The 122,032-nt window shown below is 37.4% G+C and overlaps 3 protein-coding genes across 14 annotated transcripts; 2 read left to right on the top strand and 1 right to left on the bottom strand.

The window, feature by feature from the left end:
* Positions 1-16,188: 16,188 nt before the first annotated feature.
* Positions 16,189-42,366, top strand: MPZL1 (myelin protein zero like 1; the record flags this gene model as incomplete). Of its 6 annotated transcripts, XR_014492552.1 has the most annotated exons (7): positions 16,189-16,354; positions 25,330-25,490; positions 26,073-26,286; positions 28,274-28,406; positions 29,723-29,796; positions 34,692-34,843; positions 36,509-42,366. XR_014492552.1 is itself a non-coding variant. In XM_083362867.1 (6 exons), the coding sequence occupies 6 exons, from the start codon at positions 16,189-16,191 to the stop codon at positions 36,608-36,610; spliced, it is 789 nt and encodes a 262-aa protein (XP_083218993.1). In that variant the 3' UTR covers positions 36,611-42,366. The 6 variants fall into 6 exon arrangements, 5 of the variants coding, with proteins under 5 accessions (XP_083218993.1, XP_083218992.1, XP_083218994.1 ...); XM_083362867.1 differs by lacking the exons at positions 29,723-29,796; positions 34,692-34,843 and adding an exon at positions 32,832-32,937 and having other exon boundaries at positions 25,423-25,490; XM_083362866.1 differs by lacking the exons at positions 29,723-29,796; positions 34,692-34,843 and adding an exon at positions 32,832-32,937.
* A 5,079-nt stretch (positions 42,367-47,445) lies between these two features.
* On the bottom strand, positions 47,446-61,477 carry MPC2 (mitochondrial pyruvate carrier 2). The gene is made up of 5 exons (XM_083362447.1): positions 61,213-61,477; positions 51,769-51,809; positions 50,524-50,608; positions 49,068-49,179; positions 47,446-47,658 (listed from the first exon to the last, which is right to left on the bottom strand). The coding sequence occupies exons 1-5, from the start codon at positions 61,316-61,318 to the stop codon at positions 47,613-47,615; spliced, it is 390 nt and encodes a 129-aa protein (XP_083218573.1). The 5' UTR covers positions 61,319-61,477; the 3' UTR covers positions 47,446-47,612.
* Positions 61,478-62,471: 994 nt separating this feature from the next.
* On the top strand, positions 62,472-118,973 carry DCAF6 (DDB1 and CUL4 associated factor 6). Of its 7 annotated transcripts, none has more exons than XM_083361360.1 (21): positions 62,472-62,715; positions 70,856-70,917; positions 74,504-74,596; positions 75,045-75,230; positions 75,615-75,728; positions 76,726-76,861; positions 79,522-79,736; positions 85,134-85,227; positions 88,994-89,113; positions 90,516-90,710; positions 96,998-97,165; positions 100,044-100,155; positions 102,550-102,665; positions 104,113-104,196; positions 104,556-104,874; positions 109,720-109,758; positions 112,683-112,821; positions 114,568-114,724; positions 117,393-117,481; positions 117,923-118,028; positions 118,542-118,973. In XM_083361360.1, the coding sequence occupies exons 1-21, from the start codon at positions 62,622-62,624 to the stop codon at positions 118,604-118,606; spliced, it is 2,703 nt and encodes a 900-aa protein (XP_083217486.1). In that variant the 5' UTR covers positions 62,472-62,621; the 3' UTR covers positions 118,607-118,973. The 7 variants fall into 7 exon arrangements, with proteins under 7 accessions (XP_083217486.1, XP_083217488.1, XP_083217484.1 ...); XM_083361362.1 differs by having other exon boundaries at positions 90,468-90,710; positions 104,748-104,874; XM_083361358.1 differs by having other exon boundaries at positions 90,468-90,710.
* Positions 118,974-122,032: the final 3,059 nt, after the last annotated feature.

The raw sequence follows: 122,032 nt of genomic DNA, 5'->3' as shown, positions 1-122,032 counted from the left end.
ATACATTTTCCACAGCTATCATCCTTTAATAAGGCAGGGTTTTTCCCCAATCCGTCAGCCTCAAGATGGGAGACTTTTAACTCCCAGAATTCCCCAGCCGCACAGGGCTTTGCTGGGAGCTTCTGGGAGCTGAAGTCCACCCGTCGTAACGTCGCTGAGGGTGAGAAATAACCGGTCTAAGAAAGCCCGCCAAATCCACTCGGAGCTGATTTCCGAGGAAACGCGACGCTTTGGTTTGCTGCCGATACACAACGAGCCCCGGCCGTCAGAACTATTTGGAATTCGCTTCGAAAGCTGATTGTGCGAGAAACATTTGCGCCTTTTCCTTGGGTCAGCCGGAACGTGTTCTCCGCTGGCTCGCCTTTTCCACTTTTCACCGGCGGGTCTCCTTAGCCTACTTCAGGGGTAGGCAACCTCGGCTCTTTTATGACTCATGGACTTCAACTCCCAGAATTCCTGAGTCAGCTATGCTGACTCAGGAATTCTGGGAGTTGAAGTCCATGAGTCATAAAAGAGCCGAGGTTGCCTGTTGTTGTTAGTTGCGAAGTCGTGTCCGACTGTTGTGACTTAAACATAATACTGTAGTCATAATTATTGCCTTTCAATCTTGCATATTTTGCATTAAAACTATAAGAAACATAATTTTAAAAAATGGAGGGCAAAAGGCCACCTAGCAACACAAAAAAAACCCAAGGAAGATCTGAAAAGCATACATTTTGGAGGCGAAAGAAGGAAGCTGATGAAAGAAAAGCAACTTCTTAGCCAATAATTTTAGAGAGAATCAGGAAATGAAAGCTCAGCTAAAACTTTATATATAGTTCAAAAAAGAGAAAAGCAGTGGTATACTGGCTTCCCTGTGAAGTTGATAAATGTTAATAGGTAATAAAGAAAAGTTAATTTTTTCCTATAAAGAAGGTTGTTGTTGTTAGCTGCGAAGTCGTGTCCGACCCATCACGACCCTATAGACAACATTCCTCCAGGCCTTCCTGTCCTCTACCATCTTCTGGAGTCCATTTAAGCTCACGCCTACTGCTTCAGTGACTCCATCCAGCCACCTCATTCTGTCGTCCCCTTCTTCTATTGCCCTCAATCTTTCCCAGCATTAGGCTCTTCTCCAGTGAGTCCTTCCTTCTCATTAGGTGGCCAAAGTATTTGAGTTTTAGCTTCAGGATCTGGCCTTCTAAAGAGCAGTCAGAGTTGATCTCCTCTAGGACTGACCGGTTTGATCGCCTTGCAGTCCAAGGGACTCGCAGGAGTCTTCTCCAGCACCATAGTTCAAAGGCCTCAATTCTTTGGCGCTCAGCCTTTCTTATGGTCCAACTTTCACTGCCATACATTGCAACTGGGAAGACCATAGCCTTGACTATACGCACTTTTGTTGACAGGGTGATGTCTCTGCTTTTTAGTGTGCTGTCTAGATTTGCCATGGCTTTCCTCCCCAGGAGCAAGCGTCTTTTAATTTCTTGGCTACAGTCCCCATCTGCAGTGATCTTGGAGCCCAGGAAAATAAAATCTGTCACTACCTCCATTTCTTCCCCATCTGTTTGCCAGGAATTGAGAGGGCCGGATGCTCCCCGCCGACGGATTTCCAGTTTCCCCCCAATAGATATAAACAGAGTGCCATGGGAAGGAAAAATAAGGGGGCTCTGGTAGAAAGATGACGCCGGTACTAGCGGCAGCACCCGCAACAACAGCAGCAAGGGGCGGCCCCGGAAAGCCCAAAACCGCATCAGCTCGCCCTCTCGCTCGCCCGCCCGCACCATGGCTAGTCCTGGCTGGCGACTCTTCCTCCCTCCCGGCCAGTCTAAGAACTTAATCAGCCTTCTTCCCCCTTCTCCTCAAAGGCAGGGGACCGCTTCTCCCCGGCAGGCCAGGGCGAAGCTTGCCTTAAGTCACGCACCCTTTACCTGCTTGAGAAGCAAGCTCACAAGTGGTTGGAGCGATCCCCTTGGAAATCGAAAATGGGATCTGAAAACTGAGGCAGGGATACTGCTTGGAATGTAGGTGAGGCAACGATCATCAATAAAATAATAATAATAATAATAAGAATAAGAAGAAGAAGAAGAAGTAGTAGTAGTAGTAGTTGGAAGGGACCTTGGAGGTCATCTAGTCCAACCCCCTGCTCAGGCAAATGGCTGTCCAGTCTCTTCTTAAAAACCTCCAGTGTTGGAGCATTCACTACCTCTGGAGGCAGGTTGTTCCACTGGTTAATTGTTCTAACTGTTTAAATGTCTACATATTTGTAGAAATCGTAAATAACCTCAAAAGATTCTGTTAAAGAGTTTTCTTTTGAGGGTGCACTAACCCTCCTGGACCTGCGCCCATAAGGAAAGGCTATATAACCCTAAATGAGCTTACTTGGGTTTTCTCTTGAGCTGACATTTGAATAAAGTGGGATTATTGAAATCATATTTCAGTTTACAATGTAATAACCGTAACGGAAAGCAAAGTGAGCCTGTATTGGGAAAGGGCAAGTGTTGCTTCTCCTTTTTCTTGTTTAGTGGTACTAATTTTTAAACTGGGAACTTTGGGCCTTAACTATTTATTCACTCCATTAATTCACTCCAGATATACCGATTTTATTTTATTTTTTGGTACAGAAGTATTTGTATTTTGGTTTCTTAGTAAAACTGCACGTGCACCTGTAGAATCAAATCGGGGTCTAGAAAATTTACAGTCGAGTTGACAATCATTCAAGTTCAAACTGAATATTATTCATGTATTTTCTTCCCATATCTGGGTACACAACAGATACCATTTCTTTAGCTGTGCCTGCATTTTGAGGAAAAGGAATGTTCAAGATTAGAAACTTTTGTGGGAAAATTCCAAAGTAGCCAGATAATATGGGAACCTGGTATTTGTGGATGAGGATTTTATACTACTTCTTAATCGATTTCCAGACTATAACTGGAAAAAAACAATTGAACCAACATAAAAACAATAAGTTTGCAAGCTGGTTGCTACAGAGGCATGAAAGCTAGCTGGGTGAATTTGGGCCAGTCACTCTCTCAGCCCAACACACTCTCTAGATGTGGTATGTTATTGCAAATCGATTTCCTAGACTTCAGCTTGGTGTTAGGGAGAGAAACTAATATTTTATGTATCAATAGATCTCTAGGAGTCAATGGCCTTATTCTACTCTTGAACTGTCTGTTGTTGTCACCTGGGATCAGGAAGGGCAATGTTAGAAAGAGCCATCAGAGTGGTGCAGACTTGAGGGTTCCTGATATTATTCTCATTGTGTTGTAAAGATAAATATCAATCTTGTTTGTACAATTTCTTCCCCATACAGGTGTGCAGTATTACATTACGAGTAAATGAATGATTGTGCCATTGTATGAAATGAACAGGAGTAACCGAGAACCAATAAAGTGATGTGGTTTTATCAGAATTTTTATAGCCAATATCTAGCCAAGGCCTCATCTAAGCTCTCCCATCTCTATCTCTTACAAAGGATATGAAGAGGATAATATTTCACTACTGATTTTTTTCAGATGTATGCTTTCAAGAAATTATCCTATTTTAGCTAATGGATAAAAATATTCATGCAGATAAAGCTGAATTATGTTGAGACTTTATTAAAATATAAGTCTTTGTGGAACCACTCTTACATTTCAATGCGATGTGAGCTGATTGCATAAATTATGATATACATATTAATTATATGGCAAAAAGACCAAAACATGTGTTTTATCTACAAATGAGTTCTGAAACTGAAATCTTTGAAGGGTGCTCATTGACTTAAGCAATTATGAAACTACTATTTCGGAGGTGTCAACCAACCTATATATTCTTGAATGCTGGAGTAACAGATTATAAACATGAAAATAAGGATTTCGTTGCCTTAAGATAATAAAATTTGTAAAAATAATAAAGGCTGGATATAAATAAATCATCCCACCAGTTATGTTGGACTACCTCTCATAAATTCAGAGCCAGCATAATCAAAGCAGATAGTAGATTATTACACTACTAGACTTCTAGACAAGACATAATCTGCAACATGAACAGGAAGCTGGAACATGGGGCGAAGACAAAAACATAGATTTTTTACTTACTGTTAGCAAGGTTTAGTAGTTAATATATCGAACTAGGAGCTGGAAGTTGCAGGTTCTATCAACTGTGAAGTCAGTGGCCCCCAATCTTTTGAGCACCAGGGACCAGTTCTGTGGAGAGAGGTTTTTTTCCACAGACCAGTGGAGATGTGGTTTTGTGTGCTGCCTGCATCCCATATATGGGGCTTCACTTTTTTGAGCAGATTGGTTTCTGACTGCTGCAGACGTGCTGGTCCACAGACAGGGTGTTGGGGACCTATCCCCTAAGTGACATACTTTTGAATCACTTTGTGATTCATGACTGTAGACAGATTAGCCTGGAAGTGAACAAGCTGTGGTTGGAAGATTTTTTTTAACAGCAAGCAAAAGCAGAGTGTGATTTGCCAAAAGCATTTTATTGCTGTTTATTTATGAAAGAATATATTTATTTTAAAGGGATAGGGTGGCTCAGTGGGTTACGATGCTGAGCTTGTCGATCAGAAGATCGGCAGTTTGGCGGGTTGAATCCTGAGTGCCGTGTAACAGAGTGAGTGCCTTACTCGTCCCAGCTTCTGCCAACCTAGCAGTTCGAAAACACGTAAAAATGCAAGTAGAAAAATAGGGACCACTACGGTGGGAAGGTAACAGTGTTCCATGCCCCTTTGGCGTCTAGTCATGCCGGCCACATGACCACGGAGACGTCCTCAGACAAGCGCTGGCTCTTCGGCTTTGAAACGGAGAGTCGGAAATGACTAGCACCCATGTGCAGGGGAACCTTTACCTTTAACTTTTTATATTTATTTTAATCAAATTTATTTCTGATATATATTTGCAATCCTTAAAAATGTTTTGGCATAGTTTTTCTTTGACCCTTATCTCTTAGGTATTTACAACTATAATGGGCTATCCTAGTAGCTCAGTGTCTGAAATAATAGGAAAATTTGTTGTTTAGAATTAATGAAAGTATCTATGGTAAAGAAGAAAGAATAGAAGAAACCTTGTGTGCCTGTAAAAAGGGTTTGCTTTGTTTTTATTTGATGCATTTTGGAAAATGTATTCTTTTTATGTGTATTGAAAATAACTCAGTAAAAAATGTAAATTAGCTTTAAGTTACAAATATAAGCAATCAAATTAGTTATTTGAAAAATTCTTATGTATGTTTGTTATAAGGCGTCAAAATTAGGAATGTTACTATAATAAACCCTGGAATATCTAGAAGGAATGTGAGAGTTATTAAAACATACAACATATGGTTACTTTTATTGTGAACAAAACTGAAAAAAAGATTGACCCACAGGATGGCAAAACTGACTAACGTTGAGAGTAGCTATGATGATTTCTACTGCAAAAGTATATTGTGGATTGCAGTGGCAAAATTCTTAAAGAGAGGTTTAAATCAAGGGCAGGTGCTGAATATCTTTGTTTGATCATTTTATTAAGGATACAGTGAAGGAAGGAAGAGTACGTTTAAGTAATTTATATCCATGTTTATTTTTCTACTACTACAAATCCTACTTTGTGTGTCACATTCCCCTTAAGCCATCATTAACTAGAACAGACAAATTTGCATCCAAAGGATTTTGTATTTTGCACTCAATATTGTGCTTATCTGTTTGCTTGTTCAATATTCTATACTTCCATCATTATCTAACAATAATGGCTGTAGACCAGGGGTGTCCAAACTTTTTTCAAAGAGGGCCAGATTGGATGAAGTGAACATGCTGGAGGGCCGAACATTTTTCCGAACATTCTTTGAACAATTGCAATTAAATGCAAATGAATTATTTTATGCCAAGTTAATTGCAAATGGCATACTTTTCATTTTATAACATTAAGATCAACTGTCAGCTGAGTTTTCACAATGTATTTTAAATAAATTTTAAAAAAAACTTACCTGCACTAATGTGAAGGGTGAAACTGAGATCTGTACTGCAGCAAATAGGCTCGGTCTGGTACAAAGGCAGTGGTTTTGATGCGCAAAATGTCACGGAGATGTGAGTCACTTAGTCTTGTCCTCACACGGTTCTTATTAAAGTTCATAGTAGAGAATGTCTTCTCACACAAATATGTTGAGCCAAACAAGCTCAGCATTTTCTTTGCAAATGTCCGAATCTCCTGAAACCTGCCCTTATCTAGTTGGCGGTAAAAGTTCACAAGAGAGAGCTGTTGCTGACGACTGCGTAACTCACTGTCACAATGCAGATCAATGAGCTCAAGCTGCAGCTGATCTGGAGCATCATCGGGGTCAACAGAGAATGGAGAGGAGAAAAGGCTGATCTCCTTTTCAATAGCTGCAAAATCTTGAAAGCGCCGTTTAAACTCTCCAGCCAGAGATGCGATGTCTGCTGCATACCTGCTCATTTGCACACTGATATTGTCCTGTGAAAAACTGTTCATTATTTCCTGCAATGCTGGGAAATGTATGGTATTGGGCTGTGTTTGTGACAAATGCCTTTGGAAAAGTTGCAGCTTTGTTCCAAAGGCCTTGATGTGTGAATAAAGCTGGTTCACCACTGCATCTTTTCCCTGAAGACTCGTGTTTAGTACATTCAGATGCTTTGTTATGTCAACTAGAAACCCCAAATCAGCCAGCCAAATAGGATCAGATAGTTCTCGCATCGGTTGTCCCTTTGTTTCCAAGAATTCTTTTATTTCCTTTCTGAGAGAGTAGAAACGCTGCAGCGCAGACCCTCGACTGAGCCATCTTACATCGTTGTGATATAAAACATCTTCATATTCAGCCTGGATGTCCAGTAGAAACTGTTTAAACTGGCGGTGGTACAGAGCTTTAGCGCGAATAAAATTAATAGTCTTTACAACCGGTTTCATAACATGATCATATTTGAGATATTTAGCACAGAGAACTTGTTGATGAATGATACAATGGAGTTTAATAGCTTTGCCTCCTTCTTCAATCACCTTGTTACAGATTAGGGTTGATAAGCCACTTCGTTCACCAGCCATAGCAGGTGCCCCATCAGTAATAATCCCAGTAATTTTGTTCCAGAGCAGTTTCATGTCATCTATTGCGGAACTAACAGCAACAAATAAATCTTTTCCTCTAGTTTGGTCCGTAAGGCTCTGGAGGTCAAGTAGCTCTTCAGTCACATTTATTTCATCGTCCACCCCTCTCAAAAAAATCAGCAACTGAGCTGTGTCAGATAGGTCTGTGCTTTCATCACAGGCTATTGAAAAGAAGTCAAAATCCTGTCCTTTGGACGTCAACTGTCTCTTAATATCTGATGAAATATCTTCAATTCTCCGTGCTATAGTGTTACGAGCCAGGCAAATGTTGGCAAACTCTTGCTTCTTCTCGGGACAGATATTTTCAACCATTTTCAAAACGCACTCTTTAATAAAATCACCCTCAGCAAAAGACTTGCAATTTTTAGCAATTAACATTGCCACGTCATAGCTTGCCTTTGTGGCATTTTCATTTGACTCACGGGCTCTTGTGAGAAATCGCTGTTGTGACATTAAAACTGCTTCAAGTTGCTTCAACTTTTCACTGCGGTCACGCCCTGTTAGTTTGTCATATGTGCTATGTTTTGTCTGGTAGTGTCTTTTGATATTAAATTCTTTATAAACGGCCACAGTCTCTTGACATATCAGACAAACACAGCGATTCCGTATTTCAGTGAAAAAAAATTCCACTTTCCACCTTTCCTGGAAACGGCGGCCCTCACTGTCAACTTTCCTTTTCTTATTTATAGTCGCCATTTTCTGTTTGACCTTGGAAGATGGAAACTGTGTTATTTGCTTTGACAAGGTCAGACTCTCTGGTAACAGCTCACACACTTCCACCACTTCACAAATTCTGCCCCGCCGCTGCCTCACCTTCCCCCCTGCCGAGGAGAGAACCAGCGCCGCACGCCCACCCCTTGCCTGGCCTTGAGGCTGCTGAAGAGTAGAGGGTGCCCAGGTAGATGGTCACAACCAATTGTTTCTGGCTGACAAAAGAACCATTGCACAAAGGGGCTCTGAAAGGCAATTTTCTCGGCTGCCACATACCAAGGGCTTCACCTGCATTCCTGGTTAGCACTTGAGAGGGGACCAACCAGAAACATCCGGGAAGAATTCAAGCCGAGCCCTTTCCATGCAGCGGACAAGAAAATTGCCACTTGGAGCCCACCTGGCAACCGAGCGGTGCTCGCAGTGCAGAGAGAATCCGAGGGCGCGGCAGGCCCTTTTTCCCTGGCCACCGGGGCGTCTCCGGGGGCGGGAAGGCCGTTGAGGTCTGCCTGGCGCCAGCTCAGAGACTCCGCCCGCCAGGCCCTTCTCCCGCTTGGCCAGGCCAGGCGCGCACCGTCAGCCTCGCTGCACCGGCACAGACGCCGCACCAAGCCCGGGGCGGGGGGAGGAGCGTGGCGGTTCGGCCAGCCAGGAAAAGGTGCGGGAAGCGGAGGCGGCAAGCGAACGTGAGCTCAGGGCGAGGCGGCTGGTGAGGGAAGAGCGCCGGTGAGGGAAGAGCACCGAGGGAGCGGCCAGCCGGGCAGCGCTGCTGCCGAGCGGAGCTCGCCCGGGGCGCCCGCTCTGCGCCACTCGTCCTCCACGTTTGGGCGGTGCCGTCAGGATGCGGCCCTCTCACCGCCCTCCCTCGTGTGGCAGGCCCTTTCTCCTTGGCCGGCCCTCTCACCGCCCTCCCTCATGTGGCAGGCCCTTTCTCCCTGGCTGGCCCTCTCACCGCCCTCCCTCGTGTGGCAGACCCTTTCTCCCTGGCCGGTCCTCTCACCGCCCTCCCTCGTGTGGCAGGCCCTTTCTCCCTGGCCGGCCCTCTCACCGCCCTCCCTCGTGTGGCAGGCCCTTTCTCCCTGGCCGGCCCTCTCACCGCCCTCCCTCGTGTGGCAGGCCCTTTCTCCCTGGCCGGCCCTCTCACCGCCCTCCCTCGTGTGGCAGGCCCTTTCTCCCTGGCCCTCTCACCGCCCTCCCTCGTGTGGCAGGCCCTTTCTCCCTGGCTGGCCCTCTCACCGCCCTCCCTCGTGTGGCAGGCCCTTTCTCCCTGGCTGGCCCTCTCACCGCCCTCCCTCGTGTGGCAGGCCCTTTCTCCCTCGCCCTCTCACCGCCCTCCCTCGTGTGGCAGGCCCTTTCTCCCTGGCTGGCCCTCTCACCGCCCTCCCTCGTGTGGCAGGCCCTTTCTCCCTGGCTGGCCCTCTCACCGCCCTCCCTCGTGTGGCAGGCCCTTTCTCCCTGGCCACCGGGGCAGACGCTGCGCCAAGCCCGGGGCGGTTCGGCCAGCCAGGAAAAGGTGGTCCGCCCCAGGCACCTCCTTGCTGCATTTCTTTTTTTTATCAGGGAGGGAGGAGGGCTTACCTGCGTGGCTCTGCCCGGCTGGTCCTTAGAGTGGGAGGCGCAGCGAGATCGTCCCCCCGCTCGAGAGAGACAGAGCCCGAGAAGCCGGACAAGAGGCGGTGTCGGGTTTCTTCACCCCACCTCCCTGCACTCAAAGGTCGCCAAGCGCTTTAGCGGGCCCGTCGGTTTCTTCCAGCGAAGCTGCGGCTAAAGCTGCTACTTCACAAAGACTGCAGGCAAATCGCTCCCCTCTCCCACCCCTCCTGCGCCGCTCGTCTTCCAGGTTTGGGCGGTGACGCCAGGAGGGCCGTGGGAGGGCCACATTTACATAGAGCAGGGAGGGCTGTTCGAGGGCCGTATGAAACCGCCCCGCGGGCCACAAATGGCCCGCGGGCCGCACTTTGGACATGCCTGCAGTGTAGACTGTATGTAGATTGTATGCAAGCAACCCTCAGATTCCTTCCAAATCTGGTGGAACTCTAGCTCTGAATAAGACAGAAATTACTAAACACATGGAGAGTATGTTATCTAATTTATTATTTAATTTAGTTATTATCTGATCTTGTCCGTTTTTAAAATGTGATTTGCCACTATATCTGTCAAAAATCAAAGCACAGTTCTTGCCCCTCTAAATGTTTGTACTCCGCTGAAATAAGGGAAGGAATGTGTAAATGGAAAAGAAAGGAAAATAGGATCAGTCTGCACTGTTATTTTATTGAAAATCATTTTCTACTGAAACTAAAAAAGTGGAGTTTTCATAAGTCGTTTCAGGCTGCTGAAAAGGCATATCAAATCAGCATTCAGAAAGCCACCTTATGTGGCTCAAATGTGAAAAGTAGAGCTGAGACAAGACAATGAGGTAGTCTTTTATCTTTTAAAAATCCTAATCTTCAGTCTATACTGAAGCATAGTTTTCCAAATAAGTATCCAATACAACATCAGATTTGATTATAGTTTGCATAGTACAGCCTTTATGGCACACTTGTCACAGAGGTGGGTGATATACTGTAGCTCCTTCAGAACTCCAGGTAAAAGCTGTTATGTCAACAGAGAGAGAAATTATTGTGTGCCATCCAATCACAGTCATAAACAGGTAAGACTTTATTAGCTGAGGGAATCCTGCTATCTGGTTTCCCATTGTACAAACTGTTTGCTTTTACACTAATACATGCTAGCAAGTGTTGTCAGTTTTTTACTAAAAATATGAGCAGTTTTTCAGCATAGCACAATGTAATATTGTGTTTCCCCAAAAACAAGACCTGGTCTTGTATTTTTTTTTGCCTCCAAAAGGGGCACCAGATCTTATTTTGGAGGGACGTCTTTCCCGCTTACCTTAGGACTGCCGTAGCCAGGCCTCTCATGCCCCACCACTTCTGCGGACTCTTTGGAAAGGCCTCTGATGGCAAACTGGAGGCCAGGGGGCACGACGCTCGTCAATCTGGAGCTTGTTTCTCGGCTGCAGAAGCCTTTCCTGAAGGCCTCTGATGGCAAAATGGAGGCTGGGGGCGACATGCACGAGCAGTGGCAAGCAGCGACAGAAGAAGTTGGCCGGAGGGGCAAGGCAGGTGTCGGGACATGGGAGGCCTGGCTGCAACTGTCCTAAGGTAAGTGAGTGTGGGGTGTGTGGGGTAGCTCTACCCCATTCCCACACTAGCTTGATTTTTACCTGTGCGTCTCGCTCCACCTCGTGCAGCCAGGTGAAATGGAGTGGGAGGGGTCTTAAGTAGGGCTTATATTGGGTACACATGTAAAAATCAAGCTAGGGCTTATTTTGGGGGTAGGTCTTATTTTCGGGGAAATACATTACATGTACTTTAACATTTATTCACACAATTGAAAATAATAGAATAATAAATTAAATGTGCTGAGAATCATATCTTTTGGGATAAGGATTTGATTATAATCCAGTGATCAATTTATAATGAATGTAATGAGAAACTGGGATGGAAACAAAACTGCATGTAAGCTCTATATAGTTGAAGAAAATTTCTTCTTTGAGGTCTAGTTGATTAAAGTGTTCATTATACTATTATAATTATATATTATATTCTGTAGAATGTCTTTGCCATTTCAGCACATTTCTTGAGCCTTCCAATTTGCCTCTGGGTGCAATTCAAGGATTATTACTTTCTTGAAATTGAATGATGTCTCTTCTTCAGGACCGTCCATTCTGTCATTTCATCTCAAGTTCATTTTTTTATTTATACTGTTTAGATGATTTTTCAAAATCAGTTCCTAACTTCTGTGTGGTTTATGTAGTTGAAATCTCCTGACAGAAGAGGCTGAGTTCAACAGTTATCTGTGCCTGCAACGTTTAGTTCCTTTTAACTTTTTAGCTGTTTTATCTTTCACTCACAAATAAATAACTTTAATAACCATTGTATTTAACAAAAAACATCTCTGGTATATCAACTTCAAAACTGGATTCCTCACAGCACTTTTAACAAGAGTGTCTTTCCTTTAATGATTTCCATTTTTAGTTCCACGTGGGTTGTACTACTCAAGACAGAACCAGTATCTAATCTAGGTGACCTCCTGAAATCACAGCTCCAAAAGCAAATGGAAGGTGTGGCCAAGAGGGCTTTGTACACCTTTATATTGTACATCAATTTTGCCCTTTCTTGGATCAGAAAAGATTGGGCAGTGTCATTCATTCTTTGGTTACCTGGTGGATAGATTATGCAATGTGCTGTACAAGGGCTTCTCAAATAATATCTAAAAGCCTCAATTGTTCCTAAGTGTGGCAGCACAGGGCAATTGCACAAAGATGTCTTTAAGCATAAAGGGCCCAGTTTGTCTACTGGATGCTGGGGAATGATTGTGTTAAATGCTGAACTGAGTCAACAAACAACAAACACACATGAGTTCTTCTAAGTCCTCCAAGCTCAGATGGAGAACAGAAGAAATAGCATCCTCTGTAGAGCAATTTGGTCAGTAAGCAAACTGAAGGGGGTTAAATCCTTCTGAAAGCATTTCATAATGATGGATTTCAGTGCAACCGGACAGTAATCATTGAAGCCTGTAATTGTGGACTTTTTTTGGCACTGGCAAAATGATGGCCATCTTAAAACATGACGGGACAACTGCCTGCTGCAATGAGAGATTGAAAATATCTGTAAGAACACAAGCAAAAGAACACAACACAAGAACACAACACATTTGATGCAATTCAGGATGCTGATTATTACTTATAAAATTATAGCATGGGGTTGGGGTATCTGAAAGATTGTATTATACCCAATGTTTTTACCTTCTCATTAGGTCAGGCAGTATAATCCTGCTGATTATATGGTCAGGGTGACCAGGAAGCATGCCTATTCTGTAGTTACACCTGCCCTCAGGAAGATCATATCATATCCGCTTGGGGGGGACGAAAGCTCTAATAAGCAGGCATATACATAGAATGAAGGCTATTGCTAAGCACATTTGATTTGTGCTTAGATTGTAAGCCGTCCTGAGTCTTCGGAGAAGGGCGGGATATAAATGGGATTAAAATAAAATAAATAAATAAATAAATATCTCCTGAAGTTAAGTTGGCTCCAGCTCTGCTCACCTTTTAAAAAGCCTTAAAGACCTGGCTGTTTTCTTGGCACAGGATTCAGACAATAATTCAGGCCATATTGTTAGTGCATGGTATCTTTGTTAGCCACTTTGTAATTTACTTAATCATATATTATACATTTTTGATGCGTAGTATAACAAGTGCTGGTCATACTTTCCCCTTGACATTTTTTTTCCTCTTGTGAGTCAAGCCTAATTATTTCCTGCCCTCCAAAGTTAGACATACTTTACAAAAAGCTTAAATACTGAGCAGATAATTTGTGTTAAAGTATTAATTTCATCTATGCACTAGTAATAGCTTCACATTGTTTTTCCTCCTGTAATAACTGCATAATAAATTAGATTGAACCGGAATAACTTTAATGGAACACTGACAGAAAAATTGGGACAAGTTGTAGGAATTTATAATATTAAATATTTATATTAAAATAAATGAGAAAAGTTAATTAGAAATAAGGGCTATTCTATCATACATATCCAGTGGTTCTAGCTGAATAACTGTTTCTTGCTGTACAGCCAGATTTCAGTTAGCAAAATTGGCTACAATCAATGTAAAAAACTATTATTTTACCATACCATATTATAAAATTGTTCAAAATTAAAATTACTTCAAAGAATTTGTTTTCTTTTTCAGATGTAATATTATGCTAGTTTATACAAGACCTTCCCATCTTGTGGTTTCACTGAGTGGTTGGCTTGAATACTTCTAGCTATAGTTGCAGTACACCTGAAGAAACACCCAAAATAATTAGTTTTCCTTAATTACTTATTGTAATTAAGATGCTTAATATTTTAATGGGTAATATTTACATGTTTTTGGATTGAGGTGTTTAAGGTTCCACTAGAATATTTAGGGATTCTTTTGATGTGGCAGACCAACATGGTTACTTTTACTGGCTTCTACCTGTTATGCTTGATTGGAAAGAAAGAAAAAAAAGAAAGTTTTTGAAAATCTCAAGCTCATCAATGTGCATTCATTTTTTGTTATAGTTCTGCCTATTTATGTACCCACAGCCAACACTTAGCATGGCCTTTAGACACCACAAGTTCTCTATGTTGTGACTTAAACATAATACTGTAGTCATAATTATTGCCTTTCAATCTTGCATATTTTGCATTAAAACTATAAGAAACATAATTTTAAAAAATGGAGGGCAAAAGGCCACCTAGCAACACAAAAAAAACCAAGGAAGATCTGAAAAGCATACATTTTGGACGCGAAAGAAGGAAGGTGATGAAAGAAAAGCAACTTCTTAGCCAATAATTTTAGAGAGAATCAGGAAATGAAAGCTCAGCTAAAACTTTATATATAGTTCAAAAAAGAAAAAAAGCAGTGGTATACTGGCTTCCCTGTGAAGTTGATAAATGTTAACAGGTAATAAAGAAAAGTTAGTTTTTTCCTAAAAAGAAGGTATCACCAGGTAATTCTGAGGGAGAGGATGAAGACAAAAAAATTAAGATTTTTGGGAATATTTGTCTTTGTGGGAAATGGAAAATATAACCCCCTCCTCGTATACCAAGATGAGGCTGGAGCAAACCTGAGATAGGCCCCACAGTAATGATTTAAAAAAACAAAAGCGTTAGCTTGAACTCTTTATTGTTTCACATATTGTTTCACAATATAAACATACTATTTGTAATCTGCTGAGCTTTGTGCAATATGAAATTGCAAAGTAGGTAATTCGGTATATATTTGGAACATGAGTATTATAACCATGGGAAAAGGGGAACTAAAAGTAGCAGATGGATGGAGGGTTCAGATTATTAATGGGTTATTAATGTAAGTGATGTTGTGTTATTATGCTTGCTATTTTCCAAATCATTAGCAAAATAAACCTCTGAATCTTAAAAGTAAGAATTACTATTTTGTGTTGCTGTCTCGTCTTTTCCATTGGGCTTTTCCATGACATCTTGAATGCATATAACTTTCCAGCTCACCTTTAGGAACTGAAAAAACTTGCAGAAAGTCTGGGTGCATTTTAATATATTATCCATGAGAAATTTTGAGAAAAATATATACAAGATGACTGAAGAAAGGCAAATATTCCGTTTCAAAGTTGTGCGTGGGGGGGGGGGAGAATCCAAAGATCTTCAGTTCAGTAAGTCTGACACCAACACCTGATAAGATTCTAGAACAGAGCATGGAGACACCAATTTCTAAGCACTGTGAAAATAATGTGTTTATTAACATGTCGTGGATTTATCAAGTCTTGCAAAACTATCCTGATCATATTTCCTTGATTTGGAAACTTTTTAAATAAGTGTAGCAATGATGTGGGCATCATTCACCAATGTATCTGACAAAATACTCCATGATTTACAAACTAACTGACTATAAATAGGATGCATGAGGATATGCATGGCTAGCTTCAGAATCATGCACAAGATTAGCAATGACCCCAATTACCCACTGGACTAAGTAATTACCAATTACCCTTCCTTTTCCTGGGTGGGTTAGAGTGGAGACTAGGTACTGAAGGGTGAGTTGTTTGGAGTTTAAATGGGCCATTACAACTATATGATTCTACCCCAACTTCTACTGTGTATTAAAAAGAATAAGTAGAAGTATGCTCCTTAAAGTAGCATCTTGAGAACTTAGTTTAAATCAACAGTGCACAAAAAGCTATAATACTTAATTTCTAATACCTGTCACAATGGAATACTTAAGCATACTTTTTTTTTACACTTTCCTACCTTTTAATGGGAGAAAACAGGAAATTATTCACTTGGCTATACCTGACATCAAACACCAAGCAAAACCTGTTAAGAATGCGTTGAAATTAATGAGAAAAACAGCCCCTGTTCATTTTCATACGAGGAATTATCTCAGAACGAGGCGTTATCTAGCCTCGAACAGAACGCGTACTTGAACAATCTGGGCAGATGCATGGTTAATAACTGGGATGCCGAAGAAGGAAATAACCGTCGGATAAAAAGCCACGAAATCACTATCATGCCTGGGATACTTCCACTTGAGCCGCTGCCGGATTTAAAAAAAAAACCCGGGCAGAAAGCGAATCCTGCCGCAACATTTGAGAAGGCTACAAAAAAGCGCCTAAACAGCTCCTTATCACGAGGGCGGGGCGGTGCTTTTTTTTTTTTTTTTTAATAAAGCCTGCAAGGGAGAGTGGCAGCTGGAATCTCCAACCGCTTTCCGCCAGTGGGAGCGAGAGGCAGAGCCTCGTGAAAAGGAGACGCGGGATTCAGGAGGTGTGCGTGATTGACAGAGGCGCAGCTCAATGGGCGTGCGGTAGTCCCCCCTCTGCTTTCCCACCCCTCTCCAACCGTGGGTGGGGGTGGAACAATGGGAGGAAAAGGCGATGGAAGCAGGAAAATGGCAGCGGCGTTGGCAGCGGCGGCTTTAGCGGCGCTTTCGGGGAGCGGCGGTTCGCGGCGGTTCACGGCGCCTACGGCCTCCTTCCCGGCGCTCCTCCTTCTGCTGCTGCAGCTTGCGGTCCTTTCGTCCCTGCGTGAGTCGAGGCGCGTTTTCAGTATCGTCTTGGGCGCCGGGGCACTGGGGGAAGCGGAGGGAAACGAAGCCAGCGCTGGAGGAAGGAGAGAGGCTTCTTCCTCCGCGGAGACCCGCTGCCTTCTTAGCCAGACCGGGCGTGGGCCGGAGGTGGAGGACCCGGTTATCCGCCGACGCCAGTTTGCGCTGGGAGGGGAGGGGAGGGGGGGCATTAGGCTGACCGCTGGGCAAAAGGCGAAGGGATGGAGGGTAACGCTGCTTTTCTGGGATGGACGGGGAGGCTGGATAGGAGCTCTGAGCAACACACACACACACACACACACACACTCTGACAGGGTGCCTCATTTACTCCCTTGTAAAGGGGGGGGCAGAAAAAATAAATGTACTACGTGTCAGGATAATGGTGCCTGTGCGTACATTTTAATCGCTTTGCAAAACAGTCTAGAGCTGAGCCTACTACAGATGTTAGTAGGTGTTCTCTTGTCTCGCACCTACAGACACGCACCCCGTTTCCCGTTTTGAATGCTGTATCCCCTGTTGTTTTTTGTTATCACGTCCGCGACATAGTGCAATTGCACAAATGACGGGGACGTTCTGCTTGGGGGAAAAGCGGGTGTGCAAAGGTAGAAAGAGTTGCTACGTTCTTGAATGAATACACTACACATAAGCGGCAGGACTTACTATACTTATTATAGCGCTCTCGTACCGATAGTAGTGATATGGTTGTTGGCTTTCCAGGACTGTTATTTGACGAGTACACAATGAAAATAAATCGCCCCAAATTGGCACAAGTATAAATGAATGCTTTACACTGTTTTAAAATTTCAAGTTCTTTATTTTACTTGCTAAACAACTTGATATAGCTGCTTATTTACCAAGAAACTTTGGACTTTGTCTTATTGGGAGCAAGCAGAACCCAATTATTCTGAATTCATTGTATGTCTCAGATGTCCTAACTGAAGCTTTGATGATGTCCTGATAAGACCCAAGTTGTGCTCAGAATTGCTCAGCTCATACACATTATGTTAGACCTGAATTTCAGTTTAGGAATTGGTTGGTTCCTGTAATATTTGCAGCTGTTTTTCATTGAAAACAAATGATAAACATTCATATGTTACCAGAGGATTTTGCTCAACTGAAAATAGGTTTATCTAAATGATATGATATCATTGATGTCACTAGTTTGCTAATCTGTGTGCAGGCAACAGTGTGATAGGGAATATTCTATCCTATGCTCCCATTTCTCTCTCATAATCTGTTTAGATGGATTGCAAAAGTATTGCATGCAAAAGGACAACATTAAAATGATTTTATAAATCCAATCTGTCCCTTAATTGTGGCAGAGTGCTATATTTCTACAAATTAATTGATATGCACACATTACTTCATCCTTTCCCAATCTGGTGCCAAGTTAGACAATATTTTTGTACCCTGAAGCAATATTAGCAGTATGAAGGTGGCATTATTCCCTATTTCTGAGTTTTATTACCATGACAATTTTACACGAAATCAGCATTTCATATTTGATGTACTTTATATAATTACACAGCAAACAGAACAATAGTAAAATTGTGTAACATTTATCCTTCAGTATGGATGCTAAAATTATTTTTCATGTATAGCGTGGATATAAGTGAAGCTAATATCAAGATTCAGCCAGTGTGGTGCTTTAAAGTTGTTTTTATAATGGAAAGATTGTATTAGTTGAAAATATTTTTTTCATTTTCGAGTTCCATGCTTTCTACTACAGTAGTTACAAAAGGTGATGTAAGACTTGTTAATTTGTACTATATATTTATCAGAAGTGAGATTTTTCCACAATTAGATCATCAAAGAAAAAGAATGACTAATGAAATTAGCAGTGGTTAAAACGAATGCAAGTTTTGTCATGGTTTATTGTAACCTTGTGTCCCAGAGGTAAATGTGAAGGTGGATGAATTTTTTTCCTTTTTTGTATATGGCATGTTTTATGCCAAAGTAGGCTCTTGTCTCCCAGAAAGAGAGTTTAGTTTTAGAATATGAAGTACTATATTATTTTCTCCTCCACTTCTATGCTTAGCATTTTGTTTGTATATTGTTCTATTTCTTTTTTATTAGCACAGAAAACCTACAGTATTTCAAAACTTAATTCAGTATTTAAAACCTGATTTGAATTTTGAACTGGTGGTCTTAGGGCTCAGTTCAAAAACCTACTTAGAGACCTTATCTCATGAGTAGAAACTGAGTTAGGTCTGGTTCCATTGTAACCCTAAGCTAAAATGTGTCTTTTAAATTTTTGTTTAGCAATATATTCAAAACCATGTTATGTATGGTCTACGCATCACAGTAATCCAAAGGCAAACAACATTTCAGTTTAGCATTGGAGGATACACTTTGGATACAATTTATTCCAAGATGGAAAGGTTTTTTCTTTCTAAATTTCATCAAAATATTTCCTCTCATATTGCAATTATTGAATAAACATCTTATTTTCTTCCATGAAACCATTATTTTTAAAAGACAACTGACTATAAAAGCAGTGTTATCTATTAGTCAGATTTGAGAGTGCCTTCACAAAACACTCTTTTAAAAACTTCAATTTAACGGGAAAATAACCTTAGGATGATTGTTTATACAGTGTTCTGGAGGAGTAAGAACTTTTTTTTTTACAATTGGCTACATTCTTAAATCTAAACTCGATTTTTGTCTTACATTAAACTGGTTAGATAATAGCGATTTCTCAAAAATATAAACCTAGCTGTTGCTGTTACACATGTTGCGACAAGAAGAATTCTCCATGAAGCAACAATTAAGTGAGTGTTCATGTTTCTTCTGTCTATCTCTTATAGTATAAGTAGGATAATTTGACTAGGGGCAAAAATAGTTATTCCTTTCAGATTGGTTCTGCAAGTTGAACTGGGCTGGGCAGATATTAATAGGCAAATGAAATAATGCTCCAGATGGTTGCCTACATACAGCTTGCTTCAGGTGTAGGTTACCTACTATCTTTCAGGTATTCAGATATAAACCACTGTCATTTCGGACAGCAAGGAAGGACTCTGGGGAGTTGTCATCCGTACCATTTAGAGAATACCATGATAGCAACTTCTTGTGGAGTTATTGATCCAAGCATTACATTATAAAGTCAGCAAGTTCTACTACTTAAGTCATTGAGTTGGTAAGGTACTAGATGCTTATAGAATCGTTCTGATCAAAATGTTAAAATGTTTCCATGTTCAATCAGATTGTTTTAAAATCTAAGAATACATCACAATTTTTCAATAGTAGATCAAAGGAGTATGGAGTATTCTTTAACAAAATATAATAACTTAATATATTTTCAGAATCTTTCAATTCTCATTGTAGCAGTTCATAGTGGTATCAAGTAACATGTGACCATCTAGATGTTGTTGAACTCAAATTTAGATTAGCCCTTGTAAGCCTGTCAAATGTTGAGGAATGGTGCAAGTTGCAACTTGATAACATTTGAGGTGGCCATAGACTGTCCATGCTTAATCTATGCTTTATCTATAATCATACCAATTATTGTACTGCTGAGTTCCTTCTTACTATAAGGAAATCTGCAAAAAAAAAAAACACTCTTTAGTGAAACCAGAAACTAAGCAACTTAATGATGTGTTAGTCTTCTATCAACATCAGCCCTGGTCAACATGACTAATGGCAAGGAAATTTTAGTCCAAACTATTTACATGGCTTGAGTCAGGCTACTATTACTTTCTGGATTAATTGAATATAGTGTGATAATCAAAATTAATTGCCCCTAATGTTTAATTTTTTTCTAGACTAAACTCCAGTTGTTGAACAATTATTGTCAAAACTTTGTTTTACAAAATCTTGGTATATAATTTAGAAAACACTTTTATTATTCCAATTTGATTAATGTGGTGTGCATTTTGTGTATTTTGTGCGGTGACTCTTAAAAAGCTTAGGAAATGTGAACTCCAAAAAACAATGGGATTGAGTGTTGCTCTTTACCAGTGCTTTTTTGTAAGGAAAAAAGGTGCCAGAACTCACATCTTGTTAATCTTCTATTTATCTTTCCCATGTAGTCAAATCACTGTACACACACCCACACACATCAGTTGTGTAATGAAACATAACGGTTGCTGCCCGCAGTAAGCACTCAGCACATGACCATACGACCAATCACAAGCCAGCAGTTGGATGAAGTACACATGCATTTGACCTCACACACAAGCAGCCCGCATGCATCATTTTAATGATTTTGCCGCTGGCCTGCTACGCTCGACAGGGCGATTCAAGTCCACATGGAGCAAACATCAAATTTCCAAAAGTTACTTTTAAAACTTGGAAAATCCATCAAAAAAAGGTGCCAGAACTCCTTTCCAGTGAGTTCAATGATGAAAAAAGCACTGCTCTTTACTATGTTCTGGCATTATTAAAGTCTGTAAATATTGGCAGGTGATCTAGAATAATCAGTGGTGATTCTGTGTCCCAATTTGTTATAAGGAGGTTTTGATAATTACTTTCATCAGGAATATTATTTTAAGCTGATTTGCCTGCGCTTTTGATCAAAAACTGAAACAGCCTTGAACTAATGCAGAATCCTGTAATATTAGTTGTGAACATTACGAATTATACTATGAAAGTCAGGAAACATCAAGAATGTTAAAAGAGGAATATCATGGTGTTGCTTCAGAGTAATCATAAAGTATGATTTCATCATCTGAAAAGAATAATGTCAGCCAGCTCTCCCAACTGGGTGCTCAAAGGTGTAATTTTCTTATCTCTTCTGGCCAAATGAGTTGTTCCAACTCACCCTGCATATACTAGTTTTAAGAAGAGGTTGCAAGCTAACGGTTTCTGGGAATTTAAACTTTTAATTCTTAAAAACTAGGTCACAAATGTCAACCTACTTATTTTTATAGAGAAGTTCACAAAAAAAGCTAAAGCCTAATTTGTGTACTAATCTGGAATGTTAACATGCTATTTCTTTTGGCTTAATTACCGGTATTGGTGTTCCCTAGTTAGAAAAATTTAGTGACTTTTTTTTCAAACTAAAATGCTCTCTGAGAGCATGTGAAAATAAAACATGCAGTTTAGGATATCCAGATCCTGCAATTATGATTCTGAAATCTATTGTTTTCTTAAGCTTCACAGGGCCTGGGTGGAGTTTTTGAGAGTAAACATTGTTTTTTTTCTCTCTCTCTAATTTCAGAAAACTCAGTGTTGCATCGAAACATTTTGGTACATTGTTTTTCACAGGAAGTTGACTGGGTACTGAAACAATTGCATCCTCTAGTTGTGTGTGTGTGGTGTTTTGATTCTATGGATTTGTCATTAGAAAACATTTTTGGATGTTGCAACATTTTTCTGGAAAAGGAGGATTAACTTGTTTGCCAGTTTCTAACTTTGTTACTAAGTTTTCTTCAGTATTTCAGAAACAGTATTTCATGGGATACCATTGCTTGTAAAACAGCAACAAACTCCAAAGCATTTTAGGTAGCTCCTTTTCAACATCCAAGCATAAATGTTGAAACTATATTCATGTTTTTATTAGTTAGAAAGCCTTTGATTCTTATAATCTCTGGTTTGACAAAATGGGAGGATTCTTCCCAAAGGTTGCTAGATGTTGCATTGAAATGCTCAAATGTATTTTCCCTGTTTGATTTTCTAATACTGGTATACACATAAATTCTGCATTCATTGAACATGGGATTTTTTTTTCACCTTTATCTCCAAGTATGTCACTAGCTGACTATAATTTTTGAAAGAAACATACCATTGTATTTGTTTCAGAGTACTGATTTACAGAATGCCAGTGTTCAGTATTGATATTTCTATTGTGACAATATTAGGCGTACTTGGTTCATGATTCTGAATCCTATATACCTTTTTAACATCAAACCAATGTGCCATGTGCCTTAATCCACCCACATGATCAGCACTAATACTACACGTCATTGTCATTTGCTGTTTGTTAGATACCTCCTAGCCTGGGGTGGGGGTTCACATTCTGTAGTGACCTGTTTACACTGATTGTGAATGTTAATTTACTCTCCTTCATGGGAGTGGGTTTCTACTTACTTTTCCAATGGATCATACTTACTGTGTTCTCTTGTATATGACCTATGGCCATTGGCGATCTTTCTAGGAATTTAACTCACAACAATTTAACATACAGAAATTTAAACCTAACTTAGTATACATCCTCTGAGGTCTCTAGTGGGTTTTTTTTTTACAGTTTAAAACATTTTTTAATTTGATGAAGAGGTGACCGTTAAATTTCATATTTGGTTTTTGGTTTTCCAGAAAAAACAAGATGCCTTGGTGAGGAATGAGTTGTAGAAAGAAAAGTGTAATATGATCAGGTCTATTTTGAATCACAGTTGACTGGAACCACACATCACACTAATTATAATTCATTTTTATTTGGCAAGTATTGAAAATTGCCATTGTATAATGGCATTAGACACATATTCAACACTTTCATCTAGAAATGTTTGTTCTGCCAGCCAGCTATGAAAGCAGATTGAAAAGAAAGGATTAAACTGAGTTTGATAGAAATGCTCAGGGTTTAATTGTGGAGTCCTTGTTGCTCTCTGAGCTTGGCTGCTGGCAGACATTCTGTTACTTCATTAGGTAACATCAATGGTGCTGCAAACCAAGGATTCTCCAGTCAGTTTGAATGCATATAGGTTTTGAAAAAACTTCGTGGTGGTATACCTGTTCTGAAGGATAATTGATGGGTCAGCTGATTGTACAAGAACAAATGTTCCACCTACATTCAAAAAGTGGAAATTTATTTTTGTAGATTTTGGAATGTTGTCAGTCCAGATTTAATCAAAGCACGATACTCAAAGGATTTGAGGGTTATGTTATCTAAGTGACTTTGTGCATCACAAGCTGAACTTGAGCTACTGGCATGATGCAACAGCACCTCACAGCAAATATAATCTGAGAAATAATAGAAATAAAGTAGCCAAGAACCAGATAAGTTTTTTTTCTGTATTACTGAACATTATGTCCAGTAATAGGCACCAGATTTTAGAAAGGACATCAACAAAATAGAGCTTGGTCGGAAGGAAGCCATTTGGGGAGAGGGTGTTAACTATGATTAGCTTACAAAAGTCTGGGTGAGGCATGATGCCTATCCTTAGATACCTGTCAAGCTGCCATGCAGAAAACTGGAACAGAAATGGTAGGGTTAATTAACAAGGAAATATATTTTGGTTGAATATCAAAATAAAATCCTAACAATAATGGTTCTTCAACAGTGGTATGGAATTACTTGGGAGATGTGTTCTCTGCCACAGGTGTTTAAACAGAAGCTGGATGGCCATCTGTTGAGGATGGAATAGTAATGGATTCTTGCCATAAACAGGTGGCTGGGCAAAATTATATTTGAAGATTCCTTCCAGTGCTTGTTATGATTTACAGGTAATCCTTGCTTAACAATGATAATTGAGATTGGCATATTTATTTCCAAGTGATATAGTCATAAAGGCAATCCCAGCAGTCCCTGCTGCTGTCATTAAGCGGGGATGCTGCTACGGCCAGAACTTTGAGGCCTGGATGTAAGTACTATTTGTTCGTTGCATCTTCAAACAGTCATTGGTCAAGTAGTTAACCAAGGATTACCTGTAACTTAATATTCCACGATATTATAATGATCATATCACTAAAGTATAAATTGAAAGACATACAGTTCATGCAAAAGATTAAGTACCCCCAGTCAAGTTAGAAATTTCCCTGAATCAACAGAACCACTATATGGTGCAAAGTTAAATACAGTGTCCTTCTCTGTCCTTGAGTGTATATTTTCTATTTACCGTATTTTCCGGCGTATAAGACGACTGGGCGTATAAGACGACCCCCCAACTTTTGAGATGATTTTCAAGATTTTTCGTCTTATACGCCGGAAAATCAGCGAGCCCGGGAAGGCACGCCCTCCCCTCTCACTGGGGACTCCTTAGGAGCTGGGGAGCGATGCTGCCTCAAGAGGGAAGAGCGTCGGGCGGGAGCCGGCAGGGCAGTCCTGCACACGCGCGCACTCCCCGGCTGCTAAGGAGTGCTCCTTAACAGCCGGGGAGTGCGTGCGTGCGCAGGACTGCCCTGCCGGCTCCCGCCAGACGCCAGCCTGCCCTGCTTCCTCCACAATGAGAGGGGAGAGTGTGCCTTCCCGGGCTCGCTGATTTTCCGGCGTATAAGACGACTGGGCGTATAAGACGACCCCCCAACTTTTGAGATGATTTTCATGGGTTAAAAAGTCGTCTTATACGCCGGAAAATACGGTATGTGCAGTTGTTTACAGTTTCAAAATCAGCAACAGTGAACAGTGATAAAAAATGATAGAAGTTCAATGTTTTACCAGACACAGGAAAAACAGCTGCTAACATATTGAAGAGTGGGAAAATAAGCCATCAGTATCTTAAGTCCTTTATTAATTCTAAATCAAGAAGTAGGCAGGGGATAGAATAGTGCACCTATATAGTACCATATGACAACTTCATTAAGTGCATGCACACTTATTTAGAAAACAGCTATATAATATTGAGGAGAGAGAAATGTCACGCTGCAATTTACAATTGCAAGTGGTTGCTCTTATATCAAATGGATAGCAGAAGAGGGAGTAAAGAAATACTGTATTCTGTCTGTAAATTAGGCTTGCTGGGAAAGAAATTAGATGTCTGTATAATAAAGATGAAAAATTCTTGAAATAATGTGTTGTACTGAGTTTCTCTCTTGAGAATCTACAAAAAGCCTGGTCTGCACATGACAGTAAATTGTAATGTTGCATCCATACTTTACACAAAATCAGAAACTAACCAGCAACATGATGGCTTAGTAAGATAAAGTGAACGGAAACTGCTTATTTTTTTTAATTCAATCTTTCATTTAATAGATTCTTCAATCTTCGTTTGGCTGATTAAACTCTTCATACCTATGTTTGATATAGTGTTAATATTTATGTAGGATCTGGTATTCTGATTCTTGTAATGATATTCTTGATAGTCCAGGTTTCAGCTGTGGAGGTATACACACCGCAAGACTTTCCTGTGGAGAATGGGACTGAAGCAAAGCTTCCATGCACTTTTACTTCCACAGAAGTGATCAGCAGTTCAGCTTCTGTCACCTGGAGCTTCCAAAGCGAGGGATCATTATCTCCTGTCTCGGTAAGATACTGTTTGCAAAAGAAAATTGTAAGAGGTAAAAAGCCGTGCCTGTTCTTGCTTGCTCCTTGTACTACTAAAAACCTGATTGTATCCTTGAAGTGTTGGCTAAGATATTAATTGTATTTTGCTCCAAAATTGGTTGCTACCAAAAGCCTTGCTTAGATGAGGAAATGCTTTAACCCACTTCACCTGCTTGGTTAGTTATCTTTTTATCTTAATATGATGGGGAAAATAATAAATTGATAACAGAAGGAAATCATGTAATAGTAATAGTTATCAGTTCAGTTTGGGGGGGAGGGAAACAGAATTGAGGAAAGTGAGGCAGAGCAAGATACCTGAGCTCCTGAAACTACTCTGAAACTTTTAAAATTCTTGTGATATTATGTGTTAAATATTTCTCTGACCTTTCAGCTGGTTTAAAACCAGCTTTACAGGCTCTCAAGTAGAGTATTATCATTGTCACTTGCACTGTTTTGAAATTCATGTATTGTATGAGTTGAGTTTTAACGAAATTTGGATTAGTTAAGAAATAGGGGAAAGCAGGTTTTTAATACAGCATATTTTTTGTGTTTTCGATTATAGTTCTTCTACTATTCCAATGGAAAAGCATATCCTGGGAAGAGTACACAATTTGATGACAGAAGCAGCTGGGCTGGAGACCTTAACAAAAAAGATGCATCAATCACTATAGCAAACATGCAATTTCAGGACAATGGAACCTATATCTGTGATGTTAAAAACCCTCCAGATATAGTTGTTACACCAGGAAAAATCAAAGTCAGGGTTATGGAGAAAGGTATAGTAATAAGTGGATGGATGAAAAATTAATTAATGAGTGATGGAGAAGTTGTGCGTAAGTGGCATTCTTTCTCTAAAATTACTGTATGTAACAATGCACTGAAGCAAGTACTTGTTTGGCTGTTCTGCTGAATTTTAGTCCATTATTTCATTCTGAACAGTGGAGTAGAAATTTCACCAGCATTTTACTGTAATAAAGGTCATGGAATAACTTAGAATGAGCTGACATTTTTTAAAAAAGGGAAGTCTAGAGCACGTCCTAATGTGCTGTCCCACTGACATACACACACACACCATGGTGTTAGGAGTCTTTATTAAGGCTTCCAAGCCTTAATTAGTATTCCCCAGCAATTCTGTGTGCCAGCACCTGCTCACCCACAATGAGCTTGGCAGGGTACTCAAAAGAAGCCAGCACTAGTCCACAAGGCAAAGGGACGTCCAGTCCACTAGTCAAAACTTAGTCTCCAAGGCAAAGGCATGTGCCAAGGCAACAAGGCAAAACAAGTCCACAGGACAAGGCAAGTCCACACAGAAGGCAAAGATGAGCCCACAAGGCTAAGGCAAAGGCAAAGGTAAATCCACAGGGCAAAAGCAAGGCCACAGGGCAAAGGCAAGCCGAGAAGGCAAAGGCAATTCCACAGTTAAAGAGGCACAATCCGAAGTTCAAGGCAAGAACACAGAGCAAGGAAATGGACATGTTCCCAGCATTGTTTCACTCACCTTACTGAACTAAATAACTGCTTCCTGGTGCAGCCCCTCAAGACGGACGAGGCTGCCTTTTTGCAAGTAGACTGGCTGATGATCTTGGTGCCTGCCTCCTCTCAGCCCTACATGCTCTTGGATCTGGAGGAGGAGTCGGAGTCAGGTCTTCTTCATCTCCACTCACCAACTGCACCTGTGTGCCCTCTCCGTTCAAAGTCTCTGGGCTTCCCAGCTTCAGCTGTGCCTCTACTGTCTCTAGCTCAGCCAGCTGCTTGTCTGGTTGCTCCCCTGTGCTCAGCCCCTCCGCTCTTGGCTTGTAGCCTTCAGCTGCATCCCTTCCTGACGTGCCTGAGACTGGCTCAGAACTCTAAACTAGCATCTGGGGAAGCATGTAGGGGAGTCAATCACACCTAAAGAGATGGTTTTCTAAGTGGTATAAGATTGATTAATTGTCAGAAGGCCACATGAATGGTAATGTGAATTTGTCAGGAAAGTTTGCCAAATTATTCCAGATTAAGGATTAATTATTCCTTAATCTGAAATCAATTTTGTTTGATTCATAATGTTTTTAGTAAATGACAGAAATGCTGCAATAAAACATAATTTTATTTTAGTAAAATATTTTACAAAGTGCTTCGGCATTCTGATGTGCAAGCTAGTGTATGAATGTCATTGCAGTTAAGCATATATGTAGTTGAAAATCATACTTGGAGAATACTGTCAAAGGTTCCTCCTCTGAGTGGCATAAACACCAGTTGGAGTAAACCACTATATAGTCTTGGGCCCTATGCAATTCAAGTTTTTATTAATGACTTGGATGAAGAGATGGAGTGAATGCTTATTAAGTTGCAGGTGATAGAAAATAAAGAAGGATATTTTAGAAGGCAAAAATAAAATTCAAAATTACCATGATGGGTGAGAGAAATATGCTATAAGAGAATTAAATATGAAAAGAGACAAATATAAAATTCTTTTTAAAAAACAAATCAAATGCACAAGAGTATAGTTAGGGACATATGGTAATAATGCTTGTGAAAAGTATTGATTACAAGCTGAATCTTAGTTGGCTGTTAAGGGGTTTTTTTTGGAAACATAAAGGCAAGAGGCATTCTATATAACATATCAATGGGTTTCACTTCATGTTTAATAAGTAAATAAAAAAGCATACTGATAATATAGATGCATCCACAACTGAATTAAAAATTCTAATGGAATAATGTGTGATCAGTTTTAAAAAGGTATAAGATAACTGAAATGAAAGTGTTTTTTTTTCCCCTCTTCAGGTAACCTGACTGTAGTTCCTCTTCCCCTTGTGTTCGGGATAACCGGTGTTGGCATTCTAGTTTTAGTTTTCATCATCATGCTTATTGTGTGTGTTACGATCAGAAAGAAGAATTCCAAAAAGCATTATTCTGGGTAAGGCACTATATTTGTTGTTTCTTCAGATACGTGAGGGTGGAGGTGGAGGGAACACGGAACAGTTTGAAACATGAATTGTGTGTTTATGTTAAGTTACTGGGAGAGCTAGAAACCACATCCTCCTGTGCTTATAAATTATCAACTTCATGCCGTACATATGTTCATATGTTGCTCCTCTTTGTGAGCATAGGTCCATTAAGCTTAGTGACCTCCTTGAAAGTAGTCTAAAACTACTCCCTTGCAACTCTTAGAATAAAGGAGGCTGTGGCCCTATCAGGTTACATTCTGGATGGCACAACTTTTTTTCTAAGATTGGGGGGTATGACTGCCAGTTCCTTTTACAACAGTCCGCTTTCCATAGCTTTCCAATCTTGGTTTTGGGAAAACTGCCCTTCTGCTATTTTCACTGGCTTTATCATATGCATGACTTCTTTTTGTTCCTGTTGCGCTCATGATGCCTCCTGTAATTTGGCTCTGAGGAGCTTCTATTAAACAATATCTTCAAAGCAGATTATATGCCATGAAAAATTGGTTGATGGGCTCCTTTGAACTGGTGGTGGCACTTACTTTGCTTTGTCACTTAATCCCAACAGAAATGCAGTTCTGTGCGTAGAAAATGGCACGTAGCAATTCTTTCAGGATCAATCATTTCATGGCCTGACTTCTTGCTTTTGTAGATCCAGTAAATATTATTCATACAGTGCTAAAAACTCGATCAGTACTGGGTGTACGTAATTGGCATCTTTTTTGTAACCTTTCAGAATTTAGAAAGTGCTGCAATAGATGTCAGTGGTAAGGTTGAATGAGTGCAGTGAATTTGACTGTATAAGCTCTGGTTCAGAGTGGCAAGCTTAATTTCCCTCATGCATGTAACTGTTTCCATAACACCTGAATACTGATCTGCATCCACGGATGTCAAGTCTTAATATGAATAATAATTTTTTTCATCAAGTTGTATTATTTCTAAAGGTTTGGGACTATCTTTGTTTAAAATTATTGTTCTTTTGTGGTTGTCTCTAAGCACCAAACATTAACATTGACTTCACTGACTATACTGTGTTTCTGATGGTTACTAAGTGGTGGGATGTCTATTCTAGTAATTACAAATAAGAACGTGTGTGTGCGCACACACACACACATAATATATGATATCTAATTTCTAAATAAACTAACAGAGCTGTAACTGAGATGGGTGGTGGTGGGAACTCTTGCATGGCAGTATCACAATGTCTATTCTTTCTTTGATTTTTTTCCCTATTACTACTTTGGTATGCTGGGATTGGATCCTGCTTTTTATCTTCCTTTCCTTACAGAGATCCTGATATAGATGCAAGACTGGGAATGTAACAGGGCTGGGTCATCTCTTCCAGTCCCACTATATATCATGGTAACAAATCATGCCAGTAGTTCTTTGGTACTTCATGTCCATATGTATATAATTTCTGCCTCCCTTGCTTACTATCCTGCTAACATATTTCCAACACTTATGCTGAATTTCTGTTTTGTGGACTGTTGGTGAAGGGGCAGCATATCTCATCTATTGTCTGAATTTTGTTGTCTCATTTCTTCAGTTTTGGCAACAAGGCTATGTACCTTCAGAAGCAGCTAATTCAGATGTATGAATGAATGGAATATTTGGACTTTTTATACTATGACAAAAAATAAGGGTGTCGTCAGTAAATATATATATATATATATACCTAAAAATATTTAATGCACAAACTGTGAATTCAGTATTATTAACTGGTTCAGTGCTGAGTTGCACATTCTCTTAGAATAGATTCCAGATGCTTATTTGTCCTTTGATCGTTGTGTGCTGGGGTTTAGTCTTAATAAGAATGAAGCCCATTTACTAGTACTTAGGTATTATTTTCTCAGTATTGTGTTTCTGTGTATTCATATCTCATGTCTGTCTTTTGAATGTTCAGTATTTATATTTGATAACAAAATTGGTTAGTGGAGACCTGCTTTCTGCTTAATCTCATTGTCATCTTGCCATGATCACACTTGCATATGATTTTAAATGATGCTTAAAAGTTTTGAACCTTTCAAAATTTTTCAATACTTGTTGTCAATATGACCTAAAACATGATTGTTTTCCCGCACAAGCCCTAAAACTAAATAAAGAGAACTCAATTAAACAAATGAGTCAAAGACATATTTGTTCATTGAGGAAAATGACCAAAAGCTGCTTATTTAAAGAATAGAATTCTTGATAATCACAATCAAAGTCTGATCTTCACAACACGGGCATGTGGAAATGTGCCTTTGCTTAAACAAGGTTTCTGAGGACCTCCAACAAAACAGTTGTTGATGCTCACCAGACTGGAAAAGGTTGCAAATCTATTTTCAAAGAGTTTGGATTCCATCAGTCCACTGTAAGGCAGATTGTGTGCAAATGGAAACAATTGAAAACCATTTTTGCCCTTCCCCAGGACTAATCAACAAATCAAGATTATACCAAGAGCAAGGTGCTCAATGCTGTGAGAGGGCTCAAAGAAGCCCAAGGTAATGCCTGAGGAACTTAAGACCTCGCTTGAATTAGCGAATGTCAGTGTTCATGAGACCACTAGCAGATTACTGAACAATGGCAAGATCGCAAGAAGAAATGCGGAGTTGTTGAATACAAGATGGGTGGGAAATACATTTTAGGAAGGAAGGAAGGTCATTATTTTCCCAAAAGAACATTGCTTCTCATTTACAGTTTGCAGAAGACCATGTAAATAAGGAAGACAGCTACTGGAAGAATGTTCTGTGGATGGATGAGACCAAAATAGAGTGTTTTGGTCTGAATGAAGGCAAACACTGCAATCTACCAAAAAACCTTTAACCCATCTGGGAAACATGGTAGTAGCAGTATCATGTTTTGAGCCTGTTTTTCTACGTCTAAACCAGGATGACTTGCTTGGAATTATGAATTTTGAATTGTAGCAGCAAATTCTATAAGAAAAGGTCAGGGTATCTGTGAACTGTAGCTCAAGAGAAAGTAGATCAGGCAGCAAGACAACAACCCAAATGCGTAGTGATACGAGGAAAGAATGTTTAAAGCAGGAAAAAGCTAATGTTTAAAATGACCAGATCAAAGTCCTGTCCTTAATTCTATAGAAATGTTGAGGAAGAACCTAAAGCGGGCAGCTGATGCAAGGAATGGGAAGCTACATAATTGGAAATGAAACAGTGGAAAAGTTGCTTATGTAAAAATTTCTATATATGGAGGAACGGACTAAAATTCCTCCAAACTGATATGCAGGGCTGCTTAAAAGTCACAAGAAACTTTTAGTTGCAATTATTGCTTTCCAAGGGGGACACACTAGTTACTGAATGATTCATGTACCTCTTCCATGGCTTGGAATTATTTTCCTCAATGACAAAAAGAACAAATAAAACATTTTTGATCCATTTGCTTAATTCGGTTCTCTTTATCTAGTTTTAGGCAATGTATGGAGAACAATAATGTTTTAGGTGATAGATGTAGAAATATTGAAAATTCAGAAGGGTTCTCAAATTTTTAAGCATCACTGTGTATGCTATGTAGGAAGAAAACCAAACTAGATTAGATTTCCCCAATATGATAACTACAGATACTTTAGGCTACAGTTCCCATCAGCAGCTATTGACCAAAACATTTGGAAATCTTATGAAAAGCTGATATACTAGAAAAGGGTTGATTACTATTCCTATTTTTAGAACCAAAGCTAGGTATTTCTCCTAGCAGCAAATTTTTATATAGAAAAGTCACTTCCAAGTGATGTAATACTCAATTCTATATGATCTGACAGAGTTGGCAGGTCTGCGTTCCATTGTTTAAGCATGGTCAATTCAGGAGATGCTGGAAGTTGTCTATCCAGCAGTAGCACCTTTTCTCCAGAGATGAAATCCCTTCTTGCCCTACCCTGAACTTATTTAGATGAGTGCTTACAATCTAGCTTTCTTCCCAGGACCAGGGCTTAGTGAGTGAGTGGTAGGATCCTTGTTAATTGTTTTAATTTGTGAGATGATGGTGGTTTTCTCCACTAGGTCTCTCTGTATTTTTAATTGTGTGGATTGTTTGACTTAAACGTTACATATTTTATACCACACAGAGTCATAAGGGAGTTGGGTGGCTTTTAAATCTAATCAACTCTAAATTAAATCATATTCGATGAAGATGGCAGGGGAAGTTAATCCTTTATGTGGTTATGCGTTTCTTTACCTAACCTAGAGCTAGAATGACTTTCTTCTTTGTATGTGAGGGGAGAAAATATAGGCATGACTAACCTGAGCAAGTATAAAGCAAGGATTTACGTGTTGTCTGTCATTCACTGAGGTCACTCTATTTGGCCTAATGCCACCTCATCTTGCCATCACTTGCCTTTGTTTTTGTTTTGTCTTTTATTTACTTCTTGAATGTTATTCTGCAAAATCTGCTTGCCACCTCATCAGCTGCAGTACCTCTGAGAGTTTGATGTCTCCAGTTAAGCAGGCTCCACGGAAGTCCCCCTCCGACACAGAGGTTTTGGTAAACAGCGTGCCCATCCGATCTCATCAGGTAAATGGTATCATACTCTGACTCAGAGATTATCTAGTGGCTGGAAAGGTGGTATTTTTTGCTAAGGGGAGGAAGGGACGGTTCATCACTGAAACACATACATGGAAAAATATCTGGATAAAGCCCTGATGTACCAGACCCTGTGGTGAGGGATGTAGCTATCTTTTGGCTATTATTTTTGTGATATTTGCTGTCTTTGGCAAAACTAAACTACTGCAGGGTGACTAATCTTAATAAATGATAAATTTCTGCAGTGAGATAAATTATTAAAGGTTGTCTACCTTCATGTAGGTCTTCAGTCCTAGAGATTTGATTTATAAAAATTCTAGAGGATTGAGTAAATAGCTCTTCCACAGTATCTCAATTTCTTTCAGCTGTAATTATATGCCTTTGGGAATATTAAGTATTTAATGTTTTAGATTTATATAGAATTGTAGGCATCATCATCATCATCATCATCATCATCATCATTATCATTATTATTATTATTATTATTATTATTATTATCCCTCAGTCTTGGCCCAACACTAAATATTACTTAAGAGTATTATATCCAAAGTGACCGAGGGACTTTAGAATCAGGTATGGCACTAAGGTAGTAAGGCTGGCTTGAAATAAATAATAGGTTTTTTTTCTACGGTGAATCATTTTTGTTGGATGGAAAGAAATAATAGAAATTGTATTGATTAGAAAAGATTGTACTTTTAAAAATCTGTTCAAAGTTACCTATCTTAATAGAAAGTCATAGACTATGATGTGGTTTGAGATGCTTAAGTAAGGAATAAAATCTCATCAAAGAGAGCACAAAACAATTATGAAGTTCTCTTTGGAAAAATGAGAAACATATATATATGTTTCATGGCGATATTACTTATTGATAATTTGATGTTATAATGCAAATTTAGCTATTTTCTAACTAACTTACACAGTTCCACATGATATTTTCAGGGGTTGCAGTTGACTATTAGTAGTCTTGACTGTAAGTCCAGAAATTAGCTGGCAATATTTGTTTTATTAATTGCTAGAGTGTTGTGGGAAAGGAAAGAAATTGTAGTCTTTGTATGCCGAGTTCCGAAGGAATGGTGTCAGCCATTGCCAACATGGAGTTTCTTGTCATTTATGAATACCAGATGAGTGAGTACTTAAATATAGATCTGGATTATGAACCTTAAAAAGATTAATGATATTGATGAAAATGTTGGTTTGCTTTGCTGCCTGGCAAATGAAGTTGACTTGGTTTTGGAGGCTATTCTTTGAATTTTATAATATAGTTATAAAAACTTTATAATATTGTATTGCTGCTGTTAGAATAAGGAGGGGTTTACACACACACACACACACACACACACACACACACACACTGAAGAAGGCAGGGGAAAATTAAAAAAAAATTCACCAGCTTAATACTGTACCTTGAAAGTAACAGCTTGTGCATTACCTATCTTAGTCACCTCTTTACTTCCTAAACATTTAGTCCTAAAGTTGATTAACATTGCTTGTTCTGAAAGCAGAAACTTGTTGCCCAGGTTGGATTTCAGATGGCATGTCTGAAAACAGCCTTCATAGATTTATTCCATCTTCAGCTAGACTCGTCAGGTTTGCCTTCTTGTCCTTATCGATAAATTCATCTGAACCATAATTTCTCACAATTGTGCATGTTTGAGTGGTATGTAGTATTCTCCTTTTCCTTTGCTCATCTGTAGAATGCTTGCTCATTTTGAATGTGATAATTAACTATGTTCTCTGCTTTCTAGATCTAATACTGACCCGATTGGTTATCTGGGTTCCTATATGTACAATGAATAAATTAGAAGACAATATCTCAGTTACATAGCACTTCAGACAATGCTTCTTAATGCTAAAATCTTTTTCCCGTGACTTCTGCTAGAAACTTTTCTGTCAACATGTACTGTATATTCTTCCTTTTTTTCTGAAATACAATTATTCTTGCATACTTCTCCATGCTTATGCTTTTTTCTTGAGATTTATTTGGCAATATTTACTAGTTGTGTAAACTAAGATATGATTAAAAGTGATTAAAATGTGTGTAAGGACCCACCTCAGCTAACCACCCAAGAAAGCAGAACTCTTGAAACGGGCATCGTCTCAAAGGGAACTTTTATTAGGGGTTAGTGACAGTAGGAAAGTCAAGGTGAGATCTGTGGAAAATCCCTTTTAAATGGTATAGTTAAACAAGCAACCTTTCTCCTTCCACCAAAGTCATAGTCTCCATTTGAAATCCGGCCAATCCACAGGTTTGGGTAACTGGCACAGTTGGTGCGCATCTCAAGGTCTTCTCCAGTTTTGTTTCTCTGTAACTGTGTCCCTGATAAGTGAGACACATTCTCTTCTCAAGTGGATAGAGGTGGGAGAGGTAAAGTAGAAAGCAAAAGTCATCCCAAGTGAAAGCAAACCCCCGCCACCCAGCAGAATGGCAGGCCCCAAACAAGAGGCATAAGGCATGGGAAAACAATAAGAATTTGGGGACCTGACAATGTGATTGCCCTTTCCAAGGATTGACATAAATTCAAATAATTTATTTAAATGAAATTCAAAGAATTAACATAAAATGATTGCAAATTAGTACTTTTTGCAGCAAATTACTATTTATATAACTGATTACAGTTGGAAATTCCTGCAAGAGACTATGATGTTTCTCTGATCAACTCTCCTTGCTAGAAAATAGTTACACGTAGTAGCTAGAAAAAGCATGTTAAATAAAAAAAAAGATGCAACTTCTTTTTAAGACGACAGCTGCATATTAGGGAAAAATTAAATCTTCCCCTTTTTTCCTACTTCTTTGCAGTTAACATAGACCTTATTGATTCTTTCCAATTACTTTTCTCCTTATAAAATGCTTCCTTATCTGCACTGTCAATCCATTAAACAAAACCCTTTGACTTATGTCCTAAAGAACTGGACTGTTAAGTCCTTTTTTTCCTGTACAGAAAGCAGATACATGAATTATTCAATAACTCTAATAGATATAATGAAGCTATACATTATTGCTTAAAGGTTTGAGGAGGCCTATTCTGAAAAATATGGGACAAAGTTACTGTAAAGAATACATTTTTGTACTCCAAATGTTGTCAAGAAAGATCGACAGAGTTGTAAAATATAAATGCCTAGGAATTATTCTTCAGTTACTTGCTCCTTTCTTGTTGGTATTCCATATGCTTCCTTTTCTTAAATTACTGCCACCTACAAAAATAAATGTAATCTGTGATGGTGAGTGTGTGGAAAAGTGGAATCTTGTGAGTTAGCTGTTAGTAGGGCTGTGATTGCTTGATGTACTTTTGAAGTACTTTTTGTCTATGTAAACTACACATGATCTTACCTCCCTGAAGCATGAAACCCAGAGAGCTATATATTTGCTGTGAATTTTATATTCATTTATGTCAACAGATCGATGGTTACAGGAATAATCTATATAATTGGTATGATTTCTAAGATTGGATTTCAAAAAGAGGCTATCAAATCCCTTGTTTTCATCTGCATGTGATTCTGAGTTTTCATTAGCCGCTGATAGAATAAATAATGTTTATACCATGTTTGTTTTTTCTGTTTTTAGGGACCAGTAATTTATGCACAGTTAGATCACTCTGGAGGGCATTGCAGTGACAAAATCAACAAATCAGAGTCTGTGGTCTATGCTGACATTCGGAAGAATTGAGGAGATTACAACCTATCGAAAGCTTAACAAAAGTTCAAACTGGAATTGCTTGAAGAAAATTGACCCAGAGAACTCATATGTGGCCTTTGATGCCTAGGCTAAGACCAATGCATGTGCATACAGAGAGAAAGAGATTATATATGAACTGTGTGTAAATAGTCTATTTAATCATACAGAAATGAGAGCAATGTTGCATGTTAAAATATGATGATAATTCTGCTTATAAATGGCCAAATAGTTCATTATATATTTAGGAAAAGGGGGAAAAACAAACATTCATGTTACATCTTTAGGCAATTTGTCAATTGTTATATGGAAAAAACTGGAAATACTTGGATATTCTAATGGAATTGGTACCTTTTTATGTTACTTTTGAAATGGACACAAGAACTACTTCTGCATGATTTCTCTTAATATTTTTGCATTTTGTTTTTACAGATCTAATTTTTCATACAACTTAGGTCTTCTTCTGCTCTAATGTCCTCCTTTTCCAGGAGAAGTAATCTTTACCTGCTTTAGTTTCCAACCTAATGGAAGGCAAAATTTTGTCTCCAAGGAATTTACAGGCAGTCTCCCATAAACAAACTCTGAGACATATAAAAGTTTTAATCAAGTAATTTTTATAGTACAACATTAGCAAATACCTTGAGATGTTTTTATGGCTCTTTTCTGTTTTCAGCAACAAAGATGAAACTCAGTTACCTCTTTGAGCAAAATAGGGTGCTAATTTTGATATGCCTTTCTATAATCTATACCATCTCTTCACAGTAGTCTACTTCTAAGAGTTACAAATGGCTGGTTGATGTTGCAGTTGTAAAAAGAAATGGTTACAAGTTAATCTTTTATGGCACTTCATGGAAGGCATAAATATATTAGGACGGTTTTACTGCCACTAGTTCTTAACTCTCATTCAATTTTACTCTGAAACTTAAATAGTTGTATACTTCTCTATTGTGGAAAAAGTCTGCCTTTCATCTTTTTGATGTCATTCCTCTTAACTCAGAATCTGCTCTTTCTCCCTCCCTCTGCCTCAGTGTTTCAGGTATTGCTATTGCTTTTTTCTTAAGTACTTTACATGTCTATAATATCTGCTCATATGTTTTTCAGCTTTTTACATGAAAAATAAGTTTAAGGGTTCTTTTAAAAAATGGTGCTTTTTCACTGAAACAAGGGTTGGCTAATACTAAATTGCTGGTCTGTGCAGCACACAAGAAGTGTGCAGTTGGATCTCCATATTTGTAGAGGTTACGTGTGAACATGCAAAACTTTTTAAATTCTCTGAAAATTTGTACTTTTGTCCCAATATCCCTAGATCTAAACACTTGGGCAGCTATTTAGAATTATCCAAAAGATATTTAAATTTATTTTAAATGACTTCAGTGTGATTTAGAATAATGAGTAACATTTTTGAGCCATATTTATGGAAACACTGTATCAAAATTATATTACATTACTGTAATTAAGAACAAGGCATGCCTCGGTATTCACCACCGAATTCATTACTCATCAGTAATAGGGTCTCAGTGAGTAGCAAGAAACAGGTTTGGGTGATGCTGAGATTTGTGTTTTGAGGGGGATGAGGAGTTTTAGATGTTAATGTAGAAGTTGTCTTTTCAGGAACATTGTAATGGGAAGCTTTGCTTCTTTTGTTTGAAATTGAACTTTGCTGTGAATGGTGTTAAAATATTCCTTGATCTTCATTACATAAACCATATTGTCATCATATTTCTAGAAGTCCAAACACATTTGGAATCGGTCATTGTGTTAGGTTTTTCAAGTTGAGCTTCTTTGACATAATTCTTTCTCAACTTCATACTTGGAACAATGAAGCAACTCGGATTTATCATGATACTGTTGTTTCTTGCCTGTCAATTAAATCTCTACAATCTCATCCTCTATATCAACCTTTTCTATGCTTCACATTCCTAGGAAATGTTGGATTAATGTTCATAACCCCTACAAAAATATTACGTTTGAAGATGAAGTCTAATTTTTGAACAAGAAGTTGAATCATATCAGTACTGTAGAAGAAATAACAATTAAATTCTAATTTATTCAGAAAAAAATATAAAAGGTAAAATCAATCCCAACTGTGAACATAAAATTCAATGGCATCTTTGCTTCTGCTTCTCATTCATGATTTTGCCAAAAAGTGGGACTTTTTTTTTGCAGGACTGCAATTTGCAGGTATGCCTATGGATTCAGGCAATTTGCAGATTTTGTCTTGATTGACAAAGAACTGAATGTAGATTCACACGTATGTTGTTGCAAATGTAATGACATGGAGTTCTTTTCCACCAGGTCATGGGAACATATCCAGCACTGCACACAAAAACTCTTCCAAAGTCTTGCTTTCAGATTACATTCCGTGAGCTTGATTTGTCCACAAATCAATATAATTTTCCTTCAGCTCTTCATCATCTGGCATTTTCTCCAAATTGTAGGACTATGGATCCATAATCCATTCTTATAAAACCTTCAGCTCTACAGATCAAACAATTTTGACAGCATTTCTAAATGAACCACAGTCTCATTACACATGGTAGGAATTATGGAACCAACATCATCAACCATTTTGTCAAGCGAAGGAAAATTTGAGAGATTGCCTCCTCCTATCCTTCAAGATGAAATATATAAATTTTCTTTGAAGGGATTCAATTTTTCCCCAACCTTCAACATGTTTATCTTTTTTTTAAAGACAAACACTCAGGTCATTCATATGAGTGAAAATGTTAGTTAAGCAAATCTATGTTTGGGCAAATTCATTTGATTCTAATGCCCCAACGAGATCCCATTCATGCTTCTCCAAAAAAACCTTTGATTTCTTCCTGCAGTTCAAAGAAGCAGGGTAAAGCTTGTCCTCGTGACAACAGACTTTTTTGTGGAAAAGCAAAACTGAATGCTCACTTCCCAGATCCTCACAAAATGATTTGGAGTTGTGATGGTTTAAAGTATGCCCCTTGATCCAGTTGATGATCTTCATACAAATATCAAGTACTTTCTTTAAATTTAGAGGCAATATTTTGATGCCAAAGAGTGCCAATGAAGAAAAAATGGTTAACTTGCAAGTGTATAATCTTTTTCACCAATGCAGAAAAGACATTTATTTCCAAGCATTACAGGTGCTCTGTCAATGCACAGAGTACCAATTGCCTTGACATTTAAATCGGGTGTCAAACTGGCGGCCCGTGGGTCGGACGCGTCATTGGGAAGCTATGCCCACCCCATTGCCAGCAACAGCAAAAAAAACCTTCGATACGTTGCACAATGTCACATAACGTGAGTTTGCCATGTCTGATCTAGATCATGCTTAGTGAAGAAGTCTTTCACCAACTGCATCACATCCTTTGCAGTTGTGCTTGTTTTCAGATCTTTTCAAAGCAGGAAGTCACCCTTCCAAGCACCATTATTGACATACCTCACTAATGTTGTGAGTTGACTACAGTTGGAGACATCAATTAAATGGAGATTTTAAAAGGACTAGGTCTGACATTTGAGATGATTTGGCCCAAAATATCTTCATTCAAATCAATGATTTGGTTGTGAAGGACATTATTTGGTGGGTGCAACTGTTTAATATTTTTCTTGCTTCTTTGCTCTGATAATTGTTGCCATTTCTACTGCACATGGATTGTTCAGATCTTCTGCAATAGTATCAGGCTTCTTGGATTTGGCCACTTTATATGCCACTTTGTATGACACAAAAGGTAAGTTTTTCCCCCAACAAAAATGCAGTCTAATTTTGGAAGTGTTTCTTGTGAATCAAAACAAGCTCTCTTGATTTTTGATGACTCAACATCATGCCCTTCACCATCAGCTGCCCCATGCTTATTCTTGAAATGCTCTTGAAGCTTGGATGGCTTCAGATTTGAGTTGGAAAACACAACACTGCAAAAAATGCACCAGGTCTTTTCCAAGCCATCATTTCCTGTTGTGCAAGTGAAAAGAAAGCACAAATAGTCATCATTCCATTTTCTTTTTTCTTTTTTTTTGACATGAAGTCTTAGTTTGTAAAACAAGGAAAAATATATGACCAAGTATGAGAAAAACTATAATTAAATCAGGGATGTCTGCTTTATTCAGTCCGACATGCCTATAGCAAAATATCACAAGAAATACACTTTCAGTGTTATATTACGATATCCGAGTTACATCAACATAAATCATCAGGTGAAAACTCTACAGCAGGAATGTAAAACCCACGATGTCACATGACGTTGCGTGACATATCAGGACTTTTTCCCATTGCCAGCAATAGGGCGGGTGCAGTTTCAGTGAGACGAACTCCTGCTATGCATATATCAATGTGTGACATGATACATCACAACTATATGTCATCTAATATTATTCACACAAGTGGGCTTATTTAAATGCGCTGCTCAAGTGATGAAATTAGTGATAAACAGTCACAACGCACTCAACCAATGCCATAATTTATATGAGTAACATCTGGAAGTGAATGACACTGTAGTTGGTCTATTTCATTACTAATAAACTTACACCTGGCTAATATGAGTGAATGAATAGATTGGGCTACCAGAATATGGTGAAATGAACACACACAAAGGAGTTTACATCTCTTTCTGCTTGAGCAGCTTGGAGTGTGCTTGAGATAAAAAGTACCTCCTGTCTTTTCTTCAATCCTTTCATCTTCCGTTCCTTCGATTATATATGGGAGAAGTCAGTGGCTATGAGGGAGGTATTTGATTGGTTGGATAAAACAGGTAAGTATGGGATTGGCCAAGTGATGTTAAGTGAGGTGCAAGTGACAGAGGTGGTAAGCAAGCTGAGAGGCCCCGAGGGGTGAAATACTTAAGGAACTCTTGAACTCATTAGTTTATGAGGGAAACAATATACGATTATGTCAGATGCTGCACTATAATGATTTTAAAAGTGGTACTCTGGCAATCAATTACTTATGTTATTAAGACTACGCAACACAACCACCTACTACCACTGCTCAAGGTACATGGGTGGCTGGCTGAGTGATGACTTGTGACTCATCACTAAGGGACACAAGCCACTTTTGGCTGCACCCCTTGAAATTCCATCTTGCACCTTCCAGAGGTGTGGCCGGGAAGCCAACTCCTTTATTTCTTTAATGGTTTCTTGTTTTGATTGCCTGGAATGGTTCCTAATTTGTCTGGATTTATGTAATGTAAACTTTGGGCCACAGTTTCTTCCAACAGGCAGACTTGTCCTTGATGTTCTCCAGTGCATTATTTTTTGAAGTAATTATGATCTGTCTTGTAACTAGCTCAGTTTACACTTCAGAGTTTTTCCTTTCTCTACTTAGTATGTTTTGGTAAAAGCAGAAGTAATTCAGTCATCAACACATGAGCCTGAAGCCTAAGTCTTGTTAAGAGATTACAAAATCATGTAACTGTCTGAAACACTTCATAATTGTTTCTATTTCTATATGCTGAGTTGCACTTTTCACGTATTGAATTCAGATTCCAAACTAAGGTACAAAAATCTCTCAACTTATGTATGAGCAGTGTTTTTGTGGTGCTGTACTTTTCTATAAAATACAAATGACTTCCAATTGTGAAAGTTAACTTCCCAAACTTTAGACGTGCTAAAATTTCCTGTCACTAGGTAAATCCATTCCATGCAACACTGAGCCCTTTTTTTTACCTTGTTTCTGCACTTTTAAAAAACTGGAATTTTTTATTGTACAAGTCTTCTTTCTTTTCCATATTCTCATAAGCAGCTTTATATTGTACTCTTGTGAATATTTTAATAAACTTTTTTCATTACTGGTCTGTTGTATGTTTCAATTTGTCAATCTACTATGATAGACAATGGAATAATTTGTACTTTAAATGGGTAGTCAGAATTCAAATAGCTGAAAATTGATTGTGATTTGACCTCGACACAGTATTATCAGATGGAGTTTGCTTTAAGGATCAGAGGCTTAAAAGAAAATCCTAAAGAAAATTTGAAGAAAATGGTTTCTGAGGCTCTGGAAGGGGTGCTGGGACGACCAGCAGATGAAATAATGGAAGATATAGATAAAAATTTTCGTGTTAATTCTTGGATTGCAAGACAAAGGAAATTACCTAGAGATGTGGTGGTTTATTTTACAAAGAGAGTGATTAGAAATGAACTTATTCAGGCCTCCTACAACATTGATTTTGTAATTGCTGAGCAAAAAGTTTTGATTTTAAAAGAGATCCCTCCAAGAATTTTAAGAAAAAGGAAGGAATTTGCTTTTTTGACACAAGAATTGAGACGACGTGATATCAAGTTTAGATGGCAGATACCAGTGGGTATGGTGGTGACCTATGAAGGTACGAGGCATCGTCTTACTACGGTGATTCAGGCACGTGATTTCTACAGTAATGTTTTAAAAGCAGCCCCCATACCATTTTTGGAATCTACAAAGAAGAAAGGTGAGAGAGAGTCTCAACGATACAGAGAGAATCTACAAGGTGCTGAAGGAATAATACAGACAGATAAGAAAGTTACAGGAGTGGATCAAATTTCAGTTTCACTGGAGGAGGCCAGAAATTGGAAGAGGCGTGCTGCTTCTAGACGAATGAACCAAGCCTGAAGACATAGTTGCATAACTGAAGGAGATAATAATGTAATAAGGATTATGGGAATTGAAGCTGTTAGAAGGGCTAAATATTTGGGGATATACTTTTCACCCTTATAAAATAACTATGTGTTGTAATATTTTATGTTGCTTTAATTTTAAGATAATTATGAAAATTTAATTGGGAAGATTTGTAGTAGTGCTTATTGAAATTTTGTAGGTTATGATTTGCTATTTGGTTGGTATGTATATTTATGGTGTGATAAGAAGGTGGATATTGTGGTGGGTGAGATTCAAGGTGCTAGTAATGGTGTTTAAAGCCCTACATGGCAGGGGTCCGGAGTACCTTAGGGAACACCTGCTGCCGGCGTCTACTTCCCTCCGCCCTGTGCGTTCCCACAGAGAGGGCCTCCTCAGGGTGCCACCGGTCAGAGAATGTCGACTGGTGGCCCCCAGGGGGAGATCCTTCTCTGTGGGCGCCCCGGAGCTATGGAACCAGTTACCGGTTGAGCTCCGGACGGCGCCCGATCTTCGCTCCTTTCGCCGCGATCTGAAAACATACTTGTTCGAGCAAGCCGGCCTGGCCTGAGGGGGGATTGGTGGGGTTTTTTTACTATTTTTATTGGGGGTTTTTAGTATGTATTAACTGTATTTTTAATTGGGCATGTATTTAATTACCTTTTATCTTTTGTAAATTTCTGTGTTTTATTCTTGCCCTGTACACCGCCCTGAGTCCTTCGGGAGAAGGGCGGTATAGAAATATTAATAAATTAAATTAAATTAAATATTGTGTTCCAGGTATATACTTTGTGATATGCTCTGGTGCAACTTTGGGAAAAATTATAGATGAAAGTTAACTTGTAATATTCTTATGGGTAATAATGAAACATGTAATAGAAAATATAAGAATGATGTGACTATATAAAAAAATTTAAGTTTGGAAAGTAATGTATGGTATTTCAAGCTGTATAATATATTAGAAGGAAAGGTTGTATAAACTTGGTTTTAGTATGGAAATTTAAAGTCGAGTTGGAAAGAAGAATAGTTTTTAATAATTGATATAAAATTGTTTTGTCTGTGATTGTTCTTATTGGGTATCATTGATATTATTGTGGTGGATATTAAATGGATGCTGAATTTAATTATGGCAGTAAGATTTCTAGTAAAAAGGTAGAATGACTGATTACAGAAGAATGGACTGTAAAGTTTTTAATTTCGAGGATATGGTAAAGATCTTAGTGCACCTGAAAGACTATTTGCAACAGAGAGATACTACGGAGTAAATATGGGACTAAAAAGTATTATTTTGCATTTGAATAATTATTGTTATGATATATATATGTTTGGAGTTTATCTATATGAGTTAAAGTGCGATAGTTTAAATAGTTTAGGATTGTTTGCATACGTTAGATTATGATTGTTTGTATTTTTATACCCTGTACTCAGCGCTGGGAAGTCGGGGGGGAGGGGAAAGGGAGGGAGGGGTTGGGGAGGGTTGGGGAGTGGGAAGAGGGTGGGAGGGGAGGGGGTTGGGAGGGGTTTTGTTTTGCTAAAGATAAAATGTATTGTAAAACTTTTCAATAAAAAAAAAGAATTCAAATAGCTGGATTCATATCATACAAAGCCAGAAAAGATTTTATTTTATTTGTTTTGGCTTAACTCAGTGGCTTTACTTGCCATATAGTGTAAGCAAACCGGAGCAAAACAATTAGTGCGCCTATTCAATGAAGAGTTAATGTGGAGTAGAGAGATAGAAATGAGTATCAATTTTCACGTTTACCCAGAAGGGAAAAAGCATGTTGCAGAGACTGTTACAACATACATTCCCTATGGCCTGGGTCCGGGATATTTGAGGGAACACTTGCTGCCGGCATCAAACGCCCTTCGCCCAGTGCGCTCCCACAGGGAGGGTCTGCTCAGGGTTCCGCCGGTGAGAGATTGCCGGCGGGTGACACCCAGGGATAGGGCCTTCTCAGTGGGAGCGCCTGCCCTCTGGAACCAGCTGCCGGTGGAGCTGAGGACTGCCCCCGACCTCCGATCATTCCGCCGGGGCCTGAAGACCTGGCTTTTTCAGCTCTCGGGCCCAGACTGAGGAAGAATTTTTAATTTGGGGTTTTTTAACTGACTACAGGGTTAATTTAATACTTTTTAATTTGTTCTTAATTTTTGTATTTTGGATTTTTAATTCCCTGTAAACCGCCCTGAGTCCTCAGGGAATAGGGCGGTATATAAATATAACTAAATAACTAAATAAATAAATAAATGTTGGGACACAAAGAAACATGTTTTATTTTTTTAAGGCTAGTTCTTCAATTTTAAAACAAGGCATTGCTCAGGTTGCATAAGTAGTCCAAATAGTTGAAAAACATAAACTATATTTATATGTAGCTTCTGGCTTTCCAAATTTTGCAACATACAGTAACCCTAGCCAGCATATTTAATACTGAATGGTACTGGGAATTGTAGATCTACAACATCTAAAGATGCATAATTCCTATCTTTACACCCCTGAAGTCATACTGCTGGGCTCCAGTGTTATTCACTTCCCTCCTGAATAAAAGGAAACTCGGATAGTAATTCTTAAAATGCGGGTAAGCAACAACCTGTCTATAGCAACCACCCCTGTATCCATGAAGTCTCTAGAGCATTAAATACCCATACATCCATACAATCAGGCAAGGCAGTATTGTTATATACAATTGCTTTATTCTGAAAAGCTGCTGTCTATCCAAGGAAGGGGAAGAGAAGAAAAAAAGACTCCACTGATATTACCAGGTAAGCAGGAGGGCTTGGAAATCATGATGAGTTATACCAGAAATAAATGTGTTTAACTATGATGAGAAGCAGCAGCAAGATAACTGGAGCAAAGATATGCAATTTAAGACAGAGGAAGGAATAGCAGAGGCCTAGAATTAGCAAAACATAGGCCGGCGATCTCAGTTTTTTTATTTAAAGAGCTTAACTGGCTGCTTATCCTGCATATTAATCCTAGGTGGCTCATAGCAAAACCAATAAAAATAAAATCCCAACAAGGCACTATAGTAACCCATCCTACTAATTTTTTTTATTTTTTTATTTATTTTAATTCCATTTATATCCCGCCCTTCTCCGAAGACTCAGGGCGGCTTACAAGCTTAGCAGTAGCCTTCATTCTCTGTATATGCCTGCTTATTAGGGCTTTCATACACCCCCCAAGCGGCATTATTACAAAGTCAGCTTAATTGCCCCCAACAATCTGGGTCCTCATTTTACCTACCTCGGAAGGATGGAAGGCTGAGTCAACCTTGAGCCTGGTGGGATGCGAACCTGCACTAATTGCAGGCAGCTGGTGTTACTTAAGGAGGCATTAGCCCACTGCTCCACCAATCCCATGACATAGCCCCATCCTACCCTAATGCCTAAGGGAAGAATCGGGTCTTCAAGGCCTCCCTCATCTCAGCTGAGAGGCTGTTTCAAAGGGCAGGGGCAGCTATATGGAAAGCATGCTCCCAGGACCCAACTAGGTGGCAATGTTTGAGGGAAGGCCCCTAAAGTGTCCCCTATCTAATCTAATGGGATGGACAGATAGGATATCCTAAGGGAGAGGCAGTTGGGCAAATAATCTGGCCCTGTGCCATGTAGGGCTTTAAAAGTGATAACCGGCACCTTGAATTGGACTTGGAAAACAAATGGAAACCAATGCAGCTCAAGCAACGGTGCTATAGCACAAGCACACATGTGGTGTAGGATCCATTGCAGTAATCGACGTTTGTCTCTGGGCCAATGAAGTTCAGGAGCACTCTGAAAAAGTAACATTTCTCTAGCTATGTAAAAACAAAATATAACATAATCCCAATCTTCCACAAAGCACTTTTTTTTTTAAAAAAAAAATGATACTATGATTCTGATGAATTTTCATATTTTGAAAAAGTGAGTATTTCTAAAATATAGAAAAATATATGAATTCGGTCCTGCCCTGTCCCCAGTTTTCCAGTAGTTTGTGCTGTTTGGGCCATTGGATCTATAGCTATTAAGACTGCAGCAATGTTGAAGAAGAAATTATATTTGGCATCTATGCATATGTCAGCACCTCCTGAAACCTAATATGTCTTTTTCTGATTATGAAGTGGCAGTTCCCTGAGCCTGGGAAAGATTATATTTAAGTTGCTGGTGAAAGATATGTGAGCCCCCTGAATCCCCTAAATCACATTTCCCCCCTTCAAATTCTGGTTTCTGAGAGTCGGAAAAGTCATCTTGCTTCTGTCCTTAAAAATACATGCATCAGTTGCGTTTGGGCTTAGGAAGAGACTTGGAGCTTATTAAAAGAATTTATTTAAATGCAAAGAGGCTGCTTTCTAACTTTATAGAAAAGCATGCTCTATCACTTTTAGTAAAAATTCACACTAGGCAACTGAACAGGATTAAAACTAGGTCCCTTAGGATGTAGTTTACATTGAGATTAGAAGAAATTAACTAGAATGTCTACTGCTGCTTTTCCAGTTCCTTGGCTTTTAATTCTTGGTTATACCTGTCAGAAAAGGAGAATACAAATTATTCAATATTGCCAACATGTTGTGAAGAAGAAAAAACCATTGCATTAAATCAGAAATTACATTTTTCTTTGTTTTTCCTATCAGTTCTTTAAAAACATGGTTGATATGCAATACGAACTAAAACTAAACTGCATTGATTTTAATTTGCTTGTAATTTAATTCAAGAGAGAGGTTTCATTATATATTCCATTTAAGGAAGGCTATCGGATCTGGACTGCAAAAATCTGGACAACCATTATATGTCAGGAAAACATTTGTATTTTTTGCTAGATCAGGTAAATGTATGAACTTTTGCAGTTCATATCTGGCAGGTCCTATTTTAAATCAAACTAGCTGGCAAAGTTTATTTGTGTACATACATGTTTCCTTGTAATAGCATGACTTGTTAGGAAAGTTCAGCTTCATATCATACTAATTAAAAATGCCACTGTACAATCTAAAATTATATCACTTAAGCTTGCTATAAATATGTATTTTCAATTAGTAGAAACTGGTTTATAACAGTGCAGTACTTTTAGCAAGATGAACCCTCAAAATAAGTGGTTTTCCATTTTCTACTGCATTCTACTGAGATATTTTTTTCACATCCCAATATAGCCTATATCCCTGGAATCTTCTGGTATTCCCCTATCCAGATACAAAAAAGATCTAGTCCTATTTAGCTTTTTCAGGATATGTCAGAATTTCCTAGCTCTTGCCACCTGCTCCAACAATATTGTTACTAAACAGAAGATGAGTAACACATACCGTATGGATTGCATAAAATGAGAGTAATCAGTAGAAAAAGCAGACCAACGTTTTCCCAAGGACTTTTATGTTTAAAATAGGCAATGTTCAAAGCAAAGAGGAGCAAGACAGTTTCTACCAGGTCATCAATTTGCATTATGCAAGGAAAACAATGGGTTTGAAAAAATCTAGATAACTGAAATATTATCTACTAGCAGCCTAAGAAAAATCGCTTCTATTGAACCAGGACTGTTATAGTAGGCTTTCAAAGACTGGCCTGCTAAGGAACCAACTAATCCTATCCTAGAGATACTACTACTACTAGTTCAGATGAGCTGAACAAAGGAGAACCAAAGATTACAGTATCAGCTAATAAGGCACCTAATGCTTCCATTCCTTGTTGGACAGTTTTTGTTGTTGTTTAAAAAAAACAGGAATTACTTTTTACATATCTCTAATACTGACCAGCCCCAACTCCCTATAATAATAGTTGGGAATAGGATCAGACACCAACATGGGGGAAAATGGTTGGGAAGGCTCCCCCTTCCCCCCTCTGGTCCTATCATACAGTCTTTCTTATTTTTAAATATGTTGGAGATATAACTTTCAGAATTAAGCAATGGAATACAACATTGGCAAACATTTCCTAATTACCTACCTCCATATGCGGTACAGCTGAGAGCCACCAGCACAGCCAAGAAAGAAATTAACAGTAAACAGGCCCCAGTTTTTAGGAATAATTACTAGAGAATACCTTGACCAGATAAGGCCTGTTGAATTAGAAAACAAAATATAAGATCTATTACCAATTTAAAATAATGATTTGATTCTCAAAATTTATCAAATCTATTAGGAAAACTTCACAGTTTCTCCCTTTCAGTCTACTCTCTCATCAAGTTTATTCAGTAATTGCAGGATTGCTGCTATTTCCCTTACAGCTGAATGAAAGCTTGCACCATCTAGAATTACTACCTTAATCTAAAACCCAGAAGATCTGTAGATTTGCTGGTGCAAGAAAAGTATATCTTTAATGGCAGATTAAAAATGTTATTGAACAATTCTGTTATCCAGCAATGAACTAGCAATAAAGTACTGCATAGAGTTTTGGCTCACGTTTTTACTATCATGAGATGAAAGAGGAACTAATGTTTGAAACTTGCAACCTGTTAACACTTGTAAAAATCATGTATGTAAACCAATTAGTTACACTGTTACAGCAATGTACAGATTGTAGCCAGTTTAATTTTCAGAATAGAATTTAGCAATATTCCTTACATCTCTGCTGAAAATCAATAATTTTTATACAGGTAAATCTCCCTCACTGTCTGTTCAAATTTACAAAGGTAATAAAAAATAACTTTGGGACCAAGGTGCACATTTACGATCTTCGGAGTTTTTCCTCAGTCGCGTGATTACCATTACAGCCAGCACTTGTTGTCCTGTGCCTGACCCATTTCTCCCCCCCCTTTCCCTCCTCATAGGGCAGAAAAATTGGAAACGATTACAAGAAATAACAAATAAAGTGGCTGTTTGCCTAGCTTCCAGCCTGAGTGTACTCGGAGTTGTAGTCACTAGGGCATTCCTTTCAATGTGTGTTCCCTATTGTGTGGCTGTTTACTTTCTTGTTATGCACTTCTTTCCAATGAACGTAAATACAAATATTAATTCTCTTCTTGCTAATTATCCCAGCACTGGTTAAGCATTTCAAAAGCCAGAGGCGTAGGGAAAAAGGAAAGAAAGACAAAGTAAAGTCACAAGCACAGTTGCAATTACGTAATTTCCGCCTTGGAGACTGCATCATTTAACAATCAAGTTGCCAGTCCCAATTGTGGTTGCTAAACAAGGACTACGTATTTAACCTAAGCAAAACTTCTAGACTAATGTACTTCTGGTTCAAATATATCTACTTTTAGGTGTTCTAGTTAGACAGTCAGGTAAACTTAATAATTATATAAACATTTCTAAAATTTTATATCTATATTTCAAGTATATGGCTTGAAAACCTTTCATAAAATAAATTGTTAGTTCAGTTTTGTCTTGGTATTAAATTAGAGCTGATGATTTAATCTTTTTTTCCCCCTATACTAGATAATTAAAAGAGAATACATACATACCTGTAGCTGTTAGGACGGCAGATTGTGAAGTGCTGAGTTTTTCAGCAGGCCTACTCATATCAGCCATTCCAGCACATACCAAACCCTGCAATAGGAAGCAATAGCTTAATTTAATGTGTCAGTAATAGTACTTTCATTTTTTATTAATACCAAAGTGCTACAGTCTAAACCAGCAGTTCTCAAAGTATGATCTAGGGGTCCTTTCCTTTGTCCTTGAAGTCAAATAAATCAATAGTTTTAAATTTCTCTGTTTTAATTCCTAATACAGTAAATATTGATAGATATAACTCACATAAATCAAAGCTCTTTGGGTGTCTTCTATCATTTTTAAGAATGTAAAGGGGTCCTGAGACCAAACTGTTTGAGAACCACTGGTGTCAGGGCCCACCCCAAACCACGTCTTAGGAAGACAAAACTCTTGGTGCCAAATCTAGTCCAAAAGGAATCTTTACTATGACATGCCTGGTTGTAGGAATACAAGACAGGACTTAATATTGTTCTACAAACTAAAACCTTATAAAGAGTTCCCGGTTCAACCCCCCCTTAACCCCACTTGGTCAGTCCCCCATCATTTACCTCGTATCATCCCTCTTGTGGGAAAAGGAACTTAGGACCTTTTATGTTTATTGCTCTCTTCCTGGACACAAGCCAGATGCTACCTGCCCTAACCCTCCCTTTTGTTCCCCCAGTTCAAAAGGCTTCTCTTTTCCTTTGAAATGCCTAATACAGGCTCAATACACATTTGTTCCCTCCTCCTCGGGAGATGGATGCTTCATGCAGAAGCCGAACCCACCCCAGCTCTGGCAAGGAGAAAAGTGTTGTGATAAGTCACGACACATAACGTGACACAGCGAGTTTGACACCACCGTCCTAACAGGACCATTATGTTAGAATCTAACTTATCTATAATGTGTTCCTTATTTAAGTCTGGCTACATAACTAAAAGTATTTTTTAATGTAGACTTTTGGGAAATTCCATTCAATCTAAAATCTAACAGATATTAATAATTTTTTCATCAAGTTCTCAGATAACGTTTCACACAAAGAAACGTTTCACACAAAGAATTTTTTTCTCAAAGATTAGATTAATATGGTCTTTGACTATGCAAAATAAAGTGCTCGTCTACCAGGAGACCTTCCAGTAAACCAATTTTTTTTTAACTACAGTTAAAGTATATAACTGGTCTTTAACACAGGAAACACTAGAATTATGTATGTTTTGTATGAACCATCAAATCAACTTACCCATTTCATAACAGGTGCCCAAAAAAAGACTGTTTTGGGACCTGCAAGAGAAGATTTTACTTAGTCTCAAAAGCTATTAAATTCATTTCAATAAAACAGTTTTTGATCTGCAAGCCACAAAAGAAACAAGTTACAATTAAATTTCTCTGAGTAAAATCTCTGTAGTAGTTTGTCATGTCTTGCAATTCATGAAGCATATCCACGTTGCAGAAAAAAGGAATTGTGATGACAAAAATACATTTTTTCCCAAATGAATTAAATAATGCAGCTTTTCTTCATTTGTAGAAAATGTTTCATGTTTATTTATTTGCAAAATTTATATTGCCGCCTACTTGCTCATGGCAACTCAAGGTGGCTTATAGGAAATAAAAGCACAATATAAAAGAAATAAAAATAATACAAAATAAAAATAAAATAATAAAATAATATCCCACCCCCACCCCCCAGTAACCACACACACTCATACCAGCGATTCAATGGTCTCCATCCTGCTCTCGGTTCCCCAGACCCACTGGCAGAGCCACATCTTCAGGGCCTCCCGAAAGAGTGTCAGAATGGGGATTAGTCTAATTTCCAGAGGGATGATGTTCCAGAGGGAGGGAGCCAGCATGGAGAAGGCCTTTCTTCTGGGTCTTCTCAGATGTATCCCTTTAGGGGACGGGACCCATAACATGCCTCTCAGCTCTAGTGGGTTGGGGTGGATATGACCAGCAAGAGACGGTCCCTCAGATAACCTGGTCCCAAGTCATGAAGGGCTTTAAATGTGACAACCAGCACCTTGAATTGCACCCGGAAGCAAATTGGGAAACAATGCAGCTCCCACAGGAGAGGTAATACATATGCACACTGAAGTCTGCACAAAACCATGGGGGCCACTGCATTTTGCACCAACTGGAGCTTCCAGATGCTTTTCAAGGGCAGCCCCATGTAGAGCGTGTTGCAATAGAAAAGATGAGAGGTGACTAGGGCATGAGTGACCGTGAGTAGGGATTGTTGGTCCAGGAAAGGGCGTAACTGGTGCACAACTTGCAGTTGCACAAAGGCCCTCCTGACCATGACTGCCACCTGCCATTCGAGCAGAAATCGTAAGTCCAGGGGAAGCACCGGATTGCACACTGGGTCTGTTTGGGGCAGTGCCACCCCATCCAAGACCAAAGGTGGCAATTCTCTGTGGACCAAAGAACCCAAACCCAGAGCCACTCGGTCTTGCCAGGGTTCAGTTTCAACCTGTTGCTTCCTATCCAGCCCCTAACAGCCTCCAGGCATTGAGAGAGGAAGGTCATGGCATCGCTTATCTCACCACGGGCTGAGATATACAGCTGAGTACCATCAGCATATTGATGATAGCTCAGTCCATTGTGACAGATGATCTCACCCAACAGCTTCATGTAGATGTTGAATAGGAGCGGAGACAGTACTGAGTCCTGCAACACCCTGCAAAGCAGTGGGCGAGGGCTGGATCTCTCGCCCCCTATTAACACTCACTGAGCGGCCACAGAGAAACGAAGTGAACCAGGATAGCACAAAGTCTCTCACTCCCAACCCCTGAAGCTGCTCCAGAAGGATACCATGATTGATGGTATCGAAAGCTGCCGAGAGGTCAAGTAAAGCAAGGATGGATGCACTACCTACATCCTGCTCTTGCCAGAGATCATCAAAAAGCGTGAGCAATGCCGTTTCTGTGCCATATATAGGCCTGAATCCTTACTGGTAGGGGTCTAGATAATCCGTTTCATCCAGAAACCTCTGGAGCTGCAGTGCAACCACCTTCTCAAATATCTTCCCCCAAAAGGGAAGGTTGCAGACAGGTTGGAAATTATCCAACAGGGTGGAATCCAGCGATGGCTTCTTGAGAAGAGGGCGGACACCAGCCTCTTATGTTAACAGTTATTTGTACCTATATAGAAAAAAATCTTTTTGGTAAACTCTTAACAGTAAACTCTCTTTCTACTAGTCAGAAGTATAACAATAAATAAGTGAATACAAATAAATAAATAACACCTCCTACCCTGAAATTAATCTCAATTGTAACCAGCTAGTATGTAAACATGTCTAGAACTATCAGAAGTGCTTTGGGTCATCATCATTGCAGTGGGCTAATGCCTCCTTAAGTAACACCAGCTGCCTGCAATTAGTGCAGGTTCGCATCCCACCAGGCTCAAGGTTGACTCAGCCTTCCATCCTTCCGAGGTAGGTAAAATGAGGACCCAGATTGTTGGGGGCAATAAGCTGACTTTGTAATAATGCCGCTTGGGTGTGTGTGTGAAAGCCCTAACAAGCAGGCATATACATAGAATGAAGGCTACTGCTAAGCTTGTAAGCCGCCCTGAGTCTTCGGAGAAGGACGGGATATAAATGTAATAAAAATAAAATAAAATAAATAAATCATAAGTGGGACAGAAATAAACAGTAAAAATAAAAAAAATTATAAAAGTAAACTTTAGAGAGTCAATTTAGTGTAGAAGTTAAAACACCAGCCTAGAAAGCAGGAAACCATGATTTCTAGTCCTGCCTTAGGTACAAATACAGCTGGATGACCTTAGGCCAGCAATTCTCTCTCAGACTTGGGGGTGGAAAGATAGATCTACTTATACAATGGAAATTCCCCTTATTTTCCTAGCTTTTCCCCAGATGCTATTGTAGTCTCCCAATATTTGGTACAGTAAAATATCTAAAATGGATTCATAAAGCTGCTTTTTTTCCTAGGTCATAGAACTTTATACAGTATTTTCTTCTGTTTTCTAACAATGAACCTGGTCAAGCTGCTCTTACATTTTCATTTTCTATTGTTATTCCAGAGAGATTGTATCTGTAAAATCACTCAGCTTAGGGATCACATAGGTTTATAATATAATTTAAGAGATGTAAATTGCTATTTGTGAAGTGAAATAACCCCAAATACAATATTGATCACTAGAAATAATTTTTCTGAAAACTATCCAAGAACCTTCTACAATTAATCCAAGGGATGAATGAAATTTTTGTAATAATCGGCTTCCTTTTTGAAATGTCAGGTGCTGCAAGGGAAACTGCTTTTCATGCTGAAAGTTAGGAGACTGCATACAAAGCCTCCAAAAAAAGAGCACACATTATTTATAAGTAATTATGGGTGTATAAAATGTATTGGACCCTTATACAAAACTGTTCTATTGGCAGAGGGTTCAGCATTTTCCAGAAGTAAACCCTCCAAAGCAGAAGCAGGTCACGATGTTCTAGATGTAAGCATTCTGCATGAAACATTAGACTCATTAGAATACTTTATTTGGCCAAATGTGATTAGACACACGAGGAATTTTCTGGTGCAGAAGCTCTCAGTTTACATGCAAAGGAACAGAGCAATAATATTCATAATGGTAATACCAAAAATACACTGGAGTAAAGAAGATAAGACAGATAATAATGCTACAGCCATACAACATGGGTAAATGTACATAGACATTAAACAGTACTGTGTTCAGCAGAGTGATGCCATGAGGGAAGAAACTGTCCCTGTGTCTAGTTGTTTTGGCATGCGATGCCTTATAGTGGTGTCCTAAGGGGAGGAGAACAGATCTATTTCAGGGTTGGATCACACTAAGAATATCTCAAAACCATTTCCAGTTTGAAGGATGTAGTTCCAGGCACAAAAACAAAAACAAAGCTTTATCTCTGTTTTAGCTAGAAAAATGCAGTTATAATCACACTTCTGGTAAGCCCTGATGATGAACTGACAATTGTCCAAAACAGAGAAACCCATTGTGGCTGAAGTGGCACCTGATCGCAAGAACTGGGCAGCTGAAATCTCCACATAGCTGTTATTTTGCAAGTTATTTTGTGACCAGAAAAATTGGAAGTCCAACTCTTATTTAGGAATAAGTTTTAAGTAATGTCCTTGAATGTCCGAGGACCTAAGGACAATAGGAGCAAAACAGCATGCTTTAGTGTTTTAGACTTCAGTCTTTTACATACTTGCTGGGGTTGATGAACATTGAAATCCAAACTACCTGGCAGGCATCAGCTGGCCTCTCTTTTGACATGGGTATTTTTTTTTTCATCCTGGTGCTTGAAATTCCAGCATTTCAACTCCGCATGGCCAATAACTATGCCGTGCCAGGAATGCTGGAGTTTGTTACTCATTATATTTGGAAAGCACTAAGTTTAGTAAAATTCTATCCACGGGCCAGATGCCTCACATGGAAGCCGCGCCCACTCCATTGCCGGCAATGGCAAACTGTCCCGATACGTTGCACAACGTCACGTGACGTCACGAGTTTGACATGTCTGTTCTAGGGTGTGTATTGCATCTCTGAGTAGTGTACTTTTTTAAAAAAGAAAACTACTTTTCTGTTATTTTAAAGATGCTCTGGACATTAATATTTCACATCATTCTAGAGAAGTATTTGATACCACCTTGCAAATTTGATACCACCTTGAGGACCCAGATTGTTGGAGGCAATTAAGCTGACTTTGTAATAATGCCGCTTGGGGTGTGTGTGAAAGCCCTAATAAGCAGGCATATACATAGAATGAAGGCTACTGCTAAGCTTGTAATCCGCCCTGAGTCTTCGGAGAAGGGCGGGATATAAATGGAATTAAAAAAAAACAAAACTAAAGTTAGCACTCTGAAGTACTCAGTTCTAAATTAAATCTTTGAGAAAACTATTGAAATTTAGTGGTATGTATGTATCTTTTGTACTAACTAGTAGGTGCAGAGACAAAGAGGATAACAAAGCTCTACTGAATTCAAGAAATGTTCTCAGTGAACAACTCATGGCAAACGTGGATATGCCCTTGCATAAATAATAATGCTGTGATCATGAGATTCTTAAATGATATAAGGTTGTGAAATATAAAGGTTGTGACAGTTATTTTAAAATAAAGTTTAAAAAGTTTAAAGGTTTCCCCTGCCCAATTGTGACCAATTCAAGGGGCAGTGCTCATCTCCAATTCCCAGCCGAGAGCCTGCATTGTCTGAGAGATAATTCTGTCATTGTGGCCAGCGTAAAAATACAGAAGCGGTATCTATTTATCTACTTGCATTTGCATGCTTTCAAACTACTAGGCTGGCAGAAGCTGGAGTAAAGGAAGCTCACCCCATCGTGTGGAGCTTGGGTGTTGAACCTATCAGCCCAGCATCTTAACCGCTGAGCCATCGTGCCACTCTTAAATACATATTGTTGGATCAGGCAGTTGCATACATCAGAGCTGGTCAGATTTTAAACTTTACTTTTCACTAGAATGCTAAGTAACTAATAACATGCAAGGAAAATAATGGTTTAGTAAGGTGAATATGGAACAAGGAGAAATGTGTCTCTGAGTACATGTCCAATATAGGAATTGGTTTTGAGTACAAATTGCTTCTCACAACTTCTGTTATTCAGTGCCCTTATTTTTTCATCATTTAATTTCAGGTTTTTGTTTTGGTATGGTTATTAAAAATAAAAAATCCCTCATTGTGGGCTTGTACTAATTTAATTCCATTTAATTCTCTTTTTGTACTGTTTTGAACTGCCCTGAGTCCTTCGGGAATAGGGCGGTATATAAATTCAACTAATAAATAAATAAATAAATTTACTTAAGTTTATATCAGAATGTCTTGGTATATCTATACTTATCTTATGTGAGTCCTGATCCAGGTGATTATGAATGCGACCTTGAATTATAACTAGCAATTGTTTTATAAGACACTTTCTTTATAAATACTCTTAATTGTTACAAGCCACAAATTATTTCCCAGTAGGGTTAGTTATTTTTGCTGCCTTAGAGATGTTCTAAAGAGTTTTCTATTAAAATAAGTATTACAATGAATAGAAAAAACAGCTAATTTCTTTTACTGCCTTTACTTTTCACTGCATGGTAATCATCTTAAATAAAACAATTGTCTGTAGGGTACAAGGAACTACTGGAAAAAGGGAAGTGTTAACTGCAAAGAATATTTCACAAGCCAAAAGTAAAAGGATTTCTCTCCAATACTGCAGGTTATGTTCCAATCTAGGGGAAATGTCATAGTGTATCAAATTAGGCCATCAAACTGTTCCAGGTTCACATGGCATGGACTTTGAAAATATGTTTAAAATTGAACAGAAACTGACACTAAGGCTAAGAAAAAAGTGTCATCAGGATAGTATAACTATCCTGATATTATACTGTAGCTCAGCAAAAACAATGATTCATTGTATAACTGTTGAGAAAAGCAGTTATTCAGTACAACTACCAGAATAATAATGATTTATATACAGTAAATGTATGGTGCAACTAACTACAGTTAGAACACTTAATATAGTTCTGTTCAGCACATGTTAAATATATTAAGACAGAGAACAGCTACTGAAGGAACAACCAAAGTAGTCAATAGGTTGGAGAAGAAAAGCTACGAAGTTTGAAAATAAGGTAAATAATGTTTTTTTATTCCAGTATGGTATTCCAGTATGGTATTAGCTTCCCTTTCAAAACCTGTTGCTAAGGAAGAAAAACAGTAATGTGTTAGTGTACTCTTGTTCTTTTTTGTGAGTTTTCCATATATACTGGTTGAGCCACTGTAGGAGAGACTGCTAGATTAAATAGGCACATCTCTTCTTATATTCAAACACAATTCACATTCAAGTGATTGAGAAAGAATCTTGTTAACAATTTTACTCTTCTTATACAGCCCAGCTACTACTAACCTGAAAAAGTATACCGAAGAGACACTGAAGCTAACTTCATACAAAAGAAATAACATTTTGTTGTTAAAGTAATTGTTACACATACCACATTCCCTTTCTTCCAGTGAATAAACCCAAAGGGATACAAATACAGTTGAATGTGATATCAGTGAGATGAGGAATTTTGCTTTGTAGTTTATAGTATGCCTATACAATGCAATAAAATGTCTACAGTCTAACCACAGAAATAAAAATTAACTAATCCCTAACTACACATAAAGCAATCAGTAACTGATGCCATCAACTCATGTCCAAAAGCTCTTTTGAATAACTATTTGTTGTAATTTACTGAAAGTCAATAGTATAGGTCTGACTGAATTTCTGAAAGAAATAGTTCCAAAGGGCAGATAAACATACACACAAACACACACGGGGTGGGGGGAACACTGCCTGCAGGCCTCCACCATTCTTACCCCACTGAATTGGGGAACCACAAACAGGTTCTTCCAGGACATACAAGTTGGGATGGATAAAACTGGTTGGAGAAGGCACTCCTGCAAGTACTCCAGTTTCAAGTCATGTAGCTGTTAAAGTCCAAACAATAGTTTGACTTGTTCTCAGAAGCCAACAGAAAGCCAGCACAAGGCCAGACCACAGGTATTTGTACTAGCATGTATCTGTTAACAACTATGTACTTGCATCTGAGACCAATTCAAATTTCTTGACTGTCTTCAAAGGCAGCCTCATATAAAACAACTTGAAATGAAACCAATACATGATGATGGTGGCATGAATAACTGTTATAAGGTCCTCATACTTCAGATATGGCCACAACTCCTATACCAACCAAAACCGGGATAAGGCATTTTTGAATTTAAAAATACATTTGCTCTTGTTATTGCAGTATGACAGGATTTCAGAACCCCAAGACAGAAAAGTTCTAAGTCTGTCTGCATCCAGCTGTAATATAACAATAGCTGCATAATAGATGTACTTAGTTGCTACGTTAAATATGGGGTTGAAGATAATTTTTCCCCTTTGCAACTTTTATTTGAAAATAATATGGAACAGGTGCCATTGTCAGTTTTTCTTACAAGGCTCTGACACCAGCCATGGTGCAGGCACACCAGTCAGCACTTCTGGACAGACAAGAACTCAGCAATGATCCTTTCTGGACTAGCAAGTTTCTGTTGCAACTTAACATTCCTTCACCAGAGAACTTTTGAAATAGATGCTAAGTTACACATTTATTTATTATTATTAATTAAATGTGTTTGCTGCCCATTTCGCCATGAAGCAACAGTAGAGGTTTATCTTGGAACCTTAATTTTAGGCTGAGTATCAGCAATTCAAGTCACTATTTTGAAGCACTACAGCTTATCAATTGTATTTTTCCTGTATGACAGTTTGACTTTCCATTTAGTCTCTTTAATTCAGTCTTTCACTCTTTACTGCTAGCAATAAAGATAACAGATCTTATTTCTGAAGCTTCTATGTCAAGTAGAACAAACAGATGTTATGTTTTCTGCAACCTTTGTCAATTCCTTGATGATTATATTACTGAAACTAAAGGCGAAGGTGAAGCAGTAGGTGACAAACTTTAAATTATACATGATTCTATAAGATTTAAAATGTATTGGAACTTCAACATCTTTTTTGGTAAGAGGGAGGGGTTTAAGAAAGGATGGGGAAGGAGGTTATAGGATATTTCCCTTCTGCCACTGAAATGTAGAAAGGACACTATTGGATTGTTACCCTCACCCTGTCCAGATATTTTATAGCTTTCCCCAACCTAGTGCCTAACAAATGAATTTGAACTACAACTCCTAAAGGTGCTTTTTCCAAAAGGCAATTGGACTTTGCTTTTTTTTTGTTGAAAACGTTTTGCTTTTCATTCATGAAGTTCCTTCAGTTCTAACACTGGAAAAAGCATCTTTGGGACAACCATGACCTGGATGATTGAGAATCTCCATAGACAGTTACAACTCCGAGAACTTCTTTATTCAGTTTATATGGTGGTTGCTCACATAGCTGGGATGTTCAACGATGTATAGAAATCTAATTCTAAAACTCTAAAAGGGTAATAACTTGGGAAGGCCAGCCTAGCTGTTTGTAAACTTTGTCCTCCAGACAAGAGGAGAGATGAATACTTTGCAGAATTTCTTGAGAGAAAAAAAAATGTAATGCCACATCAGTTTAACCATCAGTCACACACTCTAAGTCTTCTGTGTTATTTATTTATATTCCGTCTTTCATTTTGGAGTTCAAGAAAGCATTGAAATAGGATTAAAGTACAGCACCTGGTCCAAGGTCACTTAACAACCTTCATGGTAAATTGGCCTTAAACTCCCAATTCCTCAGAAACTAGCCAGATATTTGACATTCGACATAGGGGTAACACACCACATGCGGACACCTTATGGTAAATGCTGCAATAGGAGGGGCAAAGCATCTCCAAAGGTTAACCGAAAGCCAGGACGTGTAAACCTGCATTTCCTGGAAAACTCTTTTCTGGACGGCTGGTTAAAAGCAGGCCTTCTTCAAGTGGACGTCTGCAGGACCTTCACTTTTTTTTTCCTTTTCGTATTCACCTTCTCACACATTTACACCGATCACCTACAGCAGGGGTCTTCAAACTCAGCCCTTTTATGACTCGTGGACTTCAACTCCCAGAGTTACTCAGCCAGGCACACTGGCTGAGGAATTCTGGGAGTTGAAGTCCACAAGTCATAAAAGGGCCAAGTTTGAAGATCCCTGACCTACAGCGACTAAAATGCCGGTTTTCCCCCCTTTCTCCCCCCTCCCTCTTTTCTTCCAATACCTGCAGGGTGGTTATAGAGAGGGCGCAGGCGGGGTGGCAACATAAGCTCGATCTTGTCTAAGAAACGGTGGTAAGAAGCACGGAAGCCAGCCACGGCAGCCGCCATCCTGTGCGCCCGGTGACAGCGGCAACGGGAGCCCCGAATTCAGCGACGGCGCCACTCGACCTGCCGTCCTTCTCCTCCTCCTCCTCCTCCTCCTCCGCCTCACACGACCCGAGCAGAAGCCGAAGCCGTCCCACGGACATAAGCCGGCGGTAGGACGAGCCCGGTTTGCTTCGTTCCGATTTGCTGTTGGAAGGAGAAAGGGGCGTGGCTCAACAGCTGTCCTTCGTGCTATTGGCCACCCACTCCTATTGCCACCACCGGCTTTCTCTCTCTCTCTCTCTCGCCTCGATGACAAGCAGCGGTGTCAACACTTGTCTGCTTTTTATGACGTTCGCAAAGCGAGCGCGAAGCAATGACGAGCGAAGCCACACAATTATTTTCTGTTATTGGAACATTGGCTCCGGAAATATAATGTCGCCTTAGGGTGCTTCTTTAACCTTATTCAGGAAAGACGAGCTTGCTTTCAAACGGTAGCCGAGGCCGAACGTGCCTTTTGCCAACCGCCCTTTTAACTCGTCCTGACTTGTTTACACCTTTGAATGTTCGGTGGGTCGACAACGGGGACGCGACCTGAAGACTTGGCTATTTGAACTTGCCGGCCTGGACTGAGGGACTGGGATTTTAGATTTTTAATTTTTTTTAAAAAAATTAAATTTTTTAGAATGTGTTTATTGTTTAGGGCTATTTAATTTAATTCTATTTTAATTTTTATACATTATGTGTTATTTATAGTGTTTTAATTGCCCTGTACACCGCCCCGAGTCCCTTCGGAGAGGGGCGGTATATAAATCCAAATAAATAAATAAATAATAAATAAATAAATAATATATATATAAATATAAATAAATAAAAAATAAAATAAACGTGAGGGAAGGAGGGGAACGTTTAAAACGTCAGGCAGACGGCTCGGTCTCTCGTCCAGAAAGCCAGCGCGAGACGCGTCGGGGGGGGGGGAAGGGGGCAAACGGTTATTATTCCTCTCCGCACCCCGCTTTCACTCTCGCGATGTCTCCAGCCAGCCGTTTCCCCCTCTCTGTGGGCGGGGCCGGGAAGGGGGGGGAGGGAGGAGCTAGCGTTGCTGTGGCAGCTCTCCGAGGAGGCGATGGGGAAGGGAGGGGAGGGGGGGGGGAAAGAGTTGAATGGCAGCGGCGGCGCGGTGGTTACGCGCGCGGGAGGCGCGGGCGCGCGCGCGCGGTCTCCATGGTGAAGCGGGGGAGGGGTGGCCCCTCGGTAAGTGGCAGCGACTGATGTCGCGGGCGCCCGCCGGGGCAGATCCGATCCTCCTGGCCCAGCACGCGGTGCCATGTCCCGGGGGTGCTGCACCCACCTCCTGTGGGATGTGAAGAAACGGAGTTTGGGCCTGGAGGAGCCCGGCCTGCTGCGGAGACGGTATCTAGGTGAGGAAAGAGCGGGGTGGGGAGGGGGGGAGGAGGAGGGCGGGGTCGGGGGCGCCGGGACGCGGCGGCCCTGTGTCGATTCCCCCCCCCCACCTAACCCCCAAAGCTCGGTTCGATCTTTTTTTTTGACGGGACCGTCGTCGTTTTCTGATCGCGAGCCTCCCCTCCTTAAAAGAGCAGCGCCGTGTGAAAGGTTTGAATGCCGAAGCGGGGAGCGGTCGGTCGGGACAACCCCGGACGGTCGGTCAAAACGGCTAGGCAACCTCGACCGATCTAGCTTTTTTTATTTATTTATTTATTTATTTATTTCCCCCTTAACAAGTTTTTCTCGGCGGCGAGTCCCGGGAAAGAAAAGCCGCCTCTTCCGAACGCGAAAGGTCGACTTGCGGTTTTCCTCTGGTCTGCTTTTCATTTTGAATAGCCCCTTCTTCGGCACCTTGTTGCGCTTGGCCAGGGAGCGATACTCAATTAATTGAGCCGAGTTCGGTTTAATCAACTGGACCGCTCTTCTTTCCCGTCCGCTGCCCTGTCAATAGGTCTCTTGTAGCGCAGAGAAATCAATCAGGACGGGGCTTTAGTGCCGTTTGCTGCCTTCCATTAATTAGCATGAGCTAAATCAGGGGTCGGCAACCTCGGCTCTTTTATGACTCGTGGACTTCAACTCCCAGAATTCCTGAGCCAGCTATGCTGGCTCAGGAATTCTGGGAGTTGAAGTCCACGAGTCATAAAAGAGCCGAGGTTGCCGACCCCTGAGCTAAACAAACTCAGGATGTACATAACCTTGGAAACGTTTAACTCAGACGGTTATGAGGTTCTGGCTTTCATAGACTTGGGGATTCAACCTCTCTTTCCCCCCCAAAAAAAATATGTAGTACGAATCGCTCCGGAATAATCAATCATTAAAATATGATAGCGACCCTTATTTTATATCTGCAGGACGGATGCATTTTTACCAGAGTTGAGCCGAATCGACAGTGGGCCTTAAATGTGTGTTGGGGCAGTGACATAAAAATCAAATTGTTATCTTTTAAAGCCCTAATAAGCAGGCATATACAGAGAATGAAGGCTACTGCTAAGCTTGTAAGCCCGCCCTGAGTCTTCGGAGAAGGGCGGGATATAAATGGAATGAAAAATAAATAAAATAAATAAATAATGTTTATTAACACAGGAAAAATAACGTAGCACTACATTTTCTTTATTTTGGTAGGTGTGGTTACGGACTTTCGAAAACTTTGTAAGAAAAAGGTTACTTTTAATCAATTTCTGGGTAGTAGCCACACTATTTTTTCCTCCCCCCAACTAATAACTTTTTGTTTTTAAAACTGCCCAGCATGGGAAGGAGATGGCGAGATTACAAATGATTTCTGTGTGCTTTTGCTGTAGCTATATTAAAGTCTAGATATTATAATTTATTTAAAAAAACTGATATTTGGTAGAAAAAAAAGTGATAGCAGAGTTGCACCTGTGATTTGCCTGTTTACATCCAGGTGTATATTTCACTGCTCCCAAATTGGTTTCAGTATGTACTATTCTAATGAAAATGAATATACTCTTTCAAAAAACCAGGAGTGTGGCAATAATTTTTCTGAACACTAAATTTTAATAAAAGGTAAAAGTTTTATGAGCTGCAGAAAAGATGCTGCCAGACTTATTTTCATTACCATAGTCTGTTCTTCCAATACTCTCTTGGAAAAGTATTAATCACATCTGTCAAACTTGGTCTAGAAATCTGCTAGAGCCACTCTTGTGGCTTTTTCTCCTGAAAGCTGATTTTTTAAAATATTACGCAGAATTACAACCTCATTGCCATCAATATGTGGTTAAATAGGTCAACATTTATGTATATAATAGGGTGTAATTATGGCACATTAATATCAGCAAAATGGATATTAAAAGAGTTAAATGACTAAAGAAGAAAAGAAAAGCCAATTCTAGAAAAATCAGACAAGAGGCACAATCCTGTTCTTCCTCCAAATACTATTTTTTTCTTGCATAAAAGTGTGAATGCATTTGATAAGTTTCCTCAAGTTAATTTGAAGAGTAGTCTTCCAATTACATCCCAATTACAGGGAGTGATGTTATGATGATAGTTTGGAGGCCCGTGGCATGCTTATTGTTTGAATATTTTGTATGAATTTGGTGTAAGTTTAAGATGGGAACAATTATAAATTTTAGATATGTTGGGCATAGAATCCCCATTTAACTATAGCTAGCTATTTTCTCTTTTTTGTTGCTTCTTATCTTTAATTAGTATAGCTTGCTATTTCTTCTGCACTTTTTAAAATGGTGCTTACCATGAAAAAAAATAGAGTAATATCTTGAATGTATATAATTTAATAAAGTACTAGGCCACTAACTGCCCATCATTCATTTCTGATTGGTCCAGGTGAATATTTCAGTCAATGCTGTATCTAAGACTGGGCAATGATTTTTCAATTCTTGGAATTCTTCCCTCATTGCTATGAAGAGATAAACTAAAACATACCAGATTGACTTGTTTACATTCAGAATGAATTGGCTTTTCTCCTAAAGATCTTCAAGTTCTAGTGATACTGATACATTGTATTAGCAAGTTTCAAAGATCAATTGTATTTGTTGCTCATTTAAAATACTAAGACCCTATAACCACTCAAGAGTTGTTCAGAACTATTCAGATTCAGGCAACATATAAATGTTAATAATAATACTAAAATGAATATGAACAGAACAAGTTTGTTGCTGCTTAATATTTTAGCTATTTTACATTTGTTTTTTCTATTGTATGAGTGATGCTGATAATATTTCTATGAACTTCTGACATAACAATAAGTGGATAAAAAGTGTTTCAGTAAACAGGTATGACCAAATGCAGATTGAAAAGGTATCAAGACAACAAATTGTAAACATGCTAACATAAGGACTGTAGACTTATTTTTGTCAGGACTACTGCATCCACTCAAAACATTCTTGATTTGGTTTATTATTTTGATTTATATGCCACATTTCTGATAAAACGATTTAAAGTTGTTCATAGTAAGAACAACATACACAGATGCAAAAATACGAGGCAAAATGTATACAGTAAAATATAAAAAGTGGCATCTTCTTCCTACTGCCACATATGAAACACCTGTTCAGTGTCTAAAGCATGCAACATTTGTGCATGCTCTCAAGCATCAGATAAAAAACTAATCTTAGAATATACCCTCATAGGAAAGCAAATAACGTTTCCTTGTATTGCAATTTATAAGTAATAGATGAAGATGCATCACATTTCTTGAGATAAAACTAGTTATATATAGTAGAGTACTTTTAGAGCATTGTTTATTGTGCTGCTAAAATATGCCAGTTTTAAACTAACTTTAAACTGAAATGATTGAGGCATAAATGTTAAATGGTAATGAACTAGAAGGAAAATATTAAATATAGTCAATGTTTCTCTTAAAGTGTAAACTCTTACAGTTCAGTAATGGTATATAAACAGTTAAAAAGAAGCAGATATCAAAGCAAATTAAACATTGGATATAACATTTAGAATAATAAATGATTCCAGTTAATATATATCTTAGTCTTTATTGAACAAGACAATTACCAACCACTTCAAAGGTTATACACACTCTCCCTCCCAGAGATTGATTATATGTAGCACATTTTAAATGTACTTGAGTGACCAGGTACAATAGAATACGTGAACCCATCTACATACAATCCCAAGTGCAAGATTGATGTAGAGAGTATTTTGTTTAATTCAGTCAGTGATTCTGGATCACCATGAATGAACTAATTTAAGAGAATATGTACATTTGTTGCTGCTAGGGAAGTGACTTTATAAAAACACAAGGAACTATTTAAAATATATTTTAAGAATAACCAATGTATACTAACCATTATAATGAGAATAATAATTTCATGGCAGTATTTCAGTATTTGATATAGGTTTATAGTCACAGAATTCCTTTTTAATGCTTTCCAATGCAGTGTGAAAAAGTTTATAGGTCTTCTGAGAGATCTTTGCTGAACATTGCATTTTTTACTGGATGACACAACTATTTGTTCAGCACACTTGGGATTTGACTAGATTCTAATACAATTTTGCTTTCTCACATCTGCAAGCATTGCATGTGCAGTTAATAGACAACAAAATATATCAGAATATTATTGAGGGTTTCAGTAATTGTTTTCCTTTAATACAAATGACTAAATTATTTATCATTCAAATAAAAGATATCTCTGGCACTGATATATAAAAACTGTATCCAGTCATTTGAAGGTAATACCATGCCAAAGAGGATAGTTCAAAACATAATTCAACAACAGCTTTACAGTTTGTAGCTATTTAGGGCCCTGTGAAAGAAGTAGGAAACACATCTTTTTACATGTGGCAAAATACCCCCCCCCGGGGAAGTTCTAACACAGACATGTCAAACACAAGGCCCGGGGGCCAGATCCGGCCCGTGAAGTGGTTTCATGTGGCCCACGAAGCCATCCTGGAAACAGTGAGGGAATGGTTCCCCCTGCCTGAGCCCTGGCCCAGAGACCCTCCTTCTGCCAGAGACCCCCACATCTGTCCCAGTCCTTCCCAGGCCCCCATAGGCACCCTTGATGCCAATGATGTAGAGCTGGCCATGCCCACCCAGTAAGCCATACGCACTCCAGCTGCGCCCACCCAATAGGCCACGCCCACCCTGGCCATACCCACCCGGCCCCCCAAGGGCAACCACAATGCTGATGTGGCCCTCAATGAAATTGAGTTTGACACCCCTGTTCTAACAGATTGGATGGAGTTTGCTTACGGGTATAGCTTTTAGTTACAACCTGAGCTTTAAATGCCGACTCAAATCTTATGATCTGAGAATATCCTCAGGAATTACACCTTTCCATAGAAGCACAGGATACATGTTGCCTCTTTTTTTCTGCATATTGGGACAGTTGCAAGGATCTGAAGAAAGTCAAAACAGCCCAGTTCCATTTTAAAGTATCAAACACAGATTGCATTTTTTCAGGTTATGTGCAGAGCAATCAAACTTTTGAGCAGTTACTTTGAAGATGGACTACATAATAGCAGAATTGATTTTGGAATGGTGCAAAGGCCGTGTACGAAATGGTTTTGAGTTTGTGGGAGATAGTCATTGAATGGGTGTCTAATTTTAACTCTGTTTATAATCAGGAACAATATGAAAAGGGTAGAAACGTGAAAGAAAGTTCTATTTTGAGAAAGAGATAATCTGATTGATGACTGTGCATGTCAAGAAAATTATTCAGGCTGCTTCTCACTCTGTTAGTAAACCCCTGAACGGCTGTACTATTATCAGGTCCTATAACTGAATGCTAAAGAAGATAAACATATACAATCCTCTTCCCACAGATAAAAAAACTTTATCTTTGACTTTAGTTTACTATATAGAAGAATTTTTTTAAAAGTATGAAAGAAATTCAAGTGAGTGTTGTATAGTCGCAGTCATACTTTAGTGAGGACTAAGTCCTTGGGTCTGTAATTTGCTTCCTATAAAAATAATTTCTTGAGTTTATACAGTTGTTTTGTAAATAATATGAAATATGGGAAATAAGTATATTTAAAGAAAATTTAAAAGTTATGCAAGCACACATTACTTTTATAGTGGAAGTAACATTTTCTTGCAAGTTAATATTTTAAATCTAGTCTGTTGCTCTAACACTGTTTACTTCAGCTGAACATTCAAGTATGTGTAACATTATCATTCACTAAGCAGGAAGGGTTATATTTAGCTATGTACTCATTTGGCTGTGTCATATGTTTAAAAGTCCAATAAAGATTGCAATATTGCTATAGACAAAATTGCTTTTCCTTACATAATAATGTAATCATATGACAGCCAAATGCATCTCAACGATTAAAATTAAAATCGATAGTAAGAATTACTTTAAAATTGATTAATTATGTTAAGCTTTTAAAAATAGTGATACAATATTTGAAGTTTAATAATTTTGTCAATCAAGGAAACAAGGTCAGAAATGTCAATTGCGATTATAGCTTCCTCCTAAAATATGGGGAGTATTTTTAGTTAAGATAGCTTCTTTTTAATGAACGAAACAATATGTAATGATTCCTTATATTGAAGAAATTAAGAAGTACATCAACTGAAATCACATTATTTTGTGAGGTATACTGTACTAAATGCCCACAAGTTGCGATGTACTTTGATCTGAAACTCCTTGATTTAGTTCCATAATCATTGTTCAATAAAACAAAATGAGGTATGAAATCAATTGCAGAGGACAAATAAGTTATTTAATTACAACAGTTGTAGAAGAAAAATATACATAGTTTAGAATTAATATTTTAAAAACTGATGTTTGCAAAAAAATACTGAAAAAGTGATGTGGAATATTGTCCAGCAGTAATAATAGGTTTTTTTATGCACCAATAACTATATGCAGACTAATACGATCACAACAAAATATAAAACCTCTATAGCTGAAGAGCCCATAACATTTAAAACTATTGCTAGAATCAGTATCTAAATAACCCTAGATATCCATATAAAAAATTAATGCTTAAATCAGCTTTACTGGTAAGAATAGTAATTAAATCTAAGCCAGGGGTCTTCAAACTTGGCCCTTTGATGACTTGTGGACTTCAACTCCCAGAATTCCTCAGCCAGCGTGCCTGGCTGAGGAATTCTGGGAGTTGAAGTCCACAAGTCATTAAAGGGCCAAGTTTGAAGACCCCTGATCTAAGCTATATTTGTAATTCACTGCAGTATGCTCTTGTGATATCAGTGTCCATATAAATATGATAAATAAACATTTTCTGGAGATAGGAAAAGAAGGGAGTAATATGCCATCTTTGATAGATAAATCATATTCACATAGTGATGTATAAACAATGAAAAAAGAGAATATTAGAAGTTAATCATTATGCCTACTCTGATCTAATGTAAGAACCAAACGTTGCTATAACAAGGAATCTTGAAAATTCTTACATGATCTATTTTTAAAAATAAATTGTATTTGCTTTGTATTCCACATTCCTTTATTTTGCAGTATAGTACATACAATTATAAAAAAATATGTAAAACCATAGGTTTTATATCAACTGTAACTGAAACATTTCAGTTATGAACGGATTTGTACTTTCCTAGCTACCTTACGTTCCAAGTCTGTTCAAGCACTTATAGGTTAGTTTCATATTCTCCCAACTAAATAGCAGGTAGACTTCTTTTTGCATATATTAAATGTCTAGAGTTCAAAAATCAAGTTTTCCCTTGGCAGATCTAAAATGATCGCATTGATCGTAACAATGTGCTCAAAGTAGAATGTGACATTTGCATTTGTAGAAGTGAGGGTAAGCTGGATACAGTATTGACAATTCCTCTATTTACAATGTTTATATCTTTATATCCTTTATAAATAGAAGCTAAAAAGAATAGTGCCCTAATCCATCATTAATTTGTATATATCCATGGAAGAAAACTTCAAAAATTTGATACTTACAGTATATGTGGGAATTGACTCATCTTATCTGTTAAATAAATATTTAGACCTGTGTTCATATTTCGTTAGCTGATCACTTGCGTAGGTTTGCCTACATTCATTCGGAATACATATGTATTACTGGATTGGAAAATAGTGTTTTCTTTATTTCTATTTTTCTTATTTCTATTTTTTCTTATTATTTTTCTTTATTTTTGCTTTAGTATTGTGTTTTAAAGAATTTCTGCACTAGGTATTTGATTATCATTGCAGTTGATGTTTCCCTTAAAACAAAAGCAATTCACTCTTCCAGAAGTGTTCATTTTTGGAATAATGCATGTTGGAATGTACTCAAGGAAATGTCATTATAGTAACTTTTCATGTGCTGAGGCAAGTTGGGAAATTTATTCAAATTTGAGGACAATTGTGTTTTGCCTTTGACATTATATTGAATGTGTAATGCTACAGTATATATTTCTGACTAAATGCTTGTTGGATAACTCTTTGCCTGCTTGGCTGATTGGGCTGAACAAATGCTTATCCATTGTCCAGGAAGTCAAATTCCCAGTCTCTAAATATTGGTTAATAATCTTGGGTCTACATACAGTGTGATACCTGCCCCAGAAAATTGAGAGCAATGGAGTTTTTCAGGTGGTGTTTGTAAACATTAAGATATGTTAGTTAATCTTACAGTATTTTTTTTCCACAGGGAGAAGAGAATTTATCCAAAGATTAAAACTTGAAGCAACATTGAATGTGCATGATGGCTGTGTAAGTGATTTCTTGTTCCTTTTAAATTTTTAAATACTTTTAACATTATCTTTTAAAATTGTAACTGATTATACGCTTGCAAACCTCCCTCCAGATAAGAATATGAGGGCAGATTTGTAGAGTTGGCAAGGATCTCCATTTAAAAGTTTCTATTGCACAAATGGACAAGCACAGTAACATGCAATCTTGGTTATTTTAATAAAATAGTTGCAAACAATTTCGTATAGTGAAAGAAAGGCTTTGTTTGAAAATGAACATTCTATTTTCTTTCCCATCTCTGCCCTTTTGGCTGCCTGGCACTGTATTGCCTCTGCTCCCTTTGTCACCCTGCACTTTGCTCATCCTGTTGACCCTCTTTGCCCACATTCCTTTTGGCCTGCTGCCTTGCACTTGCTGCCCCTGCTGCATTGTGTTCATTGTCTCTGCCATCCTGCACTCTGTTTGCCCTGCAGGCCTGCCATCTTCGCTACCTGCAGCCCACTCACCCTGTTGGCTTAATGTTCTGTTCCCATTGTCCCGCTGCTCTGCACTTGCAAGATTGGTGCATGCTATTTGGAGAACATGCAAGCGGCTTTGGAAAGAAGACCTAGTGCAGCCAGCTGCTGCCCCACACATGGCCAGGCCAGGCATGTCTTGCCAGTAGTGGGAGAAACATGGTGAAAGTTGGCTGGGCATGGCAGGGTCTGCGGAGTAAAGGCTGGCAGAGATGGCTGTGGCTTTGCACTTGATGCTGGAATGGCTGGCTGCAGTGCATTCTAGGGTGATGGCAGCAATAGCACTAGGACTAAATAGAGGCCTGGGATGCTGATGGCTGGCTGAGACTGCTGAAGGTGCTGGACCTCTACTTCAGGCCCTGCTGAGAAGTGGCACTGTGAAGTGCAGCTAAATGGGTACAAGTGTTCACTAAGATCTGCGGGTGTGAACAGTTGAAGTGCCCTACAGTCATATGTGTAGGCGATCTGTAAGAAATGTGCAGTTGTTTATATTGACTTAAACAATATTGCTTATTTTAAGTATTAAGTCAGTACAGATAGTCCTCGACATTCATTTAACAATTGTTTGAAGTTACAACTGCACTGAAGAAAATGACTTACAATTGGTCCTCACACTTACACCATTTACAGCATCCCCCTGGAAGCTTTGCATTGAGACAAATCAGCCATCAGCAGACACACAGAGATAAACCACATTTAAGTACCATTCAAAAGAGACAATAAAAAGCTAAGAAGAAAAGAAAAGGATCAGAACACATTCTCTTTAACAATCAACACACAAATAAGTATGGATTAATATAAGTCAAACAATCAAGCAGAAAACTGTCCCAATCAAGAAACTATCAAAGACAAAACCACAACCCCACCAACACTGGCAGGGCAAGCTACTTTATGGAAACAGGGAGAAAACCCTACAGTAACGAGCACTGGTGATGTTACTTACAGTAAAATTGTGGAAACCTTTTGGGAAAAGTGTACATTTGAGGTTTGATGGCTAATAACACCACTTTTTTTAGAGTAGTACCATAAGACTATATATCAATGGAAAGATAATTTAATCAAGAATGTAACGCAACAAGGTTTGTTCAGTTATTTGTATTCTATGAAAAGTTATAGCCAAATAACCAGAAAAAGGAAGCACAACTTGCTTAGGTTAATATCAGGTAGCTTTCCTTCATCTGATTGTAGCCAAAAAGCATGAGTGTTTAGAGAGCCAATCAGGTGTCATCTTGTTTTGGCAATGAGCCAATCAGATCACAGTAGGATTCAGTTATTGATGTCATGTATTGAAGCTGAGAAGAGGACATTTGGCAGTGTTTTATGTGATCGCTATCAAGTTGGTTGGGTTTTTTTGTGTTCTTTCATTTAGTGAGCTTGTAAAACGTAATAAAATTAAAGTAATGGTGCAAAGAATTGACTGATCGCCCAGAAAGTGATGTAAAATAGTATTATTAAGTGAAGAAGGCTAGAGTTATAAAGAAATCAGAAGAAAAATTGGTGGAAACTTAACCAAAGGTGGCATTTCTAAGTTTTTGAAGAGGTATAAGGAGACTCCATCACTACAAAACCACACTGGTAAAGGCAGGAAAAGGTGCACAACAGCAAGTGATGATAGAAGAATTAAGAGAATGTGCCTACGTGACAGAAGAAAATCATCTGGGTGTATACAAGATGAAATGGCACAATGCAGTGTGAAGCTGAGTGCAAGGACTGTTTGGCGCAGACTGCAGGAATTTGGCCTAAAATCTAAAATTCCATGAAGAAAGCCACTTTTATCTCTCAAACAAAGTTTGAAAAGACTAAACTGGGCTAAAACCCATGTTACCTGGACAGAGGAACAATGGAACAGTGTTATTTGGTAGTGATGGCATAAAATAGGTAACGAGAAGAATCGGAGAATATTTGCATCCTGATTGCATTATATGTACCATGAAACACCCAGTCATTGTTATGATCTGAGGGTGTATGACATCAAAAGGTGTGGGCAGAATTTATTTGATTAATGGGAATATAAATGGCCAAAAATACATTAATGAAATACTTGAGCCCAAACAGAAGCCTTCTGCACATGATCTTTTCCAACACAATGAAGCATTTATATTTAAACAGGATTCAACTCCATGTCATGTTGCTGCTGTGTGCAAAAAGTGGTTTCAAGATAATCATATTCCTCTGCTGGAATGGCCTGGGAATAGCCCAGACCTTAACCCAATTGAAAATCTATACAGCCGACTAAAAAAACTTGTTAGTCAGAAACAACCCAGCAACAAAACCCAGTTAATAGAAGCAATCATTCAATCTTGGTTTTACATTATAACAACTGCAGAATTAAAGGACTTGGTTCACTCCATGGGAAGACGTTGTAAGACCGTAATTCATGCTAAAGGTTACTCAACTAAGTATTAACTGACATGGTGGTAATTTTTGTATATCTTGTTTTTTCTACATGTTTCACTTCTTTATAACTGCTATTCTAATAGCAAATCCTTCATAAAAGTTATTGCATTACATTCTTGATTAAATTATTTTTCCATTGATATATAATTTTATGGTACTACTCCAAAAAAAGTGGTGTTATTAGCCATCAAACCTCAAATGTAAACTTTTCCCAAAAGGGTTCCACAATTTTGGCCACTACTGTAGTTAGTTAATGATCTAGTCAGTTAATGATATGTCTGCGAGCAAAACCCAAAAGCACCCAGGATTCCACCGTTCAACCATGAACTACGCATTTTCTATTGGAAACAATATTTCCATATGCAGAGTACATTCCCTGGCCTAGATCTAGTTTATTCCACACTAATAACATTCAGCTAAATATTTTTCACATTTAAATTAAGATTTTATTTGTTCATTTATATTGGGAATTGATTATTAATCTTGACAGGGTTCAACCTTCAGAGGTATTATTTTTCTATGGCTTCAGTTTTCAGAAAAATAGGCATGTTAATAATGTGAGCCCAAACCAAGGATCGTGCAGTATTTATTAATCATTAATATTTTGTTGTGGCCAACTAAATACTTTTAATATTTTTAGATGTAATTTTGAAAACTCTTCAAGATTAATTTAGCTGCTAAATATTTATTCACAGGTGAATACAATATGCTGGAATGATACAGGAGAATATATTCTATCTGGATCTGATGATACTAATCTTGTAATTACTAATCCATATAGCAGAAAGGTAAGGTAGCCAACTATTCATTCTTCTGATTAAAATGCTATTATAAATACATGTTTGATGATACTATGTGTATCATGTATCCTATATACTTTAAAAAAAAATATCTGTCCTCAGTGAAAGGATTGATGCAAAACCCAATAAGTCTCACAAAAACACAGGAAAGATCATATGAATTTCTCCTATTTCCTTTTCTAACACTCCCAAACATGTTATCGTGTAAATATTGTACTAATGCAATGGCCAGATTCTTGTACAGCTGTGACATTAATTGGCTGATTTGGAGACATTCACCCTCAACACGTCAGAAAGAATCAATTATAAATATAAAGTGGCATCATAATTAAGTGATTTTGGTGGATGGATGAGGTGATGGTAGAAAAAGGTAGATAGGTGTTATCATTCCCCATCCCTTGTATAGGCTAATCAAAATATTAATCTTGTTTCCTAGGTATTAACAACCATTCGCTCAGGACACAGGGCAAATATTTTTAGTGCAAAATTTTTACCATGCACCAATGATAAGCAAATAATATCCTGTTCTGGAGATGGGGTCATTTTTTATACTAATGTTGAACAAGATGCTGAAACCAACAGACAGTGCCAATTTACTTGCCACTACGGAACTACATATGAGGTACTACAATATAATCACTTGTTACTATAAAGACAGCATTAACTAAATACTTATGCAAATTGTGACCATAGGTGGCACTTCAGTGACTTGCAAATAGAACAGACCAAAGTATATAAATATTTGGAAATCTATTTTAAATCCACTATTGAATGGATATATCAAATTCAGTCTGTGCCAAAAAGGCTTCAAATGCTATTCAGTATTTTTCATTTAATTGTATTCTGATTATATAATTCAAGACCAAAATCAGTTTATTATTAATTGCATATTAATTGATTTTTATTATATAAGATTATATAGGTACAGTTTATAGAATTTTGGTGTCTTAAGCTCAGTTTTTAAAGCAACTTTTGCTGCCCTTTTTAATTCTACTTTATTTTGTAGATCATGACAGTCCCAAATGATCCCTATACATTTTTGTCTTGCGGAGAAGATGGTACTGTAAGATGGTTTGATACAAGAATCAGGACAAGTTGTACAAAAGAAGACTGTAAAGATGTAAGAGAGATTTGTTAATGACATGAAGTATCACATAAGGTTCAGAACTTAATTTGCTTGTTGCCGGCAGTAGAAATTATGGAAAAGCGTCTAAGATACACAATCATGTTATGCACCGTATTTCCCCCTGAAAGTAAGACCTACCCCAAAATTAAGCTCTAGCTTAATTTTGGGGGGTGGGCCTAATGTAAGCCCTACCCCAAAATAAGCCCTAGTTTGGGGGTGAGGCACACACCTAAAAATCAAGCTAGGATGAGGGTGGAGCTGCCCCACATGCCCCCACCCACTTATCAGGCCTCCCATGAATCAACACCTGCCTCTCTCTGACTGCAAAATGCAGTCTGGAGCTCCATCCTCAGCTGCAGAATGAAGCTGCTGCTTCAGCTGCAGAAGAAGTGGACTGGCTGGGCAGGGCTGTTGGTGCTGCCACTGCGAGGTGAGTGGAAAAGACACCTGCTGAAAATAAGACCTGGTGCCTCTTTTGGAGGGGAAAAAAGGAAAGAAATATGATGATTGCTATATTTTGATGTTTTGAAAGGCTCTCAGAATGTGGTTATGTTGTCAGCCCTGGGTGGCCCCTTTCTTAGATATCTCGACTGTTGAGGTGGGCATTTTTATTGTCCCTTTGGCCTGTGGTTTGTATCTTTGCTTTTTATGATATTTATTAATATGGATTTTTATATTTTATATCTGTTGTTTTTACATTTCTTGTTTTATCTGATTTTTGTCTGCCACCCAGAGTCGTTTTTGGTCAGGTGGGTGGCTATATAAATTTAATAAATTACACACACACACAAACTGTTTTGGTGGTCTGATCTTGAACTGTATCCTTGTCTGCTTTTCAATGATTAAAATATATTTTGATGAGAGCCAGACTTAGCTTGTATTAAATTAGTCATTCCAAGTTAATTTCATACTGTAGTCATAGATCAGATAATACAATATTTGTGTGGACTTTTCAAATAAATGCAGTATTTCCTCTCCCCCCCCTCCTCAGGATATTTTAATCAATTGTAGGAGAGCTGCCACATCTGTAGCCATCTGCCCACCAATACCATATTACCTTGCAGTTGGCTGTTCTGATAGTTCAGTAAGAATATATGATCGACGCATGCTTGGCACAAGAGCAACAGGTACTATGATGCAAGCATGACATTATGATATACATTAATGTTGAATACATAGCTGAGGTATATTAGATGTGCATTTCCAATGAATTTATGTAATGCAAAATATTTTGTCTACAGTGTTTATATTCATAATATCTCATAATATTCAGAATGCTACTCTTTTAAAAGACTCTCAAAGTCTGTTAAGATTGTTCTCAATATTTTCTTGCAAACTGGACTGTAAAGTATCGACATTCTAACTGTTTGTTTAAATGGGATTTGTGTACCTTATCTAACAAAATGAAATTCAGTGGTGAAAAAAGTAAGGTTCTACATTTAGGCAAAACCCCCCAAATGCACAGGTGTAGTATAAGTGGTACCTTGCTCAATAGAAATAACTGTGAGAGGGGTCTTGTAGTCCTAGTGAACAATCACTTTAAATATGAACCAGCAGTGTGCTGCAGCTGCCAAAAAAAGCCAATGCAGTCCTAGGCTGCATTAACAGAGGAATAGAATCAAGATCATGTGAAGTATTAATACCACTTTATAATGCCTTGGTAAGACCACACTTGTAATACTGCATCCAGTTTTGGTCACCATATTATAAAAAAGATGTTGAGACTCTGGAAAGAGTACAGAGAAGAGCAACAAAGATGATTTTGGGACTGGAGACTAAACACATATAAGGAACGGTTACCGGAATTGGGTATGTCTAGTTTAATGAAAAGAAGGACTAGGGGTGACATGATAGCAGTGTTCCAGTATCTAAGGGGCTGCCACAAAGAGAAGGGAGTCGATCTATTCTCCAAAGCACCTGAAGACAAGACAAGAAGCAATGGAGGAAAACTAATAAAGAGAGAAGCAACCTAGAAGTAAGGGGAAATTTCCTGACAGAACAATTAATCAGTGGAACAACTTGCCTCCAGAAGTTGTGAATGCTCCAACACTGGAAGTTTTTGACAAGAGATTGGATAGCCATTTGTTGAAAATGGTATAGGTTTCCTGCCTGATCAGAGGGTTGGACTAGAAGACCTCCAAGGTCGCTTCCAACTCTGGTATTCTGTATTCTGCATTCGCTGTAGTATTATTTTAGGCCTCATTGGGCTGGCTTTTCACTAATTTCCAAGTTAATTTTTGAACTCCAAAGAAAATATAGCCTTTAGATTTGATGTAAAAAGAAATTCCATGTCTATCAACAATATTCTTTTCTTTTTATTTTTAAACAGTCATGGGAAATAAATGTAGAAATATTTTCTTTTAAAAACTGTTTTTTATTTTTTATTTTTATTTTTATTTTATTTTAATCCCATTTATATCCCACCCTTCTCCGAAGACTCAGGGCGGCTTACAATCTTAGCACAAACCAATGTGCTTAGCAGTAGCCTTCATTCTATGTATATGCCTGCTTATTAGGGCTTTCACACACACCCCAAGCGGCATTATTACAAAGTCAGCTTAATTGCCCCCAACAATCTGGGTCCTCATTTTACCTACCTCGGAAGGATGGAAGGCTGAGTCAACCTTGAGCCTGGTGGGATGCCAACCTGCACTAATTGCAGGCAGCTGGTGTTACTTAAGGAGGCATTAGCCCACTGCTCCACCAAGGCTCTGTTGCTGTTTAATGTTTAAATACTAAACATCATGGTTATATTAATTTTTAATTAGGGTAGCTTTAGAACAAATATTAGTTTTACTTGGTTTTGTTTTGTTTTGGTTTTTTTGTTTTTGTTTTCTACAATTGCTAAAAAAAATTAGTATAGTTTCCTACCACTTTGAGATGGAAAACACATAAAAGTATAAACTCAGAAAAAGACTTTATGAATTAAATTTATTTTATATAATTTATAAATAACCTATTTTATTTATTAATTTGTTACAAATACTTTATACCACCAAGCAGAACATGACTTCTTGCAGTGGCATATCCAAACTAATGTCCTGGAACTCTGGAGGACAATATTTTGGAGGCCATTGCAATCGTGAAAAAGTCAAAGATTGCAGTGTACAAAATAATAATTTAATATGAGGAAGAGGGAAGCTAGGATTTAGGGTTTTGGAGAGAAGAGGATTGAAAGGGCCTTCTGGGAGATTATTATTAAGCTTGAGTGGACATTTGGATGTTTATTGCTTGGTCCGACTGACCAACTGTATTGTAACCAATTTTACTGTTTTTTACTGATCCTGATTTCATTTTATTCTACACTGCTACTGAGAGGAAGAAAATTTTGAATATGTCATTTTTGTTTGTTCATCCATGACCAAGTCATGAACAAATGCAGTTTTATTACAAACAGACCTGGCTTTTATCAGTGGAGACTGAAGCTGAGATCATGGGCAATCTTCCAAAACCATGAACAAGGCTAGATGAGACGTCAACTAAATTCCCTGAAACAGCTCACTGAGTGATTCCTGACATACCTTCCCTGGCCCATCAAACGTAAATTTGCCCAACTTGTCAACGTATCACAAAACCCTATAAAAGTTGGCTCTCCAGATATCTCCATACTCAACTGTTGTCTTTGTTGTGTTTCTTGTGAGATAAGTAAAGAGTTTTATTTTTCTCGCAAGCTGCATATTTTTTCAGTAAAAGTCTCTTCATTTCAGATGAACACTAGAGAGATTTGCATATACTGTTTTGCATTTGAAAAATGGAGAATATTTTCAGCTGTTGTTTTTTCATGTAGGTAATTATGCAGGCAGGGGTACTACAGGATTGGTGGCACGTTTTGTTCCACCTCATCTTAATAATAAATCCTGTAGGGTAACATCTCTCTGCTACAGTGAAGATGGACAAGAAATTCTTGTGAGCTATTCTTCAGACTACATATACCTATTTGATCCTAAGGATGATACAGCCAGAGAATTGAAAGTTCCTTCTGCAGAAGAGCGAAGAGAAGAGGTAAGCTTTCCATAGTGCTGATTTGATGTCAAGATAATTAGCTATATTTTTTAAAAAATACTTCTCTTAAACCACTGTTGTTATGTCAGTGTAATTTAGCTAATATTTTAAAAAATGAAATATTTAATAAATGATCAATGTCAGATCACATCCTATTTGACTGTTGTTTGTATAAGAGGGTGAGAGACAGGTATCTTGGTCTATATACCAAACGAATGACCCATTGGGATCCCCATATCAAAATAACTTACCTTATGTCCGGCCAGAACTTGAAAATAACATCCAACGTAGCACAGTATTTGAACAAAATGATCCAGTTAAGATCTGCATATGTGGGACTGATTGGGGTAGATTGTAAGGGCGACTCTGAAATATAATGTTTCCATATTTTATCCATATCTTAAATTTGCATTTTATTACTATTTTAACTTAAATTGTATTTTAATTCCATTTTAAATTGTATTTTATCAAATTCCATTTCGGATTGCTTTTATCTAGTTTTGGTGATGGTTTGTTGCTGGAACTTTGTACTTTGATATGGCCCAAGGGCTAATCAATAAAGTTGTTGTTGTTGATCAATGTCAGATAGGTAATTTTGTTAAGAGATTTTGAAAGAATCATATTAAAAGAAACCTGTGAACAAAAATAGTGGCTAAAATTTCAGTCCTAGAAGAGAACAAGAGTGTTTGTTTAAGCATGTAAATGGCTGCCCAACAGACTATGTAACTTTGGGCAGCATATAAGAAAATAAATGTCTTAAATTTGCTATGAACAATTGCAACACCGAGTGATTCGACCTATGCTAGAAATTCTGATACTGTAGTTTTGATTTAAGGAAGTTTACTGACTATCAAGTATAACAATGTGCTACCTATATTTTTTCACTTACATGAATTTTCATTGCTTTTGATTTGTTATTTTATTTTCTCTTGCATAAATTCTTTTTATGCAAAAGCAACAAAAAGATAGTATTATGCAATTTATGCTAGAAAGTCAATTTGCACCAAAGGTCTAAAAACATCACAAACTTCTTGCCAAAACTGCTTGACCTTTCCATCAGCAACTTTTGTTTTTTGCTCTCGCGTATTTACCATCATGTTGTATGGTCATTCTAATTGTGCATCTCATCTCCCATTTAATCCCATACTTGCAATCACTACTACCATTACTTATGGAGACAAAAGAGCTGTCAACATATTGTCGAAACCCTTACACAAAAGGAAAAGGATCTGTCTGATATAAGAAATTTGGGCAAACTATATTGTGCCGAAGCTGGTGAACAAGTTTTTAACATAGGCAACTCTGCAGTGTGCAACATAGCAAAGAATGCCTAACAATGGTTTTAGTATTGTAGTGCATTTGGTCTCTTTGTCATAATCAATCACACACATTAGAAATCTAGTGGCAGAAAACATGGAGAAGATGTTTCACTATATATACAATTTGAGATAAGGACAAAAAACATGTTTGAATAATGTAGTGCTTAAGTTTGAGACTATTTATGAGCACATTTGTCAATGCATTTGAGTTACAAATTTGACCTCATGCCCTGCAACCCCCTTTTTTTCCTTTTGTTCATTGGTTTCATGAACAATAAATGAATTCATTTTTATGCAAAGTTTTCAGGAAACATTGCTCTATGTGTTCATGTATAGGGCAGTAGTTATTCGTAAACATATTGCTTACTATGCAGAAGATGACTACAATGATTCATATCCATATCATCTATGAATTTGACAATTGCAACATGCTCTACAGCTGGTCCTCAAACAGTTGTATTCGTTTAATGACCATTACAATGGCACTGAAAAAATGGCACCTCACCATTTTTCACTTTTCCGACTGTTGCAGCATCCTGGGGAACACATAATCAAAATTTGGATGCTTCGCAACCGGCATGTGTTTATGAGGGTTGCTGTGTCCAAGGATAATGTGCTCATCTTTTGCGACCTGCTGACAAGCAAAGTCAGTGGGGAAGCCAGATTCACTTAACAAGATGTTACTAACTTAACAACTGCAATGATTCACTTTGCAACTGTGGTAAGAAAGGTCATAAAATGGGGCAAAACTCGCTTAACAACTATCTTGCTTAACAACAGAAATTTGGGACTCAGTTATGGCCGTAAATTGAGGACTACCTCTATTTGAGTCTTCCTGGGCAGAACACTTAGGAAATACAGTGAGAACAGAATCATCTATCCATTTCCTGATGGGTAAGAGCAGCTTTAACAAGCACTGCATTTCAAGCACTGCACTGATATAAATGGGATTCTGAATGAAATTCAAAGTTCAGATCTTAAACTATAAGCCTTACATAGGTTGGGTTTTTTCCCCATCAAGAGCATATAGGCAGTGTTATCAAAAAGATGCTTTGGGTTCCTTCTCATGCGAGGAAAGGTTGAAGCCCAGTAGACAGAGCTTTGTGATTGTCCCATTATCAAGGAACAGCTTGCCTTGGATATCCAATTGATCCTTGCATTTTGAATATCAGAAAAGCAAGTAAATTTGGGTTTGTTCTTTGAGGCACTTGGAAACTAAATAATGCTTAGCCTCCCTTTGTTGTTATTTTTAGTGTTTTTAGTTTTTACATTTTATATGTGTTCCAGTTTTATTTAATATATTTTGAATTGGTGTTACATGGTTTGAATTGTTTTGGCTGAATTGTTTGCTTGCTGTAAACCCTCAAAAGTCTGTTGATATGACAAAAGACAACTGTTTGGAACAAATAGCAGATGAGATGTGACAGTTTTGCTTTTCTTATTTTAAAGCACAACAGACAGTCCTATTTTTTATTAGCTGATTATTAGAGCTATGTACACATTTGAAAATGATTCAGAAGGAGTATTTGAACTTTCCACACAAACCTAAAAAAAGAAGGCTGATTTGATGAATAGTAAGAGTGCTGTGCTTATTCAAGGTTTAAAGTACATCTTTTGAATTGGTGTTGAAGCACCACTATGCTATCACACAGCAAAATAAATTTGGAATTATTATTAAATCATGGGAAAATTGCAACTACACTTAAGACGTTTCTGATTTTTTGGCATATGTGTAAACTGACTGCCTAGATCTCCCATTCCATTCCATGGCTGCAAAAACTGTGGGTTCCTTACAAGTATTAAAATCCTATTCCAGTAATAGAGAAGTGTCCCTGTGTTGACAACATTGTTTTTCCTTGAAGAACATAAATAGCATCATGAAGAATTTGTCAGGCACTACTTGTTGGAATCCATCAATACTACTTTACTAAAAATGTGTTCTGCCCTGTGTGTGATTAAAAAAAGGAAAATCTTGGGCATAATATGATGTATGTAAAGTTATTATTAGATTGAAAGTTTTAAATAGCAAAGTTAAAATTATTAAGACTACAATCACATGCTCTTGTATTTGGCTAGATTCCACTAGGTTTTGTAGAACATTGATGAGTTGGTATGTAAAAATGTTCCTATAGAGTACATTGAGTCTTCTAAATAGAAAAGTAAAAAAAATTAATGGCAAATTTTGAATAATTATCTATAGCAAAAGATAAACATTCACTTATAAAATTGCATTCTTTTAAGTATCAGGCTCTCGTGTGTATGTGTCCATATATACAATGGGAAGGGAAACATCATCTCAAAGGATTAGCAATTGCACACAGGTAATCCTCAATTTATGACCATAATTGAGCCCACAGTTAGGGGCTCAGTTAAGTTGTATCTGTTGGTAAGTGGGTCATCACATAACAAACCCGATTTTCAACATTTCTTTTGTGGTTGTTAAGGAAATGCTGCAGTTGTTAAGTAAATTTTTATGCTAGAAATTAGAAGTAAATGCTGTTTCATTTATTGATTTGATTTCTATAGCCGCCCATGTCCACAAATAATTCTGGGTGGCTCACAATTTCTGACAAAAAAATGTTGTAAATCATGTTTATATGACCACAGGATGCTGCAAACAGCCGTAGATGCAGATCAGTTGTTTATTTTTTATTGGATAGCAATTCCTTTCTTCACCAAGCTGCTGGTGCTCTAATTCTTTTCCTTTTTATTTTGATCAAGTGTAAAGACCTTTTTGTTATTCTTGGCATCTTTTGCTAAACTTCCTTTCTGGGAAGCCTGTGGTATTCTTACTTTCTGGACTAATTCTCTACTTCTGTGTCCTGGTTTTTGTTTTTAGAGCTTCACTGTTTTATGAAGCCACATTGGCTTCTTTTTATTATCCTTCCCCCCCCCCCCCTTTTTTGGAGTTATATAGATTTGTACTTTCAGGAACTCCTGCCCACATTGAATTCCTGTCAGTTTCTCATGTCATGAAGTCCTATTTATCATTTCTTTGAGTTTACTAGAATAAAAGGTTTCAGCACTACATGATCATTTCCTGCTCTTTCTGCTTTCTCAACCAATTTTTCCCTGTTGATTAGTGAGATATTTACATTTATCCCCAAGTCAAATATAGCTGATACTCATTATCTAAAAGTAAGTTGCAACTATATTAGGGTTTAATGTTAAATCAACAATCCTTAAGAAGTTAACCTGACTGTTATTAAGTGTAAGGGCTGAGGTGAGAATGAGCAATTCCCAAGCCACGATGACTGTTATAGAAACAAGCAACAACTGTTAATCTGGAAAAGAAGAAATCATTGTTTTTACAGCTTCATTCTTACCTTAATTTTAATCTAGCTGAACCTTGTTTGTGAATCTTTTGCCAATCTTTAAGCCAAGGATTCAAACTAAACTGTGATGTTTCAGGAAATTTCTGATTTATTGCCAAGTCTGGGTCAAGAAGCCTGATATTCAGCCTAGTTTAAATGTTCTTTCTCTGAGATTAGAAGAAAAAAGGCAGTATCCTCTGGCTAGGAGAGAGATTGAGGGAAGGGAGTATATAATACTGTAGCCAGTTCTCTATTTTTACTAAATGTTAATCTAATTAATTCCACAGCTCGTTGTTTTCAAATATACAGCTCACTACAGAATGTGTATCTGTACTTTATGGTATTTTTTTTTTAACCTGAAGAAAAATTGAAAAAGCATCTATGCTTTGGCATAGATTTAGGCAGTATGGTCCTCTTTTGATGACTTAAAACATAACGCTATAAATACCAACTGACAGAGTTAAAGACTGGAAAGTTAAAAAAAAGTGCATCAGTTTGTTATTCCTGGACTCTGATACTAAAGAGAAAAAAATATTAAAAATCTCACTTACCATTCTCAAACTCTTACAGATACCAAAAGTAGTCCATTTATATATAACAGTACTAGTTTTCTACTTTCTTCCTAAACCAAATTATGGTTGCAGGTTTGTCCATGTTGGTAAAAATAAGACAATAAAAGTGCAAGAATTTTAACTGTATCTCATATTTTTAACTAAATAGAATAGAACCTTTGCATCTTTTAATTTCCTTGCTTTTTTCTTTAGTTACGGCAGCCCCCTGTCAAACGTTTGCGATTAAGAGGAGATTGGTCAGATACTGGACCAAGAGCCAGGCCAGAAAGTGAAAGAGAAAGAGATGGTACTATATTTTGATATTTATATTTATCCTAGTTTTTATTTAAACTTTGCTTAATATTATATGTACAATGATGCTATAATTTTAGACATGTTCTATCTCTAATAATATGGTCTAAATAATGACCATATTTAGACAGTTGTCCATGACTTCATAAGTTATGTTTTTTCAGGCTGCAGACAAATTGTTCCTTATTCTTTTTTTGTATCAAGCATCAGCTCTGACACAGAAATGTTACTTTGTGTTAAGCCAAAATTCCCCATTATAATACTAAATTGGGAAATTCTAGTGAAAAGAATTCTAGTTTCTGAACTTTTCCAAATCTATTCTGATAGATTGGGAACCCACTGAAATGGATTTTGTAGTCAATGCTGGAAGAGTATGAGAAGGAGGGAGATGTAACAAAACCTCTGCTCATACACCATAAGCACAATTGATTCAGATTCAGCTCATAGTGACAGTATTGCCAAATGCTTAAGTCTCTGATGGTAAAGTCCTTTCATTCTAGCAGTAACTTTACTTTCTTCTATCCACTTTATCCATTGTCTTGTGCTTCTTCTAATTCTCTCAACTTGTTGTCCATCACTGGTTTCTTTCACACTTGAGTTAACTTGACTTTAATTCCCTAAAAAGTCAATTTTTATTTGACATAAAACTTCATTGAGGGAGACTCTCTTGATTCATGATACGCTTAGCAACTGTTTCTAGATCCATAATTCAAAATTATCATTCTCTCCCATTCTCAGTGTCCAGCTTTCACAGCCAAGTGCTACCACTGAAGATTGCAATGAAAATCCCATTGTTTTAACTATCCTTATCTTTCTCCCTGAGATTAATCTTTTCTTTACATTTCCAGCAGATTTTCCTTATTTTTTTATATTATTGCACCTACCTACCAATTTCACTTTTTCATCTTCAGATAAAGTTCATAAAGCATGTCAGTTGCTGTAATCTGTATCTTATTAATGTTCAGTTTTAAACCAGATTTCTCATGATCTGTTTTTATTTTCACAATCAGCCTAAGTCATCTTTACTTTACTTTCAATTACCAAGACTGTGTTAACTATCTGCACATTCCACTTAACATTATGAGTTCCTATTCAGATTCCAGTTGTCATCTCTTTTTGTTCTGTTTTTTTTTCTTTTTCTTTTTGTTCATTGTACAGATTCCTCAGGAAAATAATATTCCGGCACATCCTTTAGCTTTAGTATATTTCACCTTCTGCATGATCATTAAAGCAAAGATTTAAAAAACTCCTTATATCCTCTTGATGTCTTCATTGTCCTGCCTGTCCTCTGCCATTTTAGAAATCTGGTTGTTAATTTGACATACTACTCTCAATATATAGCTCTAAGCTTTTTTTGTAAGGATTTAAGTGAAAGTTTTGTGTGTAATTAGTGCTATGATTTGGTAATTTTTACATCTCACAATTTTACTATAGATGTATCCCCCAACTAATCTTCTGTATATTCTAAACCAGATAGTGATGTTTTATATTTTGCTGACACAGAACTGTTCAACTACCTGTTGTCTGTGCCTTTAAAAGTATTTCATCTGTGCTTGGTGCGTTCCTATTTGACAATTGGCATATTGCCTGTCATACTCTACCTACTTTTATCACTTCCTGAATGTATTCACATTCTGCAAACGTTCTTACTTTCTAATTCTTGTTTGTTAGAGTTTCAAAAGAGTGTTTACATTTATCTTTAATAAAATTTCCTTACTTACATTTCTTCTGTTATTCTTAAAAATTCCTACTTCTGTAGATTTCCTTTTATTTCTCTGATCTTCTTAAAAAGATCTCTCCTTTTCCTTTTAATGTTATATTCTTCTATTAGTCAATACTCTTGATTGATATTTTTCCTTATTTACCCTTACTTGTTGAAAATTGTGATTCAGTAATATGTCCTGTATATTGCTCAAGTTTTTCATCCTTTATGTTTTCTGGTTGTTGTAATAGCTTGTTCTGAAAACCACTTGGATCTTTTTGTCTTTGGAATTTTGGGAACATTTTCACTTTGTTTTTCATAATGTTTCTTAAATCTTAGCTCCTCAGATTCTCTTTCACTTAAATTAAGTATACTAACTTTTTCTTTGCTCTTATACGTCCTCCAGATTGATTTTGTAGGTTTAATGCATAAATTTGATGCCAAGAATTCATGGTCTGTTCCAAAAGTCTGCATCTGGTAGTATCCTGGTTGACTGAATTGCACTTCTTATCATCTGTTTCCTATCATTGAATCATTTTGATTCCAGTGTTGTGCATTTTATGATGTGATTATGCTGAGTCTGCATTTCTAGGCCTTAAAGCAGGTATTATGTTAATTTAGTTCAAATTTTCCTGTGATTCCTGTTCCCCCATTTCTCTGATTTCTATATTAAAGTCACCCCCAATTAAAAAGTATTGTCGGTATATCTTTTTTAATACTGTTTTTAGCATCCCTTTCAATAGGCAATACAATTCTCATTTTCTTAACTGCATATGTAGCAAGTGCATTCACTAATATTCATTATATATACTCATTCTAATAGGTCCTATAATTTTGGGGGTTGTTGTCAAGTATACATTTAGCAAATTTCTATTTGAATCATTGCCATTTTTCTTCTGTATGGTCCTATGTCACAAATTATATAATTTCATGATTTGAAGTTGGCTTCTCTCATACTTGCAGAGCTTACTCAATCTTACCACCATTGTGATAATTAAGGATTACCCTTAATTTTGCCACTGCACCATTAGCCTTTGATTTTTCTCATCCTTTCAAGTTCTTTGGAGTTATTCAGGAGAAAAAGTAAAGATAATTTCTTTTGTGCAAAAGAGTATTAGTTTAAACAAGATTGAAATTTACCTGAAGTGTTCATAGTAGCTTGTACACTTTTAGAGGGCTTTGTTGCTTTGTTTCTTGCTAGCCTTGCCTCTCTTCCTTTAACTGTTCTTACAGTTTTCTTTCTTCATTTTCATCCTCCTTTCATTCATTTTCCTTTTTTCCAATTTTTAACTTGCATAGGAAAAAGGATAGAGTTGATATTGGATCGTGCTTCAGTTCTATTCTGATTTTATTATAAAAATAATATTTTGCACAATACTTTACATTCTGCAAACTGTTTTCATTGCCAGTATGTTTCTGGGTTATAACGTCCTGTAAAGCCCTATGCAGCATAGGATAAGGTTATTTGAAATCACCTCTCCTAGATGCATCTATCTGTCCCAGTGGAATTGGCAAGAGAGGTTACAAGTTCCATCCATGAAAAGAATGTAATCTAGTGGAACCCAGGAAGAAAGTCTTTTCTGCCGTAGTCCACAACCTGTGGAACATCGTCCCTGGAATTTAGATTGACCCCAACTGTACTGGCCTTTTAGAAGGGCCTTGAAGACATGGCTCTACCACCACACCTGGGGCCTGCCAGTGATGGAAGCTTTTACAGCGGCTGCGTTGAACTGATGTTATGTTGGATTCTGTTGCTGATCACGATTATTTTTGTTTTTTAATGATTATTGGTGGTTTTAGATGTTTCCATATTTGTTCTTTAACTTGCTTTTGTTAGATTATTTTTAACCTGTTGTGAGCTATTCAGATTCACCTGGTTAAGATGGGCAGCCATTCAAATAATAATAACAGTAACAATGGAAATAAAATACAAAAAACCCCTACAAAATATAAAAATTAAATATCACATTTTTTATTTTTCAGAGATGTAAGTATATATGATTGTGGTTAGTAAAAGCAAAAATACAGTAAATGCATTAGTATCACTATTTATACATAGGTGAACAGAGCCCTAATGTTTCATTGATGCAAAGAATGTCTGACATGTTGTCAAGATGGTTTGAAGAAGCAAGTGAAGTTGCACAGAGCAACAGAGGAAGAGGACGATCTCGCTCTAGAGGTAAATGCTTTTAACAGCCCTCACAATTAAATGATGGTAATGAGTCTATTTAGTCCAAAATATGCTGATATTATAAGGTTGCTATCAACTCAAGAGTAAGTATGTCAAGAACAAATCTTTTCTGATTAATTGTACTTAGGTTTTTGATTGGGTAACTGATTATGAGAGTGCTATAGAAATGAAATTTTGTGACTTTAGCATAGCATGCTGATTAATAAGTTAATAAAATATTGACTGAATAATCTGAAAATTGTTCTCAAAATTGGCTCAAAAGTAATACTTTGATTGTTCACTAATGGTTCTTCATTAAAGAGAAATATCAGTCCTGTATGTGAAATATTACATATTTCAATAAAAAGGGAGAGAATGTTTACCATATTTCCAGATGATACAGATAAACTGTATTATAGAAGACAAAGAAAATTATCTTGGTAGAAATTATCCAAAAGTTACAACATCAAATTTAACAGAAACAAGTACAAAATTCTTTACTTAAGAAACAAATATCAAATGCCTAGGCATAGGATGAAATTTATAAACCCTGACTTGTATTTATAAAAAAGATCTTGGAATAGTTGAGGCCAAACTCAATATGGGCCAATTGTGTGAAGTGGCCACAAAACAGCAAATTGTATTTTAAAGTACATAACAGAAGCATAATTTCCAAATCCATCCTCTCCAATGCTGGTTGTGGTTAACTCAAATACTTTGTTCAGTTCTGGGAAATAATTTTAACAAAGATTCAAAGAGAAAATGGAAGGGCTCAAAGAACTGCACCATTGATTGGGGGGACTAGAAACTAAGTCCTGAAAAATGAGATTGAAGATGATGGACATGTGTAGCTTTGAAAAGATACAACAACAACAACAAAAAGAAAATGATACCATTCTTCAAATACCTGAAAAGTTATCATGTAGAAGAATATCTCATTTTGTCTCATTGCAGATTACAGAACATGCAGTAATGGATTTCAGTTATCGAAAGGTGTAGACTCATGTAACACTGAAATCAATCCAACAAAAACCAGACAAACATTAGAAAAAAATATCCTAACAACAAGATCAGTTTGACAATGGAAATTATTACCCAAAAATTGTGGGCTCCCCTTCATTAGAAGCCTTCAGGCAGAGGATTGACAGTATCTGAATGATTTAATTGGCATCCTGCATTGAGCAGAGATTGGACTTGATGGCTTAAACAGGCCCCTCCAAATTTAAGGCTTTTAAGTATCACATTTAGCACATTTAATCTACTCTGTTGAAAGTATTAATTTGCTACTGTGTTCAGTAAATATAAACCGATAATCTTTTAAAAAAAAAAACAAGCAAAGTTAAGTTGATGCTTTTCTTCAAAGGTGGAACAAGTAGATCAGATGTTTCTACCCCAGGAAATGTCTTGGCAGGTGCTGAAACAGAAAATTCCATGGAAGTAGATGGTCCTGAACAATTGCAGTCATCATCCTCTACAGTGTCAGCTCAAGCTCCCTCAACATCTTCATCAACAGAAAGTCCTCCTTCTACTTCTTTACTCTCCTCTCCTGACAATGAACAAAGACCTTTTTTGGAGATACCTGCACCTCCTACACTTCACCAACCTGGTATGTAAAGTTTTCTTGTTAAAACAGTACATGTATTTAATCTGTATCAGGGCTTTAAAATACATATTTATTGTACCAATATTCAGTGTGGTCACGTACTTGGACGCATGACCTCCAGTTCTAAAATCGACTACATTAATCTTCGCTCAAAATTTTATTACTCTGACGTTTGGCTATAATTTGTTACAACACAGTACATTGCTACTTTTCTTGAAAAAGATATGCCATTAAATGTTTAGCTCATTTTTCTGACCTCCCCCCCCCCAAGAACAGTTTTTCAGCTGTGTAATGTGTGTGTTGAAGTTTGTAGGAGAATTGAGTTTGTTCATTCCCAGAGTTTCATTCATAGAGCTTGTTTTAAAATTTGTTCAACTGTAGTTAGGTTACAAATATTTTTGAATTCGTAATGCTAGTATGCAAATATGAAGTAATTGTTTTATAACCTAAATTAGCAATAATTAGTGTGGAGATGGTTCTTAGAAAAAAAGTAGATTTGAACAACTGCTTTATATACTCAACCATCTTTCACAAGAATGACTGTATATATTGAACGTAAGACACTTGCAGTTTCAAAAAAACTCCCCCCCCCCAAAGTTGCTTACTACATGAATGGAAGCTTATTGTTTAAGAAATATAAGCATAAAAATGCTCTTTTGGTTTGTAGAACTAGTTGCATGAATCTTTAGGTTCTGACCATGTGTGATTTCTATGAAGGAACCAATCAGTTATTGTCTCTTAATTGTTCTGTTCTTTACTGTACTAATCATTTACAGGCAAGAATTAGACTTACATTACAATGGATATTTTCTTATTTTTATTGAACCATACATCCTGTACCACATCTGCATTGTGTTCATGTAACTTAGTGAGCTGACTGTTACAATATAGTAGAAAGTAGTTTTCCCTTCCTTGGTTAATGCTGCTTTTGCCTAGTTTTTCTACCTGTAGTTATATTGCCAGTTGATCTATATGAAGATTTATAAAACCTGTAATGGTAGAAAGTAATTGAAAATCTATATCAAAAATTGTGGTCAAAGCACCTTTAGCGCCCTTTAGAAGTGGAATATTCAATATGTTGGGATTCTTGCTACAATCCTATAGAAGCAATTTTGTGAGTTACTGGAAATTGAGCCTAAATTCCATTCTCACTCTGTTTTTATTAGAATATACACAGTGGTTTTTTTTTAGCATTTCTATAATTTATATGGTAAACAACAACACTTCATCTTTATTACCATTAGAAACAGAGGATGGGAAAGAACAGAGGTGTTAGTAAATTGAAAGCAAGCTTCAAAAAAAAATTGGCTATAGAAAGGTTCACATGTTATGTACTATTTTATATTGCCATTTCATTGTTAAATTTTAATTAAAGCTTAGGAGGATTTTATCTCAAATTCTTGTGAGCCATTTTATTCATTTTATTTATTAATTTAATTTATATAGCTTCTTATCTCACAAAACATGATTCTGGGTGGGATACAGTAAGTAATCAATAAAAAACAATGTAGATATAAAACATATTTAGAAATACAACATTAAAAACATATTATTTATTTTATTTTTATTCCATTTATATCCCGCCCTTCTCTGAAGACTCAGGGCGGCTTACAAGCTTAGCAGTAGCCTTCATTCTATGTATATGCCTGCTTATTAGGGCTTTCACACACCCCCCAAGCGGCATTATTACAAAGTCAGCTTAATTGCCCCCAACAATCTGGGTCCTCATTTTACCTACCTTGGAAGGATGGAAGTCTGAGTCAACCTTGAGCCTGGTGGGATGCGAACCTGCACTAATTGCAGACAGCTGGTGTTACTTAAGGAGGCATTAGCCCACTGCTCCACCAAGGCTCTAAAACTAAAGTATATGCAAACCCCAAGCAGACAGGATGTGAGTACATCCATCTCAATAGTAGAGCCATCTAAACAAGATTCCAGTTCTGTGGGACCCTCAGCCCTGGTGGCATAACCAAATCTTAAAGGACTTCTGGAACAGCAAAAGGAATAAAGCTGATGTAATGTCCAGTGGGAGAATGTTCTGTAAGGCCAACATCATGGCAGACAAGTCCCATTTTCTGGTCCCTGGCAGATGGCATCCACAGCATGTTCTCTCTGCCAGATCTAATGGGCCAGGAAAGATGGCTCAAAATTGCTTTACATCTGCACAGAGAACCCTGCATAGCATAGACCAGGGGTAGGCAACCTCGGCTCTTTTATGACTCATGGACTTCAACTCCTAGAATTCCTGAGCCAGCTATGCTGGCTCAGGAAGTCTGGGAGTTGAAGTCCATGAGTCATAAAAGAGCCAAGGTTGCCTACCCCTGGCATAGACTGTGCAAATATGTTTTGAGTAGGAAATATGTACTGGCTAGGAAAAAATAATATCTGTGAAAATAGCTTTGGCTTCATGTATTAAGTCCTGCAATTCCTTGCTTCCAGGAATGAAACTAAAAATATTTAAAAGATATAAAATCCATTTTATGCTCCATGTGTAGCATGTGCAATAAATGCTACTATATTCATAGGAAATATGATTTCTGCATTAAATATGAAACATTTTAGTAAAGAATATTGAGCTGGATTACATAAAAAGACTGTAAAGATTAATACATTCCATAAAAACTGCTTTAATATTTCCGCTGTTTCAAATGAGCCTCATCCTCTTATGGCTTTTGCTTAGAAATCAGTCCACTTGCTCACCATTATTCCAGAAGTAAAGAAATGTCATTTTTAGCAATTGAGCATCAAGTTTAGGGTTAAATTTGATGGGGAATGAAACCATAGCAGGCTTAATCAACTATAATAATAATCCTAGTGCCAGTTATTGAAGAATCTGTTTTCTTACAGTGAGGGAAAACATGATTTGATCCCCTGCTGATTTTGTATGTTTGCCCACTGACAAAGAAATGATCAAACTATAATTACAATGGTAGGTTTATCTTAACAGTGAGAGACAGAATAACAATAAAAAAAATCTAGAAAAATGCATTTCAAAAAAGTTATTAATTGATTTGCATTTTAATGAGTGAAATAAGTATTTGATCCCCTATCAATCAGCAATATTTTTTGGCTCCCAGGTGTCTTTTATACAGGTAACTAGGTGAGATTAGGAGCACTCTTTTAAAGGGAGTGCTCCTAATCTCAGTTTACCACCTGTATAAAAGACAACCTGTGCACAGAAGCAAACAATCAATCAGATTCCAGATTCTTTTTTGAAATGTGTTTTTCTGGATTTTTTTTGTTGTTATTGTGTCTCTCACTGTTAAAATGCCTCCTTAATGCCTCCTCCAGCTGCCTGCAATTAGTGCAGGTTCGCGTCCCACCAGGCTCAAGGTTGACTCAGCCTTCCATCCTTCTGAGGTAGGTAAAATGAGGACCCAGATTGTTGGGGGCAATAAGCTGACTTTGTAAAAATGCCGCTTGGGGGGCCCAAAAGCCCTAATAAGCAGGTATATACATAGAATGAAGGCTATTGCTAAGCACATTGATTTGTGCTTCTTAGATTGTAAGCCGCCCTGAGTCTTCGGAGAAGGGTGGGATATAACTGGGATTTAAAAAAAAATAAACCTACCGTTAAAATGATAGATTGATCATTTCTTTGTCAGTGGGCAAATGTACAAAATCGGCGTGGGATCAAATAATTTTTCCCCTCACTGTATCATTTTGGAAAATGCTCCTCTCAAGTGCTATTAGGATAACTTGAAAAACACTTAAAGGCATACTTAGGGATTTATATCAACCCAGTGGAATTTTGGATTGCTTTTATTTGAACTGGTAATTCCCAAGTAATGCCCCACATGTATTTTTAAAACAGCTGTTCCCTTCAGTTTCAAAATTAGTATGGTATGTTGTATTAATTCTTAGAAAACAATATAAGAGATTTCTATTCAAATATTGAATATCACTATAAAACTGTTACTATATTCTTTCAAATGCAGTATAGAAGAATTGGATTTAGAGGTAAAACATATTTATCAATTGTAGATTTCTCTCAAACATTGTTTAATGTGTGCTTCCTCATCTATAGAATTCCTGTGGATGAATTAGTTTTGCAAATGTGTGATTTGTATAGAGTGAAATAACTGGGAGAAAATACTGTAGCTATTACTATTCCATAGACCTTTATTTGTCTAAGTTAACCTGATTGTTTCTGTCCTGGAGGATTATTTATTATTTGGATTTATATACCGCCCCTCTCCCGAAGGACTCGGGGTGGTGTACAAGGCAATTAAAACACTATATACAACACATAATATACAAAAATTAAAATAAATTAAACCAAGCAGCCCTAAACAATAAAACACGTTCTAAAATGTAAAATTTAAAATCTAAAATCCCAGTCCCTCAGTCCAGGCCGGCAAGTTCAAATAGCCAAGTCTTCAGGTCGCGGCGGAAAGAGCGAAGGTCTTAACTGATTCTGTTGGCACTGGGAGGTGAACTACATTTACCTGGCTTTGACATCAGGGCACCCTTGATATCTTGAGGTGACTCTATTGCTGATCAGATCTCTTGTGTGTGCTTTTGTAAAATATGACCGTGTTTGACATGTTTCTTGTTTTTATACTTTTTGCTGTACGCCACCCAGAGTCACTTCTTGTGAGATAAGTACCCATATAAATTTATTAAATAAACAAATGAGAATGAAACAATTAGAATGCAGTTTATTTTGAACTTATTTTATGTGTTTATATTGTTCAATCCTGTCACAATAAAATTCAAGCATGTGTTCCTTTGCCAGGCCATAGTGTTCTAAGACCTTTCACAAAAAAGAATATCTTCCAAATGAAAAAAAAATGAAGTTTCCTTGGAGGACATCTTAACTCTGAGGAAAATATGCCCAGTTTGTTTTCCTGGCAAGAGTGGAGGTGGCTTCCCATTCCACCTCTCTCAAGTCTAGTATAGGAGTGAAATTTCTGAGGCATCTCCCATCCAAATATTGACTCTATCCAACGTTGATTACTTTTTTAAGATGGTTTGATAGTGCCATATAACTGGACATCTTCTATGTACCTTTCAGCAATTAGCTCACTGTGTTGTGGCTGTTATAGCCAAGCTATTTTTAAGTGATATATAGCCAGAAAACAAATCAGTTAATCTGATATGGTAGTTAATACTCCTTCAAATGGTAATGCTCTAAATATTACTTAAATCAGATTGTTACTAAGAAAAGGTATTGCCTATAGGAGAAGAATTTGTTGCAGTAATTGTCCCTGTTATTACCACAAGTGATCTTGAATGTTTAATTCCTTTTTTTCTTATTTTTAGTCCATATTTCCAAAAAGTGTCATGAAACCAATTCAGCAATATAATAATGGTCTGAAAACAAAACAATGAATTATTATGCTCTGAATTACATAATGTTAATTCTTTACATAAGATCTACTGTTATAGTAGTTTTTAATGTCTCACTTATTCATATACTAGAACATGAAAACATTGTAATATATCAAATGGCAATTCTTTCCTTTCTGCAAATTGAGCACTAAAGTCTTCTAATTGCCCTATTCCTCGTGGGTGATTACTGCCGAGTATTGGGAAATCTTTTGATATGTTGTGGTTGACTGGGATAGAGGAGTAATTCATTACAGACAGCTTAGCAGTTGCCTAATCTAATTACTGTCATCATGAAAACAAAAATTATGACACACGCTTATATGTTAGAGTAAGCATGGACTTTCATGTTTCAGTTTTGTTCTTTATTGACAGAAGGACCAAATCCCAAACTTGAAAACTGACTAAGCAAACAAAAAACAAAAACACCCCCTCCCTCATTTCAGCATTAAACAAGTTTTACAGTGGTGTGCTTTATCACAGTCAAATAGGACTGTATTTTATATTGTAGTTTACAGCCTAAAATTTCGATGACAACTTTGACAGTTAAGCTTCACTTTTGCCCACATACTGCATTGATCTCTTAATTGCCGATAAATATTGTTAGAGTAGAAACAGTTATATGCGTGGGAGTTGTGCAGGAAAGGATTGTTATATATTTTTTGCATCTTCATGGTTATATCTTGTTTTTTTTAATTTTACAGAACTTAACTGCCTTAGTAGTTGAGCAGGTAGAGCTAGAAAACATATATAATGAGCATAATTCTCATACTTAAGAAAAATAAAATAAGTAAAGCACATTTTGCTCCTGTGCTAAGTATTAATAGTCTGCTTTTAAAAATGAAATTTGATGCTTGTCTTGTATTTTCTACATAATATCTATTACCTTGCTCTTTAGTCGTATTCCTTTTATCTTATGTTCTATGCCTGTTTCTTTTTTACACCCTTTTTCCTGTCAGAATTAATGGCACCTGAGTTAGCTATACTCCGTAGGGGCCTGCAGCGGCTGAGGCTTAAGAAGGCTGAACAGCAGAGACAGCGAGAGCTAGCGGAGGGTTCAGCACAGCAGTCCTCCAGCTCTGATCAGTCTTCCCTTAAGGGATCCTCACAGGACCCTCAGCCTACAGGTTGTCATTTGTCAAGGTTTATTAAGCAGCTAATGTAGTTACGTAGTTTGTGCTGCTGTTGTTTGCTCAAGACGCTTTCCCTCAGGAACAAAATAGTGTATGCAGTTGCTGCTTGCCTGTTGCATTTGTTGGTATTTATCGTCACACAGTTAACTGACTAATACTTGGCTGGATCGATCTTTACCTCTGTAACACGTTCAGTTAAGGATATGTCACGTCTGGATAAAATGTGATTTTTTTTAAAAAAAAATACTGTTCCAGCATAATCATTTGTACCATTAAAGCCCTTCTATTCCAACCTGAGGAACTGAAAGAATTCATTAACCCTAGTGCACAGGTCTGCAACGGAGCCGCATGCGGCTCTTTCAGCCGTCCCCTGCGGCTCCCAGTCCTCTGCCATGTGCACTCCAAAAAAAAAAAGAAAAAGGTGGGACTAAAAAAGTTCAACCAATCAATTCAAATATGCAGGGTAGGTGCATATCTTGCCTTGGCTCCACTCTTCAGTCAAACCCTGTTCTGCACATGCGTGCATGTACGCGCATGTGCACACATTTTTTGTGGCTCCCAGTTTTTCCTTTTGTGAGGGAACCGGTTCCGAGTGGCTCTTTCACTGTTTCAGGTTTCTGGCCCCTGCCCTAGTGCCAGCGTTTAACTAGATTTAGTTAAACTTCGTTAAGTATTCCCTGGAATGGAAGTCCAGGAGAAACTACCTCACTTCATTTCTGCTAAAACTGCAAAGATAGCCTTTGAGATCAACCAGGAATTGTGTATGTTTTTTCTAAGATTGTTGTTTGGGTATCTGATCTGAGGCTGTTTATGGTAAGGCTTCATAGTAGATTTTTTCCCCATTGTGATTTGTAAGAATAAAGGGTTTGTGGATTTTTGGCTTTGTTTTCTTTTATTGGGATACAGAACTCAATTTCAGATAAATAGCAACTGAATTATAAGATTTTTCCATTTGAAGAAGTAAAAAAAACTATAAATTCATCCTTCTGTTAGGTGGCATTTTAATTTAACTCACAAATTACTAAAATTTATCTCGTGTTAAAAACAATGCATGACAAAGATAGGTTTGGCAGTTTTGCACTTCATAGTTTGGATTTTTTATTAATTGATGTTGCTAATCCTTGTAAAATATAAATATGTAAAGGTTAATGAAGCATAATCCTTGTTTGAAATGAACTTGAGAAATTCCATGTTGCTGATATTACCCTTGATCTTAGAACAAACAGAAAATCTTTTTCATGCTTTAACACAATATAAGATAATAAGCTTTTGCCTTTTAGTATCTTGCATTAGATATTTTTTGAAGAATGAAATTCCAGTCTATTGGCAGAATGAAGCTCTGTCCTCAAAATATTTCATATTAGTTCCTTTTTTCACTGAGCAACACAACAACATAGAGTGACTGATCTGCATGTGGAAATGAATTGCCTTTTAGGGCTTGAGTGTATGGGTGAACCCCTTAGACAAACTTCACTTCCTTGAAGCAATCAAAGAAAAAAAATGACAAATATCCTGTAACATTATGTGGGAAAGAGATGAACTGATGTCTTGAGCCAAGCCTAAGTTCTGATATATTGTATATGCTAGTATGATATAGTGGTTAAGTGCTGCCTAAAAACTAGGAGACTATAAGTTCTAAGCCTCTTTTACGTATGAAAACCAGTAATGGAGCTTCGAACCAGTTGTCACAGAAAAGCCACCTCACAGGATTGTTGTGGGGAGAGTAGGCAGGAGTATGAGGTATGCCCACTGCCTTGAGTTTTTTATATATATAAAGGTCGAATAATTAATAAACATCATCATCATCTTACATCCTGTGACAATACCTTTAATATTATTAAACAACATCTGCCTATCTCAGGTCTTTGGGAAAAATTCGATAGATGGGACACAAATGGTAAATCCAGTCTAAATGTCTGGTTTACTACACAATCATCCATAATATGCATAAAGTAATATTTTGGAGGCATCCATTATCAGCATGTTGAATTACAAAACTTGTGTGAGATCCCGGTTTTTGTAGTTTCTGTCATTCCTTCTATGACTTTTGTTATATAAGATGAATTTTGTAAAATAAAAACAGTGATCTGTTACACGTTTTTGGGCTTGATGATGATGTGCCATCAAATTGATATTGTCTCTTAGTATTCACATAGATCAGGATAATGTGCCCCAACTTGGCTACTGGTATGTGTGTATGTATGTGTGTATCAGATAATTCAACATGAAGTTTATTTTTAAAATATCTAAATTCATGAGGTATAATTATATTTTACTTAGTTCTGTTGTAATAAGAAATTGCATTTTTTTATTATTCCTCAAAAGAGGTTAGGCAAGCCATATATAAGAGTATAGTGTTTTAGTCTGTTATCCTCCTGACTACTGAAGTTTTCTACTAAGTTACAATAAAAATTGGAAGCTATTATTTCTCAGAATGTTTCAATTGTCAAATTAAAATGATTAAATATATTTACTGGAAACATTCATACACAGAATATAATAAACATTACTATTTTTAAAAAGATAAAATGGCTCCAGCATTTATTAGTGTAGAAATTATTTATTCATTTCTAAATTTTAATTTTATGCCTCCTTGGCTTATTGCCTTTGCCAAGAAGGACAGAATTACAAATTTCTTATTACATATTGTACATCAATATTACATCTTATATATCTTTAAAAGACCATGGCTAGCACAAGCTAAATAGCACAATTATGTACAAGTTTTTTTTTGTATACTGGGGTTTTATCTTTATAAGCCAACTGGAGTAACTGTGAGGGAGGTGGGCGGCAGTAAAAATTTTATTTATTAACAAATGAATAAACAAATAAATAAATAAACATATTTTTATTTGTAATACTTTCTTTTTAGATGATGAAAAAGCAAGTCCACGGCCAGGAGCAAGTGAACCTGTTTTAAGTTTACATTATAGCACAGAAGGAACAACTACAAGTACAATTAAATTAGATTTCACTGATGAATGGTAAGTAGTCATTACAAATGCGGGCTATATTTTGAACTGAAACTTTTATTTTTATAGTTGTTATGTAATAGTATAAATAATTTGATTAGAAACTAAATAGTATCTGATTCTTTTTAGAAACTTTGGGAAGCAGATAGAGGATCTATATACAAAACAATTAAAAATATTAGAAGAATATGAAGAAATTGTAATGACAATGATTACTCATTGCATTGCATATATCAGGATATTTTGGTACAGCATATTAAGTCATTGTTCAAGTTCCCCTTTAGTCATGAAAGTCAGCTGGGCGATTTTGGGATAGTCAGTCTCTCTCAGCCCAACCCACCTCAAAGGGTTGTTGTGGGGAAAAGAGGAGGAAGTGTGTTCAGTATGTTCATCTTCTGAGTTATTTGTAAAATTATAAGGGTGGCATACAAATAAATAAAATCAATAATTGGACATCTGATTTCCATATGTCCCTTGAGTAAGCGTAGCATCATTTATTGAGGCAATATTCCATCCATCCTCTCAATGCTAATGTCCATTCAGAATACACAGTTCTTAATCTTCTGGAACACTAGCAGGAATGAGGCTATTCCAGGGTACAAGCTATTCCAGAGGAGGAGGTTTATCATCAAGAAGGGCTAAAAATGACAATCTAAAGCAGGGGTGTCAAACTCAATTTCATTGAGGGCCGCATCAGCATTGTGGTTGCCCTCAAGGAGCTGGGTGGGTATGGCCAGGGTGGGCATGGCCTACTGGGTGGGCATGGCCAGCTCTACAGTGTTCGCATCAAGGGTGCCTATGGGGGCCTGGGCAGGAGTGGGACAGATCTGAGGGTCTCTGGCAGAAGGAGGGTCTCTGGGCCAGGGCCAAGGCAGTGGGGGCCGTTCCCTCACTGTTTCCAGGATGGCTTCGCGGGCCACATGAAACCACTTTGCGGGCCTGATCCGGCCCCCGGGCCTTGTGTTTGACATGTCTTGATCTAAAGTAACCCTTTTCTCAATCCTACTGGACAGATTGATTCTATTCAGAATAGGCTATCATGTATATCACCATGTCCTAAACTATATCAACATGAGAAAACCAGTTAGGAAATAGTAGTTTGCCTGCCCATAACAACGATTCCTGAAGTGGTTATTTGTGCATACATAGTTTATGTTTCTTATGAACCTCTGACAGATATTTTCTATACAAAATGATTTGAGGCAAAAATGTGCATGTTCCTGGCAATAATCATGATCCCCAGACAGTTCCATAGGGGCTCTATAGTCCTTGAATGATATATTAGACTTATTACAAAGGTTTATTTTTCTATAGCAGAAGTAGGGCAACCCCCACCTACCCCAGAGGAAAGACTGAAAAGTCCTGCTGCTGCCCCTCCATTTTCTTGGAAGCTGAGGCTTTTTTTCCATGTTCTCTTGTTGACTGGAACATTCCAACATAACTTGGACAAGGAGCAGGACTTCAGAGAATGCAATTAAGTGTCAGTTATCAACAGATGCAGTGAGCGCCTAAGTTAAGAAATTCAGCTCTCCTCTTCTAAAAGGGCAGTCCTATAAGAGAATGTGAAGAGCTTGAAATCTGATTAGTTATAAATTCTGAACTATCATTCTTATCTGCTTAGAAACAGCCAGCTATCTTATATGTTTACCGCTTCCTGGAATACAATGAAGATATGGTTTATATTATTTTTATATTATGGGTTTTCACAGAAACAAGGTGAAGATAATGGCATGATGTCGTGGTGCAAATGTATGTACTTGTGATGCAAGTACCAAACCATGTTATTTTTGATGATAATGTCATGATACATGTGCTATCATTTTGACATTGTTGCAGCTTGTTACAAATGCCACTGGTTTTCTAGCCATGTTTGTCTTTATTTCTGTGAAGTCTTTCATGGTGGTTAAAGCATTGCTATCTTAGAAGAGGAGACTTGAATTTCCTTTTATCTTTAATATCAATTGATGGTGGATGGTTGTTTACATTCTTGTCATTCCTGCTCTCCTATTCAGGTAAGTTCAAAATAGGGTGGAATCGTACAACTATATGACTCTGGTACTGTAATTGAGACTCTTAAAAACGTAAGTGCAAACAACTGAGGGGATTTCTTAATATTGGAAATACTTTCTATCAAATTATTTCCCTTCTATCTGACAATGAACACATTGTTACACTAATGTAATTTTGTTACCCTTCTGATTTCCATAGACATTTTCATTGTGAGTTTTGAGTTCCTACTATTTGAATTTTATATTGCTTTATTTCTGATATTTTTAAAGTGTAGCTGTATTAATTTTTAATATTAAATTTATAGAGCTGATCTTTCTGTCTGTACTTTACAAACTTTTGAAGAATTTCTAAAATATCTAAAACAGTGCATATGCTATTGCATGCATTTGTTCCTAGGAGTAGCACAGCTTCAAGTTCAAGAGGGAGTGGAAATCAGAGCAAAATAGAAGGTCAGGAAGAATCCCTAAGAACTGCAGGTTCAGAGGTACCAGCACCAGAGACTGAAGAATCAAGTAAGATGTGCTATAATTTCTGTTATAAAAAACACCATGTTTTTTTAATTATAACAGTGTTGACCTATTCTCATGAAACTCCAACATATTTGTTTAGACAGACCAAATAATATTTTTGTTTCATTTTGGATGCAGAGGACAAACAAAAATATATTATTTGAATCACAAAAGAGCTTAGTTAGGAAGCAGATGTTCATTAACATTGTTAAATTGGTGACTGTTTCTTTTTATAATATATTTTATACCATTTTTTCATTATACCTATTTACATAACTCAAGTGTTGAAAGCTGAGAGATAATAAATTTAACAGTATTGTGGAATTATGAACATCAGTAGTTCTTGGCTTAAGTCCATTTGAATGACTGTTCATAGTTACGGTGGTACTTTAAAAAACGGACATATGACTGGTCCTTAAAGTTCCCTCCCTAGAGTCCACATACAGCACCTATATTGTCTCCCACATTCCCTTTCTGGGATTTCTGGCTCTCTCACTTAACCACCCGTGTGTTCTGAGATCATGATGGCAACTGGGGCTGTTGGGATTTCAATTTATGACTGCATCACTTAGCAACAGCAATCCCAGTTCCAATTTTCATCATAACCTGAGGACTACTTTACTATTTGAGCTGAGCAAAAACTGTTAGAGAGCTGGAGCTATGCATTAAATAACCAAGAATTTTCAGAAATTATAACTGTACATAAGTGCTGTAAAATGCTAGCTCAAGAATTACCTAATATGTACTATGTAGCATTAAATATGTATTAGTAAGAAGAAGACTATTGGGTGAAGAAAAGATTTAAGAAATAATTAACGTATTGATTATGAAAATATAGAAACTAATTATTATTTATTGTTTTTAATGACATGAATCCAGACAACATGGTGTTTGCTAAATACTAAAGAATGTTATCTTATAAAAATTAATAACATCATAAAAAAAGAATCACCTACTACAAAAATGCTACAACCTTAAATATATTTTAATAATTGTTTAAATAATAGTTTGAGCTGACCATAAATACAATAAGGTTTATAAAACTAAATCATCATACATATCTGGAAATCTGCAGCAAAAATAAGAATAGGAATCAGGATTTTCTTTTATTGGGATTACAAAGAAATGTGTGCCTCTTTTGTACCTCCATGTTTTGAGAAAGCATGTTTTAGCTGTAACTTTTGTCATATGACACATTGGTAAACTCAAAGTTCTTTAGACTTCATATTTATCACTTTTGCTAACAGGATCAATATCAAACACTTACTAACAGGATTAGAAAGAGTACCGTAGTTTAAAACATCTGCAAAGCACCATCTTGCCTCTTCCAATGTAAAATATAGCAGACTTTGAAATCATTCTAAACACCATTTATAGTAAAGAGCAAATATTAGAAATGGTTTTTATCTATCTGCAGTATTCATCCATTATTTTAAATTCTCTGTTTTAGAAATTCCTGAAGAATCACCTGAAGAAAGTACAAATACTGAAGAGCTAATGTCAACAAATGAAAATGTTGATACACCGCATTCGGGTATGTAAAATAATTACAGATATATATGTTAAAGGTAACCTCCTATAATTTTTGGAATATTTGCAATTAATTTATGCTGAACCAACAATTTCTTACTATAGAATATTATGGTTTTGTTACTATAACTCTGTGCTACCAGTGCATTATCTAACTACTATCAAAGAGCTGCTTTGAGTAAAATGCTTGTGGAAAATGTTGTACCCAAATAGAGCAACAACTAAAAGAAAATTAAGTGCTTTTTCACCATTTACAGCTATTATATCTCTTAATAGATTGTATCAATTTTGTATAGTTCATTGTTCTTTCCTGTTAAATATATTCAAAAGTGTTTGATTACCAAATATTATTTATTCTATCAGACAATGAGATATCTGACCAGCCTGAAAGTACTATGGAACAAGGAAATGTTCCCGATCTTGATTTAATCTGCCAGATTCCAAGAGAAGATTTATCAGGCAAAACCATGGAAGAGCAAGCAAGCTTGAGTCAACAAAGTACAGATTCTTCTACCATCCCAAATAATACCAATAATGAACCTCATTCTCAACCAGATTCCTCAGGACTTGCCACTCATGAAGAATCATCAACAAGAAGTTCTGTTTTCCATGAAACTGATGATAGCGATGATGACCCTGTTCTCATACCTGGTGCACGATATCGTGGAGGCGTTAGTCATAGGTTAGTATTCTTGTGTTTGTTTCCTGCCTCCAAAAACTTTGCAGCACATTTATTCAGATCTCAACATTCTCTCACTGGCAATTTGCATTGAGTAAAAGCATGACAGATCAATTCTTCACCATTTACTCTTGCTGTAACTACAGTTGTGGCTTTATGTATGTATTTGCACTCAACTTCAGTGATCTTACTGAATATATTATTTTCTAGATTATATTTATTCAATAATTTAGTACACAATTTGCTGCACAGATTCATCAAGGGTGGAGTTCTGTCACAGTTTCCTAACTGGATCATTTAACCTCTGGGGATATACAGGTGAAACTCGAAAAATTAGAATATCATGCAAAAGTTCATTTATTTCAGTAATGCAACTTAAAAGGGGAAACTAATATATGAGATAGACTCATTACATGCAAAGCAAGATAGTTCAAGCCGTGATTTGTCATAATTGTGATGATTATGGCGTACAGCTCATGAAAACCCCAAATCCACAATCTCAGAAAATTAGAATATTGTTAAAAGGTGCAATATTCTAGGCTCAAAGTGTCCCACTCTAATCAGCTAATTAAGCCATAACACCTACAAAGGGTTCCTGAGCCTTTAAATGGTCTCTCAGTCTGGTTCAGTAGGAATCACAATCATGGGGAAGACTGCTGACCTGACAGTTGTGCAGAAAACCATCATTGACACCCTCCATAAGGAGGTAAAGCCTCAAAAGGTAATTGCAAAAGAAGTTGGATGTTCCCAAAGTGCTGTATCAAAGCACATTAATAGAAAGTTATGTGGAAGGGAAAAGTGTGGAAGAAAAAGGTGCACAAGCAGCAGGGATGACCGCAGCCTGGAGAGGATTGTCAGGAAAAGGCCATTCAAAAGTGTTGGGGACTTTCACAAGGAGTGGACTGAGGCTGGAGTCAGTGCATCAAGAGCCACCACACACAGACGGATCCTGGACATGGGCTTCAAATGTCGTATTCCTCTTGTCAAGCCGCTCCTGAACAACAAACAACGTCAGAAGCGTCTTACCTGGGCTAAAGAAAAACAGACCTGGTCTGTTGCTCAGTGGTCCAAAGTCCTCTTTTCTGATGAGAGCAACTTTTGCATCTCATTTGGAAACCAAGGACCCATAGTCTGGAGGAAGAATGGAGAGGCACACACTGCAAGATGCTTGAAGTCCAGTGTGAAGTTTTCACAGTCTGTGTTGATTTGGGGAGCCATGTCATCTGTTGGTGTTGGTCCACTGTGCTTCATTAAGTCCAGGGTCAACGCAGCCGTCTACCAGGAGATTTTGGAGCACTTCATGCTTCCTTCTGCAGACGAGCTTTATGGGGATGCTGACTTCATTTTTCAGCAGGACTTGGCACTTGCCCACACTGCCAAAAGCACCAAAACCTGGTTCAATGACCATGGGATTACTGTGCTTGATTGGCCAGCAAACTCACCTGACTTGAACCCCATAGATAATCTATGGGGCATTGCCAAGAGAAAGATGAGAGACATGAGACCGAACAATGCAGAAGAGCTGAAGGCCGCTATTGAAGCATCCTGGTCTTCCATAACACCTCAGCAGTGCCACAGGCTGATAGCTTCCATGCCATGCCACACTGAGGCAGTAATTGCTGCAAAAGGAGCCCAAACCAAGTACTGAGTACATAATGCATGCTTATACTTTTCAGAGGTCCGATATTGTTCTATGTACACTCCTTGTTTTATTGATTGCATGTAATATTCTAATTTTCTGAGATTGTGGATTTGGGGTTTTCATGAGCTGTACACCATAATCATCACAATTATGACAAATCACGGCTTGAACTATCTTGTTTTGCATGTAATGAGTCTATCTCATATATTAGTTTCCCCTTTTAAGTTGCATTACTGAAATAAATGAACTTTTGCATGATATTCTAATTTTTCGAGTTTCACCGGTATGCAGATAATTGTATTGAGCACATCTGTATTTGAAGTACATAGAGTCCCGTGAAGTTTTTGCAGTGGTGTTTACACACATTTTCTTTGATTTATATCCTGCCTTTCATGTAGCAACTCAAGGCACCATAGGTAGTGTTCCTTCCTCCCCCTTTTCCTCACTTCACGCCTTGAGGTAGGTTTGTCTGAGAACAGAGTGACTGGAACAAACTCACCTAGCTGACTTTCATGGTTTGGCTGAGAGAGTGTTTGGTACAGAATTATTCAGAGAGCTGTCATAGCTGACTGTGGATTTGAATCTGGGTTTTCTGTAGTGTCTTTAGTGTCCTTAACCTGTGCACCACGTTGGCTGTCACACCTCAAATGGTGTGACTTGAAGCTTGACCAAAATAGAATATCTGATAAAGTTTCTCCTTTTGCGCAAATTTTCTTTGACTTGTAGAGAATAGATGTAATTTGACTGGCGAACATGAATACATATATTTTTACGCATTGCGTTCACCCCTTTTGAAACTGTGATAGAAAATAGAGATAATGTCATCAGAAACAAATTATGTAATGTACACACGCATAATAAGAGCTTTTGTTCCTCATCTTTATATTTTTCTCTAAATATAAAATATGTTGCCGTTTTCCTATAAACAAGTTGATTTTTAAAATTTCTAACAGCAAATGTTCCTAGTTCTTTTTCATGTCTTTCAGGAATTACATTTTCTTTCTGATTTATTAAAAAAGATTCTAAAATGAGAGTGCTTGGAACAAATAGGTTCCATTATGCATTATGATTAAAAGAAAAGATACATTATCTATAATTCAGTCATTTTATTATGGTCACAGAGCAGCATTTAGAGTGTCTATAATTTACTAAATAGGAATATTATTTTTATTTTTTTTTTAATTTGCTCAAAATGGGATAAGTAACATTTTTAATTCAGAGACTGTACTAAACATTTTTGGGATGTCTGAAGGACCACTAGATGGGGTTATGTGATACTAGTGATGCCAGGTTTATTTTGTGTACATTTGATGAGAAGAATTCATTCATTTTTTAACCATGTTAATTTAAGCCTGGTCAGGGCTTACTCTAATATATTGCAATTTTTTCCGAACTTGGTATATTGAGAAACCATGCTATCACTTTTCAGCATTTTTGTTTAATATATGCTGTATGGGGCCATAAAAATATAGAAAAGTTTGCATTCTTTTGGCTCTGAGGTCACACGATTTCAATTAAAGCGAAAAGAATTGCAGCCTCAAATAATAATTAATGCCAAATTTCAGAGTCATTAAAACATAGATTTTTATTCCTAACTATCAAGATATAATTTCATGATGCAAGCTCCCTTCCTTCATACAGTAGTTGCACTGTGTCATGGCACACATGCATGAAAGTGGTAGTTTGCATCAAAATGCTGTGAATCATTTAGTTTCATGTCCCTACCCCCCTTGGACACCTGCATACTAGCACTAAATAGGTAAAGGTAAAGGTTTCCCCGCACATGCGTGCTAGTCGTTTCCAACTCTAGGGGCCGGTGCTCATCTCCGTTTCAAAGCCGAAGAGCCAGCGCTTGTCCGAGGACGTCTCCGTGGTCATGTGGCCAGCATGACTAGACGCCAAAGGCGCACGGAACGCTGTTGCCTTCCCACCGTAGTGGTCCCTATTTTTCTACTTGCATTTTTTACATGCTTTCGAACTGCTAGGTTGGCAGAAGCTGGGACGAGTAACAGGCGCTCAACTCTGTTACGTGGCACTCGGGATTCGACCCGCCAAACTGCCGACCTTCTGATCGACAAGCTCAGCGTCCTAACCCACTGAGCCACCACGTCCCTTTTAGCACTAAATACAATCACACTTATGTCTTGATAAACAGTGGAAATAAAATGTTTCTTTGCAACTGAGCATTTTATTATTACAGAGTTGTGTAAAAAGTGATACGACAGCAACATTTAATCTTATTTTTAACTGTGTTTTGTAAAGTCCCGATACATTAACAAATTCTGTTTTGGAATATTTTGATTTATTGCCCACTAAAAATTGGTATGAATTTAAGCTGTATGTTATTCACATAGATGTGCATGTTTCAGAAGAATTGAGAAACCCAGTATCGATTTTTAAAAGCAGTATTTGGTTTTGCCATAGCTTTTTGGTTCAGCCATTCAGATCTATTCATTCGATCTAGACCTCAGTTGGTCCCATGTAACTTTCTGCATCAAGATAAGTAAAACAGTAAAAGGGCTAGCTGGGGAGAGATACATAGTAAAAAAGCCAGTTTTTCTTTTTCATCATCAGGGCACTCAATTGCTGCATCTTCCCAATTTCCTCATCCTAAGCCAGCACCTTTTTTGTCTGTAGACTGATATCTATTATGGGGATAGAATTACTCATTAGTTGTTAATAATTTGTTGCAGTTTGGTACCGCAATATTTAGCTCTTTCATTTATGATTACAATTCCAGTTCTTTTTTCTGTTGGATTTATAAGATACATCCATAATCTGATCAGAAGATCTGCCATATCCAGCCTAATGACTGGATTCTTCAAGAACAATAGGATTTAAGCACTCTGCTAAAAGATTTAGAATGAAGTCATTTCAGGACCTAGATTGCTGTAATAGTAATAAGGTTTTTCTACACTGATTCTCTGTTAATTCTCACTACTAAATGCAAACCAAAAATATTTTCTTCCACTTTTTATTTTGAATACAAGTAAATTGGTATGTTTGAAAACAATGTAGGTACTGAAGAATTAATGGTGATTTTGCAGGAAAATGTAATAAGGAAAAAAGATCAATTATTAATACTTAGAGTATTATGAACATGGAAATCAAATGGTTAATTTGGCCTGAGGATGCAGTTTTTTCTTTAAAAATAATTCATATAGCATTTTTGCTTGAATGACTTTAGCTGTTATTCCTTTTGCTAGATATATCAGAGGAACAGCAGTAGGTGATAGAATAATGAGGTAATTCAAAATTCCCATTCTATAAACAATTCATTAAAAAAAGATTGGTGCAGTATTTAACAACATTAGTGATTATATTACCTGTTTTAAATTTACTAAATTGCATATAAAGGATGTTATGAAGCGATGATTTAGCTGCATGTTGTGCCCAGGAACAGTAAGAAGAAAATGTTGTGTATGGTTTTAATAACTTTATTAACATTGTTTATTGGAGATGATTGTATAAAAACAGTGAAAATCAAATTCACCCTGTTTCCCTTTTTAAGCACATAGCATATTTTGCATGAACCACTGCTAATATGAGTTTGAAATGATTTGTTTTGATTGATTTAATGTTGTTTTTCAACAGTAATAGTAGACAACATTTAGGATAACTATAAAATGTGAGTTGGGAACCAAATGAGTATGTGGGACCCTTTTACACTGAGATTTAATGTTTAAGATTATTAAGTTTACTCTTAGAAAATGTCTCTCTTCAAACTTCTGAAAGTTCAAAAATTAGCTTAGTAATTATACATTATTTTTAAAAAAATCCATTTATTTTTATTTTTATTTTAATTCCATTTATATCCCGCCCTTCTCCGAAGACTCAGGGCGGCTTACAAGCTTAGCAGTAGCCTTCATTCTATGTATATGCCTGCTTATTAGGGCTTTCACACACACCCCAAGCGGCATTATTACAAAGTCAGCTTAATTGCCCCCAACAATCTGGGTCCTCATTTTACCTACCTCTGAAGGATGGAAGGCTGAGTCAACCTTGAGCCTGGTGGGTTTAATGCCCAAACTGCTTTTTAAGTTTCTGGGGGATTTAAAGTTATATAGAAAATGTAAGCATATGTGTCTGGTTCCTAGCCACATGATAAAAGCTGGAAGACCTTTACAATTTGCTTCTGATAATAGGATATCTTATTATGCTAAAGAAGGTTTGGAAGTATATAGTTACCTATTGTCTTGACCTTCTTGACTTAGTGCATACTAAATACATAGCATATTCCACAAAAAGTTTAAGCCCATATCCATACCTAGTTAATTCCTGCCGTCTGACAAGAGTACAGAAAGGATAAGAACTAAAACATCATCCAGGCAAACAGGTCAGAGATTCCTGATAGCAGGTATGGTACAGTTTGAGGCATTCAGGTAAAGAAACTGGCCTCCAGATTCCCTCAACTTCTACCCAGGACCAGGTGAGCCTACTGTATACAGACAGCCCTGGTTACAAAAGTTGGCTTTGGCAAAGTCTCAGCAATGCTTACCCATATTTGGGAGAGTTCATCTATTTTGACTCTTCCTAGTCCTTTATTCATAGGGATCATTATTTGGGAGAACTAAATGGCTCTGGCTTGGATGCAAGATCCACATCCTCATGTCAGCATCTGAGTCATCTTGACTGGGTTTTGTCTCCTTGAAGTTGCTTGGACATTTTTCCTGAGGTATGGGTAAAGGGGAAATGGAGGAATTCTTCCACTTCTTTTTCATCTATATCCTAAACCATATATTAATATGTTTTTCAGGCCCCTTGGCACGTATATACATTCAGGCTCTATAATTTAAAACCATGTTAATAGGTGATGAAGGTATCCTTTAAGATAACTTTTAAAACAAACAAAACCCCACAAAATTTTAGAGAAATCTTCAGAGTCCCAGAGAACGAGACCTTGAAAACAAATATTTTGCTTGCACACGTTGAGAATACCTGATAACTTTATGTGATTAGTATGAAATACATGCATATGTTTGAAATTTGATTAAATTAGGAAGACATTAAAAAGAGCAAGTCAGGTATGAACAGAAAACAAATAACATGAGAGAAATTTACTGGACAAATATTTTAAATAGCCAAATCTGCACTTAATTATTACTGGCTGGGAGTGAGGTGGTATTCAGGAGGAAATAACATTCTGCTTGTTTTGCAATTTGTTGCTCAGTTTCACTGGTGTAATATTTGGGGTTCTCCAGAAAATGCAAAAAGGTACATTCAGTTAGTCCATACTGCCTTGTCTGTTTGTCTATCATGCAACTTATCTTGTGTAGAAGTGACTTTAGGCAACTTATAACCAATAAAAGCAAGAAGATGAAACATTAAAACAATATTAAGAAATTGTCTTAAGAATGAACAAAGATGGCAAAGAAGGAGCAAAATATCCACAGGGAGGAGGTGGGGGTCTTATCTCAGTCTATAAACTACCTCCAGTATGATGTGGCCCTTTTTAGTTCAGAATCCTTATTTTCCTTTTTCCACATAAATCATTCAACTCAGCTACCTCCAAACAATATCAAATAATGTCATTACCCCACCCCACCCCCAAAATTTCATGTACTCTTGTTTTACACAACCAGTTCAGCAATCCCAAACTGAATCCTCAAATCACAAGAAGCAATTAAAAATTGCTCCATTATTTTCACAACGTGCCTAAATTATCCCCCTTAATTTGGTAATTACCCCCAGTTTAAAAACAACTGTGCTAAATACTCATTTTCCGCATTCCAAGACAACTTTGTTTTTCAGGCATACATATTCAATACCCCCGTCTTTCCGTTGCCTCACTTTTCCTATATGGTGACTGCTGGCCAAGCATAGTGTTCTACTCTTTATAACATTCCCACATGCAGACATTCTTCCATTACTTCAATGCTGGGCCGTGCTTTAGTTATTTCTTTCCTTAAGCATTTGCAGTGTTGTCTAGGGTTCATCTGTCAGATGCTCATTCTGTTTTAAAATTTACTTACAACTGACCATAGGATGCCCTTACTTAATGATTTATTGTTTTCTTGTCTTGTCTATTTCTCGATGCTGCAGTGCTATCTCAGTGGAAAAGCAGGGTAGCCCTTTACTATGTAACTGAAAATACCAGTATTTCTGTCCATAAAATGAAGCTATTATGTAATTTTCTGATACTACTAGTCTTTCTGTTCATAATCTACAGACGATCTGCTGTTGCTCGTATCCAGGAACTTTTCAGACGAAGAAAAGAAAGAAAGGAAATGGAAGAATTAGAAACACTAAATATTAGACGCCCTTTAATAAAAATGGTTTATAAAGGTCATCGGAACTCACGGACAATGGTACCTCATTTCTGCTAAATATATTGCTCTACTATCTTGTTTTAGAAATTATTATTTAATAATAAAGTTATCTTTTACTTTATTATTAAATAATAAACATTAAGTAATAAATATTTTAGCAATTACTATTATCTTCCTGGACAGGTTATTCTCAAAGCGTTAATATCCTGTTTATTTATTAAATAACCTTGTAATGTAAAAGGAAAAAAAGCATGGAAATATTCTGGTATATGCAGATAATAGAGTTGTCTCTTTTCTAAACATATTGTAGATATTGTATATCTATGATAATTTATTTAATTTTATCTTAATAGCTGGCAATACCAACTAAATTTGACTTATCTCAGAAGCTGGTCAAGGTTGGACCTGGAGGACCATCTGAATATTCCAGGCCCCTAGGCTAGACTGGGAAGAAAAACAAAATCCCAGAAGAAGGCAGTATCAACCTATTTCTGTGTCTGTGTAGTTACCAGGAGTTAGGTTCAAGTGATGGGCACTTTTGTCTTTTTTATATTTGTTCATGACAAATATCATGAGCTGCTTTATGTATAGATGTCATCATTTGGGTAGAAAATAATCTTAATAAAAAATAATGGATTAGATTTGGCCTTGCTAATTTTATAGAAACAATCATTCCATGAAGACAGATATGGAAAACCACTGAAAAAAATTAAGCATACTTTTTTAAAAGTGCTGAAAGCTACAGATGCTATACTAGTGACAAGAGTTAAGTTGTGACATGTTAAATTAAAAAAAATGTTTCTGTCAAGTCATTGATTAGTAGATCTGCACTTAGAATATACTGCTCACGAAAGAAATATTCTCCATGCGTGCAGGTGTTAATCTTCTTTGCAAAAGAGAAAAACTTCTTTCTGAAATTAAATTCAGAAGACATTTATATGTCAGATGCAGTACAGTATTTATTTTACTATTTGGTGAAATAATCTATATAGCTTAGTTAGCATTTGATCTTGACAATTTGTGCCCTTCAGCTTTATTTGTTAGTGTAGTTGTTTGTATAATTTAGTTCTTATCCCAAGTTAAATCGTTTTTCCTTTAGGGATTGCTGAAATGATTAACCTATCTGTAAATACTTCCCTTATACTATGTTGTACAATCTATTGTTCTGTTCCAGTTTTAAATAATCTCTACATTTTAAAACATATATGACACTTTGTCATCCACCCTCTTCAGCTTCCTTTTAATTAATCCATATCACTTTTTGGAAGTTTCTTCTGAAATGAACAAAATTTACATTGGCCTTTTGAAAGTTGTGTTTACTGCCTAAATATAATATTTATTGATATTGTACTGACTGTTCCAAATTGATTCAGAAAAATTCTATATTGCATCAACTGGATTGTTATGTCTGGCTTTGTGTCGGATGGTAGGAAGTTGATGCTATAATTATATAAAGATGTAAAAATCAAATACAGCAGTCTTTTGTTTTTGCTTTTTAGTACTGTATTTATTTTCAAAGCATAATCCAAGCTACTTGAAGAAAAATAATTTTATTTTTTCTCTAAACATTTCCCGATTTTGGCACAATAAATTGTAATTATCTAAACATTAAATGTGAGAACTTCCCCTTCTGCTAGTGAAAACTACCAAGCCTGTGTTCAGGCCCAGTGTGTCTCTGATTTTAGAGAACAGATTTGAATGCTTTCTTTTTCATGTTTCTCAGCGATGCTTCTTAAACGTAAAAATAAAGTGCCTCAGTTGTTGTATTAATTAATTTACCTGTAGATAAAAGAAGCCAATTTCTGGGGTTCTAACTTCGTAATGAGTGGTTCAGATTGTGGACACATCTTCATCTGGGATCGGCATACTGCTGAGCACCTGATGCTCCTGGAAGCAGATAATCACGTAGTGAACTGTCTGCAGCCACATCCATTTGATCCAAGTAAGTCTTGTCTCCATCTGTAATAGACAATTTCATAGATACCTTGTATGGAATCCTTTGTAAAGTTGGCTGGTGCAAAAATAATGAAATGTGTATTGCAAGATAATCCAAACCCTGGTTCATCTTCTTATATCCTGACATTTGAAGCAAGAACATGACAATGACCGTTTGAAGCTCCGATGACACTGAAAAAAGTAACTTATGACCATTTTTCACACTTACGACTGTTGCAGCATCCCCAATGTCACATGGTCAAAATTCAGAGAGTTGGCAGTTGACTGATATTTACGATGGTTGCAGTGTGCCGGGGTCATGTGATCATCTTTTCTGACCTGACAAGCAAAGTCAGTGGGGAAGCGAGATTCACTTAATAATCATGTTACTAACTTAACAATTGCTGTGATTCACTTATTAACTGTGGCAAGAAAGGCCATAAAATGGAGCAAAATTCACTTAACAAACATCTCATTTAGCAACAGAAATTTTGGACTCAGTTGTGGTTGTAGGTGGAGAACTACCTGTATTTCAGTTTCCCCTTTGGAAAGAAGCCTGTGACTGAAATATCACCTTTTCTATCTAAAAAAAGTCATTATGTTTCATTCTGTTTTTGTCTTTATTTCTCTTAACTGGTGTGGGAAAAATCCACATTTGCCCCTATTCCATGATTGCAAATCCTACGTTGTGCTACACTCCATCAGGATCCTATTTCAAAAGACAACAGATTGATACTCAGCTGGAGTGGAAAACCAATGATTTAAATATTTTTCATATTTTATTTTACATCATGAATATAAACATCTGTTCCATGGTTTTAACAAGTGAAGAGCACACAGTCCTTCATTGGAGTAACTCAAGTCAACCAGAGATTTTACAAAATAGCAAAGCAGTGCTATAAATGTAAAGGATAGCCTCTTCCTTGAAGAAGTACCATTCCCTGGAATAGTAAAGCAGTGTACAAAAATAAATCAAACACTTAAAAATAATAAAATTAAATATGTGGGCAGAATTAAAATCTTTCTCCTAGATGCGATATCCATGGTGACTATAGTGCCTGGAAAGTTATGACAACGTCACAGCTTCCCAGGAGGAATGTGCCTCTATAAGAGGATATCGATACTATTCTATATTCAATTACATAAATCCTTCTTATGAAGGCTAATTTAGGGCTAAAGTTTAACTCTAGTATTCAAAATATCATAAATTGTTAAACTGATTAGTTATCACCCTCACCAGATTACAGTGGCTCAGCGGGTTAGGATGCTGAGCTTGTCGATCAGATGGTCGGCAGTTTGGCGGGTCAAATCCCGAGTGCCGCATAACAGAGTGAGTGCCTGTTACTTGTCCCAGCTTCTGCCAACCTAGCAGTTCGAAAGCACGTAAAAATGCAAGTAGAAAAATAGAGACCACTACAGTGGGAAGGTAACAGCGCTCCGTGCGCCTTTGGCGTCTAGTCATGCCGGCCACATGACCACAGAGACGTCCTCGGACAAGCGCTAGCTTTTCGGCTTTGAAACGGAGATGACCGGCCCCTAGAGTCAGAAACGACTAGCACGCATGTGCGGGGGAACCTTTACCTTTACCTATTATAGATAGTATGCCATCCCCGAAGCTTTATTTGAAAGTAGAACGTAGAAATATTTTTAAAAGGGTAGCAAGCAGTTTAACCATTCAGAATATGTTGATTTAAACTTTTGCCCTCAATTAAGCCTTCATCATTCAGTCATGAGTTGTTTCCGATGTTTTTCTTAAACCTTTTCTTACTTTTTATATAATATAAAGGAAATTAAAAATATAGTTGCAATTCTGTTTTTATCAGAACACAGAGTACTAAAGGAGAGTAAGGGCACTTAAATGGGAGATTTGGGCCATATAGAAATTAATAATTTTATTGAAACAATTTAATTGGTAAAAAAGCAAATCATTAATCAAATAGAAATTATTTAATTAAACAATATTCTTTAATTAAATTAAATAAATGTATAATGAAGCCTGGGACCCAGTTGACTGGTTCTCAGACTCACATTTGTCTGGTAAACTTTTTCTCTCCTATTGACTTACGGTATATATTTATTCCTGAGATTTTTTTTTAAAAAATGCTTCTGTATCAAGTATTTACATATTTGTTAATGTGAGATATCTTCCTGTTCTTTGTTTTTTGAATAACATATCTTTCCATTACTTGAAGGATAGTGCAGGATAGGGATTTCTCGTCTATCTTAATATTTTTTTAAAAAAACTTTCAGATGTAGGTAGTCCTTGACTCATGACCACAGTTGAGCCCAAAATTTCCATTGTTAAGTGAATTTTGCCCCGTTTTATGACCTTTCTTGTCACAGCTGTTAAGTTAGTAACATAGTTATTAAATGAATCTGGCTTTCCAATTGATTTTGCTTGGCAGAAGTCACAAAAGTGATCATATGGCTCTGGGACCCTGCAACCATCATAAATACATGCCACTTGACAAGCATCTGAATTTTGGTCACACGACCACAGGGAAAAACATAAGTAACTTTTTTCAGTGCCATTGTAACTTCAAACAATCACTAAAGGAATAGTTGTAAGTCAAGGACTATCTGTAATTACTGATGTAGTAGAGTACTGTCAAATGCTATTTATATTTACAGAGCTTTACACATGTTTTCTAATATATTTCTAAACAACTGTTTAGTTTTAGCTTCATCAGGTATTGATTATGATATAAAAATCTGGTCACCACTAGAAGAATCCAAGATTTTTAATCGGAAACTTGCTGATGAGGTAAGATGTACTTTTGCTCTAATATCAATACTATGTTAAAAGTGATATCTCTTTTTCAAATTAAGTTACCCATATTTGAGCAAATGAACCTGTTTGCATCTCTAATAACTATAATTTAGAAAGAAGTACTATTTTCATAGCTGCATTACCTTAAAAAGATCATAAATTAATCTTAGGATAATATGGAATGGATTATAAAGTTTATGTGACATGAATTGAGACATCATTAAAGTGTACATAAAGCTTAGCAATAAATTCATTTCAGTGGTTGTACATCATACAAAATTCAAATTTGCAAGATTTGTTTGCTAAATATGAGCAATTACTGAGACAAAATCATTGTTGTGTGTTAATATAATAGTTGCACTATTATATATAATTGGCCAAGAAAACAACTACTCTATTAAATGTTTGTTTAATTACCATTCTACTCCTTTATAGGTTATAACTCGAAATGAATTAATGCTGGAAGAAACTAGAAACACAATTACTGTTCCAGCTTCTTTTATGTTAAGGATGTTGGCATCTTTGAATCACATACGAGCAGGTAAGATAGCTCCAGATACTTTTGGGGCTTGATTTCTTGTGAGACATGCTTTCTTAATTTCTTTTATTACATCCTCCTCTTCTTGGATACTTATAAATGTAAGCATAAAGGCCACTGTACATGCAGGTTGCCTTTTGCCAATAATAATAATAATGGTGGTGGTGGTGGTGGTGGTAATAATAATAAAGTTGGAAGGGACCTTGGAGGTCATCTAGTCCAACCCCCTGCTCAGGCAGGAAACCCTATACCATTTCAGACAAATGGCTGTCCAGTCTCTTAAAAACTTCTGGAGGACACAACCATTTAACAGAATTTTATATTTGGGTAGTAGATTCTATTCAGGCACTACTTTAAATTAGGAAAGCTTTGCATGTTTTTATTCTCACATTTTCTCTCTAATATTTGTAGAAATATTTATAGAACAAATATATGTTATATTCTATTTAAAAATGTAAGAATGCTGTAAGACTAAGAATGCTTTTGTCTTTAATATATTGCTTTTATATCTCATAGACCGGCTGGAAGGTGACAGGTCTGAAGGGTCTGGCCAAGAAAATGATAATGAAGATGAAGAGTAATTGGCTATTTTCTGGAAACAACAAAATGTCATGAAATTTGTATAACTCGTGAATTATATTTTTCCTTACAAAGCTTTAGTGCAATTTTAAGGTTTTGCTTTGGGTAATCTAACATTCTGATTTTTGAATGTGTGTGCATGACTTGTGAGAGTGTGCAAGTTAAAAAAGCAAAATGTTTTTAAAATGTTTTGCCATGTATGAGGAGTGCTAGACAATGCAAAGTGCAATATTTTCCCTTAACTTGCAAATATGGGAGCTTGGATCAATGTTAAAATAACTTACCTAATAGTAAAAACATTGGTTCAAATAAATTTCTATACCTGCTATTTGCATGTTTATTGCTTTCTATTAAAAGATGTGGTTGTTTTACCTTTGTGTTTGTCTTTTCACTGTGACTGTACATAGCAAACCAGCCAACCTGTTAGAATACATTACATTCTTACTATTGGAGTGATTTCATTCCTCCTTCTGTTCCCAAGTGATCTTCTGTGGTTAATCTTTAAAAGATTAATCTTTTAAAAAGAAAACATGAGAATTTCATTTGTTTTGCTCACTGCAAGTGTTGGAATGAATGGAATGAAATAATTTTATATTAAGGTATTTATAAAATCATGCTAATATTCCTTGTAAAAGCAGTTTGTTATATATGTATGTGTGTATTTGTGCGTTTGTGTACACACATACATAAGAACATACACATTGCAATATGACTCTTGTGTTTTACAACAGTTATAAAATACAACATGTCCAAAGTAAAAGTTAAAATAAACTTAACACTGAAAGTAATATGGAACAATTCATAAATTTGCATGCCATCTGTGTGCATTGGCATGCTAATCTTCTCTCTGTTCCAATTTTAATACATGTCCGGTAAAGGTATAGCATAGAGGGCTGCTAGAGGAGTAATTACAAGACCATTCTTTGTGTAGATACAATCACATAGACTTACTATGGAAGACTGTGTTAGCAAACTTAAGCTTCACTAATATTATTGTAAACTAATAAGAGTGCCAGGTGGTCTTTAGATGAGTGCTTCCTAACCATAGTGATCCACAATGCGTTGCAAATAATCCCTTTGGAAATGACAAAGGGAAAATATTTTTTTAAAATAGCTAAACCTTATGAGGGTATTAGATTTCATAACAGGATATTCTTGCTGGAAATCACAAAAGACAATTGTATTTTTGCAAGATGACAGATGGGAGTATCGTACTCTTCTGACAGTTCACAGTTCATTATTGTTTTTTTAAATTTAATTTTGGAGCATCAACTAATATCAACTTCGGGAGTGTAGGGCCTGTTGTCATGTTCTATGTTGTATTTATTAAAAGCCATAGATGATAGTGCATGGATCCATAAAGGAAAAGATTGGGAATTACTATTTTAGTCTATTGTTTCTTCCCACCAAATTTTGTACTGAAATCATTCTGTACTCTTGCAATATTTTATATCTGAATACTGGGCTTTGGAAATCAAATCTGCTAAAATCATTGGGGTTATTTTTCAAAATAATATGTAATTTCTGCAGAATGTTTATTTCAGTTTATATAACTGAAATAAATTCAAATTTATTCTCAAATAGATCTCAAATTCATGACTGAATGTTTATCAACAGTTATAAACATTATTAAATACATAACTATGTAAGCAACATATGCATAATCAGCAGCTTTGATTAAAAAAACATTGCATAGGATCAGCAACAACATTATAATTGTACAGGCTCTGTCACATCTCTGGATCCCCAAACCCATTAATGGAAAACATATCTTCAAGGCATTGCAAAAGGCCAGCAGTATCAGGGCTAAAGAAAGGCTGAGCGCCAAAGAATTGAGGCCTTTGAACTGTGGTGCTGGAGAAGACTCCTGTGAGTCCCTTGGACTGCAAGGTGATCAAACCGGTCAGTCCTAGAGGAGATCAACCCTGACTGCTCTTTAGAAGGCCAGATCCTGAAGTTGAAACTCAAATACTTTGGCCACCTAATGAGAAGGAAGGACTCACTGGAGAAGAGCCTAATGCTGGGAAAGGTTGAGGGCAAGAGAAGAAGGGGATGACAGAGAACGAGGCGACTGGATGGAGTCACTGAAGCAGTAGGCGTGAGCCTAAATGGACTCAGAAGATGGTAGAGGACAGGAAGGTCTGGAGCAATGTTATCCATGGGGTCGCGATGGGTCGGACACAACTTCGCAACTAACAACAACATCAGGGCTAATCTAATCTCTGGGGTGATGTTCCAAAAAGGACTGGTGTTTAACCAGTGAGAAAGAATTCATATTCTGTAGAGGGAAGTGAGAATGGCCTTGAAGGACATGAAGAGGAGCCACTATCAAGGCAATGGTCAGATAAAAGGGACCTGATCCCTGATGGAGAAAGTAAATATCTCAAACAAGCCCCTGCCTAGCTCACAGGAAGATAAAGGGAGGAAGGAGACAAATGCATTTAGGCATATGAGTTTCTGTTACTATAGCTTTATAATAAAATTACTGATCTATATGGCATTGGTTCCTAGTCTGGACTAGCTTGAACAGCTGACATAGACAAACAAGATTTGTATGAAGCATATGACAAATAGGGGAGCAAGAAATGAGAGCATGTATAAAGCTAGCACTCTTAGATGACTTTCTGTTCTTGGTTATTCTGTTCTTATAACCATCCTATTTGCATTGGTGAGATCTAATGAGCAATTTCAAATTCTAATGCTGCAGCAATCTGGCAGTAACATCTGGACCAAAGTAACAACCTTTTTAAATTTAATTTGGCATACAGCTATTTTGATGGTTAGAATCGCTCCAAAAAATATCTAGCACCTTTCTGTACAAATGAACATCTTGACTTTCATTGTTTGAAATAAATACTTGTAATCTTTACACACACACACCATGATGTAAAATTCAATATAATTGCAGTCTGGTTTGATCACTGCAATCCAAGATCGAGACAGTTATCTATTTAGCTTCAGTTAATGTTGACCTATTTTTGACACATTCTGCCCCTGTTCTAGCAACTTGATGGTAAACAAAGTTTTATTACAATTAAGTGCTTAGAGCAGACATGTCAAACACAAGGCCCGGGGGCCGGATCCGGCCCGCGAAGTGGTTTCATGCGGCCCGTGAAGCCATCCTGGAAACAGTGAGGGAACGGCCCCCACTGCCTTGGCCCCGGCCCAGAGACCCTCCTTCTGCCAGAGACCCTCAGATCTGTCCCACTCCTGCCCAGGTCCACATAGGCATCCTTGATGCGAACGATGTAGAGCTGGCCACGCCCACCCAGTAGGCCATACGCACTTTAGCCACGCCCACCCAGTAGGCCACGCCCACCCTGGCCATACCCACCCGGCCCCTTGAGGGCAACCGCAATGCTGATGCGGCCCTCAATGAAATCGAGTTTGACACCCCTGGCTTAGAGGGATTTCCCCAAATGAGAGAC

The sequence above is a fragment of the Vipera ursinii genome, assembly GCF_947247035.1.
Source record: "Vipera ursinii genome assembly, chromosome: 4".
In the NCBI taxonomy this organism is placed as follows: domain Eukaryota; kingdom Metazoa; phylum Chordata; class Lepidosauria; order Squamata; family Viperidae; genus Vipera; species Vipera ursinii.
This window is presented reverse-complemented; position numbering and strand designations above follow the sequence as displayed.

What these genes read in the sequence shown, in the direction of transcription:
- DCAF6 (XM_083361358.1), top strand. Translation starts at nt 62,622, where the DNA reads ATGTCCCGGGGGTGCTGCACCCACCTCCTGTGGGATGTGAAGAAACGG. An exon ending in CTAATCCATATAGCAGAAAG is followed by an intron (nt 74,597 to 75,044) that starts GTAAGGTAGCCA and finishes CTTGTTTCCTAG; the next exon opens with GTATTAACAACCATTCGCTC. An exon ending in ATCGGAAACTTGCTGATGAG is followed by an intron (nt 117,482 to 117,922) that starts GTAAGATGTACT and finishes ACTCCTTTATAG; the next exon opens with GTTATAACTCGAAATGAATT.
- MPC2 (XM_083362447.1), bottom strand. Translation starts at nt 61,318, where the DNA reads ATGGCGGCTGCCGTGGCTGGCTTCCGTGCTTCTTACCACCGTTTCTTA. An exon ending in TCTCTATAACCACCCTGCAG is followed by an intron (nt 51,810 to 61,212) that starts GTATTGGAAGAA and finishes CTTCTCTTGCAG; the next exon opens with GTCCCAAAACAGTCTTTTTT. An exon ending in CAGCTGTACCGCATATGGAG is followed by an intron (nt 47,659 to 49,067) that starts GTAGGTAATTAG and finishes CTTTTCTGACAG; the next exon opens with GTATAACCAAGAATTAAAAG.